This window comes from Hydra vulgaris, chromosome 07 (genome assembly GCF_038396675.1).
Source record: "Hydra vulgaris chromosome 07, alternate assembly HydraT2T_AEP".
Lineage (NCBI taxonomy): Eukaryota > Metazoa > Cnidaria > Hydrozoa > Anthoathecata > Hydridae > Hydra > Hydra vulgaris.
The window spans coordinates 24,202,022-24,346,200 of NC_088926.1; the positions used below are offsets into that span (position 1 = coordinate 24,202,022).

General features: G+C 27.5%; 5 protein-coding genes across 11 annotated transcripts; 1 reads left to right on the forward strand and 4 right to left on the reverse strand.

Annotated features, from left to right (window-relative positions):
- Positions 1 to 2,040: 2,040 nt before the first annotated feature.
- LOC100197977 (torsin-1A) lies at positions 2,041 to 15,770 on the reverse strand. Of its 2 annotated transcripts, XM_065801415.1 has the most exons (4): positions 15,599 to 15,770; positions 13,343 to 13,387; positions 2,967 to 3,221; positions 2,041 to 2,780 (listed from the first exon to the last, which is right to left on the reverse strand). In XM_065801415.1, exons 1-4 carry the CDS (start codon positions 15,735 to 15,737, stop codon positions 2,347 to 2,349), a joined length of 873 nt encoding a protein of 290 aa, XP_065657487.1. In that variant the 5' UTR covers positions 15,738 to 15,770; the 3' UTR covers positions 2,041 to 2,346. The 2 variants fall into 2 exon arrangements, with proteins under 2 accessions (XP_065657487.1, XP_065657486.1); XM_065801414.1 differs by having other exon boundaries at positions 2,041 to 3,221.
- A 1,738-nt stretch (positions 15,771 to 17,508) lies between these two features.
- LOC136082358 (uncharacterized) lies at positions 17,509 to 29,761 on the reverse strand. The gene is made up of 4 exons (XM_065801416.1): positions 29,109 to 29,761; positions 27,387 to 28,692; positions 24,836 to 25,001; positions 17,509 to 17,834 (listed from the first exon to the last, which is right to left on the reverse strand). The coding sequence occupies exon 2, from the start codon at positions 28,367 to 28,369 to the stop codon at positions 27,695 to 27,697; it is 675 nt and encodes a 224-aa protein (XP_065657488.1). The 5' UTR covers positions 28,370 to 28,692; positions 29,109 to 29,761; the 3' UTR covers positions 17,509 to 17,834; positions 24,836 to 25,001; positions 27,387 to 27,694.
- Positions 29,762 to 39,078: 9,317 nt separating this feature from the next.
- Positions 39,079 to 115,992, reverse strand: LOC136082359 (torsin-1A-like). 6 transcript variants are annotated; one of them, XM_065801419.1, is made up of 8 exons: positions 115,857 to 115,992; positions 92,427 to 92,520; positions 91,844 to 91,988; positions 72,660 to 72,716; positions 67,882 to 67,965; positions 66,850 to 66,942; positions 61,889 to 61,927; positions 39,079 to 40,113 (listed from the first exon to the last, which is right to left on the reverse strand). In XM_065801419.1, the coding sequence occupies exons 3-8, from the start codon at positions 91,971 to 91,973 to the stop codon at positions 39,254 to 39,256; spliced, it is 1,263 nt and encodes a 420-aa protein (XP_065657491.1). In that variant the 5' UTR covers positions 91,974 to 91,988; positions 92,427 to 92,520; positions 115,857 to 115,992; the 3' UTR covers positions 39,079 to 39,253. The 6 variants fall into 6 exon arrangements, with proteins under 6 accessions (XP_065657491.1, XP_065657490.1, XP_065657489.1 ...); XM_065801418.1 differs by having other exon boundaries at positions 115,809 to 115,983; XM_065801417.1 differs by having other exon boundaries at positions 92,427 to 92,561; positions 115,809 to 115,983.
- Positions 115,993 to 133,183: 17,191 nt separating this feature from the next.
- LOC136082646 (uncharacterized) lies at positions 133,184 to 133,921 on the reverse strand. Its single transcript, XM_065802060.1, has 2 exons — positions 133,763 to 133,921; positions 133,184 to 133,696 (listed from the first exon to the last, which is right to left on the reverse strand). The coding sequence occupies exons 1-2, from the start codon at positions 133,919 to 133,921 to the stop codon at positions 133,184 to 133,186; spliced, it is 672 nt and encodes a 223-aa protein (XP_065658132.1).
- Positions 133,922 to 139,911: 5,990 nt separating this feature from the next.
- LOC136082648 (uncharacterized) lies at positions 139,912 to 141,218 on the forward strand. The gene is made up of 3 exons (XM_065802061.1): positions 139,912 to 140,034; positions 140,089 to 140,818; positions 140,905 to 141,218. The coding sequence occupies exons 1-3, from the start codon at positions 139,912 to 139,914 to the stop codon at positions 141,216 to 141,218; spliced, it is 1,167 nt and encodes a 388-aa protein (XP_065658133.1).
- The last annotated feature ends 2,961 nt before the right edge of the window (positions 141,219 to 144,179 follow it).

Here is a 144,179-nt window from a genome sequence, read left to right on the forward strand (position 1 = left end):
TTGTCGCAGACATGTTTGTTATACTTTTGACAATCTTTATCACATTTTTCTATTTTGTTCATGATATTTTTACAAGTTCCACACTGATCTTTCTTAAGTTTTTGGAATTTAAAAAAAAATCTACGTTTAAAAACTCTCTGATAGAACTTGTACCCCTCTATAAGAAGATTTTTCTCACTGCAGTACTTTATGAAGAGTCTATGCATTTCCTTAGTAGAAAGCTTCTGAGGAAGAAGCTATGACTTTTTTTGTGTGTCTCACGTAATCCCATTACGTAAACAACTCTAAACGTCAATAACTCTAAACGTCTGAATATGATCAATGACATTTTGTTCCCGTTCCACCGATATTTTTCTATGGTTTTTGTGGCAACCTTTTAAATCTTTTTTGACACACCCTGTAGCAGTTTTTTTGCCGTCGTTGTTTTTACTGTTTGCTGTAATATTCCCTGGGTATTAAGTAACATGGGTGTACAGATACGCGTTTTAAGAGCATCATTTTCTTGGCATTGAAAGCTGTATGTAAATAATTGGTTTCTGTTTCTTTCTTTTCCCACATGCTCCCTTATCTTTCTTCGTTTTGGTTCTTCCTCTGTTACCCTTGCCACAATGTATTGGTGCCTTTCATCTATACTTACATTGACCAAGATGAATCAAATAATTCATTACGATATTGCTCGATAAGTTTCTCTACACATTGAAACAAACATTTCTTATCACATCCTTTCTGCATTTCTTTACCCTGTACCACTACTTCCTTTCTTTTATTCAGACCACTCTTCGGTACATAAAGAAATCTCTGTTCTGTCTTTACTTTAAATTTCCTAATGTTTCTAATCCATCGTGATGGATCCTTCTTCTTTTTTGGGGTTGTATCAACATAGAGTTGGGATAAGTTCTTCAGTACCAGACTTGTCAAGTTCTAAAGGTTTAAATTTTTCACAACCACTGAGATTCCAAAGTATTGCAAGTTTTATCACATCAATACTAGTTTTATCACATCAAATTCTGGGTATTTATCAAAGTTTTTCGTTACTTTTGTTATAAAAAATCTTCCATAACCATTAGGTATCGTCTCTCTGTGGACAGTGGCACTTACTAAAAATAATCTAACAATTAAAAATATTTTTGGTAGCAATTACATTTCACTCTATAAGTTATATTGAATGTCCCCTGATATCAAGAAACTAAAAAAGCTAAAAAAATATCATTCTTATCAACCTGATCAATACAATACGTGTTACAACAGTCACTGATGCCATATTATCAATTTAAAAAAATAAAGTTTTTAAATAAACCAACAACATTGGGCCTGTAAAATAACAAACAAAATTTGTACAGTAGCTCAATCGAAATTCATGGATAAGAATAAATACATCGTTTCAAATAAAAGCCTTTGACGAATTTCTCAATTATTTCACTGTGGTAAAATAATTATTACATGTGATGAGTTTTCGCATTCTAAATAATGTGGACTCTAATGTGGTGGACATGTGGTGAGTTTTCTAAACAATAATCAGAATGTTATAAGTAACTGTTTAATGACTACGACCTGTTATATTTAGTAACGTGTTCTTAATAAGTTTGATTTGTTTTTCTTTAAAAAAAATTTAGGATAACATTAGATAGTCTCGCTTGAGTTTAGATGGACTTAAGATAGTTTTGAATGTCTCTTTAAATTTATTTTGGACATAAGATGTTTGAATTTTACTCATAGAGTCCAAAATTTAATCATTTTTGGCGCGATACATTGTGAAATGTTTTTTATACACCTTAAGAGTATTTTTAACCAAAAAAGTCATTTTTTCCAAAAATGGACTTCAGATAGTTTTGCATTGTAGCGACGATATAGAGAAAATATAAAATTTTCGACGATATAGAGAAAATATATAATTTCGACGATATAGATAAAAAAATTTTCTTGTTGCTCAACCACATGTAATTCAGTTTTTCGTTGATTTCTCCAAATCAATTTCCTCGGACTATGCGCGTTTTGGAAAAGGGCTCCTCATATAACAATCCAAAAAAAAAAAAAAAAAAGTCGATATCACAAAAATTCATATTCGATATCACATCTTTAAAACATTAAAATACAATTTATAATAGGCCTAATAAAATTTAGAAAAATAAAAAAAAATTCTTGTATTTATTAAACTTATTTTGTTTAACTATTACTTTATATCAACAAGAAAAAAAAGAAGCTTTTTTTGTATAAAATTTAATTTAAGAAAAAAGATTTTAAAAACATAAATTATGAATAAAAAAAATAAAAAACTCATATATTATATAATCATGTATATTATTTTTTATCATTTGTTAATAAAGTTCATTCAATTTCAAATGATCATTATTCACTTAGTAATTGATCCACTTTTTTTGCAACTGTTTTACAACCTGTTGCTGAAAACCATGGTTTTTCATCCGGAAAATAATGAAGTTCATCAGCAATAGCTTCCAAAGTGGAATTTTTAAAACTGTAATTTTTATTTTTTATATCTGCTTCTGCGCATTGTTTGACATGTTTCCTCTCCAAAGGAAGAAAAGGAACATAAACGTTTATTAATGCCCTTTTAATGATGTTTGAGTCATTAAATCCACCCTTTGAATTTAAGGCAATAATAGCTATACGTTTTTCTAAATCTTTACTGACAATTGACTCCCTAGACCTATTACTTTTATAATGTCTAACAATATAATCGCTTATCATGTCACCAGCAACATTGCTTAGAAAAATAAATATATTTTTGCGATAATCTCGACCATCTACTGCAGCGTGGTAGTCTAAAAAAGGAGTCATAACGTCGGAAAGACCCACTGGCATGAAATCAAACTCATCAAAAACAAATAACATGCGATAACATTGCTCTGAATTATTCTGAATAAGCTCAATTAATTCGTCTTTGTATTCATTTAAATTATTACTATTTTTAAAATGTATTGATGCAACTTTAAATTGATAAAACTTACTTTTTATACCTTTTTTGAATAAAGAATTGGCAACAATTTGCGAAATAAAAGTTTTACCAGTTCCAGTCCATCCATGAAAAGACATGACCAAAGGTGATTTTGGATCTTTATTTTTAATATGAGACTTAACAGCTTTACTAACAAGTTTATTGGCTAAGTGTTGGCCGAAAACCTTTTCATTCAATTCGTTTTCCAAACCTGAAAGATCCTCAATCAACCATTGATCATTGCAGCATTCGTTATTTTTACAGAAATCTAAAAAGTAAATAATAATAATACATTTTCAAATTTAAAAATAAAGTTTTTTTAAAATAACTTCATTATTAAATAAATTCTATTTGTCTTGAAAACATTGACACAGTCTTTAAAAGCTTAAACTACAATAAACCTGAATTTATTAGGTGACACGGGCCTCGTCAGAGGCAATTCTACAAATAAAATGATGGGGAGATGGGGCGTGAATGCTTAAAAAATACCGAGTGGTTTCTACAAAAAAAAAAAGAAAAAAAAAATCCCCAAAAATAAAACTCACCCGAATTTTAATCGCGTTTGTGATTTCAGACATTACTTTTAGAAACAGTTTTTCCCAGATTCGAAGCATTAAAATGTTTCTTACGCGTTAGACCCTTTTTTATAAACAAAGAAACATTTATTTATTAAATATCTTATCAGAAATCAGAGTAAAAATATACAAAACTTAAAATTAAAAAAAAGTTATAACAAAAGTTTAATACAATCTTAGTTAAGTCAAGTTCTTTAATACATCTCGAACTACTTTTTAGAGAGCTAATAATTGAATCTAAACTGCACAATAATCTTCGCATAACATCTTCATTAGTGACTTTTCTTGAATATTTTCTTGTATAGTGTTCTCTTTATTTCGACAATTCTGAGCTTCCTCAAAAAGAAGACTGGTGCTGGTTTATCTCTTACAACTTGAGAACTATGAATTAAAATTTTATGTACAATTTGAGACATTGGAAACCATGGGTACAGAGAAACGTAGAGCTCTGCTGTTTCTTTGGCATATTTTTTAAGTTCATCAGCGTTAATTTGATTTTTGCACGATAAAACACAAAGAATTAGGGGCCATCCATGATGTCAGTAAATGTAGGGAGGGGGGGAGAGGGGAAGGTTAATAAAAAATTTGACAAGAATTGACAATATGGTGGAAGGGGGGGGGGTTTGTTGAGACCAAAATGATGACAATTTAAAAAAAAAATTAAGTTTATTCGAGCAGATTTTAAAGGTATTTACATGTGCAATGTGGTATAGAAATGGCATGTTTGCTTAGTGGGGAATTCGATGTAAGTTTTTCAGAGACATTAAATAAATTAAAAATTTACCAACATTTTACTATGGTATTACCATTTGACTGAAAATCTAATTATTTACAGATATCAACAATTTGTATATAAATTTAACAATCGTTATTCTCACCCTAGGGGATTATAAAATGTGTTTCAAAGCAAACACATAGGGTCATTTGTCATTATTTCAAATACAATTGTTATTATTATCGAAGATCACTTCAACAACCCATGGGAAGATGATGAGTGATTGAATTTATATTATAGATATAGAATAAAATTTTGACTAGTTTGTTCATTATTTGACGAGGTATCAACTATTCTATAATATAACTTGCTGAGATCTACTATTATATAAATGTATAATTTAACCAGAAAAAAATCAATGGTATTACCGCATATTTTTAATGTTACTTTAGAACGAGGAAGGAGGGGGGTACAAAAACTGATATCGTATATAAAGGAGGGCTGGCCAGAAATTGTCAGGCTTTAACACACGGGGGAAGGAGGGAGGGGGTCGAAAAATCACTGACATTTATGGACAGTCCCTTACGTAGAAACGTTTACATGAGATTTTTTATCTAATTTTTTTATCTATATTTTTTTTCTTCTGAAAAAGTTTTATTTTTTTTAACTTACATCTATATTTAATAAATATAAACTTAAATGAGATCAAATTACTGAAAGTTTATATTTTTAATTTGAATAGAGGTGGTGGGGGAAGGGGAGGGGGTTAGTGGACGCCCTATTATGATGTATAATGCACAAAACTTGTATAATCTTGTAAAAGATAAATTTTATTGTATGTGTTGTAAGTTGTATTCAATTTACAACAATTTCAATTATTAACTTCAATTATTTTGATAACAATCTATTTATAAGAATTAAACATTTTTAAAAATAGGGTTTGTTAAACAATCACCACCACATTCCCTGCAACTCTAAGATATTTTCTCATACTCTCATATTTAGTTGTGGTCTAGAATAAAATTTTAGTATTTTATAATCTTATAGTATGAAAAAATTTTGTAAAAAAACTCTTTTGCATGAAAACAATATGCATATTTTACGATTAAAGTGGTGGTTGTTCTGCACCACCTCGATCCTCCAAGATACGCCCAGTGGCGAGAAGTTAATATAAAATCGTAGCCCAATGTTACACCTATATTTTGATACGAAGATTTATGTATTCGAATAAAATTAAAGAAGTAATAAAAATTTAGATATATAAAAACTAAATTTTTTTTTAGAATTGTTCGATTTTAATAATTTTCACCATTAAAACACTGTATTGAAACTCTTTCAGCAATATCATTCTTTCATTGGAAAGGGTTTAATTCACTAGCTTATTTGTTACGTTTAAGACCCTACAGTCTAATGTTGAACCCGGTATATTATATTACCATTTATTGAAAACCAACCCATATGTCCGTCCACCTTGGCCAAATAATTGTAATTTAAGGATGAATCCTTGTAATTTAAGGATGAAACCTTGTAATTTAAGGATGAATCCTTAAATTACCTTGTAATTTAAGGATTCATCCTTAAATTACAAGGTAAATTAAGGCAATAAAATTAAAAACACAAAGTACATTTTCTGAGAATCTATATTATAAAATTTTCTCAACTACAACTATTATGTTGTATTTATGTATACATCTCAATTACATCTTATGATTTCTTATTTACAACTTTCATGTTTCAAATTACATCTACGATTCTTAATTACAATTTTCCTTTTCGTGATTACATGCTACCTAGTAAACACAGATTGGTTCAGAATTGGTCAATATTTAGTCGAAACTGGTCGAAAAATGGATAAAACGTTTAGCGACATATTATTGACTAAAAATCGACGCTTGATTTGAAATGTAGATTTGAAACTTTTTTAATATATACGTTTACTAAACATCAAACTAACGTTCAGAATATTGACTTACATTAGTCAATATTGTAAACCTTTAATCGAGCTTAACTAAATGTAAATATTTATAGATTTAAAATCTAGGCTTTAAATCTTTTAATATATACGTTTATTAAACGTCGATCACGCGTTTACATTATTGACTAATATAAGTTATTCTAAACGTTTTTATTATAAAGTTTTATTATTATTATATAAAATTATTAAATTATTCTAAATGTCGTTATTCTAAACGTTTGATCAACGTTTAATAAACATATATTATATTAAAATAAATTAATACAGCCATTAGTCAGAAGACTCACATAACAGCATAAATCATGCGGTTTAAATAGGCATAATTAAAACGAAATAAAAAAAAACAACAAAAATAAAGGCATTAGAAAGTAGACATCTAAAAACACATAGTATTATGAAAATATAGATGTTGAAATAATTTCAACAAATTGCATATTCTTGCCACAAACGCAACAGGTAACATCAGTTGAATATTTCAATTTTATTAAACTATAATAAGTAAATATTTGTATTGAAGTGATGAATACACATGAACATTATTATTTATTACTTTATTCAAATATAATCAGCAAACAATTTGTATCGCTTCTCATCTCTAATTAAAGATAAGATGAGAATGTTTAGAAAAACTTAGAGTCTAATGTTGTTATATAAATCAAAAACAATTAAAAACTGACAAGAGCATGACTATCTACAATCAGTTGTAGTAACTTTAATTAAATATATAAAACAAATGGCGGACTTTAAAACGACACACCCTTGACTCTGTTAAATAAAGAATATTTTTGATTTACTCCAAAAAAATTCTTTTTCATTGACTAAATAATTAAATTAGACTTAACTGCGTTTTCAAGATTCATTTCCCTTCAACAACTAAAAGCAAAACGACTGATAAATAAATAATAAACGAGTTTTGGGTGCGGACATTTTAATTCATTGAAGTTCTTTTTGAAAAAGCACTTTTTGCGACCTACCTTCCTAAATGCCAACAATTTAATGGACTCTGATTTCATAGAAATTATTGATGGTTACATTGACACAGTTAAAAAATATGAGTTGCTGGTCTCTTGTTATGAAAGTCCTGCTGCAAGAACTTTTTTCGAAAGTTTTATAAACAGTTTAAATTCATTTTGTAAGCCCTAGTATGATTGTGTAACAGTAGGTATTCATCTTTGCTATAATCAAGATGTTTAATAACTAAATATTTATATTTTTAATTTAGATGCATATAAGCTTAATTTGGTTACATTTGCTAAAGAAAATTGGTGAAACAGAGCTGGTAAAAACCACTGCATATGTTATGTCGCAACGTTACTAACTTTTTTACTGTCAAAAATAAACATGGATGGTACAGGAAATTTTGAAAAACTTCCATTCAGAAAATCCTCTATATGTAAAGTTGTTCTGTGTAATTCCAATTTTAATTTATGAATGTACATTTAAAATGCTAACTATTTTACCCTATTTTTTGCAGTTACAAAATCAGACGATCAGGATACGAATGTAGAAGATGATGTTCCACAAGAACAGGTGCAGGATAAACAAGCGGCAGACGGTATATAAGAAAGATTTTTGATGATGCATTGATAAAAACAGTGATCCAAAATAAATGTTTATGAGTTTATTAATTTTATTAGTATTCTTTAACTTAATCTTAATGTAAACTTATTTTCTGCTAATGAGATTAAATTTAAAAAATACTTGATAGAAATTGTTACTATGAAATTTCCACTAGAAAAAGCTCGATCATTTAATTTCTTTTAATTATCGAAGCATAAACAAGTATAATGCACAATATATCTTATTTATATATTTTATTACTTTTATAACTATATCTTATTTACAAATTTCAAGACCTATATAGGTCTTATCACTTATATAAACTTAAAAAGTTATAATGTAATTTTAATTTATTATAAGTTTTAAAACTTAAATAAATTAAAATTACGTTAACTAAATCAAAGAGACTATTAGACAAGATCTAAAGGTTTAATATACGTTTATTTTGACAAAATCTAAACGCTTTATATATATATAGTAATCCTATAATAAACGTCTAAAATACGTTTAAATATAGACCTTTTATGGACGTTTATTCTAAACATTAACCTGGATTTCATTCTAAACAGATAATTGACCAAATTTGAACATTTTGTTGAAACGTTGTTTTGACGTTTAATAGACGTTTGTGTGTTTACTGGGTACGTTTCTTAATTACAACTTTTAAGTTCTCAATTACATTTAAAAAGGTGTAGCGCTAAATTTGATCATTTTATTCAATACTTTGCTTATTTTCAATTTCAATAGTATGCATAATTTCTCTTGTTTTGAATGCAAAACTCTTGTTTTGAAAACAAATTATTTCAGCAGGTTTCAAATAAATATTAATCAAAGTTACATGGCGATCGAACTTAGGCGATTTTACAGAATCTATTATAAAATTTAAATAAAATAAAATTTCACAGTATCTTTAATAAAATTTAACCAAAATAGGATTTCACAAAGGAAATCAGACAAATTCTCAAATATTTTTTCGTTACATATTTTTTAATGGCTGGATAGCTCAGTTGGTTAGAGCGTCAAACGAAATGTTAAAACCTGGACTGTTGTACGATACGGGTTCAAATCCTGCCACTGCCAATTCAGCGCTTGAATAGTACTTCTGTACGCTAAAATGCTAGTCAATAATGGACGCTACATTGGATTAGTCTCAATGAATATTTGTGGCTGTTCCTATGCTAACCCAACAATACTTTTGGATATGACATTTTATAGCAAAATATAGCATGAAAATTCAAACTATTTAAAAAAAATAAATGAATGTTTAAATTACAACTACAAAAATTAAAAAACTCAGACATTCAAAATTAAAAGCAGAGATTTTTCAGATTTTTCTGATGCTCGCCTAACTTTACTCAATCAATCTTAAAATAGTTATTTTCTTTTGTGATAAGTTTACCATCAATAAGGGCAGCTTGTTTTTATTTCTGTAGTTTCTCTTATAGCTTAATGCTGTCGTAAAAAGTCAAAACACTGTAACTTAAAAAATCGTTTTGACATCGTAAACTTTACAAACATAATTGAATGCGAGAGTTACTGTCTTTTGGCTCTGTCTATCTCAAAAATTGGTACTTATACCTCAGATTACATGAAACCGTGCAGAGTTACTGTAAATGTTACGTTTTAAAAAAAACACTCAAAAACAAATGTTACGTTTAAAAAAAAACACTCAAAAACAACTTTGAACAAGAACATTGAACAGTCAGATTCAAGATTGGCTGCTTGTTCCAAGCGATAAAAAAGTGAAGACTTTTTTGTTAAGACAAGACAAGACAAGAGTATAAAGCTGAGTTATCAACAAATAGAGCCACTTTAGATGTAAGATTGTCAAGAAGATCGTTAATGTAGAAAACAAAATAATAGAAAAAAATAAAATCTTGCAGTATCCAGGAAGTTACTGGAAATAAAGAAGAGTATTGGCTTTTAAGGATGACTTTAAAAACTGCAGTTAGAAAAAACTTAATAACCTAAAGACTTTAAAAAAAGAAACTAATAAGAGAAAGAAGAAAATTGGAGGATAGTTAGAGAGGTCAGAGTGTTTTCTAGAGTTTTTAAAAAATTTGAACCACTTATTTAGCACTTGTAAATAGTTTAGCAAAAATTAAAGAGAAATTTGGAAACTTTTGTAAGACTATGATGAAAATGTTGTCTGGAGCCATAGAAGAGCCTGAATAGAAAAATTTAGACTTGACTTTAGCAAAGGATGCGAAGGAAGGAATGATGTCTAACAATGGATTATTCATTTTAACTGGAATAGCCATTGGATTCAAGAGTCAAGTTAGAGGAAATGTGCCATATATAAAGTTTTCATAAAATGGAAGAAGTTGGAAATTAAAATTTGACTTGGAGTATCAATTGATAAAAAAAGAACAAAAGTTGAAGATGACGTCAAGAAGTGGCAGGAGATACAATCAAGATTACTAGATTTCATTAAATTCAAAATTTTGGTTGAAAAATAAAGTACATTAGAGAATTATTTTTCGGACAAAGCATATTTGTGGCAGCTGACAAAAATAACGATAATTATAATTTGACAAAAATAACGATAAATAGAAGAATATTTAAAAATATGTTAATATAACGACAAAAAAAAAAAAGACAATGCACCCAAACAATACTTACAATGGTATATCTTATGATTTTTAAATTTGATAACCAAACAAACTTAAAAATCACATCAAATAATCAATCATAATTATATAGGTGTAATGCGTAAGTCTGTGCTGTTCATGTCGTTCAGTAGAGTCTCTTGTTGTTAGTGACCAGCATAAAAGATTTATCTCTGAACTACTCCAAGGCAGCCCAGTCATACTTAAAAACCATGATAGATTTAACACCTATGCGTGGATTTATAACTGATTTCAGATTCTAAAAACTAGCCCAGGCGTATTCCAGAGACAAACATCTACTTCCGCAGCAACAGTAATTGTTTTTAGAAAATAGTCATGCTTGACGACCGTAATACTAACCCTTATAGGCAAGACCCAATATAAAAATGAAGTACATTAAAATAGAAGAGAATTGTTTTTCAAACAAAGGTTATTTTGACAGTTGTCAAGACAAAAAAAAATGATTAACAAAATTTGTCTATTGGAGAAGATTTTGGCAATGAAGATCAAGACTAGAAAATGGAAATACTACTGGAAAGAGAATAAATTTTTTAGAACTAGTTTATTTGTTGGCAAAATATGACTCCATGCTACGTAAACACATTCTAAAAACCAAACTAGGGAAAAAAAAATTCTTTATCTTACTTGCCACCTACTATTCAAAACAAGTTGTTTTGACGAAACTGGAAATTTCATAGAACTTGTTCATTTGTTGGCAAAGTATGACCCCCATGTTTTTTGAGACTTAGTGAAAAAAACCTCAAAAGAATAGTTATTGAACAAGTATTAGAAGCTAAGTATTTTTTAATGGTGTTTGACAGCACTGATAATTCTTTTAAAGATCAAACCAGCCAAGCTTTATATTACAGTAGGATCAATGGATACCAAGTGTTTGTTGGAAAAATGCAGAAAAAAAAGGGAAAAATGCTGACTCTACTTCAACTATGATAAAAAAAGTTAGAAAATGATGGAATAGATATTTAAAATTGTAGAGGACAAGTATACGATAATGTTGCTGAAATATCTGGTCACCTACTGATGTTCAGAAAGAAATTCAGAAATCAACAGAAAAGCAGAACTTGTTGCAAGCACTAACCATTTACTAAGCTTAGCAGGTGTGCATGCAGCACCAGTTGCAGTGAACTCTGTTATATTTTTTGGAACTATGGAGCAATTATTCACATTTTACTCTTCAACTAGTCGCTGAAATGTTTTGGTTTCAGTCATTGGTCAAAGTGTTAAGCACATAATAAAAACACAATAGAATGCAAGGGAAGATGCAGTTATTGTTGTGAAAAAAAATTATTCGAAAATCTTAAATGATGCGAAGCAACAGGTTTGTGAAAACAAATTTACTAGATCAAATTTACTAGATCAAATGAAAAACAAATATACTAGATCAAATGCTAGGGTTGCTGTTACTTACAATTAACAATTTTAGATTTCTTTTATGTTTTCTCGGATTGTGGGAGATCTACCTCCAAACAAAAAGATTTGAACATGAATGTGATATCTAACTAGAAGCTTTAAAATTATTTTTAACAGCAGTTGTTTATGGAAAAGAAATTTGTGATAATCTGGGCATAATTATGGATTGTGGATGTAGAAAAAAGAAACAGATAGCAGGGAAATAATTACATAAAGCTGTGTGAAGTAAATCGATGAATATAAACTTAGCTAAGAATAGAAAAAAAATTATTTTACAAACTTGCTGCTCTCACGCTTTGGGCAGGGGGGATGAAATTTTAGGGTTTTTTTTGTTCCAAGTCTCCAATCATTGCAATATTTTGCAAAGCATCATTATTTAACACATTTTAAAAAAAGAATTTTTGGAGTTTACGCCATGTCTGTTAGCTGTCTCAAACACCAAAAAATGCTGGATCTTTCACTGATCTGTGGTTTGATGTCTTCTCTAGGCTTTTTTTCAACATAAAACAAGGAAAACTTCTAATTTAAATGCTTTTCTGTTGTGCTCTGTGATGCGACCGTTAAGTCTTCTTGGAGCACCTAAAATAACCACAGAAAAAATGTGTATATACATTTTTGAATCACATTGATACGTTTTGATCTTATTTAGTTTACAACAAAAGTTCGAAAGCCCTTTACCCAATCTTTTTAGGAAACCATTTTAGATTTAGATTTTTTGATCCAAGGCTCCAGTAGCAGCATTTTAAGAAAACAAAGTTTGTCGTAAGACTGGAAAAAATCTCAAAAATCAACAAAAAATCACTTGACAATAGTTAAAGTGTTAATTTATCTATCGTAATCAGTGACAGTTAGGTACAACGCCTTTCTTAAATTAATAAGCACAGTGTTTTTTTTTGGTACAGAAACTATAGAGTTATAGAGCAAAATGGTTGACAGAAGACTTGAAAAGATGAAAGTTGTATAAGTCAAGAAAACATGAAGATGCGAGAGAGTTACAAAGAGTTAAAGAAAAAAAACTAGTTGAATAAAAGCTTTTAGAACATGCAGGGAAAGATAAAACAAAAGGATGAGACTTTGCTGGATGATGAGTCAAACAAGAATGAGTTTTAGTTAATGGAACTAGAGATGACAACTCCTTTGGGCACGAAAGTTTTTGTCGAAAAGAGAAAAAGATGCAACTTTACGACGATGGGAGAGAGGCTCGAATTTGGCAGATTAGGCAGGTCCAACTACATTTTGCATTTTTGAACCTTGTCTAGAAGAAAAAGAGCATCATTAGAAAAAGCAGCCTAAATACGACAACAGCATTTCATACAGAGACGAATAAGAGTTTTGTAGAGGTAAAGCTACAGCATTAAATATTAGTAATGATTAAACATAAATAAAAACTTTCTATAAAATAACTTTGATAGAAGCAAAAAAAAAAAAAAATTCATAGATGGTGATTTAAAAGTTAGACTACTAACTTTTAAATCAAATACTAATAAAACATATACTTTTAAAACATATACTGATATATATTATTACCTTTCTCATTTAAATTTTCAATGGACTTCTGATTATAATGCGTGCCTAAGAGACCACATATAAAATGAGTTAAAAGATTGAACTATCAATATTTATTACAACAATCAAAATTAGTTATTTAATAAACAAAAATATATATATATATATATATATATATATATATATATATATAATATATATATATATATATATACACACACACACATATATATATATATAAATGTACATTTTAAAATATATACTTTAACATAATTATGTAATTTTTTATCATTTAAATATGAAATATATCGTTAACAATATATTTTATATTTAAATGATAAAAAATTACATCATGTTCAGTTATATATTATTTTTGTTATTTAATAGTGATATTTTGGTTGCATTAAATCAATATTGCATCCAAATAGTTATCCGATGTCTATCAGTTAGATTATTTGTGTGATTCGATTTACGTTGGTGAAATGAAAGAAAATATCCACATGTGTTAATGGGGATGAGAGAAACATAACTAAAGGCAACTGGGATGCATCAGGAATATTCGACCACGCACAACATTGTAGTGGTACAACTAACTGGACTAAATCAAAAAAAAATTTTGTTACACAAAATAACTGTATGCATAAGATTTGCTAGGCAATCGAGATAAAGGGTTGACAATGCTCTAAATTGTAAGAGAAAGTCTTAAATTGCGACAATGGTAATTTAGTAATGACACGCCATTAGAGACCACTAATTCTAAATCTGTTACGTTGCAATAACATCATTTTTGTTTTAATAGTTATAAATTTTTTATAACGGTTCACTTCGAAAACCTGAAAATACAACCTTGTTTTGCTCAACAAGTATGTGTAAGCACATATTAATCAATTTTTTGACTATTATGAATAGATTTTAAAAAAACAACTTCACTTCTGATGGTATGCTTTTTGACACTCAATTTTTTGAGTGTCAAAAAGCACACCACGTGAAACAAAAAATAATATGACAATGTGTGTTTGCTGAACACAGGCAACTAAATACCATGTGTGGTATAGGAAATGCTATAGCAAATTTCATTCTGTCTTTATATCTCCCTATGTGAAGTTTCATGACACCATGATTAGAGGAAGTCCACCTGATTGTATAAATTATGCAAACAGTCCAACAAGCAGCTAAAAGACAAGGCAATGTTTTTAAAGGTTCTAGAACCTATAAAAAAATCTAGCCTATTCATTAAAAAATTTACTAGTCTGTTTTTATTATCTATATTTATTTACCATCTAGTTTTACTTATATTAGACTATAAAAGCCATTGTACATTTGATGTAATCAAGTGTTATGAAAATGGAATGGTAGTTTTAACAATTTTTTAAAATTACACCCATAGTATGCAACCTTTGGACGTGGCAGTTAATAGTCCTTTCAAGAAAAAATTGTCTGAAATGATTGCTTTTTATCGTATTTACGGAAAACAATAAAAATACATGATTTAATTGACATAGAATATATTCTTTTTTTACAAAATGCTTTCTGTAACAATGACCTTCTACGTGAAAGTAATCATCCTCTGACAAAAACATTGAGTATATCTACCTCTGATGATCCTCATAAAGATGATATACATCAAGCTCCTAGCACATCTGCTGGTATATTTATTAAAAAACAGGTTGATATGATTAATGAGTAAAGCCAAATCTTTCTAATCCAATTACAATGTTTCTGTTAGATTCAGAAAATTTAGATTGGATTTTCATAATCTAATCTAAATTTCCATGAAACTTTAAAAATTAAATTGACTTGAGTTAACTTTTAATTATTTTGATTTTTAACACAATCTGTTTGTAAAATTTTAGATTTTGCAAATATCTGTGGTTGCTTTAAGATTTTCACATAAGTCTTGTTTTACCTATTTTTTAAAGTGGCTAAAACAGACTGTAAAAAAAAAAAAAATATCTAATTGAAAAATACAATTAGAATGTTTAACGTAAAAAGACGATTTATTCAAAAAAGTGAATAAAATAAATAAAATATTGATTTTTAAAAAAAGAATTAAAAAACGTTCAAAACTGTCTTTTCTCCCTTAATCAGCTTGATGTTTAAGAACATAATGCATAGACTTGAAAAATTTAAAGAAAAATCACACTTTTTTTTATTATGGATTTCTAAACATGCTTCAGCCCTAGTTTAAACTCAAAGAATAAACTGTTCAATAGATATTAAAAAAAAAAATTTAATAATTGAATATAAAAAATTTTAAGGTAAAAAATATATACATACAGCTTACGTATACAAAAAAATTGACAGCGTTTATTGCAAAAGTTCCAACAGCAACAACACCAGCTGTTGTTATGGCTTCAATAAAATGCACCGCAACCAAAGAAATAAAAATGATATTCCAAGTCAATTTACTATTCATTATAAGTTAGTTGAGTAAAATCATCTATAAATCTGATAAGTAAATGAAAAGTCAAAAATTATCAAGACAAAAGCAAATCAAGACAAAAACAAATCGACACAAAAGGTATAATGATAAATAACTTTAAAGATAAAATACGTATATTTCATTTTATAAATCTTTTTGGAATACACAGAATTATTGGTTACTGAGCAGATTTAAAAAATAAAATCTTTATATACTTTATACTTTATAAATGTTTGATATTATATTCTTTATGTTATCAATATTACATTACACCAACTGATTTTCAAAGCACTACCTTTAGCACTGATTAAATTACAAATTACATTAATTTACAATTTTCAGTCTAATAACACATTTCTATAATTTTTATACACATGGTTGGGACAAGAATATGATTACATATTTAGGCATTATTAAGAATGATTTGTGATGAAAAAAAAATGTCTGATACTATTTTACTTTTTCTTTCAAAAATATTGGAAAAAGATTTGACTTTTATCCCATTGTGGTTTGAAGCGTTATTGATAGTGCAACACATTTTCTTTTAGATAAAAGTAGAGAGAAAGATTCAATATAAAACAAGAAGATTAGAACCAAATAAGAATCAAGATTTAGATTATTTAGATCTAGATTATTAGTTAGCAAACCTGAGTCATTGTTCTGATCTGGATAACTTTTACCATCATGCTAAAATCTGCATTTATATTTATATTTATGTGTCATTTCATATGATATACTTATTTATATAAAATCTCTCTCAGCTACAATCTACTACAATTTGCAATACCATATTATTGTAAGAGGGATATAATTTTATAAAAGATTTTCATTAATTATACTTTATGTATAAGATAAAAATCCCATTGCAGCAATAGAAACTTCAAATAGAACAATACACTAAAACTTATTTAAAACCAGCAGAAACAGCATCTCCCAAAAACACACGTAATACTAAAATGAAAATTTTCACGTTGCAATGTGAATAATAATAAACTTGTATCTATAATCAAAATCAATTAACAAAATGCTCAAACACAAAAGCATAAATAAATAACATTGTGAAAAATTGTGGAAACTACTCTATGATTAGGGCTAGGGTCAAATGCATTTGATCAAACACAATTAATTCTAGATTCCTAAATACAAATCCAAATACAAATACAAGTATTTGTATTTTAGGTTTAAAAAAAAATACAAAGACAATACTGATAAAATGGTACACTAAATAGAAGAATGAAAACAACTCTTTTAACAAATCAAAAACAAACTTTTATATTATTTTTGAGTTAAAACAACAACAACCAAATCTTTTGGTTTTACCCAAAATAAACACCTATTAACGTTTATGGAGTTACAAATACATTTCAATGCAAAAATGCTAACAAAAATACTTTAAGTAATATAAGTAATTTTAAATAATATATGAAACTTTTTAATCAAATACAATATTAATACAAATACAACAATACACCCTATTATTATAATACATATTTGACTCTAACCCAGTCTATAAAATACTGAAAAGCAGTTTACATAATATAAAATAAAAAAAGTTGATTCATTTAACAGGCACTAAAATTAAAGTTACATAAATTTAATACATATGTATACTAAAAACGTACATTAATATTGTACATTATCATTCTTCTATATATAATTATATATTTCTTTAAATATTATAAGCATCTATAGATATTATAGCTTCATTTGATTTGATAAATGATTTTTTTTTTAAAAAAGAAATTTTTTCTTTAAATGCACTAAACGCAGAGACAAAAAAAAACCTTACTTACACACCTTAACAACAGAACTCTTCTCCACAAATTTTATATATTTGAAGCCAACCAAAAAACTAGTTCTTTTATTTTTCAAAAAAAAGTGATTATTTTTAAAAAACTTTTTGAAAATTTGAAAATTTTTATAATTTAAAAAAAGTCTATTCTATTCTGAGTTAAAGTATATTTTATTTGGTTCTTCACGTCGTTTGGTTACACAAAACAGATGTTCAATTTAAGCAAAGATTCTGTTAAGTCAGCCTTCAAAACGGATGAGATATTAGTTTGAATGAAAGTAATCTTTCTTTAATCAATTCTAAAATATAAACAAATGTATAAAGTAGTTATGTATATCAGCATATTTGGTTAATAGATTTAAAAATACACTCTCTGTTGTTTAGTTTTTGATATCACTCTGTCTTGGAAACTGTACAAGTTCATAAAATCATGTTTTTTTTTTTATAAAAAGTTTTTTGTAAATACTCAAGATAAAAATGCCAGGTGAAAACTGCTCAATTGATGATTGTTCTGCCTCAAGAATATATACTTGAATCGTTTACTTTAACGTTTAAAAAATAACAACAAAAAGGTCTCAAACTTAACTAGCAATATCATAAAAGATCGAGTTGTGATATTTAAATGATATTTTTCAAAAGAAAGTAAATGACTTTGAACATAAAAAACTAGATGCAAGCTTTACTTTTCCCTTGAGCACATTTCGTGTTTTAAAAGAAAAAAAAATTAACAGTTGGGTTAACAGTCACTAAATTATGTGATATTTGATGTGACTTGTAGTACGTGATGGTTTAGGGATCAACCTGATTATTCCGAGACTGGAAACAATGCAACTGCTCCATGTCCTACTGCTTTGTAGGATTCACTTTCCTAAGCAAAGCCTAGAAGAAGTTAACTCTAGCATAAAATACCCCTGCCTTGGATTATAAGTTTAGTAAACTATAGAGATGTTGTCTCATATAAAAAAATTATCTTAGTTATTAACGGTATTTGGAGTAGATGAAAACCAGATGAATGTGTAAGATTTCCAGCCTTGGATGATGGAACACTAGATCTCCTTGACATGATTGTACCTATTCAATAGTGGAAACTACACAACTCTTCCTGTAATCTTCTAATGAGTGTAAAGCTCTAAAGTACAATTTAATGATTCTAAGGCTGTTAGTAAGATTTCCTGAACTATGTGGTAGTTTTTAAAGAGGCTGATCAATAGATGTAAAATATCAGGGTAGTAACAGTGTAATAAATGGTGCCATGTTAGTGCTTTTTGTGTACAATGTTTAGGCCAAGTAAAAAGCCTTTTGTAACAACTTTGGGTTAATTAGCTATTCTGAGACAAATATATAGCTCTTTATTCAGGGTGCCATAGCACTTTGCTCATGGTGCCACTATCTATAGTTAAGTCAAGTTCTCTAAAAACTTACATTATGAAAAGTACCTGAAAATATTAAAACCAATACCACCAGCAAATTATTTCAACATCTTTTACAAATATTTGTGGTAAGTAACTTTTTATCTGTTCAACCTTGTAAAAATCATCAGACTTACTTCTTGTAAATATGACCAGACTTACTTGCTTCTTGTAAAAATCATCAGACTTACTAGCTTCTTGTAAATATGACCAGACTTACTTGTTTCTTGTAAAAATCATCAGACTTACTAGCTTCTTGTAAATATGACCAGACTTACTTGCTTCTTGTAAATATGACCAGACTTACTTGCTTCTTGTAAATATGACCAGACTTACTTGCTTCTTGTAAATATGACCAGACTTACTTGCTTCTTGTAAAAATCATCAGACTTACTTGCTTCTTGTAAATACAACCAGACTTACTTGCTTCTTGTAAATATGACCAGACTTACTTGCTTTTTTTTGAGACTTTTTCATACCTATTGATTAGTAAAGACTCCAATAGTCACATGCTTGGCCTGGACATAAACTTAAATATCAATTCATCTGATTGTCATGAAAACAGATTATAATTCAGATTAATCTTTGATTGGTTCAGACCATGCTACAATCTCACAAAAACCTTCATTTCATTCTTCTTTTTTAGAGTTACCCTATCATTGTACTTTTTACTAATTCCTTAAAGGTGACTGTGACTCCTTTCATAAATTTCTTCAAGACAGTCTTTGGGCTTATATTTTGGGTCTCTCTACTAATAATTGCTTCTCCTACTTATTTTCCTGGATTTGTGCAAGTTTATTCTTAATCACTCACCATGTAGTTTCCAACTTCTTGTGCAGCTGCAACTTTTAACTCATCTCTTGAAACCACACTCTTTCTGCCATCTGTCAGGTTAATCTATATTAGACAATCTGTACTTATATTCTAATCATTCCAGCTTCTGGGTTCTATATCCTAATCACTTTGTTTTAAAAACTTATTTCTCTTCTAAACTCATTTACACCTTGTGACAACATTCAAAACATAGTCAAAAGAATTCTCAATACTTTCTAAACTATTTAACGCGTAAAAATTACTGTAGAATGACTTCTGATGTTATAAACAAATCTACGTAAAAAACAAAAAACAAAACAAAAAGTTGTTACAGTTTACTAGTCTCCTGTGTCAAATAAAGATAATAAGAATTTTTTTAAATGTTGACACTGAGATACAATTTCATTTTTTTTATTAAGTAGGTTTTTTCCATTATGTGATAAAATAACATTTTTCGTAGAGACAAAGGTGGCTTTTGTTTTTGTTATATTGTTATATTGTTGCTAGATTGTAAGGTTTGCAGTGTTTAACAATTTTCCATTCTATTCATATTTTGGTCTTTTAAGCTCCATATTGCCTTAGATAGCTCTGTGTCATATCTTTACTTAACTGATGCAAATGATTTGAGATGGGTTTGCATATCTTAATTTAAATGGTGTATTACTAATGCCAAAATATACTTTTAGTATATTTTGGCATTAGTAATACACCATTTACAGTAGACACCATTATTAGACAATCATTGGTTGTTCAAAGGGCAACATGCTTTATTTACGCAGTTACATTGGTTTTTAATTAATTTTTTTGAAGCAAAATTTTGAAATTATGCGAATTTATGATAGACTTTAGGTTAGGCATGCACCTGTAGCTGATCTTAATAGAATTTAAGTTTAATGTAGTCAATAAGAGCTAGAAAACAGTTTCTTATTTTTTTTTTTACGTTTAAGCTGAATGGAGGGTTATACCAAATGATATTACATTTACAATGCTTTTTTTGTTGATTATGATTTGAGATTAATTGTAGGTGGTAGACAAGCTTTGATTTGTATCCCGATTTTTTTAAAGCTTCTTCATAAGATGGAATAGCCTTTTCAAAGATAACAAAAATAAATTAATTTAACAAAATAAATTTTAACATTAACAAAATACTGACAATTATTAAGACATTTGCATACTTCTGACAAGAAATTTTTTTGAAGGGGGTCCTTTTGTAAATATGAAGTTTTTTTTTTGTGTGTTACCTAATAAAAAATCTTTAAAAAAATATATTTTCTAGAGGAAATTAATTAATTAAATTCATTAATCTACAAAAAATTTTTTTTTAAAGGTTATTCATTAGCTAACATGAAAAAAAAAACTTTATAAATTTACAAAAGGGCCCCCTAAATTCCCCCCCCCCTTTCTCCAATTGGTTATATATAAATATATATAGCTCTATTATTTAATAATATTGAGAATTGTAACATGTACAAGAGACTTCGTACTATTTAATCAAAATACTTAACCTTGAATATATAACCTTGAATATATAACCTTGAATATATAACCTTGAATATATAACCTGAATTATAATTTGAATATGTAATATAATTTTTGCTGGAAATATAAAGCGTGTACATGAAATAAATGTGAAAGTACTCCTCAATTTTTATTTTGAACCAATTGATAATTTTAATATAATAACACAAGAGGATTAAACATTAAAAAAAATAATTAATTATTCCTGTGGGAATCTAATAAAATTTTGAGCTTTTGCTTTAGTGGTACCCATAAGCTTGCGCACAGAATAAGAATCAAAATTATTTGATGCTTTTTTAAATGATATGTTAATATCTTTAATGTTTCTGCAAAGCTTTTTTTTTTTTTCATTTTTCTTTTAATAATAGCCCAGTACTTTTCAATAACTCTCAATTCTGGGCAGTTTGGAAGATTTTCTGTTTTAGGTACAAATTTCACATTATTCTTTTTATACCATTCCATAGCTAGTTTACAATAATGAATTGAAGCTAAATCAGGCCAGAACACAGGTCTCTTATTGTGTGATTTAATGAGAGATAAAAGGCGTTTTTGTAAACATTCTTTAACATATATTTTACCAGAAAGTGTGGACTGAGAAATTTAAGGTGCTGATTTTTTGCCACAACTGCAAATAGCTTGCCAAATCAAAGATTTTGTAGCAATCTTGTCATGTTTTGTGCATTTAAATTTCTTATCTACCTTTTCCTCTATATTTGGCAATATAATAAACAGCACCAGGAATTTGTTGCTGATCGTACTTGATATAAGCTTCATCGTCTTCAATAATACAGAAATTTTTAGAAATAAAATTGTCATACAACTTTCTGCTGCAGGTTCTTGCACTTTTTTTTTGAGTTTCAGAACGGTTGGGCACTTTTTGTGCTTTGAAAGAATGAAAACCATGTTTGTTTCTAACTTTTGCAACAAAACTATGAGAAAATCCATATATTTTTGCGCGTTCCCTAAGTGAAAGGCTTGGGTTATTCTTAAAACTGTTAACCAGTTTTCTAATTAGTTTTATATCCTTGATAAAAGATGGCATGGAGCTAACAAAATTGCTTGAAAAAGCAGAATGTCTTAATAAACAGTTTGCGTCTGTTTCAGCGAGTTAAGTAATTTGAAGAAACACAAAATGATTGGCTCAGATGGCAGAAGTCCTTATATATACATATGTTCTCAAAGAGTGTGCTACTGAATTAGCTTGACCTATTTACCTTCTGATAGTGTCATCATTTGAAACAGGTATAATACCTAATAATTGGAAAGAAGCGACTTTGATACTAATATATAAAGAAAAAGGTAAACAATACAACTCATCTGAATATAGACCAATATCTTTAACAGCCATAATATGTAAAATCATGGAAAGATTGTTGAAAAAACATATAATCACAACATAAAAATGACACTGAACTTTCCAAAGAAATATGGAAGCTAAAATCGAAAAATATAAAACCTGTTGTTACATGGAAAATAATAGCACGGTGTAAGCCCTACAATCAAGCATCAAAAGTTTGTTATCTTTGTCTCCGCGAGAAATTTCATATATTATCAGATAACGGAGAAAACTTACTTAATAAAAGATATGAAATAATATCAAAGTGCCAGCATTCAAAGAAATTTTTACTATCCTTATTCAACAATGGGGACTGAAGCCTTTGACGTCTTTTTGTTTTTGTTTTGTTTTTGTAACGTCAGAACTCGTTCTACTGTAATTTTTTAATTTGTAATTTTTAAACGGTTTTTAAGTGACAAAATACACAATGGCTGATGATTGCCGAAAGGCATGAAACTCAGAGTTCCATCAAAAGTTGTTTTTATTCATTTTAAATAAATAAATATATATATATATATATATATACATATATATTTATATATATATATATATATATATATTTATATATATACATATATTTATATATATATATATATATATATATATATATATATATATTTATATGTAGATATATATATAATTTTTTTTCTCACTGTTTTTATATTTATATATTTATATATATGTATATGTATATATATATATATATATATATATATATATATATATATATATATATATATATATATTTTAGTATTTAAATCATCTTATAGAGAAGTTAAATAATTAGCTGTGAATTTGTTTGATTCATAGAAGGATGTTGGAATATCCAGCCATTTTTTTTGTGAGGTTTTTTAAACTAAGTGAACAAACTATTTGTAAAAGTTAAGTCTTACTAGTTCTAGTCCATACACGAAAAGGCATAACTAAAGATTTTTTAGAATCTTATTTTCAGAAAATTTTTGGAAATGAGACTAATAGCATTAATAACACAATTATCGAATTGGGTAAAAAGATTTTCATTTTCCTTTTCCAAATCTTACTGCTTTGGATTCCGTGGCTCATTGCAGCACTCATTATACTTTTGTTTATTAGGCTTTTTAACAAAAACCTAATAAACAACAGTAAAATATTTTCTCATCTAAACAAAGTTTTTTCTACAAAACTACAATATTAAATTAACTGTTTATGGATCAGACACATAGCTTAAACTAACATAAGGTACATGGATTTAGTAACTCACAAGGACTCAAAGCCCTTACTAAATAAAATCTTTTTTAAAAACCCAGGCTCATGCTGAAAATTATTTTCTGCAGGATAATAAGAAAGGCAAGAATATTTTTTATTGATCTATTTTTACTGTGTTATTTATTTTGCATCAAGTTATATTTCTGATTAAAAGTATTATCTGCTATAAAACTTAAAGAAATATAGGAGATAGGCCGCAAATGGATATAGGAGATAGACCACAAAGGAAATCAGACACATTTCTAAATATTTTTCAAGAATTTTCAGTGAATGCTTATGATATACTAACCAAAAATTAAAAATATGTATGTATGTATGTATATATGTATATATGTATGTGTGTATGTATGTATATATGTATGTATAAACACATTTTCTGCAGTTACCTAAGGTTTTTACTATTTTACACAAACTTCATAGATATCATGCTGAAATTGCCATCTACAGAGGCTTTACATTGGATAAGGGTTCACTATAGGAACCTCCTTCCCATTAATCACACAAACGTCTAATAAATGTCGAAACAACATTTAGATAAAAAGTTTAGATTTGGTTGATTATTCGTTTAAAATGAAATCCAGATTTATGTTTAGAACAAACGTCAATAAAATGTCAATATTCAAATGTATTTTAAACATCTATTAGAGGGTTATTATATGTATATAAAGCGTTTAGATTTAGCCTAACTTAAGTTTAGATATAATCTAATAAACATATATAAAGCTTTTAAATTTAGTCTAATTTACGTTTAGATCTAGTCTAATAAACATATATGAAGCGTTTAGATTTAGCCTAATTAAACATATTTAGTTGTTTAGATCTAGTCAAATAAATGTATATAAAGCGTATAGATTTAGTCTGATCAAATGTATATTAAATGTTTAGATCTTGTCTAAGTTTCTATGATTTTCAGAAAAAAAAACTAGGGTAAAATAGTTAGCATTTTAAATATACATTCAAAAATAAAAATTCGAATTACCAACTACAACTCAACATAAAGAGGATTTTCAGAATGGAAGTTTTACCAAATTTCCTTTACCATCCATGTTCATTTTTGAAATTGAAGAAACATTAAAAAGCTGCAATATAAAATATGCAGTGGTCTTTTCCAGATCTGTTTTATCAGTTTTCGTTAATAAATGGAACTAAAATAAACAAATAAAATTTTATTATTAAACCCTTTGATTATTGCAAAGATAAAAATTAGTAGATTTTAGTTTGATTATTAAAAAATAGTAAAAAATACAATAAAAGAAAATCAGACAATTTTTGGTTAAATTGGTATTTATTAAATAGAATAACATAAGAAATATACCAAATACAAAATTAATGTAAAGAGCGGGAAAACATATTTTAAAATAAGGCTATCTCTACAGGCCGAATTAACGTATATTTGAGACCATAACAAATTCTAAAGGCATTATGTTCTTTTCTTGTAAATTTTTAACAATTGAAAAGCTAATAAACAAGTTTAATAATCAAACATTAATTGTAGCTACCGCTACACAATCATAATAACATTTACAAAATAGCGTTTACAAAATGAATTTAAACAGTTCAGTTGTTTATAAAACTTACCGAAGAGGTACGTGAAGCAGGACTTTCATAATGAGAAACCAGCAACTCATATTGTTTAACTGTGTCAATGGGGCAATTAATATTTTCTAAAACATTGGATTCCATTGATTTGTTGGTATTTAGAAAGGCAATAGGCTTAGATTGTTGCTCAAGGAGCTTTTTAACTTCAATGATTTAAAACAACACACCCAAAACTCATTTATTATTTATTTATGAGACATTTTGCTTTTAGTTGTTGTAAGGAAGGTGAATCTTGAAAACGTGGTTAAGTCTAATTTAATTATTTTGCCAATAAAAATGACTTTTTAACACTAAACAAAAATCATCATTTATTACCGAGTCAGTGGTGCGTTGTTTTAAAGTTTGCCATTTATCTTATATTTTTAATTAGAACTACTACAAGTGGTTATAGATTGTCATGCTCTTGTCAGTTTCTAACTGTTTGATAATGATATTTTGATAATCAAAACAATCTAATCTTATCTTTAAATTAGAGGTAAGAGGCAGTAAAATTTATTTATTCTGTTTGAATGAAGTAAAAAATAGTAAAGTTCATGAGTATTTATAAGACTTATTTAATTGCAATACAAATAATAATATAATAAAATTTATTACATATTCAACTGATGTTACCTGTTATGTTGGTGGCAAGAATAAATAATTTGTTGAAATTATTTAATTGCCTATATGTTTATAATATTATGTTTTTTAATTTTGTCTTTTTTCTAATATCTGTTTTTGTCTTTTTCAATTTCATCTTAACTGTGCGTAATTAAACTGCGTGGCATAAGCTGTCATGTGATTCTTTTGACCAATGCCTATAATACTATATCATAATATAATATACATAAATAAAACGTCAATCAAGCGTTTAGAAAATCGACTTATGACTTATGTTGTAAGGAATCTTGTTTTGTTGGTTGCTTAAATCAAGTTGACACCAGTCCAATACAAGCTTCTCAAAAATGTAATCAAAAAATCATAACATTCTACCACTGGTATGAAGATGGGCAGTTGAAACTGCAGATAAGAAATCCAAAAGAAAAGGTAGTGTTATGTGTGAAATAGATAACCACCTAGCTCAATACTGCTCCAAAAAATTCAAAAACATTTAAAGGAAGCCACCTCTTATTAAACTTAAAACCGCTAACACTGTATGTGTAAAAGGAAGAAAAATAAAGCATTATTAGACTCTAAATCTATTAAAGTTGCAACACCCTAAACACACAGTAAATACTCAGAAGATTATAAATAAAGCTTAGATTATTAGAACATTTAAACAGCGTTTCCCAGGCTCAAATTACTATAAATTTTTTTAAAGCTAAGTATATGTAAATTAGGGTGTAGTGATTTTTTTTTTTTGAATTTGAAAATTTAAATATTTTTTTCAGATTTCCAAAGAGATTTTAGGATATACTATGAACATTTTTTTTCATAACCTCAAAATAAATTACCAAAATGGGATAAATAGGGGAATTATTAACAATAAAATATTATAAATTTTCAACACAACATATTTTTGTTAAAATTCAAAATTTGTTATTGGACATTAATCTATTTTAAAATATTAAGTAAACAAAAATTTGACTAAGGTTTTTTGATTTTTTAAAGGAAGAGGGGCGGTGGCCAGAGGGGGGATTTATTGTAGATATTGAGACTGAATAACAATGGGTTTTTTGAAACTATCCTCATTTGACAAAGGTATAAAATATCAAAATTTGATTGTTAAACTTTTAACATTTTTAACCTTTAAAACTGAAACTATTAATGAAAAATAGTTCTGCAAAACCAAATAAAATAATTTTTTTTTCATTTTAAAATAATTTTAGCCTGGCCATAGTGATTACAAATAATTTATACTATAATAGTGATCTTTAAGTCTACTCATAAATTCAAACAATAAAAATTAAAAATAACAAATTGATTTATATCAATTAGTAAAACATAAATACCTTAGATCATATGCATTGTTATTTGGGGTCATCCATAAAAGATATCTCCTTCTAAGAGAAATGGGATTATTTTTAAAATCAAAAATAGTCTCTATAGTAAAAATAGTCTCTATAGTTACATGTTTAAATTGGCTCATAACATATTACGAGTCCAAGAACATAGCTCTGTGAAATTCTTAGCACCAATATTTAAAGAAGAAGTATGAGATTTTTCTCGAACAGATATATCATAGATAATCCAAGCTACCGGTGTTAGTAGCTATAGAATCTGCTCCAATATATTGTAAATCTATATCAAATTGTTTACACTAATCTGCTATAGGTTTGGCTATCATTAATGCAGGTTTTTCTTCAAGGCTAGGTTCAAGAGGAGAGAAATGGAATACATATTTTTCTAATGGTTCACTAGTGACAGTATAGAAGACCATCTTTATTGTTTTTGAATATTTTAATGTTGTTTCATCTTGTTCATTAATAAGAGTTAAATTTTTTTTCCCATCAAAAGATAATGCTTTTATATCTTCTGACTGATACATCAGTAAATCATCCTTCTGAAATTTTTCCATTACTATTTTCTTTTCCCTATGAATCTTGTGGTTGTCAATAATCAGTTTATTTAGCTCTTCAAGTACTGCAGAAGAATTAGCAGCAGCTTCTCTGTTACTTGTTCCATATCTCAAAACTGTTTGAGCAAGAAGAGAAAAGTTATTTGTATTAATGAAAGAAACTTTTATTTTATCATTGATTTTGACATTAATAAATTGATTGGGTGATTTGCTTGTTTTTTCAATAATATCTATATCCATTTCTTCATTCAAAAACTGGTTAATACTTAACTCTGCTTTCTTATTCCGTCCCTCATAAAACTTTTTTAGCTCTAACTTTTGATGAGCACTCTCAACTGTTTTTTCTTTTCTTTTGTATTGTTTAGTTAGATGAGCTTCTTTTTTGTCTCTACAATGTACTTGGTAAGCACTTTTCATTCCAACATTTATTATTTGAACTCTGATAAACTTTAGCTCTATTCAGGAATTTTTAAGCTTGCAGGACAATTACAGATTGGAGAAACAGCACAATGAGAACACTTAAAGTCAGAGCAAGTTGGATATTCCTTGCATATAATAACGTGTTTGCAGTGAAGAATATCAAATGTCAAATTGATTATGTAAATTACCTTTTCTAAAATTTTTCACTCTTCCCCAAACTCTTAAGTAACTCTTTTCCATTCTTTTTTTCATTCTCTGAATTATATAGTGATTAGGCTGAATTTGAATAATGATATTCACTTTTTTTTCTGTGCAACAACCTAAATCAAAACCATTAATAATATTAAGTTCAGTATAATATAATGATAAAATGAATTGAAACAAATGCAATAATAGGAAAATAATAAATATAATAAAAAATTAAAATATTAGATTGAGCTAACCTTACAAGTTGACCTTTTTAAAATTTAATGTTTCAAAAAATATTTATTTTAATACTTGATTTAACCTGTAAACAAATTTATATAAACAAAAAGAAAATTGTTAATATGGTTATTCTCGGACTTATTTCTTGTTATCTCTGTCTTTATTTATAATTATACTAGGTAAAATACGTCTTTAAAACTTATAATAATTAATACTTGAATCTATAAATAATAAACTATATACAGTTATAATAAAAGTTTATTTGCACAATAAAATGTTTTTAGGCACAAAAAATAATAATTTAATTTACCCTGCATTCTTCAAGTCTGCATTTTATTTTTTATTCAATTTATTTTTGTTTAATCTGTTCCCGACTAAAAATGGTAATTTTACTTCATTTAATTACTGTAAAATATTTCAAACTTCATTTTGGTAATTTACTTTGAAGTTATGAAAAAAAAAATTTATAGTATATCTTAAAATCTCTTTGGACATCTGAAAAAAATATTCAAGTTTTCAATTTCAAAAAAAAAGTTTTTTCACTGCACCCTAAGTATATGTTTATGCTTATTTGACATACATACACATACACATTTTTCAAGTTTACACCAAGTCATAGAGTTATCTTTTTCAAACATCAAAAAAAGCTGTAGCAATCCCCACCTTAATAATACAATAGAAGTAACTATGGAGTTAGTTATATTACATGTTAGCATAAATAAATTTAATAATTAGTGTTAAATTTACAGTTAGGTAAAATAGACACTGCCTGAGGCTCAAAGCACCTAGGGGGCCCTAGGTCCCATAAACTATTAAATTTTTTTTAACAAATATTTCAAGCACAATGCTTTTAATATTTTTTTCATTACTTGGCTGTATTTAATGAAGCATTTTATTATTTAAGAACACTTTTACATTTTTATATGACAAGTTATTATTAAAAAAAAAAAAAAAAAGAACAATTAATATGAGTGGCACACAAAAAAGAAAACGAAAAAAGGAAAAAAGGAAATCGAAACATAAATAAAAAAGCTGTAAAAGATAGATTCATTTTTTACTTAAAAATGGGAAGATGTTCCTGTAGAATCAAGTGCAGTTAAATATTACTTATTTGAAATTCGAAATCAAGATGATTTGGATACTGTGAATATTTCTTTCTAATGATTTCTTTCTTTCTAATGATAATGTTTTTGCCGCTTCAGGTCAGATTGAAACATAAAAAATTGTTTTCTAAAGACATTTTTTTTTAAAAAGATTGCTTTCCAAAAACTTAGAACTTTTAAAGCTTAGTCGAATTGTAAATGAGAGAAAAAATATTGGCATAAAGCCTTGAAAAAAGTCGATTACAGAAAAAATGTGTATGCAAGTTTTTTACATTTTGTGGGACATTGTTACATTAGGTTGGATTGAATTAGTCAACTTTTTTGGATTTGTTTAAGGAATGTACACATTTTTCATTGCTTCTACTAATGAATCTACTAAACAATGGCAGGCCATTGTTTAGTAGATTCATTGATTCAAGAATATTTTAAGAGTCATTATCTAACATGGTGTAATGCACACGAAAAGTCACTTGCCACAATAATGATATTTTTGTGGCAATAAATTTAATATGTGAAAATCATTCATTTGACATTTAATATTGAGCAAATGGACATAATTTGGTTATGAAAATGGAAGAATTTCAGTTGCACTGTTAAAAATTCTTTGTGAAAGAACTATGCATGGAAATGACATCATATCGCAATCCCTAGCACAAAAGTGACACTAAAAACTTGTTCAGACTTATTTACATCGTTGAATAAGTTTATTCAGAATATAAACAAACAAATCGAAGACATAGAAGTGGAAGCCAAGAAGTTGATAATACTGACACATACGTGTTCAATGAATTGAGTTATTTTCGATTTTATTTGAAAGCAACTTAAAAACTACTGCAGAAGCTAATGCAGAAAAATCTACTCATAATATACCATACTCATACTCTAATGTACTATATTCATACCCTAATGTACCATACTCATATACCCTAATGTACCATACTCATACCCTAATGTATAATATTATAGGCAATATACTCTAGATGACCACTTGATTGCTGTTTCTCCAAGCACTAGAATAAAAAAAAGTTTTGCAAATTTTGATATGTTTAATGGAACTAATTGCTCTGGTGGGTGCACTTTTTTTAAATATTGAAATTAATTTTCATAAATTAAACATATTTGGCAATCCTATGGGTCAAGTAATGTTAAATAATTTGGCAATTATGTCAATTAATTACATAGATAGATAAGAAAATAAAATTTCAATGATTTGGTAAGTACATTTGCAAAGAAAAAGAAATTTGAAAGAAAAAGAATGCTTTGAATTTATCAATGAAATTTGTGATATCTTGATTTCACTCTCAACAAGGCTGTAAGCAACCACCATTAAGTTAGGAGTTATTAGAAAAAAAAGAATAGAGTTATGGAGCAAGGAAACAGTTGGCAGAAACAGTTGACTTGAAAAATTGATGGTTGTTCCAGGAAAACATGAAAATGGGAAAGAGTTCCAAAGAGTTGAAGTGCTGGGAAAAAAACTAGATGAATAAAAGTTTTTAGAGCATGCAGGGACAGATACAGTAAACAAATGAGACTTTGCTGAATGACAAGTCAAAAGAGAATGAGTTTTAGTTGATGGAACTAGAGATAATAACTCCTTTGAGCAGCGTCCATGATAGTATTTGTAGAAAAGGGAAAGAGATGCAACTTTACGATAATCCAAGAAAACGTAAAGAAGAGGACTCAGTGAGAGGGTTGCCATTCATTAATACAAGAATGTCAATAGTATTGTAATAGTTGTTTGCAGTAAATAACTGAGTTTTGTTGGAGCAGTTATTGTTTTTACTCTTTATATATGTCTTGAACAATATGCAATTATACAGTCTTTATGTTTTGGGATGTATTCCAAATAGTTAATCTCTTTTGAAGGCACCAAATTCCTAAATAGTTAATATATTTTGAAGACACCAGATTCCTAAATAGTTAATCTATTTTGAAGGCACCAGATTCCTATAGCCTGATGAATTTAGAATAAATAGATTCTGATGCATATTCTCTATAAAAACCTTTTAAAAAATTCTTCTGAGCATTTGAAGGTTTATTTGCTGGTCATTTTCATGCTTTTTAGCCTAATTTTCAAGAAATCAAAATATGTGCTGGATAACAGCATGCACTTTTCGAGCGATTGAAATTCCAAGATCTCTGTTTCAAATGAATTTTGAAATTTCAAATGAAGAGATAGCATTTTTGTATTTAGGATCAAGACTAAAGCATGATTTTACAACTTCATTGAAAACTCTGAAAGCAGAAATAACTTTTTTTTTTGTAATCCATTATTAGCAATTGCTAATAATGATTCATGCAATTCAATTTTATTCAAGAGTTTTTGACATTGATTACTATTGAATTCCACTTCATGCAGCGGAGGGATCTAGATACCCAATTTATTTGACCAGTAAGTTTTAAAGCTTTAAAGAAATAAGAAACTGTTTAATTCAATATAGTGTTCAATTAATCAAAAAAGGCAGTTGGTAATGGTTATAACAGAACCATGTGCAATTCCATGACAGGCATAAAATCAAAAACAAGTGTGTCATCTGGAAGATCATCTAAAGGGAGGTTCATGCAATTTTTGTATTGAGCTGCTGAGAGCTTTGTTTTTTTTATGTAAATGAACTCCAAAAGCAACTTTATAGTTTTAGGCGTTTGATCTAATTATCTCAAATGTTTGTAACTGTAATCCAAGAAATGCATTAGCCAATATCATGTCTACAGCTTATCTGAAAGCAATTTTTTTAAGAGCAAACATATCGAAAATTCGTTTTAAGTTTTCATAAGATTCATTTAAAGATAGAACAATAGCCAAAATTATGAGTTTCTTCACACCAGAATCTTGAAAAGATTGAGAACCAGCCTCTTTAGAATAGCAAAAAAAACTTTTTCTTGGTTATTTTGGCAATTTTTTTATTTCAAGGCATGAATGCCGCAACAGTCAAGGAAGCTACTTTTTAGTTATGGTTACAACCTTCCCTTAACTCTATAACTCCAAAAAACAAACCTTGATAACAAGGCTGCTGTGTGGAGGAACAAGTTGAGTGCGGTACTACCAGGGACTTGGTGGGAATCAAACTTGGAACTTCTTGCTTATGAGGCTACCACTACCGCATGATACCAATTGACAATAAATTATGTTCATGCAGAAATTTAAAAAGTCCATCAACTCTTATTTTGATCATATACTTTGATCAAAATTTAATTGTTATAACAATTAAGTCAAATTTTTATTTAAATTATTTTTTTATTTTATTTACTGTTTAATTTGTATTATATATTTGTATTATATATATATTTATAAACTATTTTATTTGTTTATTTTGATGAAATATTAGCATTATAAACTCTGAAATATTTTTTATTGTTTATTTAAATAAAAAATTCAAAAAATAGTAATAGCTTTGGCTGTATTTAAAAACTTTGCAAAACATGGACAAATCAGTTTTCAAGTTGAACAACTAACTTTGAAAAGAACTTTGATATATCAAGATAGGATTGTAAAACAAATACATTCACATTATATTTTTAAAACTAATTTTTACAGCATTTATTTTTTACAAAATAATTTATATAAATTAGTTGTATAATAAATTTTATATTGTTTTCTATGTAGTCAGTATAAATATCCTTATGTTGAAAAAAAACAAAGATTTAAAAAATTAAAACTGCTTTGCACTAATACTTTTATATTATACACACTAAACTTACACCAAACTTAATTGTGAAATAAAATCAAAAGAACCAAAAAAAAAAGCAATTAAATAAACAAAAATTAAAGATAAAATATATATACACACACTGTTTCCATTATAAAAAAGCTGACAGTGTTTGTTGCAAAAAACCAAACAACCATCTGTTAATATGGGTTCAATATTATGCAGTGCAACCAAAGAACTCAAAATAATAATCCCATTAATTTTATTTATTGTAAGTTTATTGAATAAAATAACTGTCATCTTATGTAAAAACTTAATAAGACAAGAAAGTTAGCAAATACAACACAAACATATTGACATAAAACAAAATATATCAATAAGGAGTTTTAAAAATTTTTAAAAAAAATCTTTTAAAAACTCAACTTTCAATAAAAAAGATTACCTGAAAAGAAGAATGGATTCTAGGTTGTCTAGGTTGGTAGTTTTGGTTTTCTCACTAACTGAGAGAGGATTGTATTCTCGGCTGTTAATTTAAATGTAAACATCAGATATAGATTACTTTTTATCTGCATATCGTAACAAGATTAACTATTTCTAGAAAATCTCTAGTGCGTAACTTGTTTATTTTGATTTGATTGTTTTGACAAACTAGAAGTTCTTAAATCTAACTTTAACTTTGATAAAGTTTTGTCAAAACTGATAATGATACATTTTACGGAAATGACTATGTTTTTTTCATACATTACATTGTTTCATACTTTTAGTTTGAGAATTATAAGATAACAATGGATTCTCATCATGATAAACTTATCAAGCGCATAATATATGATTTAATAATAAATCTTCTACAATAAACAAGAACTTACAATACCATGTTATTGTAAAAGGAATTTGTGATATCATGTTATTGTAACTGTTATTTGTAAAGTCATAAAAGACTTTTAATTTAAACATCTTTTTATTCCTCTTATGTGAAATGCGCAGGCAAAACAAATTCATTACATTTAAACATTAATAACAGAAGTCTTTCCATCACAAATTATAAATTGTAAATGGAACCAACCAAAAACCTATTTTGTTTAAAGGTTTTAAAGTGTTTTTACATTAAAGAAATCGTTTTGAAAACCTCTTTAAAAAATTTATAAGTTAAAAAAAAAAAAAGGTCTTAAGTTGAATATTCTACTTGTAATATCATGTTTTAATAACTTATAGACATTTTTGAAATTCCAAACTTTACATTTGTTAATACCACCCTGTTCATTAAATTTAAAAATATTTTCGACCATCTTGTTTATTAAGCACCTAAGAGTGTATATGCAGTTAATCCTGGTACCTTCTCCAATACTAATAATAACCTTCAAGTGTCAAAGGAAAATAGTTAAACTAAACAAATAATTCATTTAAGCAAATTTCTGTTAAGTAGAACTTTGGAACATATTAGAACAAGTACTTTTGCAGCACCATCAAGACTTGACATGTGACAATATTGGGAGCAAATTGGTTCAATCAAAAAATCTTCATTTCTTAAACATCAAACATTCCTTAATACATCTGACAAAATTTCTCCATGAATAATTATTGGTTAAGTTGAGTTAAAAAAATTGTCTACAAATTTGTTTGCAGAATTCTTTCAGGGAAGATCTTGAAGAACAAGCTTCTAAGTATTTTAACTATTAGATAAAGAGATTATTTGTCCTTTAAACTAGAAAAGAATCATATACTTTCTTAATGAAATTCCAATGGTAGCAAAACAAGAAGTTAAGAATAGTATGTTAAATTGTTTCCTGCAACCATCTAAACTATGAAATCTTCAACTTTTTCTTTAAAGCAAAATTTGATTTAGAGTTAATATTTGAAAAATGACTTGAATAAAGTCAATAAATATTAATAATGAATAAAAATTAAATAAGTTTAAACTTATTTAATGAATTATTTGGAATTCTTAAACCTCTTACTCTGCACAAATTTTTTTTGCAAAAAACCTTTTACTGTCAAACTAACTGTTTTTCTTGTAAATAAAACAAATTGCAAATACCAGGTGAAACCTGTTTAATTTATGGTTTTTCTGCCTCAAGAAGATATACTGGAGTTGCTTACTTTAAAGTTCCTAATGAAAACAAATTATTTTACAAAAATATGGTCCTTAGATTTAATTATCATAAAAATTGTTCACGATATTCTTTGTAAGAAAATAAATTATTTAGATTATGAAAAACTTCACTTTTCTCCTAAACAAATTTGGAGTTATAAAACAAAACAAAAGTTTTACTAAACTTACCAAATAAGAGCTCAAAATCTAATTAAAGTCTAAATTGAATTTTATCACAAATCAAATTGAATTTCATCACAAAGTTTAATTTTTTTTAATTTTCTTAAAAACTCTTGAGATTTAATTCAGTACGTAATAATGAATAAAAACAATAATTAATCATGGATAAAAACAATAATTAACCATGGATAAAAACAGATTAGCAGATTGTTCATGAATAAATGTAAAAGTATATTTTAATATACACTTCCTGCTAAATTAAATATGCTTATCTCGGTAACTTCTCATAGTAAAATTTAAATAACTTTGCAGCAATGCAGACTTGAATGCGAGCAATACAAAAAGAAAATTGAACAAGAAAAACCTGCTTTTGATACATGCTGTATATAAATTTAATCAGAACATAAGATAGTGATCGAAAAAGCATTCCACTATTTAAGATATTGTTTTAGGAAGAGCAGCAATAGAATTAGAATTATTAGAATCTATCATTAATTATAGAACACCTCCTAATATTTAAAAACTCTCTGCACAGCCCTGATTAGTGACTACAACCATGTAACTGACCATGGGTCCGCTGTTCAAAGGTAACTGCATAGCTAATTGCTTAGGGTGACATGCACTACTTATGATTAAGTCAAGCTTAAAACGTGACTAAAGTACTTATAAGTTGCTAAATCAGATTTAAGTCCTTTGACCACTTTTTAGTACTTACATTTCACTCAATCACCTTTTATTCTTAAGACTGCACTCTTTTCAATGATATTTGTAATCAAATTGAATAAGTCCAACCTGGTTATCCATCAGCTAATATTATTGTTACTGGAGATTCCAATGCTTATCACATTAAATGGCTTCAGTATGGTATCACCGACTCTGCAGACCTCTACACCTCAAAACTTTTGTCTTTCTCAATCTCTAATTCAGATAATTAACTCAATTTCCAGACAACAATTTAATATTGAATACATCGATTTGGTCATATTATCTTTCCTAATGATATAGGAGAACCATTTTTAAAAGAACTTTACCTTAAATTCATCTCTTGAACCTAATACAACACTATCCATGTCATCCCGGAGAAACAGACTAATCTATTATTAGAGATCCCAACCACTAGGGCTTGAGTTGAAATTGGCATTTTTCTTTTTTACTCTTTACAGCTTGTGATCCAGACAACACTCTTTTTATAGACTTCTCTTCAATACTCTTTGAACTATTTAACCAAGTCTGTTGTCTGAATTTTGTTTAACTATTAGATTAAATTAGTTCAGGATTAGGTCTACCTAGTTTGCTGACCAGTAGAACAATTTCACTGGATTTGAATGTTTTCCTTTCTGCTGGAAAATAGCATCTATGGTTCAAATTTTTTGAAAATCCTTTTAACTATTGTGTAATCAGCCTTCTCTCTATAGTTAGCAAGGTTTCTTAAGTTTTTAACTAACAAACTTCTAACACATCAGAGTCTAACAGTTACTCTCTGACAATCAATATGGATATCAATACACATAATCTACTTTCGTAACAGAGAGAATCTAACATGAAATGTATTGTTTACTTTTAATAATAATAGCAGTGTTTCTGATATTCTAATGTTATTGAGTAGCAATAATCTTACTAAACTACTTCATGTTCTCTTGGATAATTTTTCATAGCTGACCTCTCACAGAAACCATAGCTACAATCCATTCCAAAATTAGCATCTCCTAAAGTTACATAAGTTGGTTTTCATTGTGTTTGCTAACTATTACTCTCAATTTTATTTTCTATCTCTATATTTTCTTATTTGTCCCTGTTTAAAATACTGTTGTCATATTTAGGCTGGTTCTTCTAATAATGCCCTTTTTTTACTAGACAAGGTCCAGAAAACAAATTGTAAATGTAGTTGACCTTGCTCTAGCTACCGAATTTGAACCTCTATCCTCAATCTTGAGTGAATGGTTATGAAGCAAAATCACATTCTTTTACTATATCTGTCTCTTCATGTTTTAAAAACTTTTATTTATCTAGTTTTTTTCCCTTTAAAATCAACCATTTAGAATTTTCTCTATATTCATATTTTCCATACTCATTTACAGTCTTCTACCAAACATTTTCTTGCTCTTTAACAATGTTCATTGTTTTTGGAAACTCCAAAATTAATAGTGGTTGTCTGATGACTTGCTGGGAGTATATTATAAATAAAAACATTTTCAAAGTTTTTAGGGGCTAATATGCGGTAGTGGTGTAGTGGTAAGAATGCTTGCTTTGTAAGCGAGAGGTTTGGAGTTCAACTCCCACCATGACCCTGGAAGTACTGCGATCAACTTAGTTTCTCCGCGCAGCAGCCTTGTTTGGCAAGGTTCGTGTTTCGGAGTTAAAGAGTTGAGAGAGGGTTGCACCACAACTAAAAAATTAAAAACACAAAAAAAAATGAGTAGCCTCCTTGACTGTAGTGGCCCCTCATCGGGCCTTGGGGAGGTGAATAATCTAAAATATATATATATATATATATATATATATATATATATATATATATATATATATATATATATATGTATATATATATATATATATAATATATATATATATATATATAATATACATATATATATACATATATATATATATATATATATATATATATATATATATATATATATATATATATAAAACAGACAAAATTAAACTCATAAACAATATCATATTTGAAGTACATTAATATACAATAGATATATTATTCTCAATAAAAAAGTTTCTTCTTAAAAAATCTATTTTATATTAAAATAAAAAAATAAAATTTGATAATAATTATCATTTACCAGATAAAGCTAAATAAACTTTACTTGTAAATAAGTTAATTTAAGGAGAAGATTTTGACATATAAAAACTCAAAATGTAAAAATATAAACTAGAAAAAAAAAGGAAAAACTCAAATACAATTTAGACTTGTCTAAATTTGTTATTTTATGATTTGTTAAAAAGTTTATTTTACTATAGAAATAAGCTCAATTTACATGCAACTGTTCTATAATCTGTTGCTGAAAAATGTTGTTTTTCATTCAAAAAATAATGCATTTCATTAGCAATGGCTTTTATAGTAAAACTTTTTGATTCAAAATTAAAAAATTAAAAAAAAATAATAAAATCCATAATTAACATCACTTTCCAAAAACATTAATAATCAATTTATATTAAATTTAGTAAAAAGCTTCTAATTGGTTTTAATTGAATCAAAATTTTATTTGGAACAAAAAAAATTATTTTGAAATAATAATTTTTTTCTGATTTTTAATTTGTATTTACCAGATAAAGCTAAATTAGCATATCTTGTAAAAAATTTAATTTAGAGAAAGAATTTTTGTTATAAAAATTTAAAATGTAAAAATTTTATTAATGAATAAAAAAATCAAAAACTCCTATATCAGATATACGTGAATACTATTTTTATCATTTGTTAAAGTTCTGATAAAATGTCTACTTTTCTTGTAACTGTTTTACAACCTATTGATGAAAACCATTGTTCTTTATCAGGAAAATAATGCATTTCATCAGCAATAGCGTCTAAAGTGGATGCTTTGTATTCCAAATTATTCCTTTCAAGTTCTGCCTTAGCGCATTGCTTAACATGTTTTCGCTCCAGAGGTAAAAAGGGAACATAAAAGTCTATTAATGAGTTTTTGATGATAATAGAGTCTCCAAATGACGATATCAAAGCGTTGCTTATTATTTTTTCCATTTCATCATGAGAAATCGTCTCCCTGGATTTATGACTTCTATAATAATTACTAGTAAAAAGATTAATTTCATCACCTGCTGTATTGCTCAGAAAGATAAATATTGATTTTCTATAATTTTGACTATTTATTTGGTTCTCTAAATAGGGAGTCATTACATTCGCAAGATCACCTGGCATTTTTTCGAATTCATCAAATATGAATAATGTTCGCTCACATTCCCCTATATTACTTTTTATATACTCATTTAATTCCGTTTTGTATTTTTCCAAATGGCCATTATGTGGAAAATTTTTTGTTACAATTTTTTGATAAACAAATTTACTATGCATACCTTTTTTGAATAAAGAATTGGCAACGATTTGGGAAACAAAAGTTTTACCAGTTCCAGTCCATCCATGAAAAGACATGACCAAAGGTGATTTTGAATCTTTATTTTTAATATGAGAATTAACAGCTTTACTAACAAGTTTATTGACTAAGTGCTGGCCAAAAACTTTTTCATTCAATTCTTTTTCCAAACCTGAAAGATCCTGAATCAACCATTGATCATTGCAGCATTCATTATTCTTACAGATATCTAAAAAGTAAATAATCATAAAACATTTTCTAATTTGAAAATAAAGTTTTTTTAAATTAACTATAATATAATATAAACTCTTTGTGTCTTGGAAACATAGACATAGTTCTAAAAAAATTTCAAAAGCTTAAACTGGATACTTGAATTTCATAAGTAACAAGAACCTCAGTTCATATCGAATAAAATTTTTTAAAAACCCTGGTCTATGCTGGAAAACATTATTTGCAGAATAATAAGCAAGGGCAAGTATAATGATCTATTATTACTGTCAAATTTATTTTGCATAAAGTTATATTTCTGATTAAATATATTATCTGTTATAAAACTTAAAGAAAAAAGAATAGCCACATAGGAAATCAGATAAACTTACAAATATTCTTCCATGAATTAAAACTGAATCATTTATTCATATAATTAGATTTGAATCATAAGTATAACCATAGAGAGTGAATAAAATTCAACTGATTAAAATGTTTTGGGGCTAATCTTATAACCTTTTATCTTAGATAACACAAAAAAACAATATTAAAACTGAAGTTAAAAGTACATATCTTATACGTTGGGGTAAGTAGTTAAGTATAGATTAACTCAAAAATTTCAGGGTAGGCAAATAATGTTTGAAAAAATTTAAATAATTACGAAATAGATTTGATACAATTTATTTTAATTTTGTATTTAATTTAAAGGTTAGAATTTAAAATTTATCGGAAAATAGTTTTTATAATGTGTGCTAACAAAACTGTAAGCAGAATTGAGATGTAATGTCAATTGATTTGAATGAAGGTTCTTGAATAAATAGCCTATGTACAATGTTTCCACCTATATTTTAATTTTTTTCTCCAAATAAATGGTAATCAGTTTTTTGTTTTGTTCAGATAATTTAATTAAAAATGTCAAGTAATTCATAAAATCTTACAAAAGTTAACAAATTAACTTGTAACCTGTTTATACAAGCAATAAAACATGTTTTATTTTTAGTGCTTGTTAAATTGTTATGGCAAAATACTGTATAAAATACCAATATAATAAATATCTTAAATATTGATATATGAGTTTTTGATTTTTTTTTTAATTAGTTATTGATATTTTCACATTTAAAATTTTTACAATAAAAATTCTTTTCTTAAATTAAATTTTTTACAAGAAATGCTTATTTAACATTTTCTGGTTGTTTGTTATATGAAAAAAGTTGGTATTAGTATAAAACAACCATATAATGTCTTAATGGTGTTTTATATAGTTTTTAACATTATAACTTGGACATATATGGTAAATTTTAAGTTAGAATTAAATTTTAAGTTTTTTATGTTTACAATTTAGAGAAGATTATTTAGTATTTATCTTTTTTAGAAATTTATCTTATTTAAAAAAGTTTAATAATATTTTAATAAAAGTAATAAATAATCACCTTGTGACAATTGGTTTATTAACAGTTGTCAAACAATTCACTTTGTAATGATTAATTAAGCAACAATAATTCTTATTATTAGTGTTTAGTAAAAACATCTCAAATGTCTTTTCTGATAAATAATAAAGGGATTTACACAGCACTTATAACTAACTTCTAATTAAAATATAATTTATAAAAAAGCTAAAAAAAAAAAAAAAAATCTACTTTAACTGCATTGTTAGATTTTCAAAATAAAACAAAACAGTTAAAATAAATTTGCATTAGTGTGTTACAGTCCAACACATAATGAGTGTTGACACATCCATGACACACCCATTCTACTAATGTTAGTCAAGTAGTTGTTGGAATACTACAAGTATTAAGGACAAGCACAAAGTATTAATTGTTTATTTTTATGAACAATTACGTCAAAGGTTGTGCCTGTATAGATAATAATTTGGGGTTTCCTAATCTTAGCAGAGCTAAGGTTAGGAAACCCCAAACACACTAATTGAGGAGGGGGGAGGGGTCCAACGAATTTAGACCCATTTTCAAATTTAGTGGCCCTTTTATAAAATTAAGCAGGGAGTCTTTGACCCAATTGCCACAACACTGGCAGTTAGCCTTCTTGTCTTGTCTGTATTAACACCATCAGGTTAAAATTTGTTGTAAATCTCCTCCATAATGCTATATAAATAAATGAGAAAATGGAATTATAGAAATCCAAATAAATCATATATATATATATATATATATATATATATATATATATATATATATATATATATATATATATATATATATATATATATATATATATATATATATATATATATATATATATATATATATATATATATATATATATATATATATATATATATATATATATATATATGTATATATATATATATATATATATATATATATATATATATATATATATATATATATATATATATATATATATATATATATATATATATATGTATATATATGATGTTGGACATTGGTGCTACCGGACCGTTTTTGAAACATAATTTTAATTCTTAGTAATGTATAAAGATTTATACATAATAAGACTACTTAAAAATGAATAAATGCGCTTTTTTTGCCTCTATAGGTACTTTAATGTAAAAATGTGGTCGTTCAAAACATTAGCAACTTTTTTCAACAAGTTTTTTGATGCTCTCAAGCTCAAATGTCCTGAAAGTTGTAACTGCAAATTGTATTTTGAGATACTAAAAGTTTCAGTTTTTGAATGATACCATTAGCGCTGTCAAATGGATTTATCTTGACATTACAAGCAATTTTTCTGTCTGTGAAACACCATGTTTTGTGTGGTTTCTTGTCCTTATGTTCTATTTCTAAGGGATTTCCTTTGGGGCGATTCGATATGAAAACATCCAGGGCATGCAACCCTAAGTCTCAGATTTTGCTGATTTTTTAACCACTTAAAGATTTTAGTAAATTATGATCATCCTGAAAATTTTATCATCTAATTTCAATCGGTTCCAAAGATATAGCTATTTTAAGTTTGCCTCCAACAAACAAAAATTCGTCATTTTTAAAAATGGTTTTGGTCCTAGTTTCTGTTATATGTGTGTTGGAAAGCTGAAAATTTGTGCCTTTACATATTTTGGGCCAACGAACCCAATGAAACAACTTAAAATATTCAAAAACGAATATAACACCTAAAATTTAATGTTTAACACAATTTTACTAAGGGCGACTCCAATCACAAAAATGCCAATGTAGCTCGATTTTTTTTTTTTTATTTGTCCTGAATAGTTAAGTTATAGTTATTACAAAGTATTGGAGAGTGATCTTTTCTAAAACAGAAATAAAAACATGGTCAAATCTACTTGAATTTAGTGCTGGAAAACAGGTACTTTGATAAATAAAGCGAGAAAAAAAAAGGTGTAATTTGACAGTTTTGTAACTGAAACTAATTTGGCAACGTCAAACTGTTCTTTTAATTACTGTTGACTAGCTGTTTCTGTTTTCTTTGTAATTTTATAGAATCTGATCCTAAAAAATTATAGTTTCAAACTAATAGAAAAAATAAAAACATCTTCAAATATACTTAAATTTATTACTTATAAAACATTAGTTTCATATTTATCAAACTAAGACAAATAAACTTAAAAGAAAAAAGGATCCAAAACAAATAGAGCACTTGGAAAGAAGTTTAAGAAAAAAAAGTAATATACAAAATTTAAAAATTAAAAACTCAAAAAAAAAATTAAAATTTATTAGTTATAGTGTTATAATCATTTACATCAATGTTATATGTTCGCCCTGATTTTGTTGTTGGGATTTTGATTACTGCAATTAAACTCGACAATGGTACCCAACAAATATCATCTCTCTGTGGCCAAATGAAGTTTTGAGAAGGACTGTGAGGATGCATAAACTTAATTCGAATATCATTAGTTGTAATATCTATCTCTGTACCCATGCCTATCCACCAAAAGCATGCGACAAAATCATTTAGGTTTGGTACAATTAAAACATCAGATGTTACTGCTTTTGACAGTATAAATCTGTCAACACATTGATGTTCGCTTGTTCTTTTAAAACTAACTTAAAATTTTGAAATGGGTATATAATGATGATAACTTCTGGTACCTGGAACAGTTTTTCCTGTTTCAAATCGCTCTTTTAGTTGCTGTTGCCTTGAATTGTTTCTTTGTTAATTTTATAAAATATTATTGTGTTTATATTGGTGATGCAATACTCAAGCATATCATTAACTGTCAATATTTGGTTTTCTAATGATCTTTGTAAACTTGCTCTTGCTGTTATTCTTTTAACCATATCACTTATGCCATCACAAGTGGACTTTCCATGGCTGGTTGCAAAAAATACCTATTCAGCTGTAATCTTAAAATCTTCCTTATGGTGGCATAGATTTATGAAGTTTTTATAGTTTTTATAATGAGCAGAACATCCATCAGAAAAATAATAAATTTTATTGATACCAACTAAATATTCTTTATTGTACTCTACAATTTTCTTTTGAAATTCATACACAAAGCATGTATCATGATCATTGTCATCACTTAAAAAACAGAATGACTTATGCTAAATACTTGTTTTAGAAATTTCCTTAAAATATATAACAACAGGATATAGTTTACGTTGTTGTTTATTCCAATGATAATATAATAAAATCAAGCTACATAGCCATTTTTGAGATTGAACTCGCCTAAGTAAAATTGTGGTAAACATTAAATTTTGAGTGTTATGTTAGTTTTTAAATATTTTAAGTTGTTTCATTGGATTCATTGGCCCAAAATATGTAAAGGCACAAATTTTCAGCCAAACCAAACCCATTTTTAAAAATGGCGGATTTTTGTTGGTTGGAGGCAAACTTAAAATAGCTATATCTTTGGAACCGATTGAAAATGATAAAATTTTCAGGATGTTCATAATTTACTAAAATCTTTAAGTGGTTTAAAAATCAGCAAAATCTTAGGGTTGCATTTTCAAAAAAAATTGTTTTCACATGGAATCACCCTTTATTAAATCGTTTGATTATTAAACATACAATTGATTTATGAATGGAGTACTTGATGGCAATTTCTTTTTGTTTGACTTTTATAATCTTTTACAATACATTTTCTAAAAGCTAAATTTCTAAAAATTTCTAAAAGCAAAAGAAAAAAAACATATATTCATTTTCAAGTAGTCTTATTATGTATAAACCTTTTTTCTTATATGTAATGTTAAAAAAAATTTTCATTTAAAGTTTCCTTTTTTTTTAGAAAAGTTTCTGTATTCAGTAATTGAAATTGAAAAGATATTTTTTTTATATGTATAATAAATATATATATATATACAGGGTGACCGGAAAGTTCTGTCAGTACTTCACAATCAATTTATTTTTAATGTAATATACATAAACTACTGAAATTAACAGATCAAGTAACATATGTAGTGTAAGTATACCAAGACTTATTCAGACCGGTCTCATTTTCGGTCCACTGTCAATGATAATCGATGACGCCATGATTGTATGGCAGCACGAATGGTTTCCATAGGAAATTTTTCCCATTCGCGGATGATCATTCGTTTCATGGAGGCCAAGTTGGGATGTTGTTTAGCATTGACCTTGGACTCCAAAATACCCCACACGCAAAAATCAAGTGGATTCAGGTCGGAAGAGGACAGAGGCCACTCATCCTTAGCAATAAACTTAGGGCAATTCTGTTGGAGCTATTCTTGCGTTGTTTTAGCTGTATGAGCTGGTGCTGAATCCTGTTGAAAACACCAGTCTCCATTGGGATATAACAAATTGGCTTCTAGTTGCAAAATTGCCTTCAGGACACTCTCTTGATAAGATACTGCATTAATTTTGGTGCCACGTTCGATAAAGACCAATGGCAATTTTCCTTTGCTACACACTGCTGCCCATACCATCACCGAACTTCGATTCTGATACCGCTGAACTGTTCCTGAAGGCTGAGGTATGTCCTTTAATGATGTTGACCACACGACATTGTTTTTAGCATTAAAACTTTGTTCCATCACGAACAACTTTTCATCAGAAAAGATAATGTTCTGTACTGCACAATGACCATACTGACGTAACAACGTTTTGCATCTTTGCAGCCTGGCCAGCTTTTGATTTGCAGTCAATCCATGAACTTTATGCTTGCGATAAGGTTTCAATCCAAGGTCTAATTTCAATAATTCCCTCATCGACTCCCTGGGTACTCCTTTATCCTGAGCCAATTTTCGCGCTGACCTTTCAGGGTTCCTCCGAATTTTCTCGCGTATTCATTTAATACGATCTGGGGTTCAAACTGTTCGTGGACAACCCGACCTTTCACGGTCTTCAACACCACCAGTTTCATGCAACCGTTGGATAGTTCAATAAACACATCTCTCAGTAATTCCATGCACTTTTATTAATTTGAATATTTCAGAATCCGTAAGTCCTTCCACATAATGTCGTTGAATCAACAAACGATGAACATTTACAATGTAATAATGATGAACATTCATAATGCAATAGAAAGAACAAACCCAGTTACTATTGACAAATTCAGTTACAATTGATAAGCATCATTGTACAGTTACAATTGTAATAAACTGATACAAAACTGATAAAAAATTTAATGATAAACACTTGTAAATAATGAAATATGGGAGACCAGAAAGTATGCACATTGATTACTGACAGAACTTTCCGATCACCCAACATACATACATATACATACATATATATATATATATATATATATATATATATATATATATATATATATATATATATATATATATATATATGTATATATATATATGTATATGTATGTATGTATATATATATATATATATATATATATATATATATATATTGTATATATATATATGTATATGTATGTATGTATATATATTAATATACATATATATATAAATATATATATATATATATATATATATATATATATATATAAATATATATATATATATATATATATATATATACCTATATATATTTATATATACAACACTTGGAATTAGGAAAAATGAGGTCGGCAATAATTTGCCAGCCTAAATCTTTTAGAGGTCAGCAAAAAAAATTTGATACAAAGGTCTTACCATAAAACATAGAAACGAGGTCAGCAATATTTTGCCGACCTCAAACACTTTAAGGTTAGCAGTTAGGTAGGCATTGCCGAATGCTGACCCTAATTCCGAGGGTTGATATATATATATATATCAATATATATATATATATATATAAATATATATATATAAATATATATATATATATATATATATATAATATATATATATATATATATATATATATATATATATATATATATATATATATATATATATATATATATATATATATATTTATAAATATTTAGGGTGTCCCAAAAATAAAATTTTTTTGCACACATGTTTTTCCCATTCCTTCATGTCTACTGAGTTAATATATATGACTAAAAAATGTTTTTGAGGTCAACTTCAGCTATATGTAAAATCTCAATTTCTTAATTTTTGATAAAATTTGAGCTTTTTTTACATTATTTTAGATGCGAATCCAACAATTTTATGTTTTTAATGCTTCTTACCCTAGAGAATTTAGAAACTGGACTGGACTGTGTTTTCATCAACCTGCCATGAAGCTAGGTACAGTATATTGAAGAAAAAATGTGTAAGTATAATAAATAACATATAAATAAAAAAATATAATAAACAAATATTATTGGTGACAAAATCTTTCTCTTTAAGTTTATGGCTGTTGCTTTATCAACAAGATCATCATAATTATGAGCAAAGTGGAAAAAAAGATGATAGAGACAGTAGCCTTTTTCACATCTGTCTGGTATGCACCTTGGTTTCTAAAGTCGTATTTGGTTGCAAATTCACCCTCAAATGATCTTTCTGCTTTCAACAATGCTTTTGCATCAAAGAAAAACCTGGCTACCAATTATATCAGAGTTCATTGAGTATTGGGAACTGGTAGGTAGTGATTCTTCCCGAGAATTTGTTCCCGGGAAAAATTTTATTCCAATTTCCCGGAATCCCGGGAAATTTTTTTCGGGATCCCGTGATTTTTGTACACACATTTTTTAACTTTCCCGCCAGTCAGAATTTTTTGTTTTCCGGACCATAAGAAATATTGCTTATTTATATTGTTTACATATTGAAATTTATCGCAGCGCATTGAGAATTTTAAAAAAAATGTCCTTAAATCTTAAAACTTCGAAGGTTTGGAGTTATTTTGATCTTAAAAAAGTAGACGAGGCACAATGCAAACATTGTCCAAAAATATTACTATGCAAAGGTGGTTCCACTGTTGGATTGAAGAGGCATTTAGAAAAAATCCATAATATTATTTTAAATAAAGAAGAAGAACCATCAACTAAAAAATGTTGTGTTCAATTAACAATTGATTCCATGACAAAAAAAGTTTCATTGGGAGAACGATTGGCTCGTTTTGCTGCGATTGATGGTTTTTCTATTAATGCAATAACTGAATCGGATCAAATTCGTGAGTTGCTTCGTGATAAAGGCTTCACTTTTCCTAAATCGAAAACAGATGTCATGAATCTTATATATATATATTATTTGGAAATAGTCGAAGAAAATAAAAAAAAGATACTCGAAATAAAAGAAAAAAAAAATGCAAGTTTAGTATAGATTTGGATGAATATTCAAAACATGGCAGAAGATTTATGAATATAAATCTTCACTTTAATGAAGGCTTTATTAATCCTGGATTAGAGCGAATGTTAGGATCGCACAATTCAAATGATTGCCTAGAACTACTCATCAAAAAATTAAACATGTTTAATGTAAGTCTTACAAATGATGTAGTTTGCATAACAACTGATGGTGCTTCTGTTATGGGAAAAATTAGGATATACTTCGCCTTCTGAATATCAACTTTGTTTTGCACACGCAATACATTTAGCCGTTGTTGATGTAATATATAAAAAAAAAGGTAAAAATAATAATCAAAGTACTAATGACAAAGATATTGAAGATGATGTCTTTGATGATGACAATGATTATGATGAGGAGGAGGATCAGCAAAATGAAATTAGTGACCAAGTTCCTGATCTTGTTCCTGAGCTTCATAAAGTTCTTGTTAAAGTTAGAAAAATAGTTGTAACTTTTAAAAGATCTTCTTTAAAAATGAATTCTTTAAAGCGTTATTCTAAAAATGAATTTGGACAAGAGCTAGTGCTAATTTTGGATTCAAAAACTCGTTGGAATTCAATGTTGGCCATGATTCAAAGATTTATTAAAGTTAAAAAAAGCAGTTTTTAAATCTCTCGTGGATTTAAGTTTAGAAAACCTAATGTTGTCTGATGATGAACTTACAGTAATTGAAAATTTAGCAAAAAGTCTGGAACTTATTGTCTTAGGTTCTGAAATCATTTGCAGAAGGGAAGCAACTTTATTAACAGCTGATGACACATTAAAATTTATGGTTAAAGAACTTGATGTTCAAGATTGCTACCTAGCAAAAGATCTTAAAAATGCTTTAATTGAAAGAATATGTCAAAGAAGAAAAAAAGATCTTGTTGGTTTACTAAAATTTTTAGATAATCCACAATCTTCAAAAAGTGATATGGATGATGACTTATTTAGCATGCCATCTAAAGCAGTTATGATAAATTTAGCGATTGAAATAGCTGGTCGACTTTTTCCCATAATTGAAAATATAGCAAAAGAAAAAGATAGCGATAGAAAACTTCACAATAGTATTATTGATATAAATCAGTTATCTGAATCTATGGCTGCCAGATTAGAAAAATTTGTAAAAAAAAAAAGATGTTTTTGAAGTCAAGTGCAATAAATCAATTATGCGTCAAGAATTCAAACTGTTTGAAGCTACTAATAAAAGATCGCATAACTTAGATATGCTTTATAATACGCTTTTAACTATTCGTCCTTCCAGTGTAGAGGCTGAAAGGGTGTTTAGTTCAACTGGATTTTTTTTTAGCAACTATAGAACTAGATTGATCGACATTCATCTCGATGCACTGGTTTTTCTCAGAAGTCACTTTAAAGTTGTAAACAGTTACAAAAAATAAATAGAAAAATAGAAAAGTGTATTTAGTTATTTATATTTTCTCTGATGAAGATTTTCCTGGGAATTTCCCGGGATCCCGGGAACAATGTAAATAATTCCCGCTATCCCGGGAATGGAAAAAGTCCGGGAAATCGCAATCCCTACTGGTAGGTCCAGAAAGTTGGCTTTTGTTAAAAATTGCAAAAGTCTCTGATGGTGAAGTAGAGCTGTGGAGGATGGAAAAGCTCTAAAGTTATTAGATTTATTCAAAAAACTTGTTGAATATTTGACTTGTGTCAATGATTATGCAGAAAGAAACATACGCTTTATACAGGACTTTGTAGGTGGATATAAATCTGACAATATGCAACAAAATTTAATGCTGGTGCCCAGGGACAATAGAAAGAATATTAAAAAAGATCTTTCCAAGTTCTAGTTAAAAAAAAAATATTTTATTATTCTTGAAATACATATTTTTTGACACATTTTTGTATTTTTATTAGAAAAATAAAGTTTTTAACAAAAACTGGAATTTTACATATTGCTGAAACTGTGGTTCAACAATGTTGTTTTATATATATTTGCAATTGGGGGACACTAGAGAATGGGAAAAAATTGCATGCACATAGAAATAAAAAAAAAAGTGTAAATTTGGGACACCCTTACATATATAAACATATACAGGGTGTTAGCAAGGAATATATTTTTTACTGTGTATTTGCAATATTGGGAACATTTATTGTTATTGTTCTACAAAACACTTAGAACTTTTATATAATATATGTCCTATTACTTAAAAAAAAAAAGGGTCATGGAAGATCGAAAAATTTTAACACTCTGACATATATAAATATATGCATTATATATATATATATACATATATAATTATATTATTAAAAATATATATATATATATTTAGTTTATATAACTGTAATAAAAAATATGTGATTTAATTAATTTCTAATCACCTTTAGTTGAATTTTAATAAAACAATTATATATACATACATAATAATGATATATATTTATATATACATACATAATAATGATATATATATATATCAACCCTCTGAATTTTAGGTCGGCCTAGCTGCCAACCTAAAAGTATTTGAGGTCAGCAAAAAATTGCTGAATATGTTTCTTGGTTTTGTGGTAACCTCTTCGTGTCAAATTATTTTTGCCAACCTAATGCCGACCTCTAACAGTTTGAGGTCGGCAATTTATTGCCAACTCCATTTTTCCTAATTCCAAGGGTTGTATATATATTAGGGTTATGACTTTTTTTCAACCCCATGCTCCTGTACTGTAGTTTGATGAACTTTTACCTAAAAAGCACGAAATGAACTATTATTTGCATATCTTTTGGAAAACCTTCACCCCGCCATTGAAAAATCGATTTTGACTACTATGTATTCAAATATATTTAGAATGTCATAGTCATGTAATACAATAAATTTTCAATCCAATCATGACGAATACATTTTCTTCATTACTTTGATTGCACGCTCTGCACATTGATTACTTCTGGGGATCTGTAGTATGGATGGCTCTTGCTTCCAGTGACTTTTCAAAGAGCCTAAAGCCTTTTTGTATGGATTCAGTACCTCAGCCAAGTTGATAAAATCTTTTTTGTTGTACAGTTGGTCTGTAAACCAATGGTCTGCCCAGCCATACAATATAAAGTGACATACTCTCTGCAGAACTGTTCTTGTTGAAGGAATTAAAATGAAGGCCAGGATCGCTAGTATAGCTCTAGAATTCCACCTTACATTGCTGATGTTGGATAATTTCTAAAACCTGATCAATGGAAAATGTCCTTTTTCATCAAAAAATCGAAACACTCGAGTGAGATGAAATAAGAATTTCATATCATTTCTCCAGCCTGATGTTTCGAGAATTACTTCTATTCCGTTATCAAACTGTATTTTCAGACAGAAAACTTTGTTTTCAGTTGTTTCTACTCCTTCAACAGTTGAGATACAAATGGATATTAGACGTTCAGCGATAGTGTTTTACTTTCAAGTTCTTCATCCATCACCAAACGGAGGATTCTATCTAATACCTGGTGTTGACAACAACACCATTCTTTTTTCCAATGTTAATGCTGGTGATCTGCAACAATCATCTGTATTGAATTCCATAGGTGAAATTCATCGAGGACTTTAGAAATTCCTTGAGCAATACTATATTCAATTTGATTTCTTTTCTTTCAATTTTAAGGATGACCATTTGATAATTGATTCTGTTGATGTGCTTGCCATCAAAGTGAAAAACCAACAACAATTAATGCAACTTTTCAATTATTTCTTTTTCAGCTTGATTGCCTCTTTGATTGTTGACTTGTAAATAGCTGATTGACATAGAGTTGGGATGTCAATGCCTTCACAAGCCAATTGCTTGCATATGTTAGCAGCTTTGTTTGTTGATACTCTTGTGTAGATTACCAAGTTGACTGCAATTTTGCTTTTATGATATTTTCTGCTTGGTGTAGGAGTAGTCTCATCTTCTTCTTCTTTGTCGTTTTCATCAAGGGGTTCATCAAGGGTTCATCTCTTCCTCGCTTGACACATTCATCATAACATTTTAGTATTTTATCAAGCTTTGTTCATATAACTTGATCAGATACATAAGGAAAATTTAGCTTATTCTTCCACAATTTGGTGATTCTTTGGAAATTTTCGCTATTCACTCTTTTCTTCATTTGATTTTTGGTCCAAGGAAACGGTAGCATTCGATAATTTGCTTTTAGAAAAGGCATTCTTCACTTTTCTTCCAGTGAATATTCTTCCAAAAGGACCATTCTTCTTCCTTTATGAGCGTCTTCAAATTTTGATTATTGGTCCAGACATCATTGTTCTTCTGAATGTTACTATCGCTATGCTTGCACGTGGCCAAGTGTTGCTTCTGTAATAACTATAAAATTAGATAAGCAGCTATACACAGTCTATACACAGTCTAAATTGTTCTAGAATATTCTAAATTGTTCCAGAATATTCTTAATTGTTTAAGAATGTTCTAAATTGTTCCAGAATGTTCTAAATTGTTCCAGAATGTTCTAAAGTCATCTAAAATATTCTAAACTGTTCTAGAATATTTTTAATTGTTCAAGAATGTTCTAAATTGTTCCAGAATGTTCTAAATTGTTCTAGAAAGTTCTAAAGTCATCTAAAATATTCTGGAATTTTCCAAAATGTTCTAAAGTTTTAAACACTTCTAATCTATACAAGCTTTAATTGATTTTCAGCAAAGCCACACGCATTAGTAATAGCAGTAACAAGATTAAATAAATGATGAATAAATGACAGGAAGTTGTTATTTTTTTAAAAAGTCAAAAAATCATAACCGTAATATATACACACACACACACACACACACATATATATATATATATATATATATATATATATATATATATATATATATATATATATATATATATATATATATATATATATATATATATATATATATATATATATATATATATATATATATATATATATATATATATATATATATAAACCATTTATCTTCGATACTTGACTTATGTCTTGTTTCTGATCCTAGTCAGTGCTCAATTTCTCCATATTCACTCTGATTTCTGAATCTGATTTCTGATCACAATTTGATCTCTCTAAAACTATTATATCATTTTTCTTCATTATCAGAATCCCCCTACAATCATACCTCTTACAACTACCTTAAAGCTGACTAGGACTATTTTGTGATTTTCTTCGTGATAGCCCTTGGGTAGAAATCTTTGGTCTTCCTGCTAAAAAATGTGCTTCTTACTTAACTTTTTGGATTTAGGCTGGCATGGAATCTTTTATTCCCTCTTGACAATTTTAAATCAAGCCTCACTCTTCTCCATGGTTTTCCTCTCATTGTGCTGCTGCAATTTCCAATCATAACCATTACTTTCATATCTATCAGCAAAACAGTTCTCCAGAACATCTGTTTACCAGAAATCTGTTTGCTAGAAACCATTGTAAAAAGGTTCTGTTTTACGCCAAAGCCCGCTATTCTCAGGTCACAAAATCTTGTATTTTATCTCAAAAATTAGGCTCTTGTGACTTCTGGAGAAACTTTAACAGTATCTATAATAATAGGGCAAACCTGTTATTCCACCTCTCTTGTTCAGATTTTGTCACCTTACCTCACTGTTATTATATATTAACGATCTTCCAGATATTCTCACACCTAAGGTGGCATTGTTTGCTGATGACACTACCATTTATTCTTATCTTGATAAGCAGCTAACACTCTCTGATTGCTTCGAGGGGGCATTTGAGTTTGAATAGGATCTTACTTCTGCTACAGCATAGGGCTCTCAGTGGTTGGTGATCTTTAATTAAGATAAAACTCATTTCTTTTTCAGCTAATTGTTATTGCAATAATCTAGATCTTCCTATATTAACGAACAGTAATGTACTAAATGAGTCATCTACCCTTCATCTTTTTGAATTAACTCTCCAATCTTTCTTTTATACTATATAACAAATCGATTGCAAAATTAGTGTCTGCTCAGGTTGCATCTTTTTATTGTGCTCATCACTTCCTTACTCCGCATTCTATTCTTTACTCAAATCCATCCTTGTATGGAATACTGTTGCCATATCTGGGGTGGATTTCCAATGATGCTCATTTTCTTTTAGATAAGGTGTAAAAACGCATTGTAAACATTGTTGAACCTGCTCTTGCAGCCAACCTCCAACCATTATCATATCATTGTAATGTTGCTTCTCTTTCTCTATTCTACAAATACTATAACCGGTACTGCTCTAAAGAGCTAGTGTCTCTTGTGCCATCTACTAATTCATTTTAGTATTACTTGTCATTACAGACCATTTTAGACCGTGTCAACAGTATTTGGGCGCTGATTTGGATGCCGCCTAAATTTGAAATTAAGGATTTTTTCTTACGGCAAATATTGTTTGTTTTTTTTTTCAAAAAATGCCTACTATTGGCAATATTTACAGCAAGTTCTGCTGACCCAGGGGGTACCACTGCCCAAATTATTTTCCTAGAATAGCCCCTGTATATATATATATATATATACATATATATATATATATATATATATATATATATATATATATATATATATATATATATATATATGTATATTTATATATATATATATATATATATATATATATGTATATTTATATATATATATATATATATATATATATATATATATATATATATATATATATATATATATATATATATATATATATATATATATATATATATATATATATATATATATATGTATATATCAGTGGTGTACACTGGATTTTTAGATGTTTGAGTTTTGACACCTACAGGCATCGTGCAAACTCCAAACTTTTGTATGTTTATGCTTATATCAAAAAAGAATGTTTTGCAAAGAATTGGGGTGATTGGAGCTAGGGAACAAAAAAACCCTAATTTTTGGGCCCACCCAGCCTTTAATGTGGGAGCAACGAGTTTATAAAATATTTTCTTTACTGTTTTTATCTAAATTTATATTGATCAACAAATTTCAAGTTTCACGCAATAATCTCTGAGTGTTCAGTTTTTATGACCCTGCAATGTTTACAGCCCTCTCAAATTGAGGGGGGTTAAACCTTTATATGGTCATAGTTTTTAAAAAATATTATTGCATGAAATTTGAATTTTGTTGATGAATATAAATTTAGATAAAAATAGTGTAGAAAATATTTTATAAATTTGTTGCTCCCACGTTAAGGGCTAAGTGGGCCCAAAAATTAGGGTTTTTTGTTCCCAAGCTCCAATCACCCCAATTCTTTGCAAAACATTCTTTTTTGATATAAACATAAACATACAAAAGTTTGGAGTTTGCACAATGCCTGTAAGTGTCAAAACACAAACATCTAAAAATCCAGTGTGCACCACTGTGTGTATATATATATATATATATATATATATATATATATATATATATATATATATATATATATATATATATATATATATATATATATATATATACATATATATATATATATATATATATATATATATATATATATATATATATATATATATATATATATATATATATATATATATATATATATGTATATATATATATATATATATATATATACAGGGACTATTCTAGGAAAATAATTTGGGCAGTGGTACCCCCTGGGTCAGCAGAACTTGCTGTCAATACTGCCAATAGTAGGCATTTTTTGCAAAAAAAAAACAAACAATATTTGCCGTAAGAAAAAATCCTTAATTTCAAATTTAGGCGGCATCCAAATCGGCGCCCAAATACTGTTGGCACGGTCAAAAATGGTCTAAAATAACCCTTGATATATAAATTTACATGGGTGACAACTTTTATGCAAAAAAAAAAAAAAATTATGCTGCACCTAATTTCTTTCTTCACTCCTCAGTGATATATATAAGTGTTTTTGTTTTGTTTTAAGGACTAGTGCTAGATGTAAAAATGGCATGATTTTACAATGAACTATTATTTTAAATTTTTCTTCATTCATCATTAATATTTTTTTACTTCATCAAAATCATTGTGAAAATTAAAATGCAGTTTAATGTTTAATTTATTATTCAATTAATAAAATGAATTGTAAGAAGTTTTACAGCAGTTTTGAACAATGTTAAACTGCTAAAAAAAATACTGATAAAAAATTGGATATATAGGAAAAAGATGTAGTAAAAAAAATTTCAGAAAACATTTATTAAAGGTATTATTTAATATATTATTTAGTAATGACTTCAATTAAGTTGAATGATTTGTTCTTTAATTAAATAAAAAAAAAAATTTAATTAAAAAACAAATTAAATTTTAAGACGATTAAACTCAAATTATAAACACTTTAATGCAAGTAATGAAAAGAAGCTGAAACATGTTGGACATATAAATGTCAGTTGTATGAGAGTCCTTTATCTTTTATCTCCAATTTCTTTTTTTACCGCAGAATCAGAATAGAATACTTCTAAGACATCATCAATACTTAATAAGCAGTAAATCAAAATGATTCAAAAATATTTATGATAACATTTCTTTTCCTATGGGATCAGACTATGAAATACAAAGGAAAAACAACAAATTATTGGAGAGGATAAAATATTATAAAAACTTGTAAAAATTTACAAAAAATGGGAGCAAAAAGAAAGTTGCTAGTTTGAAAGAAGAACACCAAAGAAAAGTTAGTTAAAGAATTTTAATCTCCATGGAGACTCTTTTTGACATTCAACATTTAAGAGCTTATACACTCAATCGAGGTATACACTCAATCGAGGCAAAGAAACAGAGAGAGTGAGAGTAAAGAGAAAAATTTAGCATTTTTGGAAGATCAAAAGAAGCTAAAAAACAGTTTATAAGCAGATATACAGATAAAGAACTTGAAGCTTGAAGATTGAATGTGTACAAGAGAGATACCATAGGTATATAGATTATAAGAAAAAAAAACGTCAATGCTGATGGAAATTATTAAAATGATATCTGCATCAGGTAATTTTCATCATGAAAAACTAAATTGTATATTGTTAAATTTGTATTGAATATTACTTTATAGAACCAACTGTAAATGTACTTTTTTATTTTCATTTTTTATTAATATAATTGTAGGTTTTTCAAATATGGCATTGATGGTAGGTAATACAAGTTCTGATGAGGTTGAATCTCAGCAAAAAACATCAAACAACGTTTGATGTTTTTTCTTTGATGGCAAATTAGTTACACATTTGTAAAAGAAAATCCAAAAATAGTTACAAGAGATAGAAGTGTCTGTTACTAGTCTGAATTTCAACACAAAGATGGTCTTCTCTTAGATATTATTCACAGTGACACAGGTAAAGCACCTGATCAGGCTTAATTAATTATTTATAAGAATATTTAATTAAAATTAATAATTAAAAATTCATTATAATATTTTAAAGTTTTAAACTAAGTATTTGCTGAGTGTGTTGATGCTAGACTAACCAACACTGGTAGAAAAGAGGGGGCAACTATAATATTGACAAAAGTATTTCAGAAAACTTTATTGTGGCTATTATTTTAGCACCACATACATATAAAACATTATATTTACAAAGAGATAACTTGAGATAACACCAAGGAACCAAGGGAAAGGCCAACGAGGGACCAAGGGACCAAGAAGGACCAAGGGACCTTCTTGGTCCCTTGAGTCCTTCTTGGAAAAAAAAAGAGGCTTTTTACTTAAACTTAAACTTAAGCATTGAAAAAAAATTTTTCCTGTTTTCCTGTGCCTCTTCTAGTTTGATGAGAATACTTTCATAATTAGTTCTAGAATTCATCAGATGCACTTGGAAGCAAAGACCTATCAAATTTGTTTGTATCATTGAGATTTTGCCCTGAGAAGTATCAGGCATCTTGTGGAATACTTAGATCTTAATATTCAATCTGACAAGCTAAAAAATGTTAGGATTTAGCAACCAGGTGCCTGTCATGAAGCTAGATTCATAACAGATGCTTTGTATCACTTGGCTTTGAAATTGCCAGTTATAAACTCTTTAAATCAAGACTATGATTTAAGATGGTCTCTGGAGCATGTTTAATGTTTGTTATACTTTATGCTATACTTTAAGGTTTTTAAAATCCAGTCTTGCTGGACATTCAGTATTAAATGACTTTCAAATTTATTTAAAGTTAAAAAAAATCATTAAAGAGGAATGGGATATTGAAGTAGAAACTTCACCCTTAAAAAACTCAAAATCTCACTTCTGATATCTTTTATTAAAAGCAGCAGTTATTGCTCTTGCTGATTCAGAGCTTGAAATTCAAATAAAGTCTGAAATTTTGAAGACTTTGTTGGAGCACAAGGCTCCTAACATTCACTGCACTTCCTATTTTAGTAGATAATAATACTAAGCTTTGTGAACTTGTTACCTGAAAGCTGGTTCTTTTTGTTGTTTTGGATATAGTAATAGAAACAAAGGTTTAGTTGGAAGCATGCCAGAATTAAAGAGATTTAGACTCGATACGCTCTCACAAGAATTTTGTGCTTTTTAATAAACATAAGTGTCACAAATGATTGTGCTGAATAAAAAATTGGACTAATGCAAAAGTTTGAGAAATCTTCACACTCTGAGGATCAGAGGCAAAACAACATTTATCATAAAGATCTTGTTAATTTTAAATAAATATTGTTATTTGAAATGCAAACATGCGTTATTTGTTAAAATATTATGTTAATTATCTGAGATAGAAGTGAATAACAATATTAATATAGTAACAGTAACTATAGTAACTAACTTCTTTACATACATTTGTATATTGGCTAAAATTGATAATTATTCAAATTATTAGAGAACTACATCTATCTGTACCAATGACCCTAGTAAGCTAAAATTTTCAATATAAGCTAGTATATAAATTGAGAACAAGTATTTATACAGTGTATTTGCATACACACACACATATATATATATACATATATACACATATATATATACATATATATATATATATATATATATATATATATATATATATATATATATATATATATATATATATATATATATACATACATACATACATACATACATATATCAGTGATGAACCAAGAATTTTCATGAGGATAACATTTTCCAGCAAAGTGGGGGTGGGTAAGGCGATGTATTTGTAGTTGCCTTCCATCCTCCCCATACACCTTTCAGTGCGAAATTCAAATAGTAGTAATTACACTTATCAAATGCTAACATCTTGTATTGGAATAGTTATTATATATAATATATTGTATAGACAACAACTTTTGGAGTACAAAATACAAGCATTTAATAAGCAAATTTACTATTTTTTTAATTTCCATTTCAATTTTATATTAGCAAATGGTTAATAATTTGTGTGTGTATATATATATATATATATATATATATATATATATATATATATATATATATATATATATATATATATATACATACATATATATATATATATATATATATATATATATATATATATATATATATATATATATATATATATATATATATATATATATATATATATATATATATATCAGTTGAACACAAAGAAATTCAGCACCTTTTTATTTTAATTTTTTTGCACACAAAACATAAAGTGTTGCTGTTTGATTCTAAGGGCAATCAAAAGTAATCACGGTTATTATTGTTATTGGATTAGAATGAGTAAAATAAATTATAAATTAAAATCCTTCATTGTCACAAGTTGACATTTCAAATTGATCAGCATTTCTTAATCCTTAGTTGGATTTATTTTGAGGCCATGAAAACAAACTCAATCTATTAAATGCTCAAAGAGGTAAAAAGAAATGATTTATAAATAAATACAAAGCAAGTCTATCTATATTCTATCAATAAAATCTATGTTAGAGAGATCTTGCAAGAAAATTGAAATGCAGCCAAGCTTTTTGAGCTTCTTTTCTTTTTATTTTCAGCACATTTTGAAATGGCTAGAGTCGTCAAAAGAAATTGTGTGGTCAAGTTGTAAAAACAAAATATTTTATGCGTGGTCAGGAATGGCATTCGATCCCACTTCTTTAACTTTTATTGGACATGTTAGTCAAACTTGAGTATTTATCGGACAAATTGTCTGGAACAAAAAAGTTGGTTATTTTGAGCCTGGCAACCTGAGATATTTTCAGTGGAACTCAGCTTACAAAAAAGCTTTTCTGAATGGATTACTTTATAAGTAACTGTATGTCACATTTAAAACAAGCAGGCTTACAAGAGAACTGCATCCAGTAGAGATTTTGATACAGAGAATGAACTAATAAAGTTTGCACAAAGAGAAAGCTTCAAAGATGAGTCTATGGCACTGTTAGCTGCAAAATCAAGGACAATTAACTTGCTATATCTAAGACCTAGATTGGATAAAGCGTATTACAATGTTATGGGCACTTAAAATATGCAGCATATTGGTAGTATAATTTCCAATTATACTACCAATTTGCTGACAATTGGAAAAACTGGATAACAAAACTTATATACCACAAACAAAAAAAGCATGTGTGTGAAACCAATCAGACCTTGTCAAAGTTAATGAGTCAGTTTAGGATAATGCAAGGAGGAGAAGAAATATGCAAATGAGAAACTCAATGCAATAATTGTTGAAGCCAAAAAGTAGTAATCAAATTAAGGTACCATTATCAAAGATTAAGCTAAAGATGCCTTTACATGTGTTTTCAAGAAAAACTGTTGACTTTGGTAGTCTGTTTATTATGGTGCAACTTGCTATACCTCACCAGCCGTGAGGTATAGCAAGTGAATCACCAATCAGCTAATCCTGATGACAATGTTCCATTGACATTAAATCATTTTTTTGCATGGTCAAGTGGACAGCAAATTTGCACCAGAAATCGTCGATACTGAGCACTTTAACTTAAAGAACTGTTAGCATAGAACTTAAGAGCTTATGCATCATTATTGCAAGAGATGATTATGATAATAGCTTCCAATCTAAGTTCAAGAAAAAAGTATGACAAAATTAATATTCAAGATAGAGATGTTATTTTAGTTGTTTCACCATCAGATACTCATATTTCCAATATTTCCCCCTCTCTATTTATTTTTTTAACTTAACTTTTTAACTTTTAACTTTTTTAACTCGCACAACTCCATTTTTTTTTCTCACTTTATAACTTTACAATATAAAATCTACTCTAAGAATCACCACTTCTAAGTCTATTTGACCAAATGGCTCAATTGGTCACCTGTATGCAAACATTGTGTCACAAGCTAATATTTAGTAAATATTAAACACAATTAAACTATTCTATACAATAATTTTTATAAATGCTAAAACAAATTTACTGATTTTGATTACAAAGTTAGCATGTTTATTATTACCTTCACTTGGTATCTTGATGAGTGTTGGTACTGGGGGCACTAAAAGCCAACATTTAAAACAAATTAAAACATTGAGTTTGCAATGCGTTAAAATAATTAAGGAATAGAATATATTTGTAATAAGCAATTTGTATAATTATATATATAAATGAACAAATATATACACACATACATACACACTCATGCATACATACACACTCATCCATACATACACACAGGCGTGCAATCACAATTAATATACAAAAAATTTTTCCGATTTGACTTCCATGAAAAATAACTGTTGTAATAATGAAAAGTTTCATCCTCAATATCAAACATTTTTTAACAATAATTGTAATTGTAATAAATAACTTAATTGACAATTAGACTTGAACTGAAGCAAAAACTGATGCAAAGCTGAAAACTCAAGTTTAAATATTTTAATTAACAAATCAAATAACAATAAAAAATAAGACGAAAAAAAACTTTTTTAAGTTATTTTTTCTCATACTTTTTATTGTTATTTGATTTTTAAATAACAAAATTTTTTTAAATGTGTGCACAAATATTTAAATGAGTGATGAGTAATAATAAGTTAATGAGTATAACTTTGAAGCCAAATGAGGCTTACTTACTAGAGTAATTTTAATGCTTACTTACTAGAGTAATTTTAATGCTTACTTACTAGAATAATGTTAATTATTTTTTTTAATAACAACTTGGTCACACTTTTTATTTAAGTTTTATTATATTGTATATAGTGATGTCAGTAGCATCAACTCTGAATTTTTTTGTTATTTATTTAAATAACTCCAAAAAATAATAATAGTTTTGACTGAATTCATAAACATCATAAAAAGTCATATATAAATAAAAATCAAAAACTTCTAGGTTTTAACTAAATAAGTTTTCCAGTTTGTTTTTTTTAAACACCTTTGCTTCCAAAAAGGCGGCAAGCAACCACTAATTAGGGTTGGAAGTTACTGGAAGAGAAAAGATGAAGATTGTAGAGCAAAATAACAATTGACAGACAACTTAAAAAATTGCAAATTATATGAATCAGGAACGCAAGATGAAGGAAGCGAATTCCAAAGAACTGATGTTCGAGGAAAAAAACTAGACAAAATAGAGTTTTTGGACCACTTAGGAACAGTCACAGAAAAAGGATGAGACTTGAATGAATGACAAGTAACACGAGAATGAATTTTAGTAGATGGCACAAGAGACACTAGCTCTTTAGGGCAGTGCCCATTATAGAATTTGTAGAAAAGAGAAGCAACATTAGGACGATGTTATAATGGTTGGAGGTTGGCTGCAAGAGCAAGTCTAACTATGTTTACAATGCAATTTTGCATCTTGTCTAAAAGAGAAAGGGCACCATTAGAAGATTTGCCCCAGATATGGCAACAGTATTCCATACAAGGCCGGATTTGAGATCAATAGAGATGAAGAATAGATTCCAAAATAAGAAAGTGCCGAGCTCGATAAAGAGATGCAACCTTAACAGATGCTAACTTTGCAACTTATTTGATATATGGTTTCCAAGAAAGATCGGAAAAAAGAGTTAATCCTAGAAGATAAAGAGTAGATGACTCATCGAGTACATCATCGCTCATAAATATAGAAAGATCTAACTTATTGCGATAACGATTGGCTGAAAAAAATTGAGTTTTATCTGTATTGAAGTTCACCAGTCACTGTGAGCCCCATGCTGTACCAAAAGTGAGATCCTTTTCAAGCTCAAATGCCCCCTCCAAGTAATCAGGGAATGTTGGTTTCTTATCACGACAATAATAAATGGTAGTATCAACAGCAAACAATGCCACCTTAGATGTGAGAGAAATTAAAAAGAGTATAGGGCAAGGATAAAACCTTGAGGAACCCCTAAAGTTACAGAATAAGAAGAAGAGTGCTGTCCATTGAGGAAAACTTTTATATTGCGATTGGAAAGGAAGGATTCAATAATCTTAAAGATGTTGCTAGATACACCATAAGAAGAAAGCTTATGGAGAAGACCAGCGTGCCAAACTTTATCAAAACCTTTTGAAATGTAAAGAGCGATGGCCTTAACCTCTCTACCTTTATCTAATGCACAATAAAAACTATCAGTTATTACTGTTAGCAAATCAGCTGTAGAATGAGAAGATCGAAATCTATATTGAAGGTAGAAAGTAAGTGAATAGATTCAAGATGTGAAATCAAGTGTTTGTTAATTAAAGATTCAAAAACCTTGCTTATGATAGGAAGAAGACTAATTGGATGGTAGTTAGACGAATCAGATCGGTCTCCAGAATTTTTGAAGATAGGGATAACGGATGCTGCTTTCCAAGCTTTTTCCAGGCTGGAAAACAAGACTCTGATAAGCACTTGTTGAATAGTTTTGAGAGTATAGACGACATCTCCATGGAACACTTCTGCAAGACAATAACAGGTATGCTGTCCGGGCCTCAAGCTGTAGAAGAGTCTAGGCAGGAAATCATTTTAGATGCAGAAGCTGGAGTGATACAAATGTCAAGTAATGGATCAACCTGTTTGTTGGCAATATCAGGTAGAATGCAACTAGTGGAATCAAGAGATAACATTGATGAAAAGTTTTTAGTAAACAATTCAGCTTTGTAGTGATAAACAGACATTTGTTTTCTGGAGAATTGGTAGATATAGAAGTAACGGTTTCGATTGGCAATCACAGCAACACAATGTGAGGAAAACCATGGAGAAGAGTGAGGCTTGACCTGGAATCGCCGAGAGGAAAAAAAAATTCCACGCCAGCCTGAATCCACGAAGTTATGTAAGAAGCACATTTGTCAACAGGAAGACGAAAGATTTCTACCCAAGGGACATCACAAAGAAAATCACAGAAAGAGTCCCAGTCAGCTTTAAGGTAGTTGTAAGAGGCATGATAAAAGGGGGATTCAGGTGATGAAGAAGAATGAGATATTAGTTTTAGAGAGATCAAACTGTGATCAGAAGCACCTAAGGATGAATGTGGAGAAACTGAGCACTGACTAGGATCAGAAACATGACATAAGTTGAGTAGAGAAGGTGAATGATTCGGGTTGTCTGGAAAGCGAGTTGGAAAGTTAACTATTTGAGTAAGGGATTGAGAAAGGCAAAAGTTGTGGGCTTTAATGCCTGCAGAGTCACTGACACTAGAGCCAAGCCATTCAGAGTGGTGAGCATTAAAGTCACCAACAACAACTATATTAGCTGATGGGTAAAGAGAGAGGGCTTGGTCAATATGATCAGAAATAACATCAAAAAGAGTGTAAGTAGGTCTAGTAAACTTTACAAGAGATAAGACTCAACAGAAGAAAAGTTACTGTGAAGACCACGAATATTATTGAATGATAGGTTTAGGGAATTTGGTGATGATGATGGTTTTTTGTGTTTTATAGTTTTTGGTAATTTGTTCATTTTTAAATTTGTTGAACAACTTGACTTACAGCATAGATGGTACTCAGAACATCGTTTAATAGCCCAAGCAATTGCCTCATTACTATTAATAAACCCTAAGCCATAACAAAGGGCTCTAGATGTGGCCTCCGCAATGCACACCAAAAGTACAAACAGGGACACCATCCATGCGCCACATGGCACTCTTAATACTTTGATATTTTTCAGCTGTTGATGGAATCAGCCTCTCTGGGAGCTGATTCCATCAACAGCTGAAAAATGAATTATAGAGCTATACCCTCATTAGGAGATAACAGAATGAGCTGCCTAGTCATAAAAACAGAGACACAAGCAAAACCCATGCATTGAGTCAAGAAGATCCAGCATTCATCATCTTAAACTGGAAACTGGAAACAATGTATTAAAAATACATCTGCGTTTAAATATATCATTTTTAATAAACAACTTTATTTACACATAAGGTCACAAATTCAAATTAAGCAAACCAAAAGTGTAAATCCGATGTCTGTAAATACTTTTTCTGAATCATGGTTGGTAATATTTGGAATAACTTGCCTTCTGACGTTTTTAATGCCAAAAATATCAAGAGCTTCAAAATTAAAATTGACACAATCAATTTTGAAAAATACTGTTCTGGCAGGAACCAATTTTTGTTTTATAACTGTGGTACTATAATAGTTATTTTTTTGTAATTTATCACAGTATTATGTGATTGCACATGTGTTATGTGATTGCACATGTATTATGTGATTGCACATGAATTATGTGATTGCACATGTATTATGTGATTGCACATGTATTATGTGATTGCACATGTATTATGTGATTGCATTAGCATCTCTTTTTAGCTAGCATATAAACGCGCTTCCACACATATTATAATAAAGTTACTACCATAGGATGTCCATAGCTCTCAATATTTTCGCCTCCCCCTTTATATTTTAACTTGGAACCAGTTGCTGTATATCCATTATTTTGTATTCTCACTTAATAACTCTACAATCTAAAATCTACTCTTAGAATCAACACTTCCAAGTCTAATTGAAAAAATGGCTTGGTTGGTCATCTGTATGCAAGTATTGTGTCACAGAAGCAATAAAAATATATTAGAAAAATATAGACTTGAATATGCAGCTATTATTAAATAAAAGTTTGTTTTCTGTGAACATTTAAACTTTTTATATAAAGTTATTGCTGAAAATTTTTTTTTCTGTTTATTTAAATTATCTTCCTGAAACTCGAGCAAGGGCACTTACAAAAAAAAATACTTCTTTTTTTTAATAACAATGAAAAATTTATGACTTTGTTTTCTAATATTTAAAACCAATATTTATTATTCAAAGATTATTAAAAGGCAAGCTTTTGAGTGCTACTGCACTCAAAAGCTTGCCTTTTAATAATCTTTGAATAATAAATATTACAATATTTGCCATTTAATAATCTTTGAATAATAAATATTACAATATTTGCCTTTTAATAATCTTTGAATAATAAATATACAATAATTTTTATAAATGCTAAAAAAATTTTACTGATTTTGATTGAAAAGTTAGTATGTTTATTATTACCTTCACTTGGTATCTTGGTAGGTGTTGGAGGCATGGTAGGTGTTGGAGGCATGGTAGGTGTTGGAGGCATGGTGGGTGTTGGAACCGGAGGCACTAAAAGTTCACATTTAAAACAAATTAAAGCATTGAACTTGCAATATGTTAAAACATTTAAGAAACAGAACTAAATTTTTAAACTTGTTGATTTAAACTATATTTGCACTAGTTAATAATAATATATTAATATATAACAATTTGACTAGTTAATAATAATATATTAATAATGAATAAATATATACACACATAAAATAATAATGAATAAATATATCCACACACATAAACACGGACTGATGTATACACTAAGACTCATGCAAACACAATTGATATACAAACATTTTTTACCAAAAATATAAAATTTATTGTTTTGTATATAATGATGATAATAGCTTCAACTCTGAAGTTTATTGTTAATTATTTAAATGAGTAACTCCGAAAAAATAATAGCTTTGACTGAATTCATAAACTTCCAAAACAAATCTAAAAAAAGTCATCTATAAATAAAAATCAAAAAATCCTAGATTTTGGTTAAATGAGAAACAAGTTATGCAGAGAAACAAGCTATGCACCATACTAGCAGGGACATGATGGTGATCAAACTCAGAACATTTCACTATAAAACGAGCACTCTACTACTACACCACTACCGCAATATACCAAGATAACATTCAAAAATAAATAAAAATAAAATTTCATGCTAAAAAATTTTGGCTGAGAAAAAACCCTTAACTCATTTTAAAAGTATTTATTTTAAAATTTTTATAAGTTTTTATTGATTTCTGTGTATTATCTTTTCATTACAAATATCTTTTAACAAATAAAGCAAAAAAATAAATAAAAACTAAAAAAAATCAAGACAAAAACATATTATTACTTTTTTATGCATTCCTAGAAATGGTTCAACCCTTTTTTAAAATTAAACTTGTAAACAGAATTATGAATAAACATTTGATAAATAAAAAAAATGAAAACATACAATAAGATATTTATACATACCAATTATGAGAAAACTTAAAAAACCACACAAAATAACAAAAGCACCAGCACGAATTAAAATGTACTCAATTGGATTCACTGCAACTAAAGAATTCAAAATAATAATACAAATCAATTTGCTAAATATCATAAGTTAATTGAGACTGTAATCTTATAAACTTTGAAAACTTAATAAGAATCAAAAACCTAGCAACAGAATAGCAAAAAAAATAGCAACAGCACCAATTAAATGAACCTAAGAGATTTTAATGCAACCAAAGAACTCAAAATATTATTACAAATCAATATGCTATTTATTATAAATCAATTGATAATCAAGCCTTCAAAGGAAGCGTGCGCGTTTGCACACCTTGTTTGTCCAAGTTTAAAGTAATTTTTTTAAACACACTGACTATGGCAGTTTGTATCTTTTAACTTTTAAAGCGTTTCATCAATTTGCCAAAAAAGCTAAACTTATCTACAGATTTTTTATTTCATATAATATTTCCTTTCTTTGAGATATGCTGTTTTATTCAGTGTACTTTCCTAATGGCTTTAATTTGCATTATTATAAGTTAATTGTAATATTAACTTATAATGTAATATAAGTTGGTAAGATTACATTTATGATAAATATAAATGTAATCTTATGAACTTTGACAACTCAATAAGAATTTAAAACTTAATTATACAAAAATTTATTAAATTTAAAATTTATACAAAAAAAATTTGCGAATGTTTCACAAAAATATAATAACTGTAATAAATATGATAAATAACTAAATAACACATCTTTAAAAATGTCTTGTGATAAATAATTTTGGAAATAGAATATATCTATGACAGTCTGTGATAAAAAAAATAATTTTAAACCTGTCTTTAGATTTAGAAAATATTTTTTAGATACACATAAATTATGTCTATCAATTGTATATATTTATCCTAATAATACCAAATTAATTAAAATGTCAATATAAACATAAATCAAAATATTAAAACAACCAAATTTCACCCAAAATTGGAGCCAACCAAATTTCAGAACACTTTGATTAGCAATAAAATATTTAAGTACAGTTTAAAATATTTGGACACCGCAGTCTAAAAACATAAAATTCTATAACTTTTATACATATAGTTGTAAAGGAATAAAAGTACATGTTTAGGACATTATCACGAATGATAATATTAATAAAAAAAAGAACGATAAGAAGCCCTTACTTTTAAGCCTTAAGGAGAAAGAAAAAATATTGAATACTATTTTACTTTTACTTCCAAAAGTATTGTAAAAAAATTAGCTTTCATTTAATCATGATTTGAAGATATATTGTAGGTGCGATTCAACATTCTATTATACAGTATAGAGAAAATTTATAAATTTCTAATTTTTAAGCAAATTTATGTAAAACAGAAAAAACTGAGTATAAAAAAAAACCTTATTATTAAAAATAACTAAATATTATTTACTAAGAGTAAAAATGAAAATCTTTATTAAATTTACAAGCAGTTTATATCACTGCTTAAAGAAGTAACTTCTTTTAACTACTCCAGTTAAAAGAAGTTTGTAATCCACTACAACCTGCCCCATACCTTGCTGTCATGTAGAATTTGCTTTTCTAGGCAAAGGCTAGGAGAAATTAACTGACTTAAAATACCCTGCCTTTGGGCTCATGGTTGAGTTGAAAAATACTCATTAAGCAACTTTCTAAACAAATTCAAAAAAAAAATTAGGCCATTTGGAGTTATAATAATTTAGGGAAATTAATTTGAAATTTTCAAAATGTTTATTCATGAACCAATTTTCAAGTTTTCAAGTCTATTGTTTACAAAAACCTCTTTAAATTGGCAGTGTTTAAAAGTAGTTAGGGCCAGGGTTGCAAAAAGGGTTTAAGGGAGGGTTGCATAACACCCTTCACTTAAACAAATGTTTAGTTAGCAAAAATGGACTTTGTTGGAATATTGTTGGCTCACAGTGACTGGTGAACTTTAATTCAGATAAAACTCAATTTTTTTCAGCCAATCGTTGTCACAGTAATTTAGATCTTCCTATATTCATGAATGGTAATGTACTCGATGAGTCATCTACCCTTCATCTTCTAGGATTAACTCTTACTTCCGACCTTTCTTAGAAACCGTATATCAAATCCATTGCAAAATTAGCATCTACTAAGGTTGCATCTCTTTATCGAGCTCGACACTTTCTTACTCCGGATTCTATTCTTTATCTCTACAAATCTTAAATCCGTCCTTGTATAGAATACTGTTGCCATATCTGGGGCGAATCTTCTAATGATACCCTTTCTCTTTTAGACAAGGTGCAAGAACGCATTGCCAACATAGTTGGACCTGCTCTTGCAGCCAACCTCCAATCATTATCACATCGTCATAACATTGCTTTTCTTTCTCTCTTCTACAAATACTGTAATGGGCTATAATTGGATATTATTAGATTTAACACTGCTCTAAAGAGTTAGTGTCTCTTGTGCCATCTACTAAAATTCATTCTCGTGTTACTCGTCATTCAATTAAATCTCATCCTTTTTCTGTGACTGTTACTAAGTGCTCCAAAATCTCTTTTTCGTCTAGTTTTTTTCCTTGAACATCATTTCTTAGGAATTCGCTTACTTTAACTTGCTTTCCTGATTCATATAATTTGCAATCTTTTAAGCCGTCTGTCAATCGTTATCTTGCTCTACAATCTTCATCTTTTCTTGTTGCCTTGCTGGAAGCGAAGATGTAAAAAAAAAAAATTTGAGAGATATAAGGAATTTTTTATTTAAGTTAACAAATAACATTACAATACACCCATATTTAACAACTGCTTGTGTTGACTCCGGTTTGGGCTTTTTACCACATGCAGGGTTATATATATCTAACACTACAACTTCAAGGGTTTTTGTTTACAAACTTGTTTTCTTCCAAATGAGTTCTTCATCTTTAAATATTTCTAACATTTCTTACTTTAACTTTTTTTATAGTCTTCATAACATCAAGCTGGATGTTTACAAGTATGTTCTTCTTTAAAAGAGTACATTGAACTGATATTTATATAAATCTTCATTGTCAAAGTCTTAGGAAAATGATTTTTTGATTTGCAACATACAAGTTTGTGAAGAATGTATACACTATTCTCACTTTGTTGCATTTCTCTTGTTTTCGGTTCTGCTTTAGTTTTTAGCCAGAATAAAGTTGTCTTTTCATCCGTCCAAAAACAACTTTAGAAAATTCAAACGTGAGATTTATAGCTATTTCAATTGGAAATTGTTTGGCAGATCAGTAAAAGAAAGTTTTATACAAATTTGAATAGCTTGTACTAAATTATTTGAAGAAACTGAAGTAGGTGGCATAACTTGTATTGAAGAAATCTCAATTAAATTTAAATTCAATAAAGTTTAAGTTTTAATTTTAGACTTAAAATCTGAATCAATTTCCCTAGATAACCTAATCTACAGAATTTGATTAGGACCACAATCTTTTACAACTTTTTAGCATAGCATAAAGATAATTTTAGTGTACTGTTTTATGAGGAAGCCTTGGTGCATCTTTGTAATGCTGCAAACTTTTTGCACCAAACCACATAGGACAGTAAACAGATAATGTACTTAGTGATAAAGTTTAAATCATGTGTAGATATCTCAGTTCCACTAACATAATTCTTAAAACAAGAGTTTGGCACTGGGCATGGAAAACTGAGCCAGGTTTCTGGTTAGCATACTTCGTAGAAATCAAACCTTTAGCTTTTCCAATACAATACTCATAGTGTTTATGCTGGTCTGTACTCAGATCACAAACAATGTTAGTATTCACATACAACTCTATCCCAGAATCTATGGCAACAAACTGAATCTATGGCAACAAACTGAATCTATGGCAACAAACTGAATCATAAATATGAATAATATGAATAATAATGATCTTTTTATAATAATGAAAAAACAGTACAATAAAACTCCTGAGATTTATATTATGAAAATTACATATAATTTTTAAAGATTTTTACAATTAAATTATTTTGAGTTTATTACTACCCTTATAAAAAGATCGAATTATATTAGGAAATTTCCCGAATGGAAAGAAAAGATAATTCAATATTTGAATTATCTGAGCTTCAACTTAAAAGATAATTTTATTTGTAATTATTAATACTAATAAAAATTTTTAACAACATTTTACTAGTATTTATTATTACTGGGGGAGTTTACAGTGCTCCTTTAAACCCCTAGACAGTAAGAAGGGCAACTTAAAAAACTCCTCTCCAAGAACTTCACATTGCAGGTTTGCTTGTAGGCACACTCAGTCGGCAGCCGTTATTACACCACTTAACAAAATGGAGTCTCTGACCTATTTTAACTTATGCACTTCCGTTGAATATAATGATTGTTATAAATCATTATATTTTCTTTGTTATAAATCATTATGTTTTTTTAAATTTGAAAGTAAAAAAACTTAGAAAAAAAAAATTAACATATTAAAAAATATATTAAAAAAAAAAAGTTTAAAAGAACATTTAAGTTTTTTTTCAAATATCAATGCTGCTGCCTATTTATCATAGAGAAATAAAAAGAACTCATCTTTCTTAATTCATAAAATTTTAAACCTTTAAAATTTATATGCCATTGTACAAAAACTATTAATTAAAAGAGCTATAAGACAATGTTAGCCACACTTTCTTAACCTAAAACTTCGAAGCTTGAAATATTTTTTAACTAATAAAAACATTTAAACTGTTTTCTAAAATAATTTTGACAAACACCAAAAAAGCATATTTGATTTTAACTTAAAAGTTAACAAAAAAATATTACCTTGGGTTGGGTTTCTAACAAAAGAAGAATACCACGAGGTTGCACGTTGAGTTTGCACTAAATGTTAAAACAATTGAGTAATATCGAAACAAAATCAGAACTATTTTTAAACTTATTAAAATAAACTATATGAATATATATATATATATATATATATATATATATATATATATATATATATATATATATATATATATATATACACATGCAGTCCACTATCCCGTACAAAAAAAAATGCCTTACCCTAAAATATTGTTCAATATAGTAAAAAAAAAAATTGTAAAAAAAATTCACATGGAAAATTTTAAGTAGTGCCACACTTGATGACAAGTTTGCAGCATGCCAATAATGAAAAATGCATAGGTTAGATATTGGATAATTCCATAAATTTACACTACTTAAAAATATTTCTATTAATGAAATTTTTGTATCATTAATATTATCAGATATTATAAAAATATTTTGATAGCGCACTTTTCAGCTTAATTTAATCTGAAAACTTCTTTAACAGTCTAGTCTATACTGCAGATCTTGGTATGTACAATATTTTTATTAATTAATTTTTTAATATGTTTTTAAAATGTTTATTTTCTGTTTGTACCAGTTGCTTATTTTCAATGAAATTTGTTGTACCCATTACAAAAGCAATCTTAAAGTAAATAGGCTATCAAGTTACGTATAAGCTTAAATAGTATTTAATTTATCAATTGTTTTTAGCAGTACTGGCATAACAGAACTTAAGGCTTTCTATTATACAGAGTAAACAGTTAGTGAACAAAATAGCCACACCTGCTAGTCTAAGGACCAACGCAGTGGACTTTTTAAGACTCGAATTTAAATGAAAGTCAAATTTAGATCATATCTGTATACCGAATTTAACTGAAAGATGACTTTAAGCCGTATGTGTAGCCCAAATTTAACTGAAAGACAAATTTAGATTTCTAAACCGAATTTAACGGAAAGTCGAATTTGGATTTTAAAAACATATTTAATTAAAAAAGAACATTTTTAAAAACTTTTATAACTTTTAATAAAAATTTCTTTTTTGCTCTAAATGTTCCAAAAAGACCTAACAGTTTTGCCACGGAGTACATCAGATAAGTATTAAACTAGGAAATTCAAACCTCTTTCCTTATTGATGGTGCAAAATATGCCCAGAGCTTGCTTTGAACCCTAGGTCTCTTGCTTTTAAAGCAAGCGCTCTAACCACTGTGCCACGGTTGCTGTATAATCATTTTTTAGCTTGTAATTAACCATAATTTACAACATAACATAGAACAAATGAAACCAAGCAGATTTTAATTGATTTAAAAAATATACGCTTACAAAAAACAATTTGCGTCAAAATAAAAAGTCTAAAAATTCAGTAATAAGGAAAATTTAAGTTATGGTATCTTTATGACTCTTAATGTTTATGAACGAAAAAGAACAAAAAAACATTTACATTCATTGAAAAATTTTGATTGTCAATTTTATAAAGTAAAAAGATCGTTAAGAAAATTAAGTTAAATACTCACTTGTTTTTTAATAGACTTTGCGCCTAAAAAAAACTTTTCGAATATTGACTCTGCAAGACAAATTTATTTCCAAACATTTTTTTTTTTTTACCAAATTCATGTTCCAAAGGCTTACTGGGCCACTTTAGTCGAGGAAGCTGCTTCTTATATTGGTTACAACCCTCTCTCAACTCTTTAACTCCAAAACACTTTTTGGAGCTAAAAGAGGGTTGTAACCAATAGAAATAGGTTGATATACATAAAACGTATTATTATATGTTATATATAAAACATATTATATATATATATATATATATATATATATATATATATATATATATATATATATATATATATATATATATATATATATATATATATTATATGTGATATATAAAACATTATAAATATTATTATTATAAAACATATTATTTTATATTTCTTCTTCTTTATAAATTGAAAAAAACTTCATAGCTTTTTTTTTTTTCATAGCCGCAATTAGAAATTTAAGAAATAGTCATTTTAAAAATTCAAAAATTTAACATATTTTAATTCATTTATGCGAAGATCAAGAAAAGAAAGAAATTTGTTAATATCAAACATTTTTAAAAATGCAATATTAAATTTAAATTTTAATATTAAAAATAAAATAAAATAAACATTCCCTTATAGTAATAATAAAAAAGTCATTAAACAACATTAAAATTGCAGTAATTTAAAAATAAAAAAATTAAGAGAGTTTTATGACATCAAATATGGCATTAAGCATTTTTTATTTAAAACAAGGCCTGTATATATATATACATATATATATATACATACATAAATATATGTGTGTGTGTTTATATATATATATATATATATATATATATATATATATATACATATATAAATATATGTACATATATATATATATATATATATATATATATATATATATATATATATATATATATATATATATATATATATATATATATATATATAAACATATATATATATATATATATATATATACATATATATATATATATATATATATATATATATATATATATATATATATATATATATATATATATATATATATATACAGGGCTTGAAATAGCTGCCAGACATCGGCAAAAAACGACATCTATCAGTGATTTTTTCCAAACCATAATTTATATGCATTTATTTTATAACCATTTTAGTTGTTCCAAAATTATTAATAAATTCAGTATTGTATATAAACTTCATTTTTTGAACTTTTTTTTTTATATACAAAACAGAAATTTTTTATATATAAAACAGAAAATTGAACACACAGCTACATACATAAAATACATCATTTTTGAGTTAATTCATTTTTTAAAAGACGTCAATACATTACATTTTTTTGAATTAAGTAGCCAGGTTTTTATCATTTATACTAATATCTTACAATTAGCTATTATTATTAGTTATAATTAGAAAAAACTTATAATTTAGTACTTACTTTATTTTTTGTCCAATGGTTTTTATAAATTTCAAATGAATATTTTCAGGTTCTAAAACCCCTTTTAAATTTATTTTATAAAAATTTTACCGTAATTGTTATTATAATGCTTATAGAAACTAGTACTTTTTATTAAACAATTAAATTTGAGTTGTTACATAACAATTGCTTTCACGCCAAAGTTTTTTGCTATTAAAAGTGTTTATAAAATTATTCATAGATAAAGTTTAAAAAGATTAATAAAAAAATACATATTTATATAAAAGTAATTGCATAAAAATTCTTTGATAATTTATATAAAAAATGATTTATCTTATAAACTTTTATTGTCAGCGCATTTTTGAAACGCCCAGAGTTGTTAAAAAAAAAGCATGGTCAAGTTGTAAAAACAAAATATTTTATGCAAGGCCAGAAATGCCGTTTGATCGCACTTCTTTAGGTTTTAATACTCAATTTGTCCGATTAATACTCAAGTTTGGCAGACAGACATATCTGCCAAACTTGAGTAATAATCGGACGATTTGTCCTAAGCAAAAAAGTTCATTATTTCGAACCCTGTATATATATATATATAAATATATATATTTATATATTTTATAAATAAAACTTCATATTTTTTACAACTATAAGTTTCATGCTAAATGCAATCATCAATCATCTTTTTTACCTGATGATTGCATTCAGCATGAAACTTATAGTTGTAAAAAATATGTAGTTTTATTTATAAAAAAAATATATAAATACAGCGACATATATATATATATATATATATATATATATATATATATATATATATATATATATATATATAGATATGTATACATATATATATACATATATATATGCATATATATATATGCATATATATATATATATACATATATATATATATATATATATATATATATATATATATATATATATATATATATATATATATATATATATATATATATATATATATAACAAGGACTATTCGTTATCGTTATCGAAGATCATTTTGGACAGCGTTGATTTGGGCACTGCCCAAAATGCAACTGACGCCCAAATTTTTTTCTTAGAATAGCCCCTGTATATATATATAAATGCAATCATCAATCATCTTTTTTACCTGATGATTGCATTCAGCATGAAACTTATAGTAAAAAGTATGTAGTTTTATTTATAAAAAAAATATATAAATACAGCGACATATATATATATACATATATATATATATATATATACATATATATATATATATATACATATATATATATGTATATATATATATATATACATATATATATGTATATATATGTATATATGTATATATATATATATATACTTATATATATATATATTTATATATATATATATATATATATTTATATATATATATATATATAAATATATATATATATATATAAATATATATATATATATATATATATATATTTAAACAACTTTAAAAAGTATTCTACACAATAGAGTGCTCAATGTTCTTAAAAGAACAGAGCAATTATATATTAGAAAATCACTTAACAAAAATTTTTTCTATTTGACACTGTGTTTCATCAACAAAGATTCATAAGAAATGAATGATCAAATTAATAAAACTTCAATTTATACCAAAAATTAAATTACAGGAAATTGCAAATGTTTTAACTACTGTAAATTTTCACACATTTGTGGAATTTGCTGACACTATTATAAAAGGAATTCTTTAGAAATGATTACTTATGCTATTTTTTTAAAAAATGTTTTTTTAAAAAGAGTAGTTAATGTAAATATTATTTGAACTCATTTATTTTTATAGTTTTTTAGGAGAAACCTATTTTCGTGCCTACATTTAGAAATTAATTCCGATCTTTTGTTTAATAAGCATTCTTGATTTGCATGTGTAATTATTTCAAATTTTTCTTGTAGCAGTTATGACAGAGCAGAAATTTGTGAATTTGTTGACTATATATTTTAGATTTGTTAAGTAAAATAATCAATATAAAAGATTTAGGCCTTTATCGCGATGATGGTTTAATAGTAATGCTTAGAAAATCTGGTCCACAGCTCAACAAAATTAGAAAAGATATTATAAAAATTTTAAAAAATATTGGCTTTTAAATCGAAATAAACATAAATTTAAAAATTGTGAATTTTCTTGATGTCACATTTAACCTCTCTGAAAATTCATATAAGCCTTTCAAAAAACCAAACGATGAACTATTATATATTAACACTAACTCTAACCATCCACCCCAAGTTCTAAAACAAATCCCAATTTCAATTAATAACAGACTAAACCAAAACTCCTCAAATGAAAATGTATTCAATTCCTCTAAACGAATATTTGAAGATGCCCTAAAAAAAAGTGGTTTTGAAAATTTTGAACTAAAATATGACCCTGAAAAAAAGAATACAAAAAAGCAAAATAGAACTAGAAATGTAATTTGGTTCAACCCCCCATATAGCAAAAATGTTTCTACTAACATAGGAAAAGTGTTTTTAAATTTGGTCGATAAGCATTTCCTGCGATCTAATAAATTACATAAAACTTTTAATCGAAATACAATTAAAGTTAGCTACAGTTGCACAAAAAATATGGAAAGAATTATAAAAGGTCACAATAAGGCTTTGTTAAACAAAAAAGAAATCCTAAATGAAAAAACTACAGAAAATTGTAATTGTAAACAAAAAATCAATTGTCCAATGAGTGGAAGTTGTTTATCAAAAAATGTGGTATATAAATGTGTTGTTTCCTCTAAGAATGTACCTAATAAACAATATATTGGCATAACAGAGGGTGAATGGAAAAAACGCTTTGCCAATCATAAGCAATCTTTCAAGAATAAAAAGTATTCAAAAGACACCATGCTGTCAAAAAATATATGGGAATTAAAAGAAAAAAATATTGATGATTTTATACTGAATTGGTCTATCCTTAAAACAGCGCCTGCATATAACAATATTTCCAAAAAATGCATACTATGCCTACAAGAAAAATTTGAAATAATTACACATGCAAATCAAGAATGCTTATTAAACAAAAGATCGGAATTAATTTCTAAATGTAGGCACGAAAATAAGTTTCTCCTAAAAAACTATAAAAATAAATGAGTTCAAATAATATTTACATTAACTACCCTTTTTAAAAAAACATTTTTTAAAAAAATAGCATGAGTAATCATTTCTAAAGAATTCTTTTTATAATAGTGTCAGCAAATTCCACAAATGTGTGAAAATTTACAGTAGTTAAGACATTTGCAACTTCCTGTAATTTAATTTTTGGTATATATTGAAGTTTTATTAATTTGATCATTCATTTCTGAATCTTTGTTGATGAAACACAGTGTCAAATGGAAAAAATTTTTGTTAAGTGATTTTCTACTAATATATATATATATATATATATATATATATATATATATATATATATATATATATATATATATAGATCTATAGTTTGTTGGCTTTGGGAAGAGCGGAAGGAAAAATGTGATTCTTACGCCAACATATACGTCACTTTTAATTACTTTTAACTTTCGTCCAACATTTCGGTGTTGGACGAAAGTAAAAACCATTAATTTAATTACAAATTAATTGTTATATAAAAAAACCACAAAAACGCAGATTTAATTGACCGGAATGTTTTTAAAAACATTCTGAATGTTTTTAAAACATTCTGAATGTTTTTAACAATATAAACAATGTTTTTATTTTTATTTTTTTTAATAAAATGTTTTTATTTTTATTTTTTTTATTAAAATGTTTTTATTTTTATTTTTTTTACTGTAAATCATGCGCGGAGTGTTGCTACATCGACTATCTTATAGCCTGACTCGCAAGGCAGTGCTGTTACATCGACTGACAAATAGCCTGACTCGCAAGGGAGTGCTGCTACATCGACTGACAAATAGCCTGACTCGCAAGGGAGTGCTGCTACATCGACTGACAAATAGCCTGACTCGCAAGGGAGTGCTGCTACATCGACTGACAAATAGCCTGACCCGCAAGGGAGTGCTGCTACATCGACTGAGGGTTTGGTTGGGGCAGGCAGTCTATCATTAAAAAAAAAAAAATCCGGTCTTGAATTTTAGTTTTTACTTTTTGTCAACAAAATATGGAAAAAACTTTCGGACAACATCTAAGGGTTCTATATATATAATATATATATATATATATATATATATATATATATATATATATATATATATATATATATATATATATATATATATATATATATATATATATATATATATATATATATATATATATATATATATATATATATATATATATATATATATATATATATATATATATATATATATATATATATATATATATATATATATATATATATATATATATATATATATATATATATATATATATATATATATATATATATATATATATATATATATATATATATATATATATATATATATATATATATATATATATATATATATATATATATATATATATATATATATATATATATATATATATATATATATATATATATATATATATATATATATATATATATATATATATATATATATATATATATATATATATATATATATATATATATATATATATATATATATATATATATATATATATATATATATATATATATATATATATATATATATATATATATATATATATATATATATATATATATATATATATATATATATATATATATATATATATATATATATATATATATATATATATATATATATATATATATATATATATATATATATATATATATATATATATATATATATATATATATATATATATATATATATATATATATATATATATATATATATATATATATATATATATATATATATATATATATATATATATATATATATATATATATATATATATATATATATATATATATATATATATATATATATATATATATATATATATATATATATATATATATATATATATATATATATATATATATATATATATATATATATATATATATATATATATATATATATATATATATATATATATATATATATATATATATATATATATATATATATATATATATATATATATATATATATATATATATATATATATATATATATATATATATATATATATATATATATATATATATATATATATAATATATATATATATATATATATATATATATATATATATATATATATATATATATATATATATATATATATATATATATATATATATATATCATAAAATTTCAAAAAAAATCTTGCTTAATAACCAAATTTCATAGTGATAATTAAACTATTTTATCTTTATGTTAAGTGATGCAATCTAATTTTTGTAGACATGTGACAAATAAATACTTGAATTATTTTTACTTAAGTCATATATTTAATCTCAAGAAACCTTTTTAAACAAAAATATGAGACAGAGAGTGGTTAGCGGTGACTCTAATTGGGTTGATGTTTTTAGTAGAGTGCCATAGGGTTCGGTTATTGGACCATCTCTTTTTGTTATCTTCATTAATGATTTGCCAGATACAATCAAAAAGTGGGTTGTAATGCATTATGGCTCCAACAATAAGAACCATCAATTTTCATTAATGGTATACAACTTCAAGATTCTGAGTCTGAACGAGATCTTGGAGTTATTTTTTCAACAAATCTAAAATGGAAAAAATAAGTAACCATGACAATTAGTAAAGCAAATCAAATGCTGGGACGGATAAAGAAATCGTTTGCAAGATTCGACTGTCAACTTATGAGATCTCTCTATTTAACGTTCATTCGCCCACTTCTTGAATTTGCTGTTCCAGTATGTTCTCCTTCTATGAAAGGAGACTGTAATGCAATTGAAAAAATACAACGTAGAGTAACTAAACTTGTTTCATCAATTAGTTGTCTCAAATATGAAGATCGACTCATTGCCTTAGGCTTGACAACGCTAACTGAAATAAGAAAAAGGGGAGATTTAATTGAATTATACAAACTTATGCATGGTATTGAAAAGATAAACAGTAGAAAACGTTTTCCACTTGTTAATAACTGTTTGTGGGGGAATTGTTTTAAATACCATAAAGAATTTGCTTAACACCCTTCAAGAGAACATTTCTTTTTTAATAGAATTGCAAATGCATGGAATTTACTTCCAACTAAAATTGTTACAGCGAAATCGTTTAATTGTTTTAAAAGAGCTCTTGATTGCTGGTTGAGCAGCAATCAAGCATAACTGCTGTTATAGTGTGCGTTATAACACAATCACTGGCTTTGTCCAGCAAAGCATGAACTATTACTATTACCATATATTTTATTTAAAATATTGCAAAATCTTACCTTCAAATTTTACTCACTTTTTCAAATAATAAAAAGTGAAAACAACTGCTAACATCCAGCTATTGTTTTTACTTTTTATTATTTATCTACTTGATTCAAATTTTTTTTTTACTCAAAAGTTCATTTTAACAGAAACTTCGTTTAAACTACTAATTAATAAAAGTTTTTAAAAACAATTTTCTCTTCCACTGTGGAAATAGCAATATATATACACACACACACATATATATATATATAATATATATATATATATATATATATATACATATATATATACATACATATGTATATATACATACATATATATACATACATATATATATACATACATATATATATATATATATATATATACATTCATATACATATATATATATATATATACATATATATATATTTATATATATATATACATAACTCCTAACTCCTTGACATAATTTATATATATATATATATATATATATATATATATATATATATATATATATATATATATATATATATATATATATATATATATATATATATATATGTATATATAAACAATTTTTAAAATTTAAACAATTTTAAAATGTATTCTACAAATAGAGTGCTCGACGTTCTTAAAAGAACAGAGCAATTTATATTATTATATATATATATATTTATATATATACATAACTCCTAACTCCTTGACATAATTTATATATATATATATATATATATATATATATATATATATATATATATATATATATATATATATATATATATATATATAATATATATATATATATATATATATATATATATATGTATATATAAACAATTTTTAAAATTTAAACAATTTTAAAATGTATTCTACAAATAGAGTGCTCCACGTTCTTAAAAGAACAGAGCAATTATAAATTATTAAAAAATCACTTAACAAAAATTTACTTAACAAAAGTTTTTTTTTGTTCTGTTTTTTTTTTAAAAGTAATCATTTCCAAAGAATTCTTTTTATAATAGTGTCAGCAAATTCCACATATGTGTAAAAATTTACAGTAGTTAAGACATTTGCGACTTCCTGTAATTTAATTTTTAGTATAAATTGAACTTTTTATTAGATTGATCATTCATTTCTGATGAGTCTTTATTGATGAAACACAGTGTTAAATGAGATAAATTTTTGTTAAGTGATTTTATAATTTATAATTGCTCTGTTCTTTTAAGAACATTGAGCACTAAATATATATTAGGCTTCTTATTAACATTTGTTGAGCACACTTAATTGTATTTTAACATTCCGTGTAAATATGGAAACTAATAATTTTACTTACTTGTTGAAAAATATACCTATACTAAATGGAAAAAGTTATACTATTTCTTTATTTGAAAGAGTTGACCATTTTATTAAAAGAATTCCTTGGAAAGCCCATTTTTTCTTAAAACCAAATACAAACACAGATGATATAATTAATAATAACCAAGATAGTGATAATTACGGATTTAAAACAACAAATACCCCACCTTTTATACCTGATATGGAAAATTTTGTAAATGACCTATTGCATTTAATTAAAACAATAAAGTTTTGTCCTATAAAAAACGAATTTTAAACAGAATTAATATTTGATGTTAAAAAAATTAAATCAAATCCTAATATTTTTGTATTTGCTGATAAAACAAATAACATTTACCAACTCACAACAGAAAACTATGAAAAAATTTTACGCAACAATATTACTAGTTCTTATGAGAAAGCCCCTAAAAATTTGGAAAACGCAATTAATTTAGAAGCGCAAAATATTGCCAAAAAAATAAATCTTGATAACAGAATCGAATCAACTGCCCAAACCTTCGTAACATTAAAAGAACATAAACCAAAACAAACTTCCTTGTAGATTATTGGCTCCCTCAAAAAGTGAGATTAGACATGTAAGCAAAACTAAATTGGACAAAATTAACAATATTCTTAGAAATAAATTAAATTTGCAACAGTGGAAAAATACCACTTATGTTATAAATTAATTCTCTATAATCGAAAATAAAACTGACTGTACATTTATTCAATTTGACATTAATGATTTTTACCCCTCAATAACTGCAGATATTTTAGATAAAACAATTGAATTTGCAAAAAGCCACACAATTATTCCTGATGTAACAATCCGTATAATAAAACATTGTAGAAAAACCTTACTTTATTTTAATAACGAAACTTGGAAAAAGAAAAACATAGATGACTGCTTTGATGTAACAATGGGCAGCTATGACGTAGCAGAAATTTGTGAATTTGCTGGACTATATATTTTAGATTTATTAAGTAAAATAATCTCTATAAAAGATTTAGGCCTTTATTGCGACGATGGTTTGATAGTATTGCATAAAAAATCTGGTCCACAGCTCGATAAAATTAGAAAAGATATTATGAAAATATTTTTAAATATTGGCTTTCAAATCGAAATAAATTTAAATTTAAAAACTGTGAATTTTCTTAATGTTACATTTAATCTCTCTGAAAATTCATATAAGCCTTTCAAAAACCAAACCATGAATTATTGTATAATAATATTAACTCAAATCATCCACCCCAAATTCTGAAAAAAATACAGATTTCAATTAATAACAGGCTAATCCAAAACTCCTCTAATGAAAATGTATTCAATTCCTCTAAACGAATATTTGAAGATGCCCTTAAAAAAAGTGGCTTTGAAAATTTTGAACTAAAATTTGACCCTGAAAAAAAGAATACAAAAAAGCAAAATAGACTTACAAATGTAATTTGGCTCAACCCCCCTATAGCAAAAATGCTTCTACTAACATAGGAAAAGTATTTTTAAAGTTGGTCGATAAGCATTTCCCGCCCTCTAATAAATTACATAATATTATTCCACTATTAAGTAGCCTCCTTATCTGTAGTGGCCTTCTTAATCTTGAGGAGGTTTATAACAGAAAGAAAAAAAAAATTGTACTCAAAAATGTTTTTGCTACGTTTGTTCTGACAACGAGTGAATAAGGAGGGTTAAATCAGATAATGTTTCTTGTTCGAGATTTTGTATCATATTTTTGGATACTTGGAATGATATTGATCTTATCTTTAAATCCACATGAATTGAGAGAGTTATAAAATGTTGCGGCTCTATCAAAAACTTTTTGCTTGAAGATATATTACTGATGTAATTAGAGATCATTTTTGGTATCGATATAATGATGCTTGATAGATGATTGAAATTGATGTTAATATATAAAGGATTATCTCCTTGTTTAAAAAAATTTTCAGAAAGATTAAATGTGACATCAAAAAAAATTACAGTTTTTAAATTTGGTCTGGTAATGTTAAAATTAAAATTTTATTTTTATTTTTTCCGATTGAGGACCACTGATATTATAGTAGCATCAATAACCATCATCTCTATATAGACCAGAAGTATTAAGACCATATTCTTTGGCAATAGTGTATAAGATAGAGGCCAACTAATTCGCATAGTTCAACTCTGTCAAAAATACCCATGGTGACATCAAAATAAGGGTCAGCCGGCTTTTTAATCCACATATTGTTTCCTAAAAAACGTAAAGATTTCCTGGTGTGGTAAATAATTTCGATTGATTTATCAGGAATTCTGGTGAAATGATATTTAATGTAATTATGGAGTATTCTCAATCAAGCGGAGCCATTCAAACCTAGTGGTAAATTTTGCAATTTATGCTTGACAGAAAAATACCACATTGTTATGCCACCATTACATTTCCTTAATAAACGAACCGAGCTTGCATCAAAATGTCGCAATAAAAATGAATTTCTAATTAAAAAATTTAATGTTGTTAAACCGAACAATCCATAATTTTTTTTATTGGGTGAAACTTTTAGTTATGTAATTAAAATATATCTTAATAATTATTTAGTTTTAAATATATATTTCAAGCCTTGTATGTCCACGCCTAAAGAAATTTTTTTAGACAGCTTGACCGTTTTTTTGAATTTGCGGCAACATAAAGCTATAAGAAACTAGAGAATAAAACAGCAATATACAAAGAAAAGAACCGAAGACTATACAAAATCTAAATAAAATAAGCTAAAATAAATTTAATAATAAAAAAAGAAAATTGTTGTCAAAAAAATAATATAATTAAATATTTTTCTCTTTTCGATTTCTTATTTTTAGGGCATTTTTTATTTTCCACTACCAAAATTGATTCAAGGAAAAAAGTGGATAAAAATATAAAGAAAATAAAAAGATTTTTTGATATATTTTTTTTGTAACTTTTTTCAGCCATTATATAAAGGAAATACTTTGTAAATTGCACTAGAAACATGGACAATTTTTAAATTTGTTTTTCTAATATCTTTGCTAAACTTTACTGTTTTTATCAATGCACAGGAAAGCAAGAAAAACTAATTGCTATTTATTTGTAACAAAAATACTTTTTAACTAGTTTTGCATGTAAAAAAATGATATGATACTGCAAAATTTTGTGGGCTACTGTATTGTTAATTTACTGAACTTTCTTTATGAAATTTTTAGGAGACTATTTAAAACTTTTTTTTAAGTTTTTAAATACATTTTTCTTAACAGAGAAATCGTTAAGTTAATTATCTTTAGTAACTTGTATTAACATTAGAAATTTGGCAATATAAAAGAAAAAATTTCAGACATGCATCAAATTTGGTAAATAAAATTTATTAAAAAATTCATTAAAGAAACTATGCTATTCTTTTATTTAACTTATTCCGTCATTAACAAAATTTATTAATCAAATAATATCTTTTACAAATAAATAACAATTTATTTTCTTATTTTCCTATTATATAAACATTGAGAAAAAACATCAAATATTGCAAAAACTTTTTTAAAAGTTGTATAAAAATTTTATTTTTTAATTTACTTTATTTAATTATTAAATTTTCTTATTTATTTACTTTTATTTTCTTGTTTATATTACACACTAGAACATATAAGTTGCAAAAATGCCTAACAAAGCCAAAGACCATGAAGAGAATAGAAAAGCTGTTTGTTTTTTGTGCCTTCAGAAGCGAAATCGTGAGCTAACAACTTTACTGATTGAGAAAGCCCAAATGTTCTCAAAGTTGAGCTGGATTTTTCTGATAACAGGATTTTTTCAGGTATTTGTGAAAGATGTCGTGTTGCCGTCAGAAGAAAAGATTAGGGTGAAAATCCTCCTCTTCCTAGCCTTTACAATTTTAAGAGCATCTCAGTTTGACCAGCTACCAGAGAATCTTCTTGTGATTGTTTGATCTGTCAAATTACCAGAAACAAGCTGAACATTCCTCATCGACTATCAGCAAGTAAACCTAAGAACAAAGGTATCATTGAAAAAAGATGTTCAGACAGTTTTTCTGTGATTGGGCGAGGGCTGCCCTGCAATTGTACAAAAGGAACAATGCAATAAAATTTGGTTGCAGTTGCCTCAAAAGATGCAGTGGCTGCAGAGATGGTTGCAACTACGGACATCTCAAACAAACATCCTTCTCCACATGGCACTGCCTCAGTCAAGCAAAGGGAAGCAACAGTTTTCCAGTTGTTCCAGGTATGATACAGTTTTAAACTATCATAAGCATTAATCCCCTGTGTCTAATAGCATAGTCTTTTCTAAGGGCAATCTAGGGCAAGAGAACTCTTTCCTAAAGAGAAAAAGCTTACAGCTATAGATATGCTCAAGGTTCAAAATGAAACTGGACTTTCTAATTGTGGCATGAAAAAACTTGCATCATCACTAAACCAAGCCATTCCTCATCAGATTGTTGAAAAAAATTTTGTGACAAGTTTGAGTCACTTGGAAGGACACTTGCAGAACAGTTCACTTCAAACCACATTCAAAACTCAACAAAGAAAGATTCAACCAGAGTTGTTGTTCACTGCAAAGATGTGTCTGATATAGTCAACCATGTTTCAAAAGTCAGAAATATTCCTGGAGAACCATTGATCAAAGTGGGAATTAATGATGGAGGTGGTTTTTTGAAAGTATCCTTGGGAGTTATTGAAGCAAACAGAGAGGATTCTTCTCCTCCCTCAAAGCGTGTTGCAAAAGATACAAATGTGAAGTGCCAGTTATTAATTGCTGTTTGTGAAAACCTATCAGAGAGTTATGAAAACTTAAAAAGCATTTTGAATTTGCTACACTTGCAGAAAATTTATTTTGTTGTTTCATGTGACTTAAAAGTAGCAAATCTCATAACTGGATTTCAGTCTCATCCCAGTGCTCACCCTTGTACATGGTGTGATGTAGATTCAAAAAATCTTTACATCTGCAGGAAATCCAAAACATTTGGTTCCATTCAAGCTGACTTTGCATTTCAAAGGAGTGGGTCAATTTTGAGAAGAGTAAAAGAGTTCAACAATGTTGTTCACAAACCAATTATTTGCTTGGACAGTCTAACACTCTTATTGGACTTTATCCCCCCAATGGAGCTACATCTTCTTCTTGGAGTAATAAATCATCTCTACAAAAACTTGTGTCAAACATGGCCTGATGCCGATCAATGGCCTGCTGCTCTTCATATTCGAGAAAAGCCTCTTCATGAGGATCAGTTTGCTGGAAATGATTATCAAAAGCTATTGAAGCATACAGATGTTCTACAAAATCTGGCTGAACAAAGCTCTTCATTCAATTTCATGCCTTTTGTTGAAACTTTCAGATGTTTTGAAAGGGTTGTGAATTCTTGCTTTGGAAATAATCTTTCTCCCAACATTGCAGACAAGATCAAGGAGTTCCAGAGTTCCTTCTTGAAGTTGCCAAACACCTCCATCACTCTAAAGGTGCATGCAGCCATTTTTCATGTGAAGCATTTTATTGACCACCACAAGTCAAGTCTTGGAGTATTTTCTGAACAAGCCACAGAACCTATGCATCACAACTTCAATATACATTGGCAACGATACAAACATGACCCCAGTCATCCAGAATATGTAAAGAAGCTTCAGAATTGTGTTGTAGACCTCATGGGCAAGCATTCATTTTAGATGAAAGGGTCTTTTTCGAACCAAAATTAAGAATACTGTAATCTTAAAGAATTATTAATCCTGATATTTTCATTCAGAAATGTTGTTTTATATACATAAGAATGTTTCTTTTGTTGTCACAACAATGAAATGACTTTTAACAAAGAATAATAAATGATGTAAAAATGCAAAATCCCCTGTCATTTTGCAACTTTTTAGAACTATTAGCTTCAAAATTTAAAATTAAAATATCTTTCTTGAACGTAACAGTTTGATTTCCAAATTTATATTTAAATGTTCTACTATATATGGGCTATCACCCCCCCAAAAGGGTTTTCTAGGGACATGAGTTTAGGGTTGATCATGGTTTGGGTACACAGTATGCCATGGTCAGTTGGTCTAAAAAAATTACTTTAAAAAAGAAAAAAGCGTGCAACCACACAAGCTTAACGGGGAAGCTTGATATATATATATATGTTTATATATATATATATATATATATATATATATATATATATATATATATATATATATATATATATATATATATATATATATATATATATATATATATATATATATATATATATAGAACCACTATAGAACCACTAAATTAAAAAAAAAAATTTTTTCAAATAAATTTAATTAATTTTTATTCTATAGATAATAAAATAGTCTCTTTTTTTTTCAAACATATTCAATATAGCATGAAAAAAAAGAAAAAGATTTTTTTTTTGAAAGTTAGTTAATAGAACCTATAAAAAATAAGGATTAAATATTATGTGTTAATTTTTTTTTATATTCTTTTTGTGAAAAAGTTAAGAACCACAAAGAATTTTTTGTGCTAAATGCGGCGGAAACGTCTTTTTAAATTTATTTTTCCCTTTTTTTTAAAATATTCTTTTAATGACCTGAGTTATTACCAAAGAACCAATGAAAAAATTTGAAAAAAATTAATTTTTTTAAATACTTTTAAAAAAAGTATTTAATTTCAAACAAACAAAAAATTCTTTCCTTTTGAAAAAATGAGCAGAAAAGCTATTACCTATGAAGATCGTGTAAAAGTGGTGCATTTTCACCAGGAAGGTAAATCCGCTCGCGAAATTGGAAGAATAGTAAAGCGATCACATAGTTCGGTGCTAACAATCATCAAAAGATTCAAAGAGACAAAATCTTACGTTGATCGCCATCGTTCTGGAAGACCGCGTTTGACGACACCCAATGATGATCGCCTTTTAATCAGGTTGGCAAAGAAAAATCGAACCATGCCATCGCATGAATTAAGAAGGGAATGGAAGCTTTCAAATGGACGTCAAGCCTCGGCATCACTTGTGCGTAGGAAACTATTAGCTAACAATATGTTATGGAAAAAAGCTGTTCTAAAACCGCGACTTACCAAACGACATATAAAAAAGCGAAAAGAATTTTGCCAAAGCGTCAAAGAATGGTCAAAACAAAAATGGAGGACAGTAATGTTCAGTGATGAGATGAATATCGAGGTTGATAACCGAAAAAACCGAATTATGACTCGCAGGCAGCCTTCAGAAAAATATAATCACGATTGTATCGTTCAAAGAACAAAACAAGGTAGCGGGTCGGTTGGAATATGGTGCTGCATGACATATTATGGTCTCGGTATGTTTAAATTATTTGATGGTCAACTCAACTCTACTTATTATGTCGATATTTTAAATAACAACTTGTTACCGTCAATTGATGCACTTGAGCAAAGCGTTCCGTTCATTTTTCAGCAAGACAATGCACCATGTCACAGGGCTAAAATTGTCTCTAAATGGTTTGAAAGTAAAAATATTGAGCGTCTAACTTGGCCACCAAATAGCCCAGATCTAAATTGCATTGAAAATCTTTGGAGTTGGCTTGATAAAGAGATTGCCAAGAAAGCACCAAGGAGCCTTGAGGAGTTGCGCAATATTTTACCAGCAATACTTGGAAATGTTCCCAAACATATTTTAGAGAATTTAATAGACTCAATGCCAAATCGTATAAATGAGTGCTTAAAAATTTATGGTAGAATTACGCGGGATTAGGTGGTAAAAATTATCGTTTTTTATTCTGTGGTTCTTAACTTTTTCACAAATAAAAATTACCTATAAAACTTTAAATACATTTTTTATATTTGTTTAAAAGTTTTTATCACTATTATTATTTTTTATTTTGTTTGTCTATTTTCTAAAATTTATTATTATTATTCTTTTTACCAGAAAAATATATTCGGTTAAAAAAAAATTTAAAAATAAAAATATATTATGATTTGTTTTTTTTGTGGTTCTTAACTTTTTCACAATACTGTATATATATATATATATATATATATATATATATATATATATATATATATATATATATATATATATATATATATATATATATATATATATATATATATATATATATATATATATATATATATATATATATATATATATATATAAACCATGAGCTATTATAGACCTTTTTTGAGTGCTTGAACTTTTCAAATAACAGAGCAATTATATATTAAAATAGTAGAAACATTTTTTTTTTTTCACAGGCTGTTTCTCTTTCTGAAAAGTTCATCGGGCAGATGAACCAACAGAAGGAGAAACAGCATTTGAAAGAAAAAATTATAATATTAAAAGTTGAACATTAACTTTAAGAACAAATTTTTTTACCAAAGTATACGAAGACTTTAATTTAGAATTGAGATTATTATATAAATTTAGTATCTTTGTAATTTTCAGTGTATTGTCTTTTTATTAAAAAAAGTCTTTTAGAAAATAAAGTGTAGACTAAAAAAGTAAGAAGGAAAACATATTTCTTTATTGTGCATTCCTTAATATGGTTAAATACTAATTTAAAATTAATTGATAACTAACAGTCAAACAGAATTTATAAATAAATATTTAATAATTAAAAATGAGAAAACATAAAATAAAATATTTACTGTATTTATATCTGAGATAACTGATAGCCGCAACAATAACAATAACAGCAGCAATTCTTATTTTGGGTACAACGGAATAGTATGCAACCAAAGAATTCAAAATAATAATGCAAATCAATTTGAAATTCATTATAAGCTAATTGAGCTATAAGTGTAAACTTTGACAACTTTATAAGAAATTTATTAAAACAAAAAAATCAGTGAATGTTACACAAAAAAATTAACATATCAATAAATTACACACACTTGAAAATGTCAAATGATAAATAATTTTGAAAATAAAATATATTTATGATAAATATTAATTAAAATTAATTATTTATGTCAAGATTAATCAAAATGTCAATATCAATTTTAACTTAAAATGTTAAAATATTGAGCTAACTAAATTTCAGAACACTTTAATTAGCAAAGAAACTTCAAAGTACTCTTTAAAATATTTGGACACAGCAGTTTAAAAACACAAAATTCTTTAACTTTTATACATATAGTTGTGAAATGTATTTTAAGAAATTCTAAAGTTTCTACTGTATGACTTAATTAGTTTGTATGACTAACTTAATGTTTAAAATCGAATTTTTACTTTAATAACATTTTTGGCAGCATCAAAAACCTTTTCTTGTTTCTCAACCAGGTGAATATATGGTGTTCTTTGGTATATCATACTTTAAAGCAACCTTTGAAGAAACAGAATTTTTTACAAACAAATGGAAACTACCTAAAAGAAAATAGACAATTTTGAACATAAAAACTTTATAAAAGTCCATTAAATACAAAAACACCACTAACAGATTCATTAAACACATTCATTAATTGTCATTTGATTGACTATAATTCAATAAATATAGTCAATCAAACCCGTCATGTATATTGAACTCCCAAAAACTTAAAATTATATTTACAACAACAAAAACAAAAACTTTATTTTAATTATCATACTTAATCCATTTTGAAAACAATTAAAAATTTTTAAAGAGTTGTTCATGTTTTGTATGACCAAATTTGGTGTTACAAAACAAAAAAAAACACATTAAGGCAATGAACTACCATCACTAAATTTAATTATAAAGAGCTTTAAATTGTCAGCTTTAACTTCTGTTATCTATATATATCTATAGCGTATTTAATTTTATATATTAATATTATTGAAGTAAGAAGATAATTACTTCTTGAAAGTTTCACACTATTATTGACAGAGTAATTTTTTTGACTTTTGCATTTTTTTAAATAAGGTATAGGAGACTAAATTTTTTGATAACTTATATTGTTTAAGTTATTAGAAGTCGTTTCGAAATTTAAAATTTTTGTAGAAAAAATGTTATATTTTAGCATTTATGTATATGGATGGATGATATCTGAAACAAATGATTTAAATTTGAAATATAAAACCCCTATAATATTTTAAAGTTGTTTTACGCCTCAATCGATTACAACTGGTAACAGGCTTTAATTTTCTAAATTTTAATTAAATATTAAGCAAATAACTTGATAATTCAGTTAATGTTTGTTTATTATTTTTGTTTGTTTATTGATTCTGTATAGCTAAACATCATCTATTATTTTATTTTTATTGTAAAACAGCTTAATTGTCTTAATTGGTTACTTTGTCACAAAAAAAGTCTTGATTCACAATGTTACATCTCAATTGTTTTTTTGTAACCAATTGAGACATAAAGTAATGTAGCTAAATCTAGATTTGAGACATAATTATATAAGTCTTGAAAATAGATTTTTTCAACGCTACGTTGTGTCTCAATTGCTTACACTTTAAAAATTAAAAAAATGACGCAATGAAAAGTAAAAAAATTTATATTTGTGATGCATTTTTATTAAATTTCAATTCTTGAATGTTTTACGTAACGCTACGTCTCAATTAAATACACTTTTAACCGAAAAAAAAAAATATTTAGATTGCTTAAATACCTTAGATTGCTTAAGTACCTTAAGTTACTGTAACTTTTAAAGGTACTTTTTTATATGTTTTTCGTTATGCTACTTTTAAAGTTTTAAAAGTTGTATTTATCTTAAAAAAGGTTAAAAATTATGATAGTTTTGGCAAATGTGTTAATGCGTTTACAATATTTGTTAAAAAATAATATTGTTAATTAAACAATTTTGTTAATACCGCAACTAATTATTAAGTTACTGTATTTAACAATGCATTTTGTTGAGACATTTGAAACTAAAAATTTTTTTTTTAAAACTTCTAATTATCATTTTTATTTTTATTGTAAAATAAATTCATCTCAATTAGTTATTTTTAATTATTTCTTTTTTTTGTTACTAATTTGTCACAAAAAAAAAGTTTCAATTTGCAAAGATACATCTAAATTGTTTTTTTTTAATTTATAAAATTGCAACTTTTAAAAAGTGTTAACCGAGACATAACATAACGTTAAAAAAATCTATATTTGAGACAAATTTTAAATACATTACATATCTTTAGATTATTTTACTGTACATTATGTTTTCCTTAGGTCAATAATACAAGTGTAATACTTTACATATTTTTATAAACCCACAAGCAAAAATTTATATAAAATGTCAACCTTCTTATGTTTACTATCATTATTTAAATACATTATTTAGTTGTAACCAATTAAATGTACAAGTTGCAATCTAACATTCAGTGCAATATCTGTCTGCTTTCTTTAAGCAATCTAACTTGACTTCTGCCATTCACAATGTTATGTCTCGCAGCCCTCGGAATGTCAACCTAACTGCCAACCTTAAAGTGTTTGAGGTTGGCTAAAAATTGCATTAGGATTGGAATTAGGTCAGCAAATAATTTTTTTTTTTTGCTAAACTCTACCAGTTTGAGGTTGGCAATTTATTGCCGACCTCATTTTTTGTAATTCCGAGGGTTGATCTCGGTTATGTAAAAATAACAGATATTGTGCACGTTACATTACAGTGTTACATGTCATTACATAAAATGTTACATCTTGGTTACATAAAAAAACAGACATTTTTCATGTAATGTAACGAATCTTGTTTACATTACAATACATAAAGTAACTTTAAAATGAGAAAAAATCATTTTTAAATGTTATTTTATTGCAGCTTACTTTGTAAAACTTTTAAAATAAAATTTCCTGATCCTAGTGAAGCTTTAAACTTCTTAGAAGATTGCTACTCTTAAAACACAAATATTTTATAAAAATTCTTAATGTTTAAACTCGATCAATATGAATTTTGTCACTGCAACTCTTGTTAATTATTAGTCTAGTTAAAAAAATCAATCTTACAGATTTTTTCCTGAACCAAATTTTAAAGTACATTCTAATTTACTCTGAAAAACCAATTCTTAAAATCAAATGCATTTTTCTCTGTAACTTTCTCTACTAGAGATTAACTGACTTTGCAGCAATGCAGACCTCAATGCTAGCAGTACAATGAGGAAATTGAACAAACAAAATTTGCTTCTGATATATGCAGTAAAAAAATTTGTTCAGAACATTTGACCTCCATTTATTCAGCTTGTGATCAAGAAGCAGCAAAAGTATTTGAGCTGTTTAAATCTACTAATTACTAAATATCAGCAACATTATTAATAGTAAAATATTGTCTTAACCTTCTTTGTAAATTACCATCTGCTTATAAAACTAAAAAATTTTATTAGCAGATGGTAATTTACCAGCAAGGTTTAGGTCTGTCTGTTGATTCAATAAACTTGATACGATTCACAGATAGATGCAATTTAACTCTTTCAAAGTTAAAATATTTAAGAAATCAAAAACTATATCTTGTGTAATTACCTTATTTTTTATCGCAGAAGTTAGGTTTTAAAAACTTTTTTAAAGTCTTCAACAGTGTAAAAAAACAAAGGCAAGTTTAACAGCACATTGGTCTGATCTTATTACTCCCAAGGATAAGGAAGAACTATTTGCAGAAGAACTTTTCCTAAAATTATTCTCTTGAATTTAGTGACCATGCTCATCTTGCGTCCTACAGAAAAGATTTAATTCAATGTTAGATCTAAATCACGTCAGCTTTTGTTGATAAAGTTATTTATCAGCTCATCCAAAGATTGTTGCTGAGACAAAATTCCTGTCTTACAAGAGCTTGTGGCTGAGACATTCCTGAGATATTCCTGTATTACAAAAGCTTGTGGCTGAGACAGTATTCCTATCTTACAAAAGAAATTCAATTCTTTTTTAACTAGTTAACAAAAGACTTCTTATACTTCCTGCTGGCATCTGTGGTTTCAATTATTAAAAACTTTGGAAAACACTCTAACCCGTCTATTATCCAATTAGTCTTTTCTCTATAATTAGCAAGGTCTGTGGTCATTAACTTATAAACTTGTAATATCTTATTATGAGTCTAACAACTTCCTCCCTGAAAATCTCTTAGAATCTCATATAAATCTATTTCTTCTTACAGCAATATTAAAGTCTTTTCTGAATGAGCCGCACTCTTTTTTTATTTCTACCAACATCTGGGGTACCACATGTTTCCATTCTTGGTGTTGAACAGCTTCTCACCTATATCTTTTTAAACAAATTTACATCTAAAGTGGCTCTAATTGCTGACAACACAACTATATACTCCTGTTGTTGACAACACAACTATGTACTCCTATATACTCCAAGCAATAAAATAGTAAAACTGAGATTCTAGGCGTGTGTAAAATAAGTAAATTACTATTTTGTTTTAAGATAAATACTTAAAAGAAAACAAAAAACATCTTTATTCAATTTTATCAGAAAATGAGTTTTAGAGCTGTAAAATAGTACCAAGAGAAGATTTGGATGAATTGTGATTCTAGGATGAGTTGTGCTTCTTAAGTCTCCCAAGCAAAACTCACACTTTATAGGCAGAATTAGTTTTGACAACTAAAAATTTTTTTTAGAAAATACTTTTTAAGCAATAATTAATTTATTTCTTAAATAGTATTTCTTAAAAAGTATTTCTTAAATAGTATCATTTTATTGATATTGCTTAGAACAGACAGCTGATCTCAAGTGTATGACAACTTAAGGCTTGAAATGGCAGGTGAATTTTAATCCCAACAAAACCCAGTTGTTTACTGGTAATAATTATATACATCACAGTGATATTCCTATATTAATGAATGACAAAACTGAGTCAATTGCTTTGTCTTCTCAGATTACCTTTCACAACTGACCTTATATCGAAACCAAATATATAACCCATTGCAAAGTTAAGATTTGCTAAGGTTGCCTTTAATATCAATATCCAATTCAATTTTTTTATCTTTTAATCATACCTGAATAGAATACATTTGTCAGGCAGGATCTTCTTATTTATGATCTTCAAATGATTTTCTCTTCTAATAAGATTCAAAAATGTATTGTAAAAGTAGTTTGACCTGTTCTAGTGGCCAGGCTTCTCCAATTGTTGTAAGGTTGCTTCACTTTTTTTTTCTAGCAACACTATCATTGTCGTTGTTCAAACTAATTATTATCTCTTGTTCTATCTACCCAAACATAACTTTGTGTGATCTGTCTTTATGCGCTCTAAAAACTTTTATTTTTTTGCTTGCAATTTAATGCTTTGGAATTCATACTTTCTTGATTCAATTTACAGTTTTATATTTACTGTAAACTGTTTCCTTTTTCCAATATTCAAAATTTTTCATATTTTTATAAAACCATAAAATTTAAAAAAATTAGCAAAATCCAAAACATGGTTGTCATGAGCCTGCTTTTTCGATACGGACTCCTGAGTTAAAAAATTCTGATAACTTTTTTTGATAACATGATTAGTTATTTTACTAAGAAACGTAAAAATTTAACTCGATGTGAACTCATTTAAGTTAGGTTTGCTAAACGTTAGGGAGTATCCAAAAAAACATTTTCGAATTTCAAATTGTAACAGACCAGAAAAGTTGCATAGTAATGTAAATAATAACTGTGCCAAATTGTTTTAAAATTTTTTTATCTCTTCAGTTGGCATCAGGAGGTTGTATTTAAAAAATAAAAACATGCTTTCTGTCATTTTTTACAAATGAAAATGAACAAATTTTATGCTTATACTAGATTTGTAATAGAGTTTAGTTGGAAATGTTAACAACTTTTAAGAAAATATTCTAATGTGAGGGTTAGGTTTTCATGAAAAAACACTGTTTCTGTCAAGAATAAATGGCAGGTTTCAATTTATATTTAAAATAAATTAATATTTATTACGTTATTGATGCTCTCACTTGTTTTCATTCTTATAACAAAGAAATAAAACTAATAAAAATATTATATACCAAAATATTCTGTGACCAATGGTTACAGCAGTTATTATTAACATTTCTATAAAGTATGTAAAGAGGAACTTTAATTGTAACTTTGTTAGTTGTAATAGTTATAGTAATGTGGTAGTGGTGTAGTGGTAGTGTGATTGCTTTATTAGCGAGAGGTTCTGAGTTCAATCCCCACCATGTCCCTGGTAGTACCGCCCTCAACTTGTTTCTCTTGAGAGAGTTGAGAGAAGGTTATAACCACAATTAAGTAGCCTCCTTGCCTGTAGTGGCCTACTCGACCTTGGGGAGGTGAACTAAATAAAAAAAATTAAAAAAAGTTGTTATATCACCAATTACATCACTTATTACCACCACCATCAGTATTATTTGTTACAACTTCAGATCAGATCTTTTATTTACTAAATATTGGAATAAATAGCTGAAATTATTTACCTTATTATTTAAAGCACAGCTTAAAGTTCTTTTGATTCAGATTTACTTTTGTTGTTTAATAATAAAATAAATTCAAAAAAAAAAATTTGAGTGGCAAAATTGTCTTCTGCTGCAGTGGCAACAAGGAGAAATTCATCTTGATGTATCTTTTGTTCACCAACAGCAAGGCCAGCACAATGAAGTGGATGAGGAGGGGGGGGGGGGTATGGGTAGGAGTTGTTTATCTTTTATTTATTAATACGGTTGTTAATTTTTGTTATTGTTGTTGTTGTTGTTGTTGATTTGTTAATTTTATTAAGGTGTCACTCCATTGACTAGTTTTTACTATATTAGTAACGCCTAACCTGATTTTATAAAAATTATAACAAATTTTATAAAAATAATTTTATAAATAAATAAATTTATATAAATAATTATTTCATTTTGAGGCCATCCATATACATAATCCGACTAAATCTCTGATCGCAGAGAAAATCATGTTCTCTCTTTGGTACTAAAATTCCCAAAGGTTATAAAAATCACAGTAAAAAAAAAAAAAAACTATATCAGGCTCAAATTTAAACTGTTACATTTGACACGTAGAAAACGTAATTAGTATGCATGACGAAAAAAAGAATTAAGTTGATCAAAAACAATGGGTTTTTTTTAATGTAAATAAAAACATCATTAACAAGCATGGTCATTCAAAAGTTAAAAGAAAATTGACATCAGTTATACTCTAGTTTAGATTTTTCAATACTCTTATTATACAGTTTTTTTTTTTAAATTCTTATTAAAAACTCTTTATTTACATTTTTATTGCTATTTATCTTAAGTTAGGAAAGTTACAAAAATTTTTGCATAATAATAAATAATATTCTTTAAAATAATTTATTACCGTTTTTTATTAAGGGAATTAAAAATACTGTCAGTAAACAAAATTTGCTGGTAAAGTACGCTAAAAAAAAAAACACACAAAAAAAAAACTTGCAATGAAATGTATCATTTATATTATATTTGTGTGAAACATAAAAGAGGATGATTATATTTACTTAAATTTAAAAAAAAATCTATTTACAAATGCTAAACTTAAATTTACATATACCAAAATTAATAACTTTTTTTAAATTTACAAGTACAAAATTAATATAAATATTTATATTTAGTAAATATTTATATTTGCGAATGAATTTTGAATTTGAATTTGAATTTGCCCCTTGAATGCTAATATTACTTATTTAAATTAATTTTAAAACAGCATATTGCAACAAACAGCATATTGCAACAAACAGCATATTGCAACAAACAGCATATTGCAACAAACAGCATATTGCAACAAACAGCATATTGCAACAAAAGTTCTTTCAACTAACATTGATAGCATTGCCCGATAGCTTTTAGAACAGTTTGCTTATCTAAAAGCTATCGAGCTATTGATTTAAATAATAAAGTTGTCGTCAGCAATAAGTAAAAAGGTTGTTTTTTTGTCTTTTAGTTTTAAAATACTTAAAAAATTAAATATTCAAAAACTTTCAACACAATACAAAGTGTTTTTATTGACAGTCGTCAGTTACAAATTAGAATTAAAAATTCGTTTCAGCTATTTAAAAAGTAACACTGCAAACAGAATATTGTGATATTATGTTGGATGTAGCTAACCATCACACAGGCTGAAAGAAATTGTTGAGTTTGTTGGTTATGCTTACTGACAAATATGATTTTTTATAAGGTGTAATCCATCATGCACCAAAGGTGCTAGACATTTATGGCTAACTATTAATTTATCCATTTATCGATGCCAGTAGTGACAAAAAAACTATCATCAGTCCAGTGATTCAAAGGAATGCTTTTATTGTGCATTCGGAAAACGTGCCTCTTGCTATGATATTGGATACTCACCGAGATGTGAGAGGACTGGAATTACAGCAAATAATAAAAGCAAAGTCTAAAAAAACAAACAAAGTTTGAAAGTTCTCCATACCAGAAATCAATATTGAAGCAATTACATAGACCTTGGCAAAATTAAGGTTTTTATAGTTATTTGGTATCAATGAATAACAGTTATAGCAGAAAAAAATAATTTTGTACAATATATACACCTCTAATATATGTTGTAGTAAAATAAAATTTTTTGAATTTTTATTTTTAAAACTAGTTTGACTAATTTTACTAAGCAATAGTATTTAAAAATAAAATAATTTTGATACTATGAGTATGTTAAACCTACACCATTACATCCTCATTTTCCTCCAACTTTAAGATACACCCAGTGCCGGCTGGTGGCGTGTGCGAAGTGTACAATGCACACATGCGGCTAATGTCTAGGGGCAGCACATTTTAAGATCAACTGTAAATGAATAACTGCCAAAAAAATATGTTATTCGAATAATATTTGATCATTATTTATATATGTTAAAAATTACATCGATATTTCAAAAATTTCAGAACTCTTTTTTGCTTAATCAGCAAATTTAAATGTTTTATAATAATAACTTAATTACTATAGTTATTATGATAAGTTCATGATTTTAATTTATTTAAATTTCTATACCAAAAAGCTTAACAAAAATTAGGAAAGTATTTAAAATTGTCCAACCTGATACTAGAAAGATTATTTAGCCCAGAGAAACATATAACTTTTATCATCATTAAATTTCTAGACAATAGATAAAAGAAAAAAGTAGGCCGGTTTCAGTATCATCTAAAACAGCTAAAGAAACATGAAAAGACGTGATAAAAACCTAACTAAACTAGACTTTTTTAAGTTTAGAAAAATATTATAGCTCTAACAATGATTCTAGTATAAATACTTTGTCATATGAAATCAGTTCAAATGAAATTAGAAACCACAAGGTTGAGATCAAAAGTGAAAAATTGAGCCAAAACAGAGAGTCAAGCAAAACTTAAGTGCCATCGACAGTAAGCCAATTTTGAAACATTGTTCCAGCAAAATTAAATAGCATGTTCTTTTTTTGAACATGAGAAGAAGTTCCTGATTGACCTTAGACTCTTACAAATTATAATATTCAAGAAATAGTTATGTAGGGTTCTGCAAACCATCAATCAAAAAGCTACCCAAAAAATTGAGAGAATTGTTCATTCAACTCAAGTAGATTAACTCAAGTAATTCAAAATGTAAAACATAAAAAACCATCCCCACCATCTAACTGTTTTAATATATCTTTTACTAATATTTGTGGTCTGCGAAGCAACCTTTCATCAGTTTAATCTTACCTCTCGCAAAATTCACCAGACTTGCTTGCTTTTAGTGAGACTAATTTAAATTCTGCTATTCCTTCTTCTGATCTCAGTGTTGATGGGTACTACCCTTTGTTTCACAAAAGACTCTAATAGTCACATGCTTGGCTTAGAGGTACACATACACATAAATTCACCAATTTGTCGTGAAATCAGATTTGAATTTTTTGACTATTCTTTTATGTGCTTCCACTTAGCATCTCTTCACTCTATCACCTTTCTCTTTGTTCTTTATCGTTCTCCTTCTTCCCAAAACTGCACTCTTTTAGATATAATTTCTGATCAAATTGAACATGCTCTCTCTCCTTACCCCTCTGCCAATGTTGTTGTTATTGATGGCTTTAATGCTCATCAGACTGAACGACTTGGCTCTAATGCCACTGATCCTGCTGGCACTAAAGCCTATAACTTCTGCATTTCTCAATCTCTTACTCAGATAATTAACTTAGTGACTCATTTTCCTGACAACCCTAATCATTTACCTTCACTCCTTGATTTATGTCTGGTCTCTGATCCTAGCATGTGTTTAGTTTCTCCTTTTTTTCCTTTAGGTGGTTCATGCAATGATCTCTTTAAATCTTTCATCTTGTACTTCATTTTCGGACACACCATATCATTGCATTACTTACTACTACCCTAAAGCTGACTGGGATTCTTTTCATGATTTTCTTTGTGACGGTCCTTGGGCTAATGTCCTTTCTCTCTCAGCCGATAAATGCGCCTCCTATGTAACCTCCTGAATTCAGGCAGGAATGGATGCTTTTATTCCTTCTTGTCAGTCAAGTCAAGCCTCATTCTACTCTATGGTTTTCACCCTCTTGTGCAGCTGCTATATCTAATCATAATCATTTTTTCATCTTTTTTAAAAAAACAACTCTCTTGAGAACAAACAACTATTTATTATTGCAAGAAATTGATGTAAAAAGGTGCTGTCAGATGCTAAGCTTCATTGTTTTCAGTTCACTAAACCTCGTATCTTATCTCAGAAGTTATGATCTAGAGACTTTTGGAAATTCTTCAACAGCATTGTTAACAAAGAAGGTCTAACATTCCATCTCTCCTGACAAAAAGTCTTCTCTTTTTGATTGCTTAGAACAGGCAGCCTATCTTGAATCTGATCTCACTTCTGTAACAGATTGGGGCTCACAGTGACTTGTAAATTTTAACTCTAACAAAACTCAGTTATTTACTGCAAACAACTATCGCAGTACTGTCAACATTCCTATATTAATGAATGGCAACCCTCTCACTGAGTCCTCTTATTTACAACTTCTTGGATTATCATTTACATCTGCTAAGGTTGCTTCTCTTTATTGTGCTTGCCATTTACTCTCTCCTGAATCCATTCTTTACTTTAAATCTCTTATTCGTTCTTGTATGGAATACTGTTGTCATATTTGGGCTGGTTTTTCTAACGTTAAGTAGTTAAAGCATTGCAAATTTTTTCAAATAATTTGCAATGCTTTAAGGACTTAATATTACTTTAATTTTTATGTATTTTATCATCATGAATGTAACTGATAAAACTAATAAAAAACAAGTGTGTTGATACCGAACCGAACCCAAAATTTAGTTGTTACCAAACCCAACCCAACCCAAACTGCGCTTAAGACTGAACCGAACTCAAACATTAGATATAACGGAACCGAACATGAACTTTAAAAGAAGGGTTCGATTCCCATCTCTAATTTTCATAATTATTCATATTGATTATCATATATGGCATCACAAAACATGGTATTTAGAGTACCATCTGATAAACTGTATGAAGCAAACAATAAAAATTTTGTGAAAATAGTTAAACTTAAGTGCTACTAGGAAGGAAATCCTTAAAAATATTCGGAAAGCCAAACATTACTCTATTATTGCAGATTGCACACTAGATGCCAGTCATCAGGAATGTCTAACTCTTATTGTACGATATCTAAACAATAAAATTCAGAAGTGGTCTACATCCGAGAGGGTTTCTTATTATTGTGGTATCATCATCAATAATAAAATTATTAATGATGATAACACAGGTTTGTAAATTTTTGAAATTTTCCTGATTTTTTTGATGTAATATATATTATAAGTTAAGAAACATATATAAACAAAAACTAATTTTACAGGTCATGGATTGGAGCAAAAAATTGTGGTTTAATTGAATAAAAATAAACTTCCATTTAAAAATGTGAAAGGTCAGACATTTGACAATGGTTTAAATATGAGAGCCAAAAATATTCCTTTAAAAAAAATTTTTTAGATAGAAATAAGCGAGCACCTTCTGTCTCTGTTCAACACATTTACTTTACCTTGTTGTAGTTGATTCTGTTGGATTGGAAATTGTAAAAGTCAGACTGGAAATTGTAACACCTGGTTCCAAAAAACGCTGGGGTGTTATAGAAGTGAAGTGCAGATCACTAACAGTTAAATCTATAATTGATACAAGATGGGAGTCATATCAGAGCTGTGAAAGTGATCAAGGAAAATATGCAATAAACTTATGAAGCGCTGCCTGTTACCAAGTTACCAAAAGTGATAGCAATGGAAAAATATCAAATTACCGGTCGAATCTATCGCTGCTAAAATGAATACTTAGAATTTATATGAGGAATTGTTATTTCGCATGATCTATTGAATCAAATAAACTACACTAACAAAATTATGCAGTCAAGTACATCTAATGTCAAAAATTCCATAAAAGCATTAAAACATACTGCAGCATTTTTGGAATCCAGTTACAATCAGGCTAAATTTGATGAGTATGTTTCCACAGCACTAGTTTTAGCAACAACTTTGGATTTAACATTTGAATTTACTGATCTATCAACTAAAATAGTCAGTAAGAAAAAATAGTTTTTGACATAGTTAAAGCTAACCAAGATCCTGTTTTGGATTCCAGATCAAAGTTAAAGAAAAATTTTTATGATATACTTTTCAGTCGTGCCATTAAATCTATGAAAGGGTGTTTTGAAGATTTTCAAACAACCATGTCACAGTTTCAGTTCTTATTTAAAATTCCAAATATTTCAGATATGTGAAGATATATTGAGATATAATTGTAATTTTTCGGAAGAAACTTCAACCCACAAAGTCAAAAAGGATATTTCTAGTGAAGAATTGATGACTGACCTTTGTTTGAAAAAAATCTACTACAAAAACAAAATCGCTAATAAAATAATTAACTTTTAATAAATAAAAAAATGAATTAAAGTGTGTTAAATAAAATTTAACACACTTTGATTCATTTATGCAAATGTGGAAAAAAAACAAAGAAATTTGTTTATATCAATCATTTTTTTAAATGTAATATTAAAATAATAAAAAATAATATTTATAATAATTAAGTAAATTATTGTAATAAATTAAAAAAATTCTAAAAAAATAAAAATTTAATTATTTAATATAAAAAAAATTACGAAAAAAAATAAATATTCCCTTATAGTAATAATAAAAAACAGTTAAATAATATTTTACACTTTTTGCTGTAATTAATATTACTGCAGTAATTTAAAAATGTCTTTAAATAAAAAAATATAAAGAGAATCTTTAAATTACAGATGAGGCTATCCTAGATACACTACAGATGAGGAGGCTACTTATGGGTATAACCCTCTCTCATCTCTCTAATTCTGAAACACGAACCTTGACGAACAAGGCCGTTGCGCGGAGAAACAAGTTGAGCGCGGTACTACCAGGGACATGGTGGGAATCGAACTCGGAACCTCTCGCTTATGAAGCGAGCGCTCTATCACTACACCACTACCGCATTAGTTATGAGTAACTACATAACTTTTTGTAAAATTATTCAATTTTCATAATTTTTTTGCGTTTTTCATACTGTATTAGCAAGGTTGAGATCAAACATGTATTTGTATTTAAATTCAGTAGTAATGGGCTAAATTGGCATATTTATATTTGTATTGTATTTGATTAAAAAGGAGTTTTTTATTAGTTTATATTTGTTAAAAGTTTTGCTTTTATTCTTCTAGTATTTTTATTATTTTTTTTAACTTTATTTTTTTATTATATCTTTTTTTCTTCTATAGAATACCATTTAATTAATATTTTGTTAAAAAAATATTACCAAATGAGAATGTTTCTTTTAAGTCTCATCAAACTTACTTACAGTCAATCAATTGAAATGCTTGCCAAGATAAGACATTTTGTAAATTTAGAAATACTTATGAGCATTTATCATGCCATCTTTGGATCGCACCTTAGGTATGTGTGTCAGATTTGGGGTAAAAAAAAATGTTCCTTAAACCAACTTGTTTCTCTTCAAAACAAAACCCATAAAATTATTTATTTTCAAAATTACTTATTTGACAATGTCTCTCTTCTAAATAAATTATCAAAAACTCTAAAGCTGAACGATGATATTACTCTTTTAAATTGTTTATTTGAATGGGTATATCTTCATGATACCCTTCCAATATCCTTGAGGAACTTTTTCTTTCAAATAAGTAACAAACGTTCCCCCTTCCTAAGGTCCTCTTCATGCAACAATGTCTTTGTAGAACATACTACAGGCTTGAACAGGAATGCCATGCGATCACACGCTGTAACTAACCATGCTTATAACTTTTTTTCTTTACAAAATGACCACAGCTGTTTTGATGTTTTAACAATTTAAATGCAATAAAAAAATCATTACGCTTTGAATAACTTTGATTCTTTGATCTTTTTTTTTATTTTACGCAAAGTCTTTAAATAAAACACAAAATTAATTATAACTATTGTTTAAAATAAAGACAATTTGTGTATATTAACAAAAAATGTTTTATTTAAATTTTTTTTTATGTAGGCATGTATTTTTTTTTTTTGATAAATTTAAACGTTTGAAAATATTTTTTCATGTATTTTTTAAAATCTTTTAAAATCTTTTTTTTTTAAAGTACTTTAAATTATGATTAAATTAAATCTTCCGTTTGCAATAAAATGATTGCTTTTTTGTTGTTGTTATTTTGTATCTATTTTTAAAAAGTTTAAAAGTTTTAAACTTGACTTACTAATCAGAGCATGAAATAATTAAAAAATACTATTTTAAAAAGACTTATTTTTTTAAACAATTTTTTACAACTTTTTGGAAAAAATGTTTACACAGTTTAAAATCACTATACTTTTTCTTTTCAATAACTTAAGTAAAATTTGTCTACTTATTAAATAATCAATAGAAGTAATTTGTAAAAACATATTGAGTAACTTTAATAAAATGTATCAAAATTTTTAAAGTAATTTATATAAATAAATGTATCAAAAGTTTTAAAGTAATTTATTTCATACGCAACTAAAAAAATAATTTTCGATTCAAGTTTCAGTTTTTTGATTATTATTTTGAAGCTTATATATTTTCTTTTTCATAAAAAAATTGTTTTTTTTTTATTAGTTTGTTTATATTTTTTGTAGTTTAAGTTTAGCTTAGCGTTTCTAATTCCAAAAAAATCATTTATTTGGTCAGCAGTAGCTTTCAATTACACATCATTCCTGTCCACACCTGATACTAGGACAATAAAATTTATAAAATAGCATCAATAAAAACACTATTAATATTCTTATTAAAAAATACTTTCTCTTATAACTTTTTTTTTAAACTTTTTTTATCTATTAAGATTCTCTAAACTTATCTACAGTCTTTTTGCCGTTCTTGTACAATGATTGTATGTGTATGTGCATATGCATGTGTGGGTATATGTAAGTGTATGCATATATATATATATATATATATATATATATATATATATATATATATATATAATATATATATATATATATATATATATATATATATATATATATATATATATATATATATATATATGTGTGTGTATTTGTATATGTATGTATGTGTGTATTATGTGTGTATAGCAAGCCTTCCCAGGAAGCGCATGCAGTTGCACGCCTTGTTCATCCACAATTATAGTAATTTTTTTAGACAAACTAACCACGGCAGTTTGCATTTTTTAACTTTTATTGAAATGCTTAAAAGCATTTAATAATGTACAGCTGTAAAAAACAAGGTGTTTTATAAGGGCTTGAATTCCTGTAATTGTATCATTGTGTAATTGTGTCAAACCTGAGCCTATTTTTAAAAGTTTTGAAATTTTTGGATTTTTATTACTTTTTTGTTTGCATGAAATATTTTAAGGTTTGATCATAGTCTAAAAGTTTTTAGAATATCAAAATTCTTTGGCAAAAGATATTCAAAAATTAAACCTGATCAGGCAAAACCTGTTATTAAATCTCTAAAGAGACACACATAGTATTTAGACCTAAATATTGTAAAGTATTATCTGGTTAAAAAAATGTACTAACATAGAATATTAGTATAACATAATGAAGAAGCTGTCTAAACTCTAATGCTTACAAATTACACCATTGAAAGAAAACAAGTTTAGTTTACTGAACTTCCTTATGTTCAATGAGACTCCACCAAGTCTCACTCCACTTATTGACATGAGTTAGTTAGCATGGTTTAAGACTCCAGCTGAGACAAGGGACCTAAATGATTATTACCTAAAATTTAAACAGTTTGTAAATAATCTTCAGGTAGTAAATGATTGTAGTGAGAGTACTATAAAACTAGTTCAACATTTTTTTATGTTTGTAATGTTTGTGACAAATTTCAAGTTATTTCACAAGCTTACTACATTTAAATTTAATAAATACTCCTTAATAAGTTTTGATCAATAAATTAGACAATGAGGAGAAAAGACAAAATACTTTTATTGTATCAAACAAATATAAGAGCAGAAGGTTGATTGACAAAAAAACTAATTATGTAAAGAACTCTTTTTTTAAAAATAAAAAAATTATAAAAATAACTAGTATTTTCAGAAACTAATTATATACATGGTTTTTAATTTTATTTAACATATTAGCCATTTTACTAAATAGAATACAAATATAACACAAAAATACTTGGAAAATGCATTTTTTAAACTTATATCTAATACTAAACTATAACTATATATATGTTACTAAAATATTGTAATAAATTATACTTAACATTGTATTTATATTTCTTTCTACTTGGTCAAACAACAATAAAAATAAAAATAAAATATATTTATAATGGGAACACTCCCCTCAGTTCATTCAAAAAAAAGGCAAAAAAGGGGCAAAAAATGACCTTTGGATCCATTGAGGAAAGTGATGGAGTGGTCCAATGATGAAAAAAAAAATTCAATAGTAATATCAAGGTTGGGGCACTTTATGGAAAGCAATGCTAGTTGAAAATCAAAAAAGTAGTTTTTTTGATTTTCAACTAACATTAAATCAGGGAGATGAATCTACTTATGGTGATGGTAACATTTATCAGGAGGATGAACCTACTGATGGTAAAACAAATTGTTGAAAAAGAAAAAAACTAGATAAGTGTTTTCATTAATTTATATATGTATGTATATATATATATATATATATATATATATATATATATATATATATATATATATATATATATATATATATATATATATATATATATATATATATATATATATATATATATATATATATATATATATACATATATATATATACATACATATATATATATATATATATATATATATATATATATATATATATATATATATATGTATGTATATATATATATACATATATATATATGTATATATATATATATATATATATATATATATATATATATATATATATATATATATATATATATATATATATATATATATATATATATATATATATATATATATATATATATATATTAGATACACCGAAATCGCGAGATCTGGAGCCAAAAAATATGCAGAAAAACAGAAGACAAAGTTTTTTGAACATTTTTTTAAGTAGCATCAAGGAAACATGCTTTTCTTGTGTTTCTTTTTAGAAACATATATAAACTTAGATTGCTTCTGAAAAAAAGAAGAGTTTACCTTGATTTATATGTGACTTTTTTATATGGTTACTATAATTATTTATTAACTTTATTGCTCATGAAAAATTTTGTTGATGTTCTCATGGTAAGATGTTGTCAAATAAAAGTTTGGTTATTTTTAAAGCTAATCTGCTAAGTTTTCTACACTAATTTTCTTTTTACCTGCCAAATTTCATCAAAAAATAATGTGTTGCAGATAGCTTACAAGGTGTCGCACTTTTGGTACCTAAATTCCGTTTTCCTGAACTCAGTAACTGGATATTGGGTTGGGGGGTGAGATGTTTTGATTGTTAAAGCAATTATATTTGATTTACATTTTTAGCATTTGGATGCAAAAGTTTTTTCAGCTTTGAAATGAATTTAAACATTAAACAAAAATTTTGTTATTAACTTACTTATTCCTTACTTTATTGATTTTTTTAAAATTTACTACATATATAATATTTATAATTCTGTAAATTGTTAAAAAATAATAATTTAATTCTTTGTTTACTTTTACATTTATGGTTTCTAAAATTTTATTTGAATTACTGAGATTGCAAAACTAATTTGTTGATCTTACCAATACTTGTTGTACAAGGTTTGTATATTATTTAATCTTTTATTTATTTATTTTTAATAGCAGTTTTCCTATTAGCAATTTTTTTTATCTTTATCTGTTTAACAGTTTATAATAAGTTATTAAAGTGTTATATAAAAATATATTAAAATTTTTATTTTCTATAATTGTAATTAAACTACAGTTGTAGTAATACTATATGAACAATATGTTACTATTTTCAGGAAGAATGGGCCCTCAAAAGGGAAGTATGTTTTGTGGACCAGTGAAAGAGTATTTAACTTCAAACTTTGTTTTACATGATGAAATAAATACATTCATTAAAAATGGGCATGTTATTTATTCACTAACAATGGTGAGTCTTTAGTTAAAACCTGTAAACAAGTTAATGAGTTATGTAGCTTCAACATTAGTAAAAATCAACTAAGTAATATTGTTACAATATCAAAAAATGGATTGGAAATTATTCTTGTGATTCTAAAAATTTCATTGCATTTTGTAATGAGCCATTTTCATGCCATGCACCAATCTAGACAATGGGACCTGTGCATCTTAATCCTAGTAGTTCGTTGGTTTCTATACCAGTTGAATCATCCTGGGAAAGCGCTATGATTTTACTTCTAGTTAATAGTGCTTCCTCTTTTGTTAGTGGTATAGAAAGTGAAACAAGTAATAAGGTTTCACAAGAAAAGCTCACTCCTAAGAATAAAAAACTCATTATTAAGTTATCATATTTATCTTCTCAATTAGCAAGTTCCTCCAGAGACCATCGGAAAAAAATAGCTCTAGTGAGTGCTAAACTTGATAGTAAGACTTATGAATTAAAAGTTTGCAGACAGAGTGTCAAGAGTAAAGAAGTCATTATTAGAACTTTAAGGGCAGAAGTTAGAGACAATAAAAAACAAATAAAAACAGATCATTGCAGTAAGATAATTCGTAAACTGAAAGCTATAACAAAAACATTAAAAGTAAAAGAAAGAAAAAACTTAATTCAAATAAAAGAAAATCATAATGCTTATATTGAGGCAAATAAAATGTTGATTGCTCAAATAGAAAACGATATGGTCCAGGTAAAAGAAGGAAAAATTCTAAATGTTAATATGTCAGAGGATAAAAAGACTTACCCTTTACAAATGAAGATGATAATTTATAGCATGTTATTGGCTAATGTTCCAACTGGTAACATTCAATTTTTAATTAGAAAAATTGGGCAATATTTGGGTGTTACCTTTACTGATATTCCTCATCGTTTTACTATTGAGAAAATGGCTCGTGAGCTAGCAACTATAGCAGAATTACAATCAGCAGAATGGGCTATACATAATTCTCATCTTACTCTAGGATTGGATGCAACAACACAAGATGGTGTTCATATTAACACTATTTACCTTACATGTAAAAATAACTGTCAGGTCATTGCTCTAGACCAGTTACCAGGCGGAACAGCAATTGATTATGAAAGCCATATATGTTTTGCAGTTGATCATTTAGCTTTTGTTTACTCAGACTTTCACTTTCTCCCATTTAATGAATCTTGTAGTGCAATCATCTCAAATATATCAAACATAATGTCTGATAGTTTCAGTTAACCATCTTACCATTACTAAATTATGTGATACCTGGCGGAAGAACCTGATTGAGCTAAACTGCCATTTGCATCCACTAGACACAACTGCCATTTCATGTCGCAAGGCCTTGATCTCTAGAATCTCTAGAATTCGATCACTGCAAATTGTTTGGAAGTGATTGTATGGCAGTCAAAATTGTTTTAGTTATAAACAAGATGAGGTTTAAAGATGTCAAAGGTGATCCACAAGGGTTTGTAAATTTTTTAGACAATAACAAACTGCCTCGAGGTATAATCCAAGGCATCCTGGAAACTGTGTTCACATTCTTTTTAATACTTGTTTTATTTTTATGAAAAACTATACTAATTTTCTATATTATCTGACCACTGGAACAGTAAATGGTGTCAGTTTACGACCAATTTTACGAGCAGCTTTTTGTAATGCAACTGCTATAAAAAAATAGGAGTGCTTGTGCTATTTAGTAAACTTCTCACTGGACCATGGATGACAACATTTAATGTATCAGCCAAGGATGCCAGTTTTGATCATGTCACTGGTATCCAGGTTGTAAAAAATATTTTGAGAAAAATTACTAATTGCAAATCTAATCCCACTGCACTTTTTAGCAGAAAAAAAGATTTATTGGTAATAAACTTTCCCCCAACATTTTAAATACAATAATAACTTTATGCCCTGTTGATGACCAACTTGCTGAAATGACTTCTGCTTGTCTTAAAGCAGTGGAGAATGCCTTGGCTCAACAATATAAGAGATATTTCTCTCTTTCAATTACAGATACACTCAAGGAGGAGACAGCAAGTGCAAGACTTCACAATAAAGAATTAGTGAAGAATTAATTGGTATGTTTAGTGATGCCCTAATGCAACAATTTGTTATATATCAAGCAAATTAAGATCCAAAAAGAATAGAACTATAGATTATTTAGATAATCTTGAAGAGTTAGATAGAGAAAAGGTAGTTAAGTGGTCTATTTACATGGCACATAAAAAAAGAATGAAAACCTGATTAATACATAATAACATTCGAGCAAAGATTACTAATAGACAGACATTTAAATGCAAAAAAATGGGTGAAAAACAAAAAAGAAACTTAGAACGCAAGTTGTTTGCATTAACTATCAGCGAAATGATGAATATATATATAAACACTTATCTGCCAAACAACTTGATGATCTAGATGATATTATGTCTGAAAGAATTGTTGGCAGAAAACTCTTGTGCATTCACTATCATACCATTCATTGTCACGAATGGTACGATAGTGAATGGGCAAAGTCTGTCATCTATGATGGTAGAGTAGAAAAATTAAACAAGAGACAACAGAATTTACACTATTTCTAATTGGAAACAAGATGAAACTGATTATGAAGCAGTTGAACATAAGATTAAAAAAATCCAACTCACTGCTGATGTTGTATTAGGAGAATTAATATTTCTTTAATTTGAATTTGAAAATAATATATATGCTACACCTCAAGTTTTGTAGCTTGCAAAAAGGTCCTGCAAGATTTGTGGCTTGCAAATAGGTGCAGCAGGTTTTGTGGTTTACAAATTATTACCAAAAGTTTTGTGGCTTGCAATTAGGTACAGCAAGTTTTGTGGCTTGCAATTAGGTACAGCAAGTTTTATGGCTTGCAAATTAGTATTGCAAGTTAAAAAATAACTACATGATTTTTACTACTAAAAATTTCATGCATTTAGCAATCATCAGGTAAAAAATACCTGATGATTGCTAAACGCATGAAACTTTTAGTAGTAAAAATCATGTAGTTATTTTTTTTAATCTCGTCAAAAAATCAATTATATAGCTCTGATATCATTCATCGAGCACTCTTGCTGAATATATGCTCACAGCAAAATTAAACATTTATATATATATATATATATATATATATATATATATATATATATATATATATATATATATATATATATATATATATATATATATATACATACATACATATATATATATATATATATATATATATATATATATATATATATATATATTATATATATATATATATATATATATATGCATGTGTGTATTTGTCATAAAAATGTTTGAATGTGTATATTGATATATTTAAATATACCATTGTTATTATTATAATTATTATTATTGTTATTACCTTTATTTTTATTAATATCATAATTTTTAATAATACCAATTTTTTTTATTAATATCATTATTTTTATCAATACAATTATTTTTATAGTTATTAATACCACTTTTATTATTATGGTTATTATTAATGTTTTTATTATTGTTAATGTTATGATTTTTAGAGTTACTACTATTTATTATTAATATCATTATTATTAGGTGTTTACGCATCATTAGTAATTATACTATTGGCAAACATCCTTGAATTGTAAGATCATGTAATTCAGAATATATTGATTGATTGATTGCACAATCAATCAGATATGATATAATATTTGGTTACCTAACTGTTGTTCATATGCGCATTAAAGAAATCAACAGCAAAGAAGAATTTGTTGCATGTACAGATGATTTACTAAATTTAGCAGGTGTGCATGCTGCTGTGTATTCTGTTACATTTTTTAGAACTATGAAGCAGTTATTCACATATTTCTTTTTGTTGACTTATCACTGGGATGATTTGACTTCCACCACTGGCCAGCGTGCCAAATGCATAATGGAAACACAATGGAGTGCAAAGTTAGTATTTTGAAAAAAAAATTACTAAAAAATCTTAAATGCTGTGGAGCAGGTAATTTGTGAAGTTAAATGCTGATGGTTGCGTTGCAATTGTTTTTGCTTTTGTGTTTTCTCAGATTGTGGGAGTTGATCTTTCAGGAATAAATGATACACAGATTTACCTCCAAACAAAAAGATTGAACATACAACAATGTGATATTAAACTAGAAGCTTTAAAATGATTTTAAACAGATAAAAGAGATCAATCAGTTAATAAATGAGTCATTTATGAAAAGTAAAGAAATTTATGATAATCTGAGCCTAATCATGGATCATCAATCTAGAAAAAAAGAAAGAAGGGAAAAATCAAATTGTCACATGTAAATAAGGTAATAAGAAAAATCTTTTCGTCCCTTGAGAGAGTGATCCAAAAAATTGTTACATGACTTGAACAGCTTTATGTACTATATGCTATTTTAACTCCATTAAGACTTTTGAATGATAAATACAAATCTCAACTTTTTGGGTCATAACCATAATGACATTGATGAAAAAGTGTTTTAAAAAGAAAAGACTTAAAAGTTCTATATCTCTTACTAGATCAAATGACAAAACAAAAACATGAATAGTTGGTGGTCCACTTGAACTCTTACAGTTCCTTCCAAATTACAGTATTGAAAACTCAGTTCCTAATATCGTTATACTTACAACAAGTTTTTCTTAGAATTGATGTAAGTGTGGCTAGTTGTGAGAGAAGTTTTTCAAAACTAAAATTGATAAAAATTATTTTGCAGTGCAAATCAGATTCTGCCCCGTGCAGCATAAATCCTTGCTATGCCACTGATTTTTTTATACCTAAAATACAAATATTTGTATTTGTATTAGGAAAATGTTGATTACATATATTTGTATTTGAATTTGTATTTTGATATCTAAAATTAATGCATTTGTATTTGTATTTGATCAAATGTATTTGACCTCAATCCTGTATAATAAAGCTCTTTCAAATGATGTATAACAATCTAGTAATTATTCATTTAAAAAATACTGTGTGACATACCTTATAATATAAGGTATGTATTTAGGAACTTTAAGTTTAAAATTTAAGTTTACGACTTTTAATAATGCAAGTATCAATATAAGTTATATTGATACATTGATTATATTTAGCAAATAAAAAACAAAAGAAATACGTTCAAAAATTCAGCCTAAAACCACAGTTTAAAGGAAAATTTATTTAAAAATAACACTGGCACAAGGAGTAAAAGTTTTTTAAAAAAGCAAAGGGATTAAACATAATAACATTTAAAAAAGATTTTTACTTTCACTTTTAATAACAGTAGTGTAGTTTTAATTTTTACCTCAAAAAAAAAAACAATTAAGGAACCAACATAAAGATATTGACATACTGCTTCCAGCTGCTAAATCTAGCTGTCAAAAATCCTAAAAAATATTCGGCTATTCGAGTTATGATTTGAATTTAAACCTTTAGCTTTTATAATAAATTTATTTTAGCATCATTTCATTTAGCTCACGTTGATTTGTTTACCTTTTTTTTTTTTTTTTTTTGCGTTTTTCCAAGCCTGCGCCTGAGCGTGCGCCTGTGGGCATTTACACATAGCAGTGAAGAACCCAGAATTTTTTTTTTTTCTTTGGGGGGGGGGGGGGAGAACTTGTTAATATAAAAGAATGAAAGTGTTTTGACAAATCTGTTATAAGAAACGCAATCAGCACTGTAACCAATAGAGATAACTCACTAACACAAGCTAGAATTTGTGGTAATCTGGCTAAATCGGAGTTTCGTGTGTCTCAGACGTTTGTTTCTAGGCAACTTGAAGTAATGAAAATAACAAAAAAAAATTTATCACTGCTTCCACAAGAAAAAAAAAATAAAAGAACTCATGATTTAAGACAGTGATTATCGACATAAAAGTTAGTTTTTTTGGATGAAATGGATATGCTCTAATAAACACGAAAGCATATAAAACGGTTTCAGCTAACAGAGGACAAAGTATAAGCTTTATTTCAATTACATGGATAATTGGATACGAGGCAACATGTTGTGTTTATAACGGTGATCGTCTCATTGATTTTTTTAATTTTAATTTTTTAATTTTGATATATAGGTGCCCCAAGAAGTCCTAACGGTCTTGCCACAGTACACCGCGGAAATGCATTTAACTAGGAAGTTCACGCCTCCTTTCCTACCATGACGCGAATATATGTCTAAAGTTCGTTTCGAACCTGGATCTCCTGCTTCTTAAGCAAGTGCTCTAACCAATGCGCCACGGCCGCAGATTTTATAAACAGAACACTATTATCATATTTTATTCAAAATAGAGATTGTATTTTAATAATGGATAATTGTCGGTTTCAGCAATGATCTAATATTTTGAAAATAATAAATAAAAACAACATATTGTATAAATTTCTCCCACCTTGTTCCCCTCACCTTAATCCCATTGAAGAATTTTTCGGTGCAGGCAGCTATAAAAATTCGTCCATTACCTAAAAATCGTGAAAAAATAAAAAAACAGTGTTCGAGGTTTAATAAACGGCCGGCTAAGGAATTGTATTAATAATTATGATAGAGTTTCTTGCCTATTACCTAATGCGTTGGCAAGAAATGAGTTTATTTAATAAGTAAACTATTTGATTAGCTGATAAAATGCAAATGTAATTAAATCAAAACAAGAAAATATTAATAAGAAAATATGAAATTAAAATAAGAAATAGGAAAAACTCCGTTATTTATTAAATAAACTGATTCCTTGAGTTTAAAATGCCTGCCACCAAGCTTATATTATAACTTTTTTTTAAAATTTAAAAAATTTTTCTTTATAATTTCTTTTTTTGATTTTCTCATTTTAATTTATATTTCTGTATAAAATAATTTATATTTCCGCATAAAATAGTTTATATTTTCGCATAAAATAATTTATATTACCGCATAAGTTAATTTACATTACCGCATAACCCTGTAAGTTGAGAATGTTTTGTCCACTTGTTGCTCTCACGATTAGGGCAGGGGAAAAAACCTTGGGGGTTTTGGTTCCTAGGCTCCGATCATCGCAAATATTTGCAAAAAAGAATCCTTATTTGACATAAGTATAAATATATGAATGTTAGAAGTTTGCTCCTTGTCAGGAAGTTTGCTTTTTTAAACACCTAAAAATGCTGGATTTTATTTCTTTTTTTTTTTTTAATATTATTTGCAATTTACATAATCTTTTTTCTGTATTTTTCATCAACAAAATTGTTAATCGATGAGTGTAAATCAATTGACTTCATTTTATCTGCGTTACTTTATAATAATGCAAAATTATTTAACTTTAATTGCGACGTAGTTGATCCGAAATTATTTTTGTTGATTTTAATTTTGAAATTGATCTTACTCCAGGGCAGTTGGATATCATGAAGTATATAAATATTCTAAGAATAATCTCAGTATTCGAAAATGCAGCTGTCTTTTTTCTTTTCTTTGATTGTTCAAATATAGGTGTAGATATAATGTAGATTCAAATATAGGTGTAGATGTTCAATTTCTGCATATTTTTTTTTTTTTTTGTCAATGTCTTCTGTGTAGTATACCACCAGATGATCAACACAAATCTTCGGTTTATCTTTATTGATTCTATGATTCTAATGTCTATTAAAAATTTGAATTTGTCACTCAATTCCTGATAGCATTAAGGCCTTTTTTTAAATTCGTATTATAACTATTGATGATTTATAAAATGTTTTAAACTCTTCACGTAGACTTAATTGAGGTTCTTCTGATCAAATTTCACCTAAAAACGGCCTTTTGTAATAATCTGCGTTTGGTAACAGTAATTTCGCATCTTTTTGTATTAAATTAAATGTGTTAATTAATCCAAAAAGATAATCCCCAAGAAATGAATAAAGTTCAGAACATGTATCCAAAGTAATAGTTGCACTTTGCAATGATTTGGAAACAGTATTCATTCGTTGTAAAATTTTATAAAACATATTTTTTTTATAAAGCAAAATTTTAAAGTATCAGTTTTCGATAGTAAATTTCCAGCAACAGCGCTTTCTTTTGTTTCAAAATTTTTACTCTCATTAACTGTGAGCAATGCTTCCATCAATTTATTGCAGTTCTGATAAACAGTTTTGATCAATTCAGCATAAGCGCTCTATCGAGTATTCGATAGTGGTAATGAGTATTAGATAGTGTTATCAATGAACTGATTACGAACTGTTTTAAATCATTTTATAGCTTTGTAAAAATAGACAAAAAATTGTGCATTTTTTAAACAATACTGAAAAAAAAGATTTCCTTGATTCAGCAATTTACAGCAAACTTTTCTACTAAGTTAAGAGAATGACCTAAACAAAAGTTTTCCAGGTTATTTAACTTCAAAATTCTAGTTTTCATGCCTTTCTATTTTCCAGTCGCTTGAGTTATCGTACTTTACATCTAAAAAGTCAACGGTTGCATTTTCTTAATTTTCCCCTGTGTGATTATTGATGTAGTTGAAGTTGACAAGTCCTTCAATTAGCTTATTAGAATTTGTATCAATGTACCTTATAACCACACATAGTTGATCTTGGTGACTCGCATCAGTTGTCGAATCTACTGATAATCCATAATACTTAGATTTTAGAACATCGTTGCTGATTGATTATAAAACCTTTCTTGCCATCAATACAATTAATTCATCAAATGTAATTTTTGAAAGGTAGTTGTTTGGCCAATAAAGAACCAAACTGTGCAATCAACTATGCAATCTAGTAGCTCAATAAAATTCCCGTTGCTCTCAGACCCAAACTTTTTTATTTGAACCTCTAAAAGCTAAATTTCTTTTAATTAATGTAAAAATTACAGCTGTAACTCTGCTTAGAACTTCTCTCCAGCAGTTTTTCACTTTTATTTTGAAGATGATCATTTAAACAAAAATTTTTTTTTTTTTTTTGTGAAAGTTTGATAAAGATGGTTTTCTGTGGTCTGATGAGTTCTCACCGCCTTGAATTAATGCCACAAAATTATACCAATCTTTGTATCCCGTTGAAGCTAAATCAAGTTTTGCGGGTTCAAAAAGCTTGCAGATAAAATAGAAGGCACAACCATATGCTGAGAAATATATGAGCCATTCTCAATTAAACGTTTCATAGTTTATATTTTTTCCCAAAAACAAGCTTTTTAACCAATTTGATTGCGATTTTGATACCCCATTTAAGAGAATATAAAGTCATAATTTGCTTTTTGACATTTTGACGGACCTATTCTTTATCCAAAAATTGCATATCTTCAGCTGAAAAGTTATTCCAAAGGCCTAGATCACATTTCCTATCCAATGGCAAGTCGATAAGGAAATAGACCCTCTCCTTGAGTTCTGAATGTTAGTTTAAAGTTTGAGTCCAACATATTTCCTTCTTCACTTATGCTAGAGTTTGCAAGATTAGCTGAAGTTGGTGAATTAGCATGACATTCTGTTTTCCATAGAAAACTATAAGGTTTTTGATGTTTTCTTTTATTTCTGCTTCCTTTTTTTTTTTTTTTTTGGAGATCCACTTTAATAAGTTTTTAAGGAGATTCTTCCCATTTCTGTTTAAATTTTCTGAAAAAGAACACATTTTATTTATTTAATTGTTACTTTTGACGAGCAATGATAGAACGCCACTTTTATGTAGGCGACATAGCTTATCAAACGTTTGTTAAAAATAAATAAAAAAGCAAAAGTAAAAAAATTATTATTACTTTCTTTGCAGCGTGTTTAATTACGTTACTTAAAAGTGTGCAAAGTTTTACACAAAGTAAACGCACTTTAAAAGGTAAAAGATTACTACATCTGTCCAACAACATCTGTGGAGTAGTCCATGATCATCTGTACACTTTTGTCCCATATCAACTGTACTTTTTTTACTCCAACAACATCTGTCCGATAATATCAGGAAGTTTAATGTCCCCTAAAAACATCATTAGAAAGATGTAACTTAAAAAATAACATCTTTAAGAACTTCCTCTAGATGTAATTACATCTGAAAAAATTCATATATGTAACTACATCTGGTTTAAAAAATACATTATTATTTAATAATATTTTCCTGTAATTTAATTTCATCTGAAAAAAATCCTATAGTTTTTTTTTTTAATTTAACAATAATTGAAAAGAACTAAATTTGTAGAATCCACAGATGTAATGGCACAGATATGATTATTTTTAACATAACTGTAAAGATGTAACTACTTATGTAAAATTAATACATTTATTCCCCAGATGTTTAGACAACAATGAAATTTCAGATGACGATACACAGATGTTGTTATATCTCATTATATTTACAGATATTGTTGTTAGACGTAGCAAAAACTGATGTTGTTATTAAATATATGTGGCATTTTTGATCTTTAATATGTGTGATGTTTTCTATCTATAGCCCATATGAGATTTACCATAAAGGAAATTACAGTAAATTTCTGAAAAAAATTAAATGTTGAAAAATGAATTTATCTTAAAAGAATTGCATTAATAAAATACATTGAAGTTAATTATTAAAAATATTTTTTGATCTTTTTGCTATTTAAACACTATCTTTTGTATCTTGACTTTATGAACTAAATCGCCATGCCTCGTTCAATGACAGAATTTTTAGAATCTTTTAGAGTTCACAAATATTTTCTGAATATAAAAAAAATAAATATTAATGAATACAATTCTGCAAAACAACTTTAATCAACCTATATTGAAATTAAATTTTCTTAAATTTTAACTTTTGCTTATAACAGATCAAAATAACTTAGATCTAATCTTAATAACCTCAACTTGAAGTTTCATGTTCAATACTTAACAACCAAAACCTAACTCTAAAAATCTCAGTTGAGAATAATTAAGTATAAATTAACAAATAAATTATGCTAAATAATGTTAAAGTGACGTTATAAGAGTATAACCAACATTATATTGGTAAAGTATAACATTTAACTTTTAACAATTCTTTTTTTTACTTTATTTATTATTATATTAGTATTTTTAGAAATAGAATCTAGTTAATAATTTAAATGGTCAGTTTACATACACCCATGTATACAGGTACATATACACATGTATACAGGTAAATTTACACATGTATACAGATAAAAGAAAGTTGTTAATTTATTACTCATGATGACGAGTTTGATGAGTTTATACCTAAAACATCCTGAAGTTACTCCAGTGTATGCTTGGATGCCACAAGGTTCCAACCTTAGTCCTGTATTTTTTTTAATTCTTTAATAAAAAAAATATACCTAATGACAATATTATACTTAGTGTAGCTTTATTTGCTATTGTTATTACAACAAAACTCCAGTCTTGACAAAACATTGTTACCTTTTGATTGCTTATGACAGGTAGCTTAACTTGTTTCTAAAACTGCTTGGGGCTTATTAATTATTAGCAATGGATGGCAAGTTAAAACCAAACAAAACTCAGTTATTTACAGCTGATAATTATTGTAATGTAGCAATACTGTTGATATTACTATATTGATAAATAACAACACTCTTATAAGTCTTCTAGTTTAAATCTTCACAGATTATTTTTTAGTATTGACCTCTCATGGAAACATCATATAAAATCGATTGCAAAGTTAGTATCTGCTAAGGTATATGTTTAGGTAAATGATCATTATTAGCATTAAACAACTGAGTTTTTTTTGAGTTCTGTTGCACACAAGGTCTAAATATGTTTTGCAAACGTAGTTAAACATGTTCTAGATTCGAAGGTTGACCTCTGTCCGATCGTTGTAAGGTTGCATTTTTTTGTTTTTTTTACAAACACTGCCATGGTAGTGCTATCAATAAACAAGCTAACCAAATCTCAATAACCAATAATTTACCAATAAACAAGCAACCAAATCTCTTTCTAGATCAATCAAAACTCAATCTTGCATGAGTCGTTTATCAGCAAAGTTGCATTCTTTTATTGTTCATTCTCTTTCATGCTCAAAAAACTTTTATTTATCTAGCTTTTGGTTAAAAAAAGTTCATTAGCAAGTATAAATTTAAGTGTTAAATAAAAAATTTTTCTTATTCACAATTATGCAGCAACACAACTATCATATATTGGGAGTTGGATTCGATAAAAGCGATAAAAACACAAAGTAGAGTAGAAACAAAAATTTTAGAGTAAAGTGACAATATCCTTGCCAATTGGAAATCTCTGTTTTATGTTAGCATTTAAATTTGCTTTAGATATTTGATAGCAAAGAATATAAATTGAAATTAAGTTGTAATTCGATTGCCAAGTATTTACCCAGTAACTTAAAAAGCGTAAAACCGTTAATGGGAATCTAAGTTTAAAAAGTGCCTAAATTGAGATAGTTGTTAAATTATAAATTAAAACAAAACATGTAGGCAAAAATAGATATACTAACTTTACAACGATTTATACACAGAATGCAATAAGCGAATATCTTAAGTTAAGTTAACCTACATAGTCTTCACTTCTTTTATTATTTTAAAATACGGCATTACGTCTACAAAATTAGGAAATATTCATTTCAAATGGTAATAAGAAGTCGCGAATCGTGTCCGTCAATAGATCCAGGGCATGTACGGTGGATAAAAGGTAATTTATATGTTAAAGAAAATTGTATAATAATAGCCATAATTGTTACACATTATGGCACTGAAAGGTTTTTGAGTATATAAGATTGCAAACCTTTAAGATATGCATTGTGGCGACAACTGTTAAGCTCATACGGAAATTTTGCCTTAGTTCAAATTCACCGTCTTATCTTTTGTGATCGAGGAGTGCTGTTTGAAATATTAACAAACAAGGAGGCGGTATTTAAGAATGAAGAAATGAGAAGTTTACTTGATATTTACGAGTACGTGTTGTGTTTTGAGTCGCTTATTACCCTGAAGGAAATGGAATAGTAGAAAAAAACTATTGCACAATAGAAAGAATAGCAGAATAATCAAAAGTATCGAAACAGTAAATTGGTACAATATTGTTGTCGACAAAAATGACCAATGTAAAAAATACATAGGTATTATATTGGTATCAAATGAAAAAGAAATCTTCTAGCAAAAAATGGCAAAAACGAAAAATTTAATGATGACGACAAGGTTTGGTTAAAACTACTTAGTGCAAAATGTCATACCAAGTGGAAGCCAGCGTTAAAAGCCAAAAGATGTTTCAAAACAAATTATTTAAATATCTTTTTTTAAGTTGATGGAGTTCCGCGTCGTGACGATAAAAAAGTTGCAGGTTAGAGTTTTTGAAAAACAGTGAAGACGAAAGTAAAGATGTGTCCGAAGCAACATTGAAGTGAAAAATATTTTTCAAGAAACTCGTCTTCGAAACGAAGTGATGCATCTTCGAAAACGAAGCAATGCATGTCTAAAAAATATATCGGTTACTTCTTGTATCACCCTTAAGAATTAAGGAGGAATGTGATTATATTACGTAAAGTACTAGAATATTCTTTGATGACAAGTAGATTGTAGTTTAAGTGTAGAGTATATTTAAGCAGATTGTAATTTAAGTGACTTTCAAAATGATAACTAATGTAAATATTTAAAATGATAATTATTGTAAATATTTTTGTACGGTTAAAGTGTAATAAAAATATGTTTACGCGGATTACTGTTTTTATTAATTTTGCTCTAGCACTCCATCTAGTTTTTGAAAAGTTGCTGGTTGAATAAAATAATTTTATATCAGATAACTTACATTTTGAATGGAATAACTCTTTGAACTAGATAAAAAAAACAAAAACATGGATATCATATTGTTTGCAAAATCGTCAAAAACAGTCTAATTTTTTCTGTTTCTTATTTAATCTTTTCAGCAATTCTGAGCCTAGGTTTATTTAATTTTTATGGTTGGGTTATGTTGGGATATTATTATAATAATTCGATTAAGTTTACTGTTTTCTTCATTTGCATATCTGCAAAACGCATAACCTTGACGCGCTAAAGTACAAAAAGTATCCAGTAATACAGTAATCACTTCTATATGAAAATTTTTTTATGTTTACATCAATTGCCCTTTCTCTGTTTTCCCTGTTGAGAATACAGCCAGTATAGTTGACAGGGAAATTACAGCCAATATAGTTGACAGGGAAAATATAGCCAATATAGTTTGAGGAAATCAAAATATAATTCCATCTCTCTGATTGGTTTAAGATAAATACATGTGATAACATTGAGAAAACCGAATGGATTTCTGAAGAAATCTCTAAACATTGATAAAACCAAGTGGATTTTTTTCCCACCGACTACAAAAAACACCTACTGTCGAAAGACATGCCTTGTCTTTTTATAGATAGTATACAGTTTCATAAATTTCTTAGGTATTTATAGCGATGAAAATCTTTCTTGGAAAAAATATATCGAAAATTTGTGCGGTAAAATATCAGAGAGTATTGGAATATTATACAAAGCAAGAAGCATTCTAGATAAACATACTTTAATTCAACTATATCATTCGTTTATTCATTGTCACTTAAACTATGCGAATATTTATTCATTGCTACTTAAACTATGTGAATATTCATTCGTTGCCACTTAAACTATATGAATATTTATTCATTGTCACTTAAACTATGTGAATATTTATTCATTGCCACTTAAACTATGCAAATGTTGTAAAGATTGCGGGGGTAGTTTAACTAAAAATAAACTTGAGCCTCTGTATCGTCAATAAAAACATGTTGCATGCCTTATTAATTTTAAGGATCGTTTTACTCATGCCATGCTTTTCATAATTAATATGAAAAGTTTTAATATAATTTTAATTTAATATTTTAAATGTTATTTGAAATAAAGCATATTAAAAAAAATCTTTTTTTAATATGCTTCATTTCAAAAGGTGTTTACAACAATGTTATACTTTATTCCACCTTTGTGTTTTGATAATGTAATTTTAATTGTCGCTTGTTTTTCATTTTCTATATGTTGCAGTATTTATTTAAACGTATTAAAAGCAGATTTAAGCTTTTTTCAGCGGTTCTCGGTGACAAGATAATCCGATCTTGTTCGAGTCCTCGCGTTCTTGGTATTTTAAATTTATTACTAGCTATTTTATTTTATAACGACATTATTACTTTTTCTTTGAAAAATGTACTTATGCAGTGATATAATTGTAAACAAGAACGAAGAAAAAAAAAGAATTTCTCTAACAGAAAGACACTATATATATATATATATATATATATATATATATATATATATATATATATATATATATATATATATATATATATATATATATATATATATATATCAAGGCCGTAACGTGAAATTTTTTATGAAGGGGTCGTTTTTGAAAAAAAAGGCAGTTTTAAAACACCTAACAAATATCATACTAAATTTAATTAATAAAATTTTTACGAAACATAGCTATATTTGTGTAAACAATGTTTACATAAACGAATTTATTGTTCTCTGAATATTTTTTCTATTTTTATACTGCATAGCCCTAGTAGCAAGCAACATTGGCGCAATGTTGGTACAATATTGATCTCAATATTGGCTAAATATTGTTAACAATATTGCAGCAATATAAAATGTCCACATTTTGATATATATAGCCAATACTGATTTACAATATTGGCTATATATATATATATATATATATATATATATATATATATATATATATATATATATATATATATATATATATATATATATATATATATATATATATATATGGCTATTTCCACGATGGAAGAGATAAATTTCGTGTTTAAAAATATCTTTTTTCAAAAGGTTTTGTTTCTTTAAATATAGTTTAAACACCTTAAAATTATTGTTAAAATAAATTTTGAGTAGAAAATGTTTGAACCGAGTAGATAAATTTGATGAATGTTAGCAACTGTTTGTTCTTTTTATTATTCGAAAAAGTGAGTAAAATTTGAGTGCGAGTTATTGCAATATTTTAAACAAAACATATCCATATTTTTGTTTAGAAAGAATCTTTGAGATTACATATATGTCTTGAGTAAAAAAAATTTTACTCTTTAAAAATAATTCAAGTGTTTTTTTGTCACATACACATCTGCAAAAATTACGTTGCGTCACTGAACTAAAAGCTAAAAAAGTTTAATTATCGCAATGAAATTATGCTTTATGGCGATGTTTTTTTAGAAATTATATATTTTAATGTAAACTTTTAATCATTACTAAAAAAAAAATTGGTCAAAGAGCATTGTATTATCATATAGTTATAGTTTAAAAGCTGATGCGTCACTGAACCCACCGACGGGATAATTAGCGTTTTATACAATAACGCGGTAAGGAAGTCAAAATATCATCCAAAAGTTCAGATTTCGTTGTGGGTTTTCAAATTTTTCAAATTCGAGTAAATTTTTGCATTGTAGTATTGTAAAGGGCTATTAGTAAGTATTAGTAAACTTTTGGATTTATGTTTACATTTTCTTATAAAGTTGTAAATTTTTAAGAAATGGAATCAAAATTAGAAGTAAAAAAAAAAACGTTTTGCATAATACCAAGCTAATTATGTTTCTCGGAATGCTGATAAAAAGAAAGAAATGTCCAGAGTTAGATCTAAGAGATATCGAGAAAAATTGAAAGCCGATCCTAATAAAAAAGCAGCTTATGCTGCTAAAGCAAAATTAAGAGTTTTAAAAAGTCGCGCTTTAAAAAGAAAACTTTTAAATCAATATCAAAGACCAAGCTCATCTTTTAAAAACGTTCAACAAAGAGGAAAAGCATTGAAAAAAGTTTTAAAAGCACTACTAACCTCAAAGGAGAAACAATCTGAAATTCTTTCTATTCTTTCAAATAGCTCTGCTTGTAAAGATAATACGGGTCTACCTCCAGCATGTTCAAAGCTGTATGGTCTTTCTAAAAGCGATGTTTTAGCAGTTGTAAACTTTTATAATGAAGATGAAGTTTCCCAAATATCACTAAACAAAAAATATGTCACTCGAATTCAATTATCTGACGGAAAAGCAAACAATATTCAGATACGTCATTTATATTATACGCTAAAAAAAGCTTTCGAGTTATTCAAGGAAAAGCATCTGCACATAAAAATTGGACTCAGCAAATTTTGCGACCTTCGTCCACGCAATGTAAAATCAGTTAAAAAATTTCTGCATAATGTTTGTGTTTGTAGTTTGCATGAAAATATGCGATTTGCCTTAAATGCATTAACAAAATCAATTCAAGCGCCTTCAATCAAAGTTGGATCTGAAATGATAAATAACTTTGTTTGTGAACCGTACACATACGATTGCGCCTATGACAAATGCGTTGCATGCAAAGGTATGAAGCAGTTCGATAAACACTTGCAAACTGTTAATACATTTGGTTTCATAGTATCCTGGGACGAGTAGAGAAAGCCTGAAACTAAAACATATGCAAACATTGAAAAAATTTGAAAAAAGTCTACTGTAACAGAACTCATTCAACACATATCAGCGATGCGTGATAAGTTCGTTAAACACGCATTTGTAAAGAAAAATCAATCAACAATTTTTAATAAACTGAAGGAGGTTTCGATGAGTGTTAATTCTGAAATTGCGGTAATCCAAGTTGACTGGGCTGAAAACGCTAGGTGTTTCTGTTAAAATGAGCCAAAAGCGGCTCATTTTGGTCGAAATCAAGTTTCTATCATGACCCTAGCAGTCTGGAACATTGAGTTAAAAACATTTGCCATAGTTTCAGATTCAACTGATCATACTAAGTCTTCCGTTATACCGTACATTGACGAAATCCTTCACTTTATTCCTGATCAAGTCAAAGAAGTACCCATGTTCAGCGATAATGCCACTTCTCAGTTCAAAAACAAAAGCATTATCGCTGCAATGGTTGTGTTTGAAAAACGTTTTCATAAAAAATTCTTCTGGCATTTCTTTGCAGCGATGCACGGGAAAGGAGAGGTTGACGGAATAGGAGCTACTGTTAAGCGAATCGCAGCCCTGAGAGTAAAAACTAGTCAATACGAAATCAGGTCAGCGGCAGATTTTGCGTTAGCATTACAAGATTTGCAAATATCTGTAATTCACATGTCAGAAAACGATACAAGACAACAAAAAAATGAACTTGGATTCAGTTCAATTTTAAGTTATTCAAGAAAAATCAAAGGTATATCAAAATCACATTATTTTTATGTTCAGAATGATAACGTTATTCCGATGAGTAATTCCATGTCAAAACAACCAGGCCATGCAACCCTATGTCTTTTGATTTTTTTTATATTTTTACCATAGTTAGTACATTATAAAATAAGATAAATCCCAAAATTTCAAGTTCTAACTCTCAACGGTTCTTGAGTAATAGTTGTTTTAATTTTAGCTACTATTATTGATTTGGTCATTTTCCGCCATTTTTAATTTCACATTTCTCTTTATAAAACCAAGCCTTTAAACGTGTGAGTTCTAAAAATAAGTGACTTAGTTAATCTCAAGGTGAGGAATTTAAATATATAAATAAAAAACTCATTTTATAATTAAAAAGTACCTAAATATCAATTATAAATGTTAAAATAATGGACACCTGCCACTGTAAAATTTTTAGGTGTGCGGTAAATTTTTTAAGCTTATAATTTCAAATTAGGTCATTGTATGTTTGAAGAACATTGTGTGAAAAAATCATTTTTGCCAAATACATAGTTTTGTAAATATTTTACTTTTGTACTAAAAATGTATATATAATTGCAGGGGCGGACCACGATTTTTTGGTGTTTGAGTTAAATAACTTCCAGCTAGGTTCTATACTCCAAACCTTTGAATGTTCATACTTATGTCATTTAAGGATGTTTTGCAAAAAATTGCGCTGCAAAGAGCCTGGGAACAAAAATACCCTAAAAAGTAGAAATCATCCGCCTAAACGTGAAGGGAATTGATTTTTCCAAACAGAAAAATTACTTACTTTAATAAGACTAAAAGTTGTACATATTTTTAAAATTTTGTCAAAAAATCATTTGGCATTCAGAAGGTATAACCATGTAAAGTTTAAAAACCCCTCAAAACGAGGGGGTTGTTTAATTAGGTATAATTTCTAAACAAATCATTATTTTTCAATGAAATTTTATTACCTTAAAGAAATTTCTACCTAGTTTAGGATATTAGAATTCATATTGCAAAAAATTATTTTCCCCCACGTTTTAGATTTCTAATTTTTAGGGTATTTTTGTTCCCAGGTTCTTTGCAGCGCAAATTTGAACATTCAAAGGTTTGGAATATAGAACTTACCTGGAAGTTATTTAACTCAAACACCAAAAAATCGTGGATCCGCTCCTGAATTAAACGTGCAATTTTTATTTCTTTTCCTAAGAGTAATTCCATTTCAAAACAACCAGGCCATACAACCCTAAATTCTCTGATTTTTTTTTCAATTTTCGCCAAAGTACTTTAGAAAAAAATGATAATTCCTATCTAAATCTATGTGGTTCTCAAGTTATGAAAGTTTTTTTAATGTGTTTTTTTATTTTCTTTTTGTTTCCTTGTTTCCTTGTCTTTTCCAATTACCAAAGTTTAATTGCTAAATTCAGACATATTCATCTAATTTAAATGTTGCAATTAGTTCTACATAAATTATGTAATTCATACTTGTGCATTTTTAAATTTGCAAGTATAACATTTTTTAATTCATTATCAAAATGATTTCATGTGATATTGGTAAAATTTTGAACTCAGAATGCCATAAAACCTCATATTCTAGTAATAAAGAGATTTTTTTACAACAAGACCTAGACACTGATACTCGTCAAAACATTTTATGGAGATCTGAGTTGCGTGCTTGTGAAGAACTATTCAGCATTTGTAATCACCATTTTCACTACTTTGGAAAAAGATTTGAAAAGAAAAATGGCAATTGTTGTAATGTTTATAAAGTGCATAAAAAATAAAATAAAAGGTAATTTGATTTCAAATATATTTTATGTAATTATATCAAAGAAACCCTTCTTTAATTTTCAAATTGTATTACTTTTCTGATGGATGTGGAGGACAGTATAAAAATTTTCAAAATCTACGCCATCACTCAGAAGATTTTTTATTGAAAGCTGAATGGATATTTTTGCAACCAGTCATGGCAAATCTTCTTGTGATGCAATAGGTGATACAATAAAACGAACAACAGCAAGAAAACGTCCAAAGAAAAATCAAATACTAATAATCGATGCAATGTTTGAATTTTGCACTTAAAAAGCGCTCACAATAAAGCTCTTTAAAATTGATAAAGGAACTATGGTTAATTTTAGAGCTACATAAAATAAACGATTTGAGAAGGGAAAAATAATACCAGGAAGTCGAGGATTTCACCATTGCATACCAGTTTCGAAAACATCTATGTTATTTAAAAAAACTAGTAACGATATAAATCCAAAATCTATTAATATAACTAAAAAATCAAGTTACCAAAATTTAAATTTAATAAATTTTGAGCTAATGCAGAAATATAAATATTACGCATGTACATATGACTCGTTTTGGTGAATTGCAGTAATTGAAGAAAAAGATGAATAATATAATGATATAAAAATAAAGTTTATGCATCCACACGGTCCATTTGAACAGTTTTTCTGGCCGAAAAGGGATGATTATTGTTGGATACCAATCACCAATAACATTTTGGTGCGCTTATTAATGTAACAACATTAATAAGTGCACCAAAAATAATATCGGACAAATATGAACTTTCAAAAAAAGATTTAAACAAAATTAGTAAGTATATATTTGTAAATCAATAATTTCTAATGGATATATTATAAAAAATTGTATATCAATTCAAGTATGCATCATTTTTATTTATTTTGAATACTACGATAAGCGAAATATGCTATATTAGCTTCTTTTGAAATATTTTTCATTTAATTTTTAAACTATGTATTTGGCAGAAATGATTTTTTCACACAATGTTCTTCAAACATACAATGATCTAATTTGAAATTTTAGGCTTAAAAAATTTACTGCACACCTAAAAATTTTACTGGGGCAGGTGTCCATTATTTCAACATTTATAATTGATATTTAGGTACTTTTTAATTATAAAATGAGTTTTTTATTTATATATTCAAATTTCTCACCTAGAAATTAACTAAGTCACTTATTTTTAGAACTCACATGTTTATAGACTTGGTTTTATAAGGAGAAATGTAAATTTAAAAATGGCGGAAAATGACCAAAACAATAATAGTAGCCAAAATTAAAACAACCATTACTCACGAACCGTTGGGAGTTAGACCTTGAAATTTTGGGATTTATCTTATTTTATAATGTACTAACTATGGTAAAAATATAAAAAAAATCCAAGGACATAGGGTTGCATTAAAAAAAAAAATTGGTTGTTTTGACGTGGAATTACTCCGATGCTATTTTCACCTGAGTATAATTAAAATTTATTACAAAATAAAAAAACTTTTCAAAATGATTTTAATTTCGTCTTTTTGTTTCGTCACTGAACGTTGCGTCACTGAACTGATAGTTTTTTTTCTGTAAAATAAAACGATATGAAAACTTTATTGTTTGTGGCTTTTTTTATGACTACCTTATTGCCAAATGAATAAATTACAACAAAAAAATCTAATAAGTCAAGCAAGAATTAAAATTTCAGCGAAAACTCCATTTAAAAGTATGCTAATAAAAAAACACTTTTTTCCGCGTTGCGTCACTGAACTCATGTTTTAATTTTTGCTATGTAGCAGTTTTATGTTAATACAATTGTGTTTAGTTTATATTATAAAATTTTAATTCAAGATTGATTTTTAGAGTAATAAAAAATTATTTTTGAGTTATAGAAAAATTTCTATTAAAAAAATCTCTCTGCATGATGCGTCACTGAACTAAGGAATTGGCCATATATATATATATATATATTTTCATAATCATATGATAAAAGCATGAAGTTTAATGCAAGTCATTTTTGGAACGAGTATAGGAAGTAACCAGGTTTATACGGCAACACGCGCATCGTTAAGAAATTCGGTGCATCGTTGAGAGATTCTGCCCAAAAAATCTTTAATAGAAATTAGCAGTTAATTATAATTGATGATAAAGACAACAATGGTCGAAATTTCATATACATTTTTACTTGTGGGTTTATAAAAACTTAAAAAGGCAAAAACTTGACCAAGTAAAACTAAAACAAAAGGTAACGCAACTATAATTACAATAATTTTTATAATTTTTTAAGTTACTGATTTAATATGGTTTAAAACCTGAGGTATTCTATAAAAAGATTTCTCAGAGTAATTACTGCAGTTAAAAATCTAATAAAAACCCATAATTAACAAAAAAATATCAAGATAATTTATTTACTTAACAAATTTTGTCACTTACACATATAACTACAAAGATACGGATAGTGTACATTCGATTTTTATAAGCTCAAAGAGATTAGGATATTGATTTTAATCGCAGATTTTAATTGCTTAAGCTAGAGTATTAGGCCTATCTTTAGTTTTAATAACAGACCATTTTCTTTTCGAAAACATGAATTCTTGATCTACAGCTTCTGAGTTTGGAAGATCACTTTTATACATTTCAACCAACTCCTGGAAAGCAATTATCTCCTCATTATCGAGGGAACCAAGCATAAAACCTTAGTAGTAATGTAATTTGTCATTTAGAATTGCATTTTGATTTCTGAAATGATGGTGTCGAGAAAAGGTATAATCAAGGTACGTTTATAATATTCATGGGGACTCTCTGCAGGTACGTTATTTCTGTAGGCCTGTCTCATAGTGATTCTGGGAATCGTTGGTTCTACAAATAATTTACTAGCCATTTGAGTAGCTTGTTGGTAAATTGCTTAAGTTTCTTTTTCAACATTTTTCCGTAGATGGTTCAAATCGTCGATTGTTTCTTGAATGTTACTGTATGCATACACAATATTAGTTGTGCGCCCTTGTAACCTCTCTGTTATATACGACAACGGGTGAAGTAAGCGGTACAAAGTTATAATACCAATTATGAATTCAAAATGTGAGCTACAATGTGTTGTAATTGCTTTTAGTGATCCATTTAAAATATAGCTGGCAACACCTTTTTTTACAGATTGCATGTTTGGTGCGCCATCGCAACACTGGCCTTTACAAGAACTAAGATCAATTCCACTTTTGCAAAAAAATTTCATCAAGCTTTCTCCAATATGTTTGCCTATTATCCTGTCAAGATTCAAAAAGTCAAGAAATACTTCTCTAATTTCTTTTTTTCTGTTTACGTATTTCATACATAAAGATAGAATTTGTTGGTTTGTAGTTGTTAACTCGCCTGCTGAAATTGAATGGTAATTTGCAGCTTTGATTTCATTCATTAGCCGCTCCTGTATACATTTCTTTCTAATTATATCAATTAATTAATTTTGACTTTTGGGGCCAAGGTAGCTGACATTTTTGCGTAATGGTGTTTGCATATGTGCGTGAAGTTCAGCGTTATAGCGAGCTATTTCTTGCACAATTGCAAAAAAGTTTCTATGATTACCTTTTTGGTCTGAGTTTTCCATACACTTTTCATAAGTTCCACGAAATACAAGTCCTTGTTTCCCCATCAAATGCACTATTTCTCTAATGTTTCAACAATGTACGGGTACATTTGTTGTTGGTTTTTTAAAGTGCTATCGCTTTGTAATGGAATGGTTTGTCTTGATCTTCAAAACGACCACAAAATTAGCTTGTTCGATAGCTTCTTTATGGTATCTATTGCCTATATGTAGTTTTTGTTTCTCTAAAACATTGTGCCATTCCTTATATCCACGGTTAACTTAAGCTCCCAAAGATTTTTTTTATCCTGCTTTAGAAATAAAGTGCAGTATATACAGTAGACTGCATCTTCACTTTTGCTGTAGACAAATCCATTTTGTAAATACTCTTTTTTACAAGCGCGTTTGCAACCATGTTTTACCACATTTTGTATATTTCATGTGGTGATAATTCTTGATTTCCGCGCAAGAGTTCGTCAATATCATATTTTTTTTCTTCTTCTTAGAAATCACATTCTTCTAAATTTGTTTGGTCTACTTCGCTTGACAAGCTTTTGTTAACATTATTATCATCTTTAATGACTTCCTTTTTTTCTTCTACTTCGGCTAATGTTTTATTGGTTACATTTTGAGAACTGTCAATAATAAAAAACACTTAAAACCGAAGTAATTAATAATAAACTTTTAGATCTTAAACTATACCAAAATTAAAAAAACTCGCGTAAACATTACAATAAAAAACAACTAATAACAAAAGTAATATCATAAAAAAATTTAACGCATAGATAATATCTATATCTAGTTAAAATGTATATCTAGTTAATATCAAAACTAATCAAACTAATTATTATGAAAAGAAAATCAAAATAACTTTTTTACTTAAAATATCCAGCTAACGATTTGAATTTCTTTGCAGCATTTTTGAGCTCTTATTTATCAGCTGCTCATTTCCTAATTTGGTTAAATATGTTAACTCTCGTTTGCTTTTAAAAGTGAATTAGTATTAGTAGTAATTATATATATATATATAATTAAAAACAAAAAAGAAAAAACTTTTATTATGGAACTTATAGTTTCATGCCTAACGGCAATCATCAGCCATATATTACAAAATTAAATGTTAAAATTACAATTGGAATTACGGTGGCGTGAGTTCTAATGACTCCATGGAAACAAAACTTTAAAAGTTTTAAAAGAATAACGTGGCGTAAACGTAATGTAAACTAACCAGGATCAATCTGCGGAATCAAATGAGGAAATAAGGAATTTGATTTTGTGCCTACACTTGGAGAATTTTTCACTCTTTGTGTTAAGTAGGTTTTTCTCCTTTATACAGAAAAATTTGAAACTTCTCGTTCACATAGAGGTTGCAAACTCTTGATGCTAGGTTGTATAGTTTGCATTGTTTAACAATCTATATTGAGCAGCCGTGGCGCAGTGGTTAGAGTTCTGGCTTAGAATCCAGAGGTCCGAGGTTCGACGCCAGTTTCGGCCCAGCAAGCGACATTGGTAAGGAAGGAGGCGTGAACTTCCTATTAAATGCTCTCCCGCGGTGCTCTGTGATAAGACCTTAAGGACTTCTGGGAGTACCTAAAATAACTACAAAAAAAAAAAAAAGTTATGCTAAACTTTAAAAGACCATAAAAAGAACTTCCAAGATAAACCAGTTCTGGCTCAGAACCCAGAGGTCCGATGTTCGACGCCAGCTCTAGGCCAACAAGCGACATTGGTACGAAAGGAGGCGTGAACTTCTTGTTAAATGCTCTCCCGCGGTGCTCTGTGATAAGACCGTAATAAATAATAAAAAAAACTAAAAAAAAAAATGTTTCGGTTTAACACTAAATCTTAACGATGATTTTTTTCAGCCATAACCAGATAATATATTGAAATATTTACATACTAGTTCTAATCATCCACCGAGTGTAATAAAAATTTTTTCTAAGACTATTGAATAAAGATTATTAGCAGCATCATCAGGTGAATCGATTTTCAAAGAAAGTATTCCTTATCAAGAAGCCCTGAAAAATCTGAGTACAATTGCAAACTTGCATACCATCCAAGTATAAAATCAACAACCAGCAACCGTAAACGCAAGATAATTTGGTATAATCCTCCTTTCAGTGCAAATGTTGCAACAAAAATAAGTAAATGTTTTTGAACCTCATCGACCTCCACCATCCAGTTAACCACAGACTTCGTAAAATATTTAATGGAATCACAATCAAAATAAGTTATTCCTGCATGCCAAACATAAAATCCATTATCAACTCTCACAATAAAAACACGTTACATAAGGAGGCAAAAATTAATGAAAAGATATGGAACTGTATTAACAAATCCAAATGTCCGATGAAAAAACATCGACTTTCTAACAACATTATTTATCAGGCCACCATTTAATCAAACAATCCAGAATAAGAAAGAAAAAGTGTATTTTGGACTCAGCGAGACAACTTTAAAGTTCGATATGCAAACCACTTAACCCTTTAATGCAATTTGATATAAGAACGATGTAGGGGAGAGTGTGTATGAAAGAGCCAGGTTTTGAAGGAGCCAATACCATTATTTCTAACTTACTGGCATCCGATCCTTATTGTATTTAACTCATTGTTTAACAACACTGAATACCTGTAACCCACAAAAAATGTACAGTTCTACTAAAATAAATAGCGTCGTAAGGGAGCACTTAAGATTTTGAAAATGAAAAGTAATTTTTTGGTGGTTTACTTATTTATTTTTAAGATTAAGTGTAATGTTTTATTTGATAAAAGAAACATGCTGCATTCTTATATATATATATTTGCCCTTCATTTACACAAAAAATATTAGATTAAAGCTTTTGTCAAAATTGTTTAATTTAAGGTTATGTATTTAAGCAAACAATTTTTTGAAAGAGCCGACTCTTTGTGCTATGAATAAGCCGAGTTTTTTATTTACTTTTTTTTTATACTTAAATAATCGTTTTGCGCTTTAACGACTTCATGCATTTTTCGTAATGCTTCATTGAGCTTATTCTATCGAAATTAGTTGTTTTAATGACTTTTCCTGAAGTTCTAAAACATAGCTCCGTTTAAATTTAAAATAATATTTAATAACATTTTTAAAAGTCAAAGATCTGAAAAAGTCATTTTTTTTTTAAAGTGTATAAAACTTTTTTTGTATCGCTCGATTCATTTTTTTATATTCTATCATGTATTTATTATATTATTATGTATTTTTATTATTATGTTTTTTCATTATTCTCATTCTCATTTAATTTTTTGATTTTGAATAATTTGTAAAACTATTATTAAAGCTGTTTTATCATTTGTTTTATCATTGATTATCATAAAGTTATAAAACTTTAAGTACAATCTGTTTTTGAGAAGTCTATTTAACAGTTTAATATTTTTAAAAGACTTAATAGTGTTCAAAAAAAAGTTACGGCTGATAGTCGTTCGAAAAAAGTTACGGCTTATTCATGGCACAGAGGTGGCTCTTTCATTGACACAATGTTATGAAAGAGCTGTTTTCTTTTTTTTTTTTAAAACAGGTGTATGATAGAATATTAGCATTGTTATCCGATTTATTTTAGTTTTAAAATATTACCCAATAATGTAATTATTGAATTAAAAAAAAAAAAAAGAAAAAAGTTATTACAATTGAGTTTTTTTCACGCCATTTTAAAACTGGCTCTTTCATACACACTCTCCCCTAGAGTTATCTAAAGAAGTATGGAAATTAAAAGAAAAAAACACGTTTTATCAGACGGAAGATTGTTAAACAATGCAAACCATGCAACCAAGCATTAAGAGTTTGCAACATGTTTGAACGAGAAATTTCAAACTTTACTGTATAAACGAGAAAACCTACATAACACAAGGGGTAAAATAATCTCCAAATGTAGGCACAAAAATAAATTCCTTATTTCCTCATTTAATTCAGCAGATTTGTTGGTTTCCGCAGAACTTGTTGGTTTACGTCACGTTATTCTTTTAAAACTTTCAAAATTTTGTTTCCATAGAGTCATTAGAACCCATTTATTCAACCAAAAATTCAAAAATTACAAGTTTTTTATAATTTTACAAAATTAGGTGTCACTCATATAGTTGAAAACTAGTCATTATTTATTTTATATAGGTGAGTGACACCTAAATAAAATAAACAAACAAACAAAATAATAATAAATAAAAGCATGTGCAAATTAAATTAATTAAAAAAAAAATAATAATAACGATAAAGCTATAATAAATTAAATAATAAGACAAAAAAATATGAAAACACTCAATTACTAACAACAGCAAACAAAAATAAAAACAATTAGCAACGACAGCACAAATAAAAACAAACTTTACGTTTACGAAAAGCAAAACGCAAAAACTACAAAATGAAAATGCAAATACAAAAACTTCTACATTAAATTAACAAATTAAATTAAAAATAAAAACGATATTTAGTTATTTTGGCGGAAAAAAATAGTTGTAGAAAAATTAGTAAAATAGAAAAACAGCGAACTACAATAAAAATAATTAGCAACAACAACACAAATAATTACAAACTTTATTTAGTTGTGTGCATTTAACGATTTAAAGATAATTTCGTTTTTCAAAGAAACGTGTGTCAAAGGGATACCAAAAAATTAATAACTCATGAATAATTTACGTTCACTTCATATTAATCTTATTAATTAAAGTTCATGTTATAAAAAATATAACAAGAATTTAGCTTTACTTTTTCGTTAATTTAAAGCATTATGAAGTGTTATTACTTTGTGTCAGTAACTAAAAACGTATTGTGTTGAACTTAGTAATATCTAGGAAAGTGGTTCTGCCATACACTGATATGACCTTTTTCAGTTGTAAATTACTCAAATAACGTTGAATAATTGGTAAATTAATTTATTTTAATTTTACTGATGGTTTAATTTTTTAATTTGAAGGCGTTTTTCTTAAAGGGTATTAGTTAAGGTTTCGTAACTTTAAATTGTGGAAAACAACCACTATAAATTAAGTAACAGACCGACCGTAACCCGTATTACGGGTTGCTTTCTGCTAGTTTGGATTATTTTTGCACTTAGTTTCAACTTCCTGTATTTTTTTGTAAAATTTGTTAGCTTGTTTTTTGTGGATCTCAATATTTGCTTGATAGATCCTTATTGCATTGTAATTAAGTTTGGGTTTTTTAGTTTAATTTTTAACTCTCCACACAGTCCACAAACATCAACATGCTTTCTACCAAAGGATAAACTAAAACTTTCTTGGAAATATTTAAGGCAAAACTTATATTTAACAGGATGATCTAAATATTTTTATTCGTATAATGTGTGCATAATTTTCACATTGAGTTTTTCATCCAAATCATAAGATGATGCATCTTTATTATAGTAGTGCACATATTTAACAGGAAATGATTTGATATGCTCACAAACTTTTGCTAATGTATCACTAGTTAATGCGTTGCATTGTGATCCCTGCAATTTACCTATGTGATCTATAGGCTGCTTTTTTTTTTTTTAACCAAATGCATAAACGCCTAACTTGTTTCATAGAAATTCCATGCATACTGCAAAAAACTTTCTTGCATACTTTTTTTCTCACACCTTCAATGTTAGTTAACGATCGCCGGTTACAGTATACGTTATACTAACTTTACGGTAAACTTTACCGCATATTTGGTATACTAAATGTTATAATACCATTTGGATACCTATATGCTTTTATTTATGAAATATTTCCGGAATGACTTGATGATTTAATGATTATACTTATTTTCTTAATGTATTTAATTGCTATACTTTATTTAATATATTATTGAATAAATAATTAAAGTGATTTGTAATTTGATTCTTTAATATTTTTGTCTCTTTTTTTGGAAAAGGTTCAACAAGAAAAATTTATTGCAAATATTGTGTTATCACAATATTTGCAATAAATTTTTCTTGCTTTTCAAATTACAGCACGCTCAACTTTCAAATGGATGCAGCACATAAGGGGATGTGAAAAAGCATCTGACAATGTTAAATTGTGCTTCAAAAAAATAAAAAGAGAAGTGTTTTAGTTGAAACAAAAAGCAATGAAAATATGGCCTCACAAATCTCTGAAGGTTCAGTTTCTAGGCGATCTTCTAAAAGAACTATGCTAAATTCATACTTTGACACTATAAACAAAGATGACATTAAAAAGATTGATAAATCATATGCAAGGGTGTTTTTCCATACAGGAGTACCTTTTGCATTAGCTGATTCTTCTGCTTGGTAGCAACATTATGCAAATCTTAGGCCTGCATATAAGCCTCCATCTAGTAAATGCATTAGTGGGCGTCTTTATAAGGATGCATTAAATGATGAAAAACGTTCAATAAAAGAATACGTCAATAATTCTGAATATGTAAGTTTAGTGATTGATGGTTTTTCAAACATAGGTACAAATCATCTCATTAATTATTCGATTCATGTTGAAAATAGGACAATGAAACCAATTGCTTACAAAATTGAGCCAACTGGTCAGGAGCAACAGACTGGCATTAATATTGCAACACGCATAAAAAATGTAATTCTCGAGGTTGGTGTTGATAAAGTTACAAACATTGTAACTGATAATGCCTCAAACATGAGAGCTGCATGGGATATTATTGAAAAAAAATTTCCAAAAATGTTTCGTAATGGTTGTGCAGCCCATACAATCAATCTTTTAGTAAAAGATTTTTGCCTTCTGCCTGAATTCGTAGATGTTTTAGAAAAGTCTAGAAAACTGAGAGCATTTGTTAAGCAAAGAACATCTCTTGTTGATCAATTTCGTATAATTCAAAATCATGTTAAACAAGAAAATAATTTAAAGAAAATGCAAGCATTATTACTTGCAGTTTTAACACGGTGGTATAGCCATCATACATCAGTTGCTCGTAATCTTGTAAACAAGTTAGTCCATTTGAATTTAGTCAACTCAGGTGCCTTTACGCGTATATCTTTATCCACAAAAAAGTTAGAGTGTATAAATATTATACAGGACAATTTTTTTTGGGAAGATTGTCAAGTTGTTTTATTAATGTTATGAAACCATTATCAAAACTAATAGGTAAACTGGAATCAGATACTTGTTTACTTTCTGAAGATTATTTAGGATTTGTTAATTTAATGCAAATATGGAGTGAAAGCTCAGTATTGAAAGCTCTTGTTTTACACCGATGGGAGTTTGTGCATACACCATCCATGGGGTTGGCGTACTTTCTTGATCCACGAAATCATGGTGGTAGAAATATGTATACTGAGCCTCCTCCATCCAGAAAAAATGATCTTGTTATAGTCCTTGAGTTACTTCCAAAGTACATAGTCGAAACAAGAGGATTTTGCAATTGTCAAACTTCAAAAAATGAAATAAGATCTTTTTAGAGACTATACGCAAATCCAACTCCAGATTTTGCAGCTCAAGTTAAATTAATGGATCCTGATATCTGGTCAAGCGTTGAGGGTGCAAGTAAATTTCCAAATTTAGCTAAAGTTGCACAAACAGTCTTTACCATTCCAACTTCTCAAGCTGCAAGTGAACGAATATGGAACTTGTATGATTTTATACATTCAAAGCGTAGAAACCGACTTGCAAAAGATAAAGCAATCGGCTTAGTTCTTATGTATGCAAATGCCACACTCCATGAAAAAGAAGCAAGTATTGCTGATATAATGCTTGGTAATACTAGTGATCACGATGAGATTGATGAAGATGATGTTGCTGTTGATTTTAATCTTGAGACTTCAGTTGATACAAATGATATCATTTCAGTTGATTAATTAAAAACTATTTTTAATTACTTATATTAATTTTAAAAAGTTCTTTGAATTACATTATAGAAAAACATTCTTGTAATTTTTTGAAAAAGAATAATACAAATGTTTCTGTTAACTTTAGTATTTTTTTTACTTTTGTTTCAATTTGAGGGTGTTTATTTTACTAGTTTTATTTAAAATTATTTGAAAACACTAGAATTTATTTTTAAAGTTTAAATTATGCAAAAAACAAATATATTTGCTTTAAAAATGAAGAAGCAAGATAAGAATCCATTGTCAAGTGGTTGCTGATTTTGATCAAACTTTTTCATTTCATTTTTTTCATTTATTTGGTGAGAATGTGGAGCAAAATTTTACAATAATCAATTTCATGGGGTTATCCGGCTCATCAAAAATTTGCATCAAACTTCAAATGAAAAAGCAAATTTAAGGGGGAGGGGAGGGGTTGATAGAACAGTCAGGATGTGAATATTGACGTTTTGTTATTATTTTATTTTATATTGTTATATATAAAAAGTTTGTCGAAGTTTCAAAAACTTTGAAACTTCGACTTGTTTTTATTTTAACTTTTAAAGCAGATAAATATGAAATACAACAACAACAAAAAAAAAAGATTTTCAAACCCTGTGCTAGTTTGACTATTTTGCTGGGTTCGTCGGCTATTTTAATCCAGAGATAAAAGTCTTGTTTTAATTTAGAGTGATGCCGAAATCTATTTTTTAATTAGTTTGCAATGAGTCGATGGACCACAGTGAAATGAGCATTAAAATTTTACAACAAATTTTTTATTTAATGTAAACATACAGTCGATTTCCAAAACCGCTGTCGAGTTGGTTTTGGTCGAAAGCTAAAGTAAAATTGTAAGAAAACTGACTATGTAAAGTAAAATTGTAAGAGAAACACACTACCCTTGATATACTAATAAAAATGATCAAAAATGTATTAAATCTGCTGAAACTATGAACGTGTAAATTTATTTTAAAGTAATTTATGGCCTATAAAAAGTAAGTATTGTTTTAAGTATACAACAACAGGGAAATATCGTTGCATTTATATTCAAAGATTTTTGGCATTGTCATATTGCAGGGTCACCGGCCTACAAATGCGAATGACTTTTCGATGAAGACAACCATAGCAATTGTCATTTAAAAAGCGTTTATTATATAAGTTTCTTATATTAAATATAATGTAACGTATATTAAATACGTTATACTAATACGCATAAATAAAAACAAAGACATTTAATAAAGAAACAAACACACATTTTTAATGTAAACCTTTTTATAAACTTGTTATACAGTTTTCGCCAAAAAAAATGTTTTGTTTACGGTATACTTTACGGTATATTATACGGTAAACTAAATTTTTAGTTTACCGTAAACTAGTGATTATTAATGTTAGTGTGATAAATAAAGGAAAATTCTTTTTTCTTAGGTTCTTCAGATCTAAACCGTCTTCTCTGTATTTCCCTCTTTTCAATGAATGACTGCAAGTATGTGTCTGGGGCATCTTTACTATCAATTTTATTAACAAACTGAATTGTACTTTACATAACATCTTCAGATACAAGCTCCATACATTTTGAACTACATCTGTAAATAAAGAAAATTATTGAGGTAATATTACAATAATTAGATATCAAGATGTTTTACCTCCAATCATTGGTGGTAAAACATGAGTAAATAAACAAAAATTTGAGAACAAATACAGTATATACTATATATTATAGAACAAAAAACTAACCTGCAAGAAGCACTCGTCTGTCTTGGTGCCACATCATTTCCTTTGTGGGATTTTATAAGCTTCTCCTGCAATTTTGGCTTATTTATTTTTCGTGTTTGTAATTTTCACTATTCCTTATACAAGACACTTTTATTCCAGATGTATATGCATTTTTAGCAAGCTCACGATTTTCCATTTTTGTAACAAATAAAGTGAGATTACGTCACTTCAATTGCGCTTCGTTTCACTTGAAAAAGGCATAAATTCGGAACTTGTGCCATTTTTGATCAGACTTTAATTTTCATTTTCATTTAAAGTTTATTTGTGGTATATGAAAATGTGTCTCCTTCAAAGTAAATATGTAAAACACTTTAAAAGAAAAAATGGCATTAAAAAGTGAAATTCGAAAAGTGCCCTTTTCGAAATGACGAGTTATTATATTTAAAATAAAGAACATCAGGATTTTCTTTCAAAATTTTTAGTTGTACAATACTGGGCCACATAACTTTTTTTGTTTAGTTTTTGGATCAATTGCTTTTGTTGAGTCTGATATTTCAAAGCATTTGTTTGCTAATACTGCAGAATATGCTAAAAATGCTTTTTCATTTTTAAAATTTATTATATCATCATGATTTGACACAGTTGGTACAGAGGCGTTTTTTTTAAATAGCTTGTTCTATTGTTGCTTCCATTGCATAGGTGTGTATATTGTTCGATTTTGATATTGTTTTTCAATTATTGAGTGAGCGACATCATTTTCAATCTGACTGTGACCTCGTACAAAGAATAAAAGCTCAATTAAATCTAAATTGAATAGAGTCAATGCATCCGACAATATTATGTTCA

What these genes read in the sequence shown, in the direction of transcription:
- LOC136082648 (XM_065802061.1), top strand. Translation starts at nt 139,912, where the DNA reads ATGGCCTCACAAATCTCTGAAGGTTCAGTTTCTAGGCGATCTTCTAAA. An exon ending in TTGATAAATCATATGCAAGG is followed by an intron (nt 140,035 to 140,088) that starts GTGTTTTTCCAT and finishes TCTGCTTGGTAG; the next exon opens with CAACATTATGCAAATCTTAG. An exon ending in ATCCACAAAAAAGTTAGAGT is followed by an intron (nt 140,819 to 140,904) that starts GTATAAATATTA and finishes CAAAACTAATAG; the next exon opens with GTAAACTGGAATCAGATACT.
- LOC100197977 (XM_065801414.1), bottom strand. Translation starts at nt 15,737, where the DNA reads ATGAATAGTAAATTGACTTGGAATATCATTTTTATTTCTTTGGTTGCG. An exon ending in TTTTTTTGTATACGTAAGCT is followed by an intron (nt 13,388 to 15,598) that starts GTATGTATATAT and finishes GTGGTCTCTTAG; the next exon opens with GCACGCATTATAATCAGAAG. An exon ending in TGAAAATTTAAATGAGAAAG is followed by an intron (nt 3,222 to 13,342) that starts GTAATAATATAT and finishes TTTACTTTTTAG; the next exon opens with ATTTCTGTAAAAATAACGAA.
- LOC136082359 (XM_065801419.1), bottom strand. Translation starts at nt 91,973, where the DNA reads ATGAATTTCAAATTGATTTGCATTATTATTTTGAATTCTTTGGTTGCA. An exon ending in TGTTAGAAACCCAACCCAAG is followed by an intron (nt 67,966 to 72,659) that starts GTAATATTTTTT and finishes TGAATTCTTTAG; the next exon opens with TTGCAGTGAATCCAATTGAG. An exon ending in TACCAAGATACCAAGTGAAG is followed by an intron (nt 61,928 to 66,849) that starts GTAATAATAAAC and finishes GTTGGCTTTTAG; the next exon opens with TGCCCCCAGTACCAACACTC.
- LOC136082358 (XM_065801416.1), bottom strand. Translation starts at nt 28,369, where the DNA reads ATGAAAAGTGCTTACCAAGTACATTGTAGAGACAAAAAAGAAGCTCAT.
- LOC136082646 (XM_065802060.1), bottom strand. Translation starts at nt 133,921, where the DNA reads ATGGGGAAACAAGGACTTGTATTTCGTGGAACTTATGAAAAGTGTATG. An exon ending in AAACACCATTACGCAAAAAT is followed by an intron (nt 133,697 to 133,762) that starts GTCAGCTACCTT and finishes AAATGTATACAG; the next exon opens with GAGCGGCTAATGAATGAAAT.